The sequence below is a fragment of the Gavia stellata genome, chromosome 24 (assembly GCF_030936135.1).
Source record: "Gavia stellata isolate bGavSte3 chromosome 24, bGavSte3.hap2, whole genome shotgun sequence".
NCBI lineage: Eukaryota > Metazoa > Chordata > Aves > Gaviiformes > Gaviidae > Gavia > Gavia stellata.
This window is the reverse complement of record NC_082617.1, coordinates 13354871-13499049: the sequence shown is the minus strand read 5'-3', so window position 1 is coordinate 13499049 and position 144179 is coordinate 13354871. Positions and strand designations below refer to the sequence as shown.

At 46.9% G+C, this 144179-nt stretch overlaps 1 protein-coding gene across 3 annotated transcripts; it reads right to left on the bottom strand.

Moving 5' to 3' along the window:
• Window positions 1-24839: 24839 nt before the first annotated feature.
• On the bottom strand, window positions 24840-127630 carry LMX1B (LIM homeobox transcription factor 1 beta). 3 transcript variants are annotated; one of them, XM_059828912.1, is made up of 8 exons: window positions 127492-127630; window positions 126978-127164; window positions 33195-33427; window positions 29308-29486; window positions 28217-28294; window positions 27703-27817; window positions 26755-26895; window positions 24840-24997 (listed from the first exon to the last, which is right to left on the bottom strand). In XM_059828912.1, the coding sequence occupies exons 1-8, from the start codon at window positions 127628-127630 to the stop codon at window positions 24840-24842; spliced, it is 1230 nt and encodes a 409-aa protein (XP_059684895.1). The 3 variants fall into 3 exon arrangements, with proteins under 3 accessions (XP_059684895.1, XP_059684896.1, XP_059684897.1); XM_059828913.1 differs by having other exon boundaries at window positions 26734-26895; window positions 27751-27817; XM_059828914.1 differs by having other exon boundaries at window positions 27751-27817.
• Window positions 127631-144179: the final 16549 nt, after the last annotated feature.

Sequence of the window (144179 nt, the reverse complement as noted above, 5' to 3'; positions counted from 1 at the left end):
AAGGCACCGCCCATTATTTTAGCATGCTGGAGTGGACTACTGCTGGGAGATCTTGAGTGCCAAACAATAAATGAATCCTCTCCGGTTAATCGTCACCCCTGCCAATGAGACGGAGGTTGGTCGCTCTTGCAATAAAGGACAAAAGTCTTTTCTTCTGCTCTTTGTTGCCTGTAACAAAGCTGGTTGGATGCAGCTGGGATCAGGCCCACAGCTGATGCTCCTCTCCCCCGCCCCTGGGCCATTCCTTTCAGCTCAGCTGGGGTAGCCCGGACAATAGGGAAGCTGTGTTTGCTGCATGTCAGGATGTTAGATCTATAGTTTGGACAGCCCAAGAATATGCGTGTATTCTCCCCATTGATGTTCAGGGGCTTGATACCTCTTTGTTTGGTTTGCTTTATTGAAAGGTAAAACGGAAGAAGGGATAATGCCCCTGCTTAGAAATATAGATGCATGGTGACATAAAAGGAACATTTCAGACATGAGACCTGAATCCACACTCTTTGCGGAGGGAGGTGGGGCGGGGGGGGCGGTAAGGGAGCAGGTCTGTTATACCAGCTGTGCTGCCCCACTGCATGATTTCCTCAGGCAGGATCCTTTCCACAAAGCAAAGACCTGGTCCATGTTCAGATAACAGGCTGCCCCAGTGTAAGATGTCAAGATAATCTCCAAGTTCCTCCTGGCCTCTGGCAGGTAGCTCTAGCTCTCCATGCAAGAGTGAACAGGCAGGTCTGACTCAGCTGCAAGCAGACAAGCCATCAGAAAACAATGATCAGAAAATAGTGCTCTCCGTTTTCCGGTGTTGGAACTTTGCTTCCCCAGTGTCTGGTGTAGGTGCATTAAAAGTACAGGATAATTTTTTCCACTCTCCGTTTCTGTATTTTTGTGGTTACCTTTCTCCCAGCTTGGGAGCCAGCAGGCAGATCCTAGCACGTCCGTTTTCTACCCACTTGTGCCTCAGCAAGAGATAGAGCTATCTGTGCAAGCTATGTCTGTCTCATTAGGACCTAACCTTGTTACCTGCTTCCCCACATTTTGACCTGCTGGGCCTTATAGCAAATCACCGCACAGTATCCTCATTCCCATAAAGCATACTGCTACCAAGAGCACCCCAGCATCTAGCTATCTTTCCCACAGTTTATTATATGTGGTGGCTGAATTTCATTTATTCTGCATATCCAACTAATAAGCTGTCTGTGTTCACATCTGCACTGAACACCTAAGGGACAATGCCCAGTGCTGTGGGTTAAATAAAAATATGCCCTTTTCCAGATCATACCCAAGGAGCTGGAGAAAGGTCAAAACTGCAGAGGTCTCCTTCCTGCTTCTCCCTGCTGCTGAATAACTGTTTTCATGCCTTCAGTGCAAAGAGTAGTGGAGGCAACTTTAAAGAGATCATTTAAGTTGTATTTACCTATGCACACAAATAAAACTTGAGACAACACAGGCAACATCACATTCTCTGGCATCTAATGTTAAAGATATGAATGGCTCTTAGTCCATTTACTATTGTGGAATAATGTATTTCCTGATTTTTCAGGTGTCATTGGATTATTGATAGTTATTGTGTTCTATCTGCATATCAATGCTTGTACTCCCTTGCAAACGATGCTCACCTAGAAGCCTGTGGAAATCAAATACATATTCAGGACTCAAAACAATTCTTGCCTGATGTATTCAAACACAGCAGCAGAATTTCATCACCTACCTCACCACCGAATTCTTTTCAGATCTTATCTTTTCCAGTCATAAGCTAAAAAAGATGCATGATACAATATCCTACCAGTGCTGCAGGGGATGTGACTCCATAGGTAATTTGTGAGATAGATGTTGGGAGTGTCCCTAACTAAAATTGTTTGAGGATAAAATTACTGAGCACAGTGCTGAAATGGTGGATCACCCACTGGCCTGGTCTAGGATTTCCAGAGGGCTTCTAGGATCAAGGTGCCAAAATACTACTGAATATCAATTAAAATTGTGTTTCTAATTCAATTCCCTGAAACTCAACTAATCCTTCCCAAAACATTCCTTTCAGCTTTTGGATGATGATTACATTAAAAAATCCTATAGACTTCGATCATAACAGACAACATTGCTATAGCAACCAAAGTATGAAAAACTAATAACTGGGCTGACGGGATGGACTGAAAAATTCAGTGGCATCCCTGATGTACAGAGGGTAACTAGATCCAGAGGAAAGTCTTGTGCTGCTGTACCTAACTAGTTCACACTGCATGGATGCTCAGGTTGAGAGCAGAAAAAGGAATGTGTCAGGCCACAGGCAATTTTTTTCCCATAGGGGGTTTCTTTTATGGTTCTGCTCTGAGAGTTCTGAGAGTGGCAAGAGAGGAGGGGAGATTTGGAGATGAGGTTTGTGGCTGTAATCTCAGTTTTCATTGAAGCACTGAACATGCAATTATTTTGAGAACCAACCTCCTCTTAGTGTGCGGTCTCTCATTGTCTGAATAATGTTACTTCTCCCCTAGCCTTGCACTGAATTCACAAATAACTAGGACTGAAAAGTTTCACCAGAATCCAGGGAAGAAAGAGTTAGTCCATGGAAGGATTAGAAGAAAGGAAAATATTTTCTGTATGGGAGAAGAAGTTTGTGTTGGGTTTCACAGCAATCTCTATTAAGTGCCTCATTTAAAAGGTTCATTTTTTCAGGTTCAGTGGAACACTATATTTTTTCATATTCAATGTGTTCCTGTGGCTCAGCTCATTACCTATGTGTTGTCCCCTGTTTGTTTGCTAGCCACATGGCAAGTGTTTTTTGAGCTCTTTATCCTGTTTAGCTTCCAAGCCCTTCCAGGTTTGGCCCTGTTAAGCTCCATGTGAAACGTTGCAGGATAGGGACCATTGCACTCACTTCCTCACGGATGCTCCACTGTCTCTACCATTATTTCCCTTCAGCTTTGTAAGGCTTTGGAGAAGTCACCTGGCTCAACTTCATGGGCTCAGGTGCTGCTGGCAGCAGAGCCACTGCTCGGTGGAAATAGGCACAGTCCAACTACCCATTTAATACCCAGCTTCATTAAAGGGCATTGCAGTCCACACAGAGCCATAGGCACTGCTGACACGCATATCCACAGGTGACCTAGGCAGGCAAACAACTGGCAACAAATCAAAGAGACAGAATAAAAAAGTGTCATATTTGCAGATGCAAGCAATGGGGAGAATATCCACATGGCAGTTTAGACGGTAGCATGATGCTTCTTAAAAAATCAGGTACTTCACATGATACATCATTTTTAATGCAAATTGTTCATCTAGGAGCAGTCATCATAGATTAGATCACTAATGATATAATGCAAGTCTTTCTATTGTATCCTTAGAGTGCCAAGAGACTCCTACATGCTGTTACAATACACACACAAAAAAAAAGTATTCTTGATGTTGCAGTATGACACTATGGTAACACACAGGACTCGGAGTCGCAGCTCTCAGATGGCAACAGAGGTATCATAGAGGGGTCGGATATATCCCTGGAAAGGGCAATAGGTTCAAGCGAGGTATCACCTCAGCCAGCTCCTTGGAACAACCTGTTCTTGCATGTAACATGCCCAGTCTCCTTCTGGCCTGGAGGATCCAAGTCCTGAGTGCTTTCCAAAGCATGTGGGACTCCTGAGCATCAGCACAGCCTGGTGAGTCAGCCCATGGGCACGGCTACAGGCACTCCACAGGCACCATCCAAAACCAAAAACAATGCCATTAGCAGGTGTAGCAGTTTACCTGCCTGCTACACATTCTGTAATCCATAAAGACTTTGGGAAAAAAGGCATTAAGAGTTACGATAGTGGAGGGCTGGAGATTAACAAATATTTTACTTGTTTTCAAAAAGGGCTCACTGCACTAATTGCAGCTGAGAGTATTCCTAACATCCACACAAATACCCAGATTTTTATATGCTTTGGGCTCAGCTGCACCATATTTTGATATGTTTTGGCCTCAGCTGCATCATATTTTAATGATCCAAAGTTTGAAGGAAACAAAAAATAACCTATTTTGACAGCAGAGAGAGTTATCTTGTTCTTAGCACATGTGAAGAAGATGGCCAGGTAGTGTGTGTTAAGTTTAATCTCTGTGCCAGTTTCTTTCTGTACCTTTTTGGAATGAATAAATGTAAAATTTCTACACTTGGTTACACCAAAAAATAGACCACAAACACTGAAGCACAGCAGAAAATACAAATATTTAGGTGGGAACTTTGTGCAAAGAGTATGGACACTTAGAAATGGACACTTTTTTCCCCCCTCAATTTTACTCATTGAAACTGAGTGCATGGAAACATGGAAATTTTGTTCATGGCTCTGAGTGACACAGGATGTTTGAAGTGAGTATGATGTGCCTGATATGGTTGAACAACAATCTTTTTCATCAGAACTGCATTTCTAGAGACATCACAGGCAGCAGCTTCTAAGGCATAATGCATATTGACTGACAGTCAATACAGCGGAGCCCAGAACAGCACCGATCAACCATCTTACATAGTACGTGCACTTGCATTTCTGACCTGAGATCAAAAACTAATGCAGTAGTGGATGAGTTGTGTGAAGAACATAGCTCGGATATGGTCTGATAAGAGGTGGGATTTTGGAAGCCACCCTTTGTCAGAGGCACTCCCTCTAGCAGGGCAGAGAAGCCCAAGACTGCTCTCTTACCAACAACATTGCAATACTAATACAAGCAACTTCATCAGATGTTGCTAAGTATGTTGATCATTTAATGGCCAGATCATACAGCAAGTCACAACATCCATTTTGAGGCATGAATCTGATGCCCCCGAGATGAGTTATCCTGCAGACATGCTGTTTTCTGATGTCTAAACAAGAGCCAGGCTTACCTGTATTTGCTTTGATGTGTTAGCGCTTTGATACCCACATCAACATGAAATCAAATTACAAGAAAAATTTAGAGATTCATATCAGCTTATTATGGCAGCTATTCATAAATATCTCTGATAGAAAGGAGTGCATATGTGATATTTATACACATTCTTAGAAGCACAAGCCAGGGGACAAAGGTCTGATGCAAAATTGAGGTGTTAATGACAAAAAAAACCCAAGCACTACCATACTTGGAAGTAGGAATGATTGATAGAAATCATGACACTTGTGAACCCCTGTTCCAGACCAGACTGCTGGTCTGGAGTTGCCATCTCCTTTACCTGCCACCACAGATGGCAATGTGAGTCTTTTTAACAAAGAGGCAAGAAACATCGGTTGGTTTCCTGACAGAGCATCACCAACATGGATTGTGAGCCTGGGACCTGTTCAATTATGGCTGCTGGTTCCTTAGAGAAGGACAACATCTCTGGTACAGATTTACTTCCCGAGTATAGGTATGCTGAGGGAACACCCAAGTCCAAACTCTTTGGTCTCTTCGTGTTACTGAGAAGAGGCAAGAGTTACTGTCTGAAATAACCTGCAAAAAGCATTTGCCTGAATTTGAGTTTTCCAGCAGCAGTAAGGATGACAGAGCTGTTAGGTCAAGAACTGCTGAACTGCAGGCGGCAAGTGAGCAGAAGAGCAGGTCACTTCTCCCAGGAGGCACATGAAAGGAAAGCTAAAGAACAGTGTGAGAGAGAAGAGGAAAGAGCCATTGAAAGGCAAAGGATGTTCGCAGGCTGAAAACAGTGATACCAGAAGTCACCGTATGAAAGTGAGCTAGTTCAGTCCAGCAGTGGTGTCTCTAGCACCAGCTTGGCTCTGCAAATTTTGTTTTCTGTGTTGAACGAAACCTTCCCTACAAATTCACCCATTGTTGCTCCTCCTGTGGTTATTTCAGTAAGCGGGTCTTGAGTGGAGGGACCATGCTTGCTAGAGACAGAGCCTGCTTGCTGCCATAAATATTCTTCCTTATTCCAGTATCAGGAAGGAAAGGACTTGCCCTGAATTCTTCCAAGCTAGTTATCTGGAGAATGAACTCACACAAAAGCCAAGCTGTGCAAGAACAAGAATGTACCAATGGTTTTTACTTTGTAGGGTCGAAATGCTGGAGAGAAGGCTGCCCTGTGGAACACAGTCCTGCCCTCCATCAGCACCCGTAGAATCAACCACAGGGTCATCGAAGGCATTTTGCATCACTGGAGGGCAAGATTTTCCTTTTGCTGGCCACAGTGTTTGTACACAAAAGACCTGCATGTCTGACTGGGAAGAAAAGAACATTTGTACCTCATATATTGGAGAAATTGTCCAAGAACACTTAATCCTTGTGAAAATCTTGTTCTGAAATGATGCCAGGAGCAGTGGCTGTGTTGTTATCTGCCATGTCAATGCCAGTCTGTGAGCAACAGCTTCTTGCCATATAGCATGTAACTTGGGCATTTGACAAAAATAGTAGGAAGTTTTTCTTCCAGAGGGACACAGCGGATTCTGTTTCCTCCACCACGGGCATTTTCTCATATATGCTGCATAACTGTGGAAATGCTGGTTTCATGATGTCCTACAGGTGGAGCACATGGGGCACTTTTTCCAAGTGTGCCTTACCTGGAAAACCATTTCACACTGTATGAACATATGCATGCACTGTGCATCTATTTTAGCTCACTTACCTTTTCGTTGATCACAGCGTGTATCCTAGATTCATAATTGACTCTATTCTGCATCGTTCAAAGCCAGGTTCTTCTCAGCATGCTGCTGTCAGATGGGATGTGCTAGTAAACTCTGCACACCTCAGTGACAATGCTCATCACTTAGCACAACCTTGTGCTTTCCTTCATGTTTCATTTTTTATGCCCTTAGCAGCCATAACAAGTCTGAAAGGTAAATGACGTGAAGACTCAAGTATAGAGGGGAAGATTGTTTGATTCTCCTGCAAAATTGGAAAAGAAACGCCACAAACACCTTTTGATTTTCACATATATAAGACATTTTTCACGTCACAGCCATGCCAGGTTCAGAAGGATAAAATATGCTGTTTTCTTTTTAAACTGGTGCTTCCATTTTTTTCCCCCTAGCCACCCATACAGTCCTTACATATAAACTTCTTTTCAACAAAAGAGTATTTTTAATTCATTAAACATTTTCCTGCCCTTTCTATCTGATTGGAATAACCATCTATGCTCTTTGGCAGCCTTTCTGAAAATAAATGTGATTCCCTGAATCATAGTACCTGTAAATGCCTTCTGTGATGGCAGCCCATCATGCAGCGGGAAGACATGACTTCTCTGAAAGTTGCTTCAGAACTTAACTCCTTACAGAGTCTTAAGAAGAATGTACTAAAGATATTTTTCTCTAATTCTTTCTGTACCTAATATACAATGCCACTCTAAATACTTGCATGTTATTCTCAGATTGTTGTGCAGCATATTAGATGGGTTGTTCATAGCTCCTATTTTTAAGGCCCATTTTAGGCTGCTGTCCTATGTGCTTGCAGATCTGTGACACCGCTCTGCTCCTCTCCTGGTCCTGAGCTGGCTTCGACTCCGGGGAGCAGAAGCCTGGGCCGGGCACAGGGCGGGCGGCCCACGCCCCACACTCAGCTCCCACAGCACGTGGGTGTCACTGTCAAAACCATCCAGAACCGCGCATGTGGTGGCAAGGGGAAGCCCAGGTACAAATGCCACCAGGGCATCGTGTTAGAGACCATCACTGCGGTACAGTGCGTCACTAGCAGGGCCTGAAGAGAGAAACGGGTAAGGAAAAGCTGCCTCGCACTATGTAGTGGGAAGCTATGTACTAGCTCCAGCTTCCATTCTGCCCCAGATAAGGATCTAGGTCAGACTTTGATTTGGCAAAATTAGAGATGGGTATCTTTTATTTTGGAGGAAATAAGGTGTTAGAAATCCTCAGAGTGAAGCAAGAGGACTGTTTTTTACATGGCTGCAAGGCAGAAAAGAGACAGGAAAATCAGGACAGGTATCTGGAACACACCATAGTTTTGCAAGAGCAGTTTTGGGGGAAAAATGGTCTTATACAGATATTCTTAATTTTATTTCAGAAATAAGAAAATAATGATTACATGGAAATGTCATGTCGGGTAAACTTTTTATTTACTTTTCAAATATATTAAAATATTAAACTTACCATTGTATTTTCATTAGTAAAAGCTTTAATCGCGCATATATGCCTTTAGTTCAAAACTAACCATTTAAGACTTTTTTTCCCAACCTTCAGAAAGTTAGCTATTCATTCCAGTCTGTCAGATTTTTCACCAGAATAAAAAAATCCATTTTCCTCTGGTGTAAAGTTTGGCAAAGCAAAATAATGATGATTGATAAAATATTATTCCATTGCTTTGATTAAACCTGTTCATTTTTACCTACTTAGTCTGTGGAGGTTTGTTTTTCTTCCTGTGGTGTAATTGTTGCTTTTGGTACAGAAACACAAATATTCCAGACTTGCAGATACCAGCTCCAGCTTTCAGAAATGTCTATCTGACAGTTAACTGAGGCGTTGCTTCTTTAGTAGTACCAGCAGGAGCAGCCAGTCTTCCTTACCCCTGTGGAATGGTTCCTTTTGGAGTGGGTAAGTAGAGTAACGTAAGGAAAAGCAGTATCTGGTAAGAGCAAGGACTGGCGAATCTGGACGGGTTTGTCACAGGGCATAACAGTTCTGAACTGTTAAGTCCTGGCTGTCTGGAGGTGGGTTTTGATGGCCTGGCTCTACAGTGTGCCCCTTCAAACATCTGAATGCTGCTGCATGTTTTGAGCAGATTAGAAAAGAAAAAGGTACAGCATTCTTTAATGGAAGCTGAAAATAGCTGGAAGCAGTAATAGGTTTGGTGTGCAAGTTTGAATAATAGTTTGAACATGTGAATTAGGGTCCAGAAATTTACCGTGATGCCCTCAGGGGCATGTCTTTGCAGTAGCTCTATGTAGAGATAAGCAAGGTACCATGAGAATTAATTCGTGCTTTTTGTAGGTACGGTAATTTGGGCTAATTAGGGCAGGCTCAGCACCACCCTGGTGCAGAACAGAAAGCTGTACAGAAATTCAAAGGAACTAAGCTGTCAACTTCAGTGAGTTCCTCATCCAAAAGACCTCACTCGCAATCACCCATGGAAAAAAGCTACTTGCACAGGCAGGCCATCCTGTAAGCATCCAGATCCACAAAAAAAAAATATTTCAGTTCTGAAGAAGGTGAGATGTTTACAGCTTCCTGCCAAAACTCGCTAGTGATGCTTGCAGGGTATGTAGGCTGCTGCCAAGCCCGACCGTAGGAAAACTGCTGCACAGTGGACAATCGAGAGCCTTGTGAACCCTGGGATGGCTGTCTTGTCACAATGGAGGCAGAGAGAAACCGAGTTCAGTGCTCATCTGTTCTGCCCAGCACCCAAGCCCAGCAGTGCTTGGCCATGCTTCCAGCAGTACCTGAAAGATGAAAGGCTATGATCTGCCCTTGGTTACGACACTTCCCTCCAACCCAGCCCAGAACAGACATCAGTAATGCCCCTTGGGGCTGCCTGAATCATTGCTGCAGCACCAGTATCTGACACTTTGCTTTGCAAAGCATTCGCTGTTTAATGCCTGTCTCTGCTCCAGTTCCCACTTTGTTGAAATGACGAAACCCTGCACAACATCAGCCTGACACGGCTCCTTTCTCCTGGAGAGGATTCATTCGCTGTATTGACAAAGTTGCTAGGTATGTGGAAGGGGAAGGGCTAGGGCTGTGCTCACATGCTCTGAAAGCAGTTGAGAAACCTGAAAACACAGCACAATCTGATGTAAACAAACAAGTTCTGCATATTCTCCTTTCCCAAATATTCAGAAGTCTTAAAAGAATTGGGCGTGTAATTGAAAGTAGCCAAAGGCAGCTTTACCCTGTGCTACCAGCACTTACGCAGCTGATCACCCAAAGTTTCACTTGGCAGGTTGACAGGGTTATGCATTTTCACATGGGTGAACAGTTCTCTAACAAAGCATTGCAGCCTGAACAACACAGAAAACCACATCGTCTTGTTCCACTGATTCTTATTTCAACAGGCTGGAAGAGAAATTTTCATTCTTTCTTTGCCCCAGTCTTACCGTCAAGCCCCTTGCCTCATATAACAGCTTTCCAGCACCAGAAGCCTATTTTTTTTACCTCTTGAACTTTGCTTATGTTTTCTTTGAGAGGCAATAGGAATGATCTTTCCTGTGTAAAGTCCCTTGTGCTCTTTACTGTGTTCTTGGTAAGCACTTTTGAAGATGTCGTTCTTGATGTCACAGGATCCCACTGTCAGGAAGGGATCCTGAACCAGCAGCACTTTGGAGTTTGGAAGGCACTTTATCAGAAAATTTGGCACTTGAAGAGGATGTAATGGTGCTGAGAAATGAGGAGCATTTCCCTGTAAACCAAAGTGTTTTCAGAGCTACTGCTGCAGGGAACAGTGCTGGCACTGGTGCCAGAATACCAGGTCGGCTTCCTTGCATGCTAAGACCTGCACTTTTTTCTCTTATGGGCCAGAGGAGAAAATCATTCCATGAAAGGAAAACTCAGTAGGCAACACATTACTGAACAAACCAACGAAGAAGGGCGTAAGAGGAGCCTCTTATAGTTCTGCATTTGAGGGAAGAGAAAAACTTGTCCCTTCTACCATGGAAATTGAATAGCTCTCTTTAAAAATAGTGAATTTCCCATCTTTTGAGAAAAATTCTCACTTCTGATGACTTTGTTCCAGGCTAAAAATAATATTTTTTTTACTGAATTATGACAAGATAAACAGAAAAACCCATAATATGGACAGAAACTACACGATACTAAAATCTGACACTTTTTTCCACCAGTATCACCATTTTCATTTGTGTATCTGCTATTCCCTCCTACTCTGCATAACTTAGAAATACATGAAAGTAGAAGAGTGGGTATATGTCCTGAGAGCTCCACACTAGAGAAACCATGTGAGGTGCTGAGCTCAGACAGAAAGAGTAATTCTCCTGACTAAATTAATGATGACCAATCATTTAAAAAAAAAAAGAGGAAAAAGGAAAGCAAAAAGAAAAAAGGCTCTTCACACAGTTAATTTCTGTTATTTAGGAAAAAAGAAGTGCTCTTCTCAGTCATTGCTCTTGTGAGAGACAGAAAAGTCCACCTACAATACAAATTGTATCGTTTACCAAAACCACAAATGAGTGCATTTCTGGTTCCTTCTGCGGCAAGCTTTGACGTCGAGTGGCATTCCCAGCACGGAGACAAATTTATTTATTCATTAATTTAATATATTCAATAAACCAACCAGCACACAGACTTATTCTTTACAAGTAATTAGAATGTATTACAAGCATACAAATGTGCCTAAGATTGAGAACTTGGGTTATAATCTAATGAAAATATTGTCGCTGAATTAATTTCCTATGTGGTGCCAGAGCCATGGAATAAAAAGTATATTGAAAGTCTTCAGAGACCTACTGTCAACAGCCTAGCACTACCTCTATTTTAAGCTGGGGAAGATTAGATTTCAAAAGCCTGTACTTTTTCATGCATGTTCTAGTTGTCTTACAGGAATCTTCCATGCTTGAAAGGCCTCGCAAAAGTTGCAGAGATTAAGAAAGTGAAGAAAAAGGCAATTTCTGCTACAAATGTCATTAAAATGCATTAGCCTCACAGAAATGCAGTTCAAATGCAGATTTACCAGGAACTTGAGGTAGTTGGTCCTCTCTGTGCCAAGTTGCAGTCTTACGAGCTGCAGACTGCACCATTGCAGCAATTGAACATTACGCTGTGTCTGGCTGTTCTTGGCTGCAGATGCGGTCTCCTTCTGGCAGAACTGCAGCAGCAGACTGTACCAGCAGCATACGGAAGGTCACTGCTGCTTCAGCCCTTCTAAAAATGATCAGATTTTGTATTTGCCTAGCATTTTCATTTTCCAAGCATTTTGCAAACTAACAAATGATGTATCAGTGAGAAAAGGAATATTTTTAAGAATGGGATATGTAATCGCAACATCTCAACGCATACAAAAATGTTTGGAGTGAACTGGGACACAGACACAGGCTACGATTGCCGGTGTTCTCAGGAGAATCGTTGCAAACGGAAGGAAGAAGCCTTCATGAAGTACAGCTGTTGAGACTCATTCTTTGACTTGCCGTTGGAAGTTAGACAGGCAGATGAACTACAACTAGGATATTGATTCCAGCTTTCTGTTTCAATCAGCTGATACAGAGGGCCAAGAGAACCAAGCAGAAATGGCCTTGTTTGGGCGCACGGTTTCAGATACAGGCTGCATCACAGTGTGAAGCTGCATCTCTGGTGCATCCCTGGAGCTGCCAGCCTATTAGCAACCTGCCTTCAAACACACTTTTGTTTCTTTCTACCTAGTGTACAGATCTTGGGGCTTCTCCCTCTTCACAGTAATGAAAAAAAGAGGTTAGGTTATACAAGTCTTTGTGATTAATTTTTTTAGTCACATATATTTTGGCTGCTTCAGTAAGCAGCAGGTTTCCATTGCTGTGTCCTGCATGAAATATGAAAGACTACTGCCACTGGGAGTATAATTACCTGGTTCCTCCTCTCAGTCCTAAAGCAAAAGATTTTTGCTAAGGTGTAAAGAAAGATCAAGGGGATGCAAGCAGTTCACTGGGAGAACTTCTGTGCAACACTTATCAGCAGCTCCTTATCAAAGTTAATCTGACAACACAGGTGTGAGGGAATGCCCCAGCTGGGACAGATCACTGGTAATCTGATCAGGAGTAACTCATTGTGTTCTGCTGGACACCAGTTTACTTGTTACCAGTTGAACAAAGGAACAAATTAAGCAAGCCTGATTAAGCAGTGCTGGTAACAAGGGAGGTGTGGTAGCGAGAGCTACGTGTCTTGGCTGTCTGTGGGTGTGCAGCTAATAACCATTACACAACACCCACAGACACGCTCCCTTGGGGGGGAGAGGGCATGGTAATTATAGAATGGCTGTTTAGAAGGAAAAGGCATTTCATATCCCATGTTCCTCATTTTAATAATACAGACTGCTGCGTTGTGAAACACCTTCCTTCCTTAGAAAAGCATTAAGTGCTGTGACCCATGTCCTCACTGAGCCAGCGCAGCAGCATGCACTTTCACACTGTACCTGGGAAAGGTCCCTGTCCCACCTGGTGAGCAGGGCTTGCCCCCAGGGCTGGGTTTGGGAAGATCATGACTAAAAGGGTCAGTATCTGACTGGAGCCAGGATAACAAAGCAGAGGGGTGTTCTTCCCAAGGCACTCCCCAAAATGCCTCGTACAGAGACGGACACCAATGCGGTGTAGAGTCTGCTCCTCTGCAGGCCCTGTCGCCATCACCCTCCTTGTCCTCATCCCAACTCCCACAGGGGTCCTGCATGTGTCCACGGGCCCCCCCACCTGAGGGGAGGAGGCCGCACACCAGCCCTGCAAGAGGGGCAAGCTCTGTCCACCCCCTGCCCTGGTCCTGCCTTCTGCGGGCAGCTGCCCCGCTCTCCTCCACGCCCTGCTTTTGTGCAGAGCAGGCACTGCTGGCGAGCCTGGGCCTCTGTCCGAAGCCTGGAGGAATGCTGCTGCTCCACTGAGAGCTCGCTGGATGGAGAAAGGGGGTGAATGGACTGCATGCACGGTTTCTTCCGCAATTGCACAAAGCTAATGTGCATTTCTGACTGCAGGGAAGAGGCAACACAAGATTCCTGAAGCCACTCGCCTCAGTCCTGTCTCAGAGGACTAGAAGGTATCTTCATTGAGGAAAATAACTTTAGATCGCCATCGTCCTGGTCACCATCATCTTCCTTGTGACTCCGTGTCTATCAGCCACGACCATTAGGTAGCTTCTCAACTTCATTTTATCACCTCTGTCTCTTCACAGTTCCCAAAACAATGTCTTGAACACTGAATTGAAGCAGCAGAAGAGCTAAAAGTATTTTTGGAGAGAATTGTGTTGAGGCTGTCATAGTCCTGGTACTCTGAAAGGAGGTTGACTCTTTATGCAGGAAATAATATTTCAGGCAGAAAGCTGTAAGAAATCCGTCAGTGCCTTATGCTTTTCTACAGTAATTTGCATGGAAAAATGGCTCAACTCTAACAAAACCACTTGAATTCTGAATAAGCCTTTTTAGAAGTAAAATATCGCAGCATACGGAAAGATTTTTTTTGAAGGGGAGGGACACACAAGCACAAGACAATGAGAAAAATCTGTGTCGCTGAAAGACGACGTGAGTTGTTTGAGCACTTGAGCCAGGCTTCTGGGCTCTGGTCACAGCTCCAGCCTGCCACTCTTAGTGTCAGCTGTTAAATGCTTGTCATAAAAGCATTGCTTTTATCTGCCTGTCTTCCAAAACCCTTTTTCCTTCGGAAATCATCTGACTATGCCAGGGTCTAATCAAACCCTCATTATCTGCTGCTGCTAGGAATGGATCTCATATTCACTACCAGTTAATCGGTGACTAGCTGGCACAAGTGGTGAGCAGGAAGATTTCTGAGTGAGCAGATGTCCCCTGCACAATTCCTTGTGGACACAACATCCCAAAGGCATACAAAAATATCACACCATTTCTTTTTTTTGTCTAAAGAAGAGAGAATGCAATGCCCTCTGATTAACTAAAGGTCAAAAGATTATCAGTTAATGTAAATCCAAAGGGTAGAGAAGAGCAACTACTCCATCAAGAGCCAGTAAAATGTGCATTGCTCTAATTCATGTTGTGTTTTACATAATTCTCTACTCAGTATTATTTTCTTTCCTCTGCAGTTTGGGGCACAGCTCTGGTCATGTCTAATATCATGTCTTGCTCACCATGTGATACTCAAAGAGCCTGTGATCTGCAGAAGCAGTAATGCCAAAACCCTGGGGCCCAGCACAGTGCTCTGACGAGCTGGCAATGACGAGTGAGTCCCACCCCAGCCACCATCGGTGGGAACTGTCAGACCCAAGTGAGGACCAGCAGGCCAAGGAGATGGATATGTGCCGATCAGTTCTGAATTTAAGGTCTTCCACATGTACAACCGACGGTGTGCTTTCACTTCATCTGAGTAATTCATATTTAGTTCTCAAAGTATGAGAAAAAACAGTTTGAAAATGCAAATGGTGGCTGTTGTTTTGAGAAATACTACAAGCCAGATTCATTAGTGGGCTTTCAAAGAGAATTGTTTTGTTTTCCCATCATAAGTAAACAAATAAATAGCATTCTCTATCATCTCTCTCATTTCAGAATGTACCTGCTTGTTCTAGTGCTAATTACCGTGTTCCTTCTGTGATGGAAAATAGCCCCACAGCATCTTAACTGCAAAATTTGGTTTTCAGGAAAGAACAGTTTTCTGAGAATGTAAAAAAGTGTTTCATTCTTACTGAGTAATTGGTTTATATTTGAATATAAATAAATGAAAGGCAAGTATGCCATTTATTTAATAGCATTTAATGTACAATCATTTTATACAGTGGGGCCACGCTCATAAAGTTTCTTTCATGTTATTGAAAATATTGATAAAACACTAGATATTCATTAGTTACATCATTTCCAAGTGTACAGAAGGATGAACAAATGTGTTTTCATTATAAGAGGTAATAATAATTAAGAGTGACAGCACCTTATCCTCAGGATCTGCCTCGCAGCAGCAGTTTGGCTGATAAAAAAACAGAAGTTAAGATAAGGCAGCAATTATTAAGACAAATCTTTTGAAGGGCTGTTTGAACTCCTGTGTCCAGCAGATAATCTGATTTCACAAGGTGCTCCAAGGGGGGGTAGACTGCATGGGAAGCAGTACCCAGGTGCAGGCCTTTAGCCCTTTGCACCGGCATTTTTACCTCTAGCCATTTCCCTGGTTGCTTCTTCTTTTGTTTGCTACAGCTGTGGCATATAAATCAGTCTTCATTCTGTCTCACTGACACCAAAGAGAAACACAGCACAAACAATGCAGAACACCAAGCCCCAAATGTATTAATCATCTCCCCCCCCCCCCCCTTTTTTGCTGATCCCTTTCACCCATCTTTTTTGGGAGATTCAGAAATGGCTATGGGCAACTCAGTAATTCTTTCTTCATAAATATTAGATGCACACAGAGCATGCATATTTGAGCAGCTAACTCTGACTTAGGTGAAACCAATTGCTAATGGCAATTCATTTTTCCTTAGTGACATTCCACCAATAACAAGCATGAGGGGGACAGGATGATGCGATTTGGCGCTGGACAGCAAAAGGGAAAGAAGGTGCCGACTGGGAACAAAGATGCTTTATTGATCAGGCCTGCAGGTCAAACTCAGGGCTATGTATCCTCCCTTACCTTGGAGAGAGTTTTAGCATAGAGGTTCATGCTCAGCACTTATGTGCGTATCCTGAGGAACTAAATATTGAAAAAAAGTTTTAAACACTTAGGACCAATTTTTATTACGTCATTGAGCTACCGGCTTTTGACGTATTGTGCCCTGTGTGATGTTGCATGCATTACATGCAAACTGCAGTGGGAAAGACCGGGCCATTCTCTAACGTCCTCCACCTGGGGACTGACTTGCTTATAGCGCAAGTCAGACGAAGCAGCTGTTCCAGGGGAAAACACTGTCATTTTGGTCCTTAATGGACGGGTTTTCGAGCCAGACGAACTCACCCTGCTACACAAGGGCTGCAAAGGACGTGCTGAAATGCTGTGACCAGCGGCGGAGGGTGGAAATGGGGCTGCCCCTTTTGGTGAAATCAGGTTAGCTGTAAAACTGTATGTTTTGTTTTTTAATTAAAAAAAAAAAAATGGAAATGGTGACTTTATGCCTGAGGCGTAGAAAAGAAATGTAGTGTCTCTGGACCTGGGGAATGGCAATGAGTAATCAGCTGTGACCAGATCAAACCTCAGCTGAAGTTCATATTCATGTTTACATGGCCCAAGAGACGCCAGCATGTATCTATCATTCTATATTGGTCTCAAATTTGCCATTACTAGACAAATACTTTACAATCCATTGGTAATACTTATACACATTAGTCTATTTTAGCATGTGACTCCCCTTGCGTGTGCTTTGCCTCAGGAAGAGACCCTGTTAGATCTCTCTGAAATCACCACAGCCACCACATGCCATTTTGCCAGGGCTCCTGCCACGTCAGCCCACGCCAGGGCAGAGCTGGTGGCGGTTCAGGCAGAGCAGATGCTCTGGGCTTGAACCAGGGCCCGGCAGCCTTCTGCGTCGGCCTGTGGCCTACAGACAGTGCCCGGGAAGCACCGGGGGCTGGCCCGCCTGCAGCACGCGTCGGCCGCCCACAGCCCTCGCCTGGCCAGGCAGGCAGACCAGCCGTCTCAGCTCCAGTGTAGGGCCCCGCTTTGCACTCCAGACAGATATGCTGTGGTTCAGTCGCTGGAAATAGCAAGTGCAGCTTCAGCAGGAGCCTGTACAGCAGCAAGTGAGGAGGGGATAATTTCTGAGGCATGCAAATAGAGCATGTGCCTCTTTGAACAACGGAGCTGACGCTCTCGCAAATAGAGCATGTGCCTCTTTGGACAACGGAGCTGACGCTCTGGGGCTGCTGGCTGCGCTCCTGCCATCCATCTTGGCGAGTCCCCCTGACTGCACAGACCTGCTGACCATGCAGGGCAATCCGGGACGCTCGGGGACCCTCAGGGACGTGATCCTTGGGCAGGGCTGTAACGCTAGCTTGGTCCCTGCCTGCTGCCTGTACAGAAACAACTGGCAGCAGAGAGGACTTTCTGAGCCCAAACACTGAGGATACTAGCACTCTGTTTTCCAGCATGAACCCTCTGTGGCAGGGACCAGCAGAGCAGCACAGTTCCTCTGCCAAGGCAGGCTGTTTGAGTTGGCTCCCTGTCCCCACGCACAGTCAGCCTGAGGAGCAGGCCCTGTTCAGGAGAGGCCCGGAGCGCCAGGCAGCAGCGAGACGGACGGTCGGGCTTTCCTCATTCCCCTGCAGCTCTGTGCTGCTCTTCTTGTGCTGCTTCTCCAAGTCAGCAATACTGCTGGCTTTTCACTTAAGGATAAATGGCATTGGTTAAGATAATAAAATAATAACCACATGGCCACTTCTCCATCACTTAAGCAGAGAAAATGTGGTTAAAAACCTTGGCCCAGCTTATCTGGCTGCCTAGTTCTGGAGCTGGTTCACTTTCCACACCTGCATTTGCTCTGCTTTGCTTCCCTTTAAAGAATATCTCTTTCAGAAAATGTTCTTTTCTCACAGTGCCTGTTGAAAACCTAGCAGGTTTTGGTCAGAAATTTTCCATTTGAGACATTTTATTTCTGTAAAACAACCCCCAAATTTTCCCTGGAAAACTAAGCATATGCTTTCTGTAGGTGAAAAACAGCTTTTAGCTGAAAATCATAATTCTCAGCTTAAAAATAGTTTTAATGGCAAACTTTCAAGGGAGTCTATTAACAGTGTCTAACTTGCCTTACAACGAAACTGGACTGACAGGACCAGACCACGTCTCACCGGGTGATGATCCCATCTCTGGTGGTCGTCAGCAGGGGCTTCTCAGGGCATGGGGCAGTGCGTGCGCTGAGTCAGCCTTCCCTTGCCAGGCCGCTGAGCCCTGGCAAACAGCAGGAACGCTGGAGGCTGCACCCAGCACGCTGCTGTTAACAGCAGCAAATAGCCCTTACCTCCACCAGCTCATCTGGCTCTTGGACATCTCCACAGCAGATGGTGGCAGGGAGTACTGAAGTCTTCCCCTGAAGCGGTTCATGCATCATCGGAAACACTGCTCATCCTCCAGACCTCTGCTATGTAATGGATGAAGCAGAGGGCCAGTGAGTTGCTGTGTTCACTGTGTAAGCTGTTTGCTGTATTGAACAGATATTTCCCTCGTTTCTTCTATAGCTGTGCCTGTGGCCAGTGGCAGAGAAGTGGTGCACCCAGGCTTGTCATGACCCCAGGTATGCCCAAAATGTTACTGGGCTTATTGCAGTTGACTAGTCATATCCATGTTCTTCAGAGTAAGTCTTCCTGGCGCTGCCAGAAACAAGAAGCGGCTGCCCCACACACACCTTTGTCCTGACAGAGCTCCGTCTGAGTGGCTGGTCTGGTTGCACCATCTTTAATTCCTATAGACTTCTCCTGTCCTAAACTAGTCCATGCAGGAATGGCTGAGGGCCGTGATGATGTGTAAAAGACTGTCCCCATCCCTATGAAGGAGCTCTCAACCTGCACAGGCCAAAGAACAGTGTGAAAGGAGATCCTGCCATTGCCCTTGCTGTGTCTCCCCTTGGAAGAAAGAAGGGCACCCACTGAGCAGCCTGGGCTACTGTTCCACACCACTGAAAATATTAAAGCCATGCGCGGCTGTCACAGTCCCCTGGTTTTCCTGCCTGAGAGAACAGTGGTGCCATCCCCAGTATACAGAGAACACGCTTTCAGTCTGCAAAAGCAAAGAAAGAACTGCACACTGAAAGAAAATCCTGCTTTGTTTACAGGTTGCTTTTATTTACAAATATACTGAAGTGTAATCTCTCTCTCTTTTTTTTCTTTTTCTGTTTTTGTTTTCTCTGTGTGTGTGTGTGTGCACGCGTGTGCACATGGGAAGGAGCATAATGTATGAGAAACTCATGTATCTTAGCTGCCAGGCAGTGGTGGCAGGAAAAAAAAATGCAGTGAAATGAAATTTAAAAACACTAATAAATAATTTAACAATGACAAGTAATTAAATTAAAAAAAAAAAAATCCGATCTACATACATTATGGTGGTTTGCTACCAACACAGAGGGAAAGGAGCAGAGAATCTACTGTGAGAGGCAGCTGGTTAAGTATGAGAGAGCACAGTCATATTTTTTACAAGTTAAACAAATTGTAACAGACAGCTACAAAATACTACATTTCGATAACATAAATACAGAATATATAAATATACAAGTAATACAGCCATACACAGCTAAAAAATAGGGTGTTCACTTAAAAACAGAGTTCCCAATGCAAAGTATCTGGCAGTCCCTTCACAGTCACTGCTGAGCAGAAACAAGGTATGCAGAACCAAGGGGACCCCGGCTGCATCTTTGAGGAGGGCAAATAGTTGTTGGTTTATTCAGACAGGCCACAAATGAGCAAGACCATGCCTAAGTCCCACCAAATCCAAAAGACTTCAAGTACCTTCCAAGAGGTAAGCAAGCATCCAAGTACCCCCCTAACTGGAGAGAACAGACGCCTGAAGCTCTGGCCACGCTGCTGTGGGTGTGGGGGTCGTCTGTCCCGTGCCACCAGGGCGAGGAGGGCGGGCTGGAGATGGACCCGCACACACAGGGACCATCTGCTGTTCAGAAATGCATGACGTGGTTTGGGCATGGAATTGTGTAACGCACTATCCTGAGCACTTGAGAATTTGGGTACTGTGGCTCCAGCTCCCATGGCTTTGATGTGCTTCAGTAGCCTCTCTGTCCTTTCACTGTTGTGACCAAGCTCCAGGCTTGTAAGAACCCTTCCCTTCCCGCCAGATTCTGCTGTTAATTTCTAGTGACTTTTGGGGACAACCAGAATTACTACGACATGGTTCAATGAGGTGCTTTTGCAAACCCCAGCTTGCAGCATCCCTAGCAGCATCTCAGAGACGGGTTCCCTGGGACACCTGAGGTGGTGGCTTGGAACATACTTCTGAATCTTAAGGAAACTGGAAGGGAGTCCTGAGCACAGTAGGAACAGGTAAGTGGGTTCACATCATCCCTGGAAGGTTTGCCGGCATGAAGGACCTTCCCTGTGCAATGATGGTGCAGCAAGGTGGCTGAGTTGCTGCTGACAGAGCGGCAATGACTCCTTCAAAGGACCTGGTAATTCTCATCCGACTTGTGCAGGGTGGGTCTGAAAAATCCACTCAGCAGCCATCGTGAGACTCACGTGAGTCACATCTCAGGCACGGTTAGCAGCAACTGAGCCAAGTGATCTGGATGTTTTTGATGACAGAGTTTAAAGAAAAGGAGATCAAAATGCCTAGGATGGTGTTTCAATCTTAGGATTGCAACCACCACACTTTACTCACAGCAACATAATTGTCTCCCATGTCGTGACTGTGAAACGCATTTACCACCAGCCTCTAACTGCTCATGATACAAGGTTTAATCCATAGTGCTGTGGTAAACAGGGAGCTGAGAACAGCAGCGCATGGTAGGAATAGTCCCCTCGACAGTCAGCTGTGCAATGGAAATGTGCTGCTGCCCAGCCAAGAGCCTGGCAGCAGGATCAAGGGCCACACTGCTCCGTAACCATTTCTGCATGCTAGGAAATCTCTGTGTGCCACTGTTACAGATCTGGTAACTGCACAATAAAGACCTCTGCGGAAGCTAGTACCTAGCATATTCATTCTGATCTCACAATCATCTTTTTTAAACATTATTGAGCAAACACGGAAACTTAATCAATCATCTTTTACTTAATTGCATCTTGTCACCACTTTAGCTTAACATGTATTCCTTGCTTAGCCAAAACAACATGATTGAAGCACCATGAAGAGCTCACTTGATGCATTTATATTAGAGAGGGGTTAATTTCCTAGGGAAAATGATCACTGTAAGGTGCATGTAATAAACTGCTGTCATGACCTCTAGCCTTCACGCTCCCATATGTGCAATCATTGTTTGTGGTTTCTGTGGAAGTGCCAGATGCTAAAAATTTTTGGCAAGAGTTTATCAATTTGACTCAGTGTAAGATATTACTGTGATATGGCCCATTAAACATTTTACTTTCACCTGATCAGTGACATTCCCTTGACAATAGAAGAGTAAAGCGGAAATCAAAAAGGTCAGAGGTTGCTATATAATCTTTTACTGCAGGTCCCAGGTTAAAACCACAATGATCACACTCCAGTAGGGTAATTCATTCCACACAAAAAAGTGACATTTATTTTGTTTTAATGAACTTTGGCCTTTGCCAGATATAACGGGTCCACTGGAAATCATTGGCTATGCATTCCTTCCCTTGACCAGCAGCAACCCACAGTGGCATGGGAAACATTACGCATGCCAGAGGACTTGACTGTGTCATGCACATGGCACCAGAGATGGTAGAACATGGGGGAACAAACTGCTAAGGCATCATCATACAACACACCAAGGGAAGAGGAGATGGTATGTACAAGCAACGAAAAGAAAAAATAAAAAAAAGGTGGCAAACAGTCACCCAAAAAAGATTATGGTTACTTCAGCTATAAAATGGGATATCTGATTCTTTCCTTGGAAATGGATTGTTTTTTCAACATCCAGCCCAGAAGCAGAGGTAGAGTTGGGACAAGGCAGTTGTCCAAACTGTAGGTCACATAATCATTCTCATATAAGTCCCTGTAAACACTAAAAATGCCATTTTGATCCTGCCAGTAATGAGGGATGAAGCAAGGTTGTGCCTATGATGTGTAGAGTCTATAGACCCAGTATGTTTGAGATGGTGAAGGTGCTTTTCTATGACTCAAAAGTAGCACAGCAGAAGGGTGGGGAGGAAAACTTGATGAATCCATTGAGATCGGTGGTGACAAATGTTTACAATGTGCCATATGAAATCTGCTTGCCTTCTGCCCTGCAAGCAGTGGGGATCACCTGAGTTCTTTATAGATGTTTACTATCATGCAGAGAGAAAGGAAATTGTTATTTTGACACACAAGGAAAGGGAAAAATAATTGAAGAGGATGGGTGAGAAAATTCTTCCAATTTCAAAATATATACAGGGGCTCACAAACTTCAACTGAAAATCCCCACCCCTGTCAGAAAGCCAGAGAATGGTCACTAGCAAAAGCATATGGGTGTGACAGACCCATCTCCCTGGGCATGGCAGCCGGCATTTTGGGCTGCCACTGCAGAGGGAGGAGATGGGAACCTGCAGGGAGGGAAGCGTCACCCCAGCATCCTCACAGAGACATCGGTCCCTTCACTTGCAAAGGGCTGTGCGTGTGGCAGACGGCGGGTCTGCCACCACACAGCAGCAGGAAGGGTTTGCCTTGGGTCTGCGCTTTGCTCTCCTGCACCGTACACACATAGTCTTCTCCCCCAGTGCTTTCCTTGCCTCCACAGAGTGAAAATGCACGCGCTTATCTTGCAGATAAAACTTCGCTTTCTCAAGAAACCTCTAACATGCTTGGTCCACATTTCCATGCTGGGGAGGAATGTGATCTTATTTTTTCCCTTGGATCTATCTCTGATCCTTGGCATCCACCTCTCCGGTACACAAGGAGGACTTCTCTCCATCAGCGAAGGGGTGGGCAGCTCTCCACGTGGCTGCCCAGCAGGACCCCCCTCTGCTGCAGCCGTGGTGCCCCCGGCACTCGGCAGGACTGCTCTCTCCCCAGGCGCTGAGGCTGCAGGGGCCCTGCTCTGGCCCCCGCCACAACGGGAGTCCCAGAGAGTTCTGCGGTCCTGCAGAAGGTGCTGAGCCCCACGGGAGACTCTGCAGCGCTGGCCTGGTACCAGTCCTCAGCCTGGAAGAGTCAGATTAACCAATGCTTTGGACTTGTTTTCGGCTATTATGGTCAATATATTAAAGGTATTTATTTAAGAAAGTGCCTATCCTGCCAATCTTTCCCCATGAGCTCTATTTTGAACACACCCTATAATTACTGATATTACCCTGGCAAATTTTCCCCATGAAGTTTTCTCCACTAAGAGCCATGACCGTACTTGTCTGCCTCTCCACATTATAATTATCACCAGGCAATATTTATAACTATACTATTATTATTTATGATATTTTATGCCCTACGAAAACCTATATGACATATGCTCAAACTTCAGCATCTGAGACATTCAGACTTCAGCTGGGACATTCCCTTCAATTTGTGTACTTGTTCTTCTTACGTTTGCACTAACAGGTTAGTTGGAGTATTTATTGTCAATACAGGCATCCCATCAGTGTGAAACCTGCAGGACTTCGGTTAGACTCCAGCTCAACATATCTAAACCTCCCATTGCGATCTCTTTCATACTTCTTTTTCCCCAGTTGGTGCACATTTCAGGACTTCTGATGGTTCAGGCTAGAATAGTATATCATAGATTCTGGCTGAGGCGAGATAATTAACTAAAGGAGTGCTTAATTATTCCAGATGGACAATGGAGCACAGCACATTTATGCCTCATGCAAAACATAAATAAACAGAACAAAATGAACAACACATGTTTGCCAATCATGGTCTAGACTTGAAATTTGGCACTGCAATACTTACAAACAAATGTAAATGTTTTATTCTCACACTTCAAAAAAAATTAAATAAAACTCTGTCTTGTAAGCACTTTTCATTTTAATTATTTAAGATCAATACTAACCTAAATGCCTCTGTCCCTAACATGCATCTCCTCTGCAGGGTCATAAACCTTTCTTATTACGAAATCACTGGCTTTCTCCACAAATATTACTGTTAACCAGTTTCCTCAATATCATATGCGTAAGGGCTATAAACTAATGAGCAGATCTAGGTTATGTAGAAAAAGTGTAGAAAGGAAACAAATGTTGAACGTCACATTTACATTAACTTCTCACAGTTCAAATGGCAATTTATCCACAACATAGTATGAATCATGCAGTAAGAAAAGGGAGGAATCTCCAGTTTCTTTGATTTATTTGTCATATGGTCGACTGATGTCAGTATCAGTGGCTTTAAAAAAAAAAAAAGTTTAAACATCCAAAAGAAAGGAAGAGAGAAAGGAGGAAAAGGTCTAGCTTTCCGCAAAATCCATTTCCTTTACAACGATGAGCTCAAACCAAACCAAAGGCTGCTGACGAGCAGGGTCTTCTGTTCCTTCCGTGCTTGTCTCGTGGTCTGGTGCAAGCTGGGAATCAAGGGTGTGGGACTGGTGGATGCATTTTTTATATATATATATATATATATATGTATGTATGTAGGTAGGTATTACTATATATATACATACATACACATATATGCACACAGAGACAGTCTTCCTAAAAATGCTCTTTGCAGTCCAGAGGCAGCAGGAGTCACTGTGAAGGAAGAGCTGGGCAACATATGGCTGTAGAGTCTGCACTGGAAAAAGTCACTGGCTAAACATACGCCGTCTGTTTGTTTTCTTTTATTTTCATGAGGCGAAATACGAGCTCTGCATAGAGTACAGCCTGTCAATGGGGTTTCCTACTCTAGCCTGCATGGAGTTAACTTCGGAAGAGGCAAGAAAACAGTCGCTCAAGCTAGTTAAAGAGGTATCACTGTCGATATCATGAAAAATGGAGTCGTTTCCTGCAAATGAAACGTATATGTTAAGCTGGATTCTGTGCAGCCAGAGGAGGACACAGTACACATGGATGCTCGTATGTTGTGCACTGCAGCAAAAGGGAATGCTCCTGGTTTTGTTTTTACACGTTAACATAATTTTGCTCTAAGGGTCTGACCTAGAAAGAGGAAGGCTAGCAACCAATTCGCCAAGTTCAACTGGCAGCAGTGCCACTCAAATCTGCCAGGATTTAATTTATACTTCAGTCAGCAGCACAAAAGAGAGTCTTGGCTGACAACGGCATCAAATGGTGCCGGGGAGGAGCAGGTCCCCAACTCTGCGTGAGTTGGGATCTGGGGACACCGGGGCAACCGAGGAAGGTGAGACCAGACACCGAGAGCCCACGACAGCGAAAAGTGGTCCGAGAGCCATAACCAGTAATGGTCTTCCTTTACACACAAGGTAAAAGACAGATCTATGAATCCAACGGGACCCAGGAGAAGACCCAGCTTCCCTGGCCTCACGTGAGCTACAGTTGTAAACATGCTTTTATTTCAGAAAATTCCACTCTTTTGGGCTGGTTTGGAACAGCACCTTTTATTTCCCTTAGCAACTAAGATTTCAGCTTACTTCAACTCTTAAGGTACCAGAAAGTCCTCTAGCTCAAGTCCTGTGAGCACTAAGAAAGTGTTAGTCTGGCTCTTCTTCCTCATGCACTCATTTGAAATGGCTTTGTGCTAGCTCCTGCACTCATTTTGGAGCGCAGAACCTGCCTCTCAAGGAGTTTTGCTTAGAAAGCCAAGAAATTGTTAGCAACAAAATCACAAGCCATCTAATGCTCACTGGCCCTTCAGATGTCCTCAGCTCCTTACAGGATCTACCAAATTGCCTGGTGTGTACCATGGACTTGTCTCAGTGGGAAAAGTAGTAACACAGACGCAAAGCAGATTTCTTGTTGGCCTGTGCATGCCGTGCTCATGAACGTGATACGCACACGGACCTCTACAATGAAATGCTCCTGGTCAGCAGAAATTAGTCTGATGTAACAGGCCCTTGTGGGCTACAGCAAGGCCAATAATCACAGTCTGAGAAATCCTCTTAGATTTTATTTAAATGCCACACTGCAATTGTCCAGAATCAATTATTAGGCATTTAATGCTTGTAATGTGTTTGGTGTACCTATCCACTTGATGGTGTGTGGTCAGGAAATTGAGAAAGCAAACCATCATCTTGATTTTGGGCAGAGAATAAAATTATGCAGGAGAAATGTCCTGTGGTGACACATCTCTTAGTAGTTCAAGACTGTTCTTTAACAAATCCATGCATTCAGTCTGAGGGATCTTAGAGGGGTGCTTGTTCATTTCGGAATGAATAGGTTACTTCTCTTTATTAGACCACTTTTCAAGGCACTTTCTTCCCAAAGCTTCTAAGAAAAAGGAAAAACTTGTGGGAGCTAGAATTTGGCACTGTTTATTTTTCAGTGTCTTGGATAGTGGTTTAAAAAAGTGGAGCTGGAGAGGTGATGTTGCTTGGTTTATCATTTATCAGAATTATATGTTGAAATAGTTCTTAAGAGTGTCCAGAGCCTGGGATGAGCTCTCTTCTACCCCCTTATGTGTACACGAAAATCTACACACAAAACTGACTGGTACGAATCCCAGAAAAGATATTATAAAAGCAAGTAACTCTACTGAACCTTTGGTATGTGAACCAGCATACGAACCCTGCTATTTCTGATGCGGCAGAATGATGCATGCCTTACCATAAGGGTTCATGTGGTCGCCTGGCATTTGTGGAGGGGTAAGACCCTGCTGAAATGGGTCTGTGCCATAACTGCTTTGATCCATTGCTACAATCTGCTGCTGTGGTGGTGCAAGTGGTGTGTAAGATGTCATCATCCCTTCCATTCGGTTGGACATTACTTCTGCAAAGCAAACAAGAGGGCAGAGTCACTGCTTAGGATCAAAGAGGCAGCAGATAGTAGCATCAGTGGCAATACTAAACCCGAGAGCAGAGTGAACACAGCTGGGTGTGTCCTGTCATTCAGAGGAGCCTTCCAAATTTTGTCTGAGAGTACAACCCTGAGCAGAAAGTTGAAAGACTTATAATTTCTGACTATATAATTTCTGGAGCTCCTGGGTGCTGGACTGTATCTTCCCAAAGTTTGTCCTGTGCATGACACAGCCCTATTATTCACTAACTTCTGTTGGTACCAGTTTTTCTGGCTCTGCGTAAAAAGGAGGATTTGAAGCTGCAAGGCCTTGGGAGTTGGACAACCTCAAGAGCACTCATGGAGCAGCAGGGCAAGCTCTGGTGTCTCTGTGCAGCTCCTGCCCCAGCTGCTGGGGGAGAGGAGGGGCTCCCTGCACCTTGGCTGTGACAGCGATGCTGATGCCCTTGCAAGCAGCCTGCAGATGCCAAGCTGAGCATGGTCCCCCTTTCTTCAGGAGAAAACAAACTGCAGGATCTACCTGGAGTGAGCCTCCTGGCGATTTCCTCTAGTGAAAGCACCTCTGTACTGCACACTTCTTCTAGAAAGGAGGTAACAACTTCTGCGTAAGCACCTCCAGGGTCTGACCCCACAGGAGAACTCTGGGATAACCTGGGGTGGGCACTCAGACATTGCACCTCTGTGTATTTCCACTAAGGATGGCACACATTATCCACAGACTTGTGCATACCCTGTATGGCTGTACTTAAGACATTATGTGGGAACGGCACTTCAAGAAACCTTGCAGATTCTTTTCCCCTTGCTTTGCCTTCACTGCAAATTCCCTACCTTGCCCTAGTCGCTGCGAGTTTTGTTGCTCCTGCTGCTGCTGATGCCTTCGTGCTAGCTTTTTCATCTGAATAAAAGAGAAAGAACAGAACAATCTCATGGCTCCAAATGCAACAATTTTGCTTCCTTACAAAACTCTCTGCAAACATCGAATCAATTAATACAGACCATTTATATTCATGCACACACCACTGTGGCTTCAGTTTCATTTCTAAGCTTAAACATTTCAGTTTCCAGTTCACATTTGCATGCAAAATTTACTCCCAACCTTATGTTGCTTTGAGCACAGAAACTTAACATCTGTGTTTGAAAGTTGCCTTTCTTGTATGGATGCAGACAGCAGCGCATGCAAAATACGTACAGTCCCTGGGATCTCTGTAGTACGTACTACATCTATGGAGAGGGGGGAAATCTGTGTTGGAGGACAATTTGCGTTTTACTTTGGAGAACTTGACAACCAACCTACCTTTGCTCTTTGGTTTTGAAACCAGACCTGGACAACTCGCACACTGAGTCCTGTTTCAGCTGCTAGTGTTTCTCTGACCTACAGGAGGAAATGTTTAATGATATAAATTTTAATTTTTTTTTTAAATTAATCAGTTATGTTAGGAGGAATATGCCTGTAGTTACCATAAAAACTGCACGTACAGAATTATTTTTAAAAATTCCTTGTATTTTTGCATAGTTTGTTCAACTTCTGACCTTCATGATGCTACCAGTTTCGTAAGTACTGAACAAATAGTCTGAGCTGTGTAAAATGACACTAAGTCATTTCATGATTTTTATTTTACCCATAAAACAGTTCTGTGCAAAAAGATACAAATTTGGCTATGAACATTTTTTATATTGTTGAGGTACAACTTCATACTTCAAAATGGCAAAAAGGCACATTGCACCGTCCCAAAAGTCAAACTTTGTACATCAGCAGGAGGATGTCACTTATAGCAAAAATGACAGCTTTCAGGATGCAACTCCATTTTTTTCCAATCAAACTTAGGAGGAAACAGTTACCTGGGTCGCTTTTTGCAAAGATTTTATTTTCACCAGCTTCACCAGTGAAGCAATACGTTATACCTTTCCCTAACTGCTATAAATAAGATCAACAGCAGGGTTAAGTTTCGTAAAAAAGCAAGACTGGAAGGACAAGTAGTGCTACCAAAGCTGAGCACCCGTCTCACTAGATAGTGACTCCTTCTGTGGTGGGAAGGAGAAGGGCAAAAGCCACGTGTTTACCTGGGCTCTGATAGTCAAGGACTACTTCACAGTTTATAAGAACCAAATATTGTTGTTCAGCAGGAATCGGTCACGGAGCTGCTCTGCATACTGTGGGTGAATATCCAGAAATAACAATGAGCTGGTCCTAAGCTGCTGATGGCTCCAGGCTGAGACAGTATTTGGGTGAGCATCACCGTACGCTGGCCTGGTTTCTGTATTCACTCCGAGGCACCTGCTGCTGTCCTGGGAAGGGGCAGGGGGCTATCTGGAGCTGTGGCCTGACCCTCTCACCCCCATGGCCTGGTGTCAGAGCTGACTTCAGGTCCCTGATGAAGCACCTACCTTCCTACAGGGCTTGGAAGACACTTCAAAGGATGCTTTGAATGCTCGTCTCTGCTGCGTAGTAAGTATTGTCCTTGGTCGTTTAGGTCTTCTTGGGTCCTTCCCATCATCACTTCCTTTTCCTTGGGTTACTTGTCCTTTGGTGGGCTTAACATCTCCATCTTCATCATCACTTTTAACTGGTGAAAAATAAACAGGATATAAAACTGTACTTGTTCCACCAAGATAACAGGGTGTTTGAGAACTGCTCTTCAGCTGCCAAACTAGTCAACAGGTTCAACTATTATCCCATGTTTATTTGTAAAGTAACTACGGGCAGGAAGAAACTGTCTTAGATTTGTGTGCACTGCCTAAACCAAATGCCACAAAAGCATAAAAATGTGTTTACTTTTTAATTGAGGGTATGGGACTGATCAGGGGATGGAAATTCAGAATATGCTTCAATATTTCCAGGAATCGGGACAGAGAGACTTTGTGCCCTTCCAGCATCACTCGGTCCCCTGTGTGCTCACCTGCTGCAACCACACCAACTGACACACACCACTTTCCCTTCACAGCAGAGCCGCATCTTCTCCTGAAGCATTAGTTGCAGACAGGTACTACTGCCTGCACCGCTATGGCAGCAAAACAGTGTAAATGCAAATATCACAAAAATATCTCAAAGTCTGTTTAGCTAAATATAGTGCAGACTCCAGTTATTGTTCTGAATATTTTGAAGCTCTAGAGATAATATTAAATATAATCTTTGGCATCTCATTTCTGCATCCCACAGAAAACATCAGTAGTCTTTCTCCGTGTATTTCAATGTGTCTATATGAGCAAGCATAAATTTCTCTTTCTTGGTAAATACATACAAGTGTATATATGTGCTTGTGTAGACCAAATAGATTATTTATATTTTCTATAGTTAAATTCTGAACATTCATACAATCTGGTGATATTATGTGTGTTGGTATATTGTACTGGGAAATCTCAATCGCGGTGGCAAAGGTTGAAGAGTAAGTACAAATTTTGTTGTGAAAAACAACTTTTCAGCTCAGCGTATTTTATTTCACCACAATACTGATTTTTGTCCCAGAAAACATTAATACACTATTATAGGGACTTCGACATGAAGAAACACAGTGCAATTTTTATATACTCAAAGATTATGTTTGGGGAATTAACAAATTAGACTTTAATTCATTTTAGGGTCTGATTATTATGTACCTAGCGATCTAATCACCTTTTACTTTAATAAGCATCTTTTGCCTAATGATTAAAGAGAAGTTCAGTCATTTTAATAACCATGACATTATTAACTTTCCAGCTTGCCATTTCTAAGGAAAGGTTTGTGAGGATTAATACTGCTCATTGGAGAGTTACTTTTGTGTCCAGTGGATAAATATTTGATTGGAGAAGGACACATTCTCAGCCAGGGCTATGTGAAATCATTTGCTCTCACAGAGGCATCTGGGAGATCTGTGTTTTCAATGTATTAGACAATGGGAGACAAAACATCCCATTTAATTTGTCAACTTGTTTTTCAGGTTTGGGTTTGGCTAACAGAGAATAATGAGAGAAAAAAAGCATCTCCAGGAGTAAGAAACTACCCTCCTTGTGCCAAGGGGAAATGAAATTGAAACCAAGGTTGTTTTGTGCCACTGTGGTAGCTTCCTGCTGATCACAAAATACAAAATCTGGTCCTGAAGGAGAGCCCACCCATGCCCAAAGCAGATCTCAAATGCAGCTGGCCGGCAAACAGCAGCCACCAATGCCCGTGCGGCAAGTGAGGAAGGCAGGGGAGGAGGATCCCCATGCCCATCACTGCAGCGTGGGGACAGCCCCGCACATGCAGCTTTTCAAAGGGGGTTTGTCTGGACACAGACAGACAAACAGCAGGATGCTGGAGTTGGCGAAGAGAGAATGACATGCTGAAGAGCTAGTAGGAAACTCACACACCTCGGGCAAATTCACAGAGCCCAAACCCTGCAACATGAGATGTACGCAGCAGAGCACTCGAGGTCCTGCAAATACAGTATGGCAATAAATAACATGCTGCTCCGAAAAAGGCCCCTGTCCTGCATGTCCTGCTGAGTCAGCAGTGACCTTTGTCTTGCAGCATTCCTGACATAAAAATATAAATTTCAGCAATGTGGAGAATATGGCTCTCAGATTAGAGATTAAGGATAATTACTGCTCCTAGCTAAATTGGAATAATGCATTTTCCCATAAACCAGAGGCAAACATTCATGTCATTTGTACGCTTAATGGAATGGTAATTGTTGATTTTCTTAGACATTTTCTTGGGAAACAAGTGCGTAATTATGATGGCTGGCAGCAATTTGTGTACATACTGTCTCTAGTCTTGGGATCAGCCAAGGCGTACCGGCAGCAGGAGGTTTCCAGTCTCCTTGAGTGCATACGGCACAGGAAGGAGGCATCCCACCTCTCCTGGAACTGCCTGTGAGCCTGAAAGCCAGTCCTCACTGTAGCCACTGCTAGATCCCCTGGGGTTTGGGCTGGAGAACCCAAATCCAGTGTGTGAACTATTTGTCCTGTGCAGTATTGTGTTTCCAGCCCTGGACAGACAGCAAGCGGCTTTTGCCCACACTCTTTTAAAACCTTCCCCAGGAAACGGGTGGAGGAAAGGAAGTATCTGTCTCTCCGTCACTGTGAAGAACTCAGGGAAGACACCCATCAACTGCTACCAGGTGTGAGGGCTCCACTGTCTTCTTCAGGAGAAGGCAAAAGCTCTGGTCACAGTATGGTGACCCTCTGCCTTAACTCCCAGGCCAAGTGGTGCAGTCTTCCAATCCTACTGTTCAAAGCCCAGGTCCCTCTGAAGAGAGAGGTCACACTGCAAATTATTAGTAATGCATTTTAGTAAGATATCGAGACTGTCGTCCCTTGATCCTAAACAGTTTGCATTCATCAGGAAACAGCACAAGACCTCAAGGACACTCTTGGAGATCTGCAACAGCCAAACTTTGCAAGTTTCACTTACGTACTACATGTAGCATACAAACCACAGTGGAGCTATCCTTGGGACAACACATAGATGATCTCCTAGGCTGACACCAGAATGGGGCTCAGACACAAAATAGCAGGTAGGCAACACAGATGATCAGAAACTACAGCCTTAGCAGGCCAGAGGAGACATACCACCAGGGAGGAGTCTGGATGGAAGTCAGGAAAGCCAAGCATTGTACCTGGCCTGAAAAGCATCCAGAGACAGGCTCCCCCAAACTCCTCATTCAAGTTACTGCTTTTTATTTTTCCTTTTGTGTGAGCCCCTCTGCCTGCCTTAACGGGAGTGGATACGCAGGCACCCTTGCCAAGCGGGCAGCTGCCCTGGCTTCCTGCACTGCACATGCAATTGCTGCAGCACAAACCCACTTCTCGCTTTCTTTCAGATTCTCCTCAGTACTTCTGTGTTTTACTTGTAGTTTTTCTTAAAGTCACCATTTGTGATTGGCAGAGAGAATACGCTTGAAAATTGTATTACTACTTTGCCCATTTTCCTAGCTCAGTGCTGAACATGTGTGTGCAGAAGATCACCTGAAAAATATGTTAAGTGGATGGAAGAATGCCTATGGAAAACAGCACACTTTGAATGAGGCCTCAGGTAACTGAAGTCAGTCTGATTCACATTTTGTGATCTTACAGAAAAATACCTTGACGAAAACAAGAAGTTTTTGTCCTTTACTAAGCAGTGAGTTAAGGAAGGTAGTCAAGTTAGGGAGAACAGACTGCAGGAAGGGGTTTTTTCAGCTGTGCCTGCTAATTTGCATGGGTGGCATGTGCATCTAGATAAAGCGGATGTGTAGATGGATATCCTTTCCTATAAGAAAGCTCTACAAACCCTTGTGGCTTTTCCAGTTGGAGCAGGTGTGGGAAAAGCTCACCTGAGTCTGAGTCGTCTGGGCTGACTGAGCTCAACAAGTCTTTCTCTTTTTCATAGTCACTTTTGCAGAGCAACTGCCCTTCCTTAAGAACAAATTCATCCCCTTTCCTCAGCTGTCGTTCGCAAACGCAGCAGCAGAAGCAGCTTAAGTGGTAAACACATTCCAGGGCTCTCATCACAAATTCTGTTGGGGCAATCTTTTCCATGCAGCCACTGCACTTAGCAGCAAACAGCCTGTAAGAAAGAGAGGCAGTAAAGTCAAAGGGCATGTCAGATCATACACTGCATGAATTTAAATACAGCAAATTCTTTATTCTAACTACAGATCAGCTCGGCTCATGCTTTTGCACACTGGGAGACTTGCATCCTTAGTCTTGGAAACATCACAGGCATGCAATTTATTCAAATCTCAATCCCTTTGGTCTAGATATTCCCAAATCACCTTTGCTGGATAAAAACCACTAAGATTTGTTCTTATCTCACTGGTTTGTTCCTCTTCAAAAGAGAAACAAAAAGGAGCCCTCAGAGTTTGGATAACTTGTTCAAAACCAAATTTATTTTAATTCACCTTTTAGAGGAAGGGCCAATTGATGCTTTGTTTTATACAGGCTTTCTGGTTTCAGCACTTAAACCCTATTCTGAATAGATTTCACGACTTTCCATTTTTGGTATTGTCTGCCTCTGCAGAGGCTGATAAATGAACACAGAAACAAGCATGAAAACTTAGTACTATTGCTGAGGAGGAGACACGCACACATGCAATTGATAAAGAGAGGAGTGAAATAACACGGCTTTTCTTTGGGTGTTGAGTTATTCCAGAACAACCTGTCTCTGAAGGGAGTACTGTGCATTTTAAATGGTGTGAAACATCCTTTGGCAGAGATAGGCAGTGATACAATCTGCTAAATTACCACTATAATCACAGGCTCTAGAAAATACACTCTATTCCAGACTAGTTCTTATTAAACCTTTATAAACCCCCTCTTTCAACCATCATTAATTTTCTAAGATAAAGTTAGAATGATGTAGATGAATTTTATTTTGCTTTTCTAATGGCAACTGGGAATCTCCCTAAGTGAGCTTTTAGGAAGAGGGCTGCTTCAAATAAAGATGAATAGCTAGGTTACGTCCCTGTATCACACAGTGGGCTTGGTGATTTGAAATTCAGTGTCTTTTATGGCAATACATCAAAGTGCAAGGTGCATTAATATTTACATTTCGGCAATGAAATTAACACAACTGCACCCATGTGTTCACAGGAAAAAAGGAGATTCCACCTTTTAGGATGGGGTGCGCTGGGTTTTTTTCATCCTCAAAATTATCCCCTTTTTTACAAAAGGCGCTTATCTTCGATTTTAGAAGGCACAGGCTGTGGTAGTTACTGATTCCTCCAAAGCCTCCATTTTGTCTGAGCTGAGTACAGCAAAATGGCAGTCACTACCTCCTCAGCAAAGTGATGGAGTCGCAGAATGGGCAGGAGGGAAAAGAAAACGTAAATACGTTTGCGTACGGCATCCAAAGCAAGGCTGAGTACCCAAGAACTTGTGGGCTTTCCCCATCTGTATATTTCGATCTAGTAAAAGAGATCTACACTATTAACTTTACTGGCTCGGTGCGTACCTTTGCACGACCACAGCCACAAGGCAACAGCTGTGCGCTGCATGAGCCACACGAGGTAGCCTGAGTGGCTCTTTTTTGGGTACCTAATGAATTAAATCTATTAAAAGGGAAACTGATGCCACGCAGGACTCACGGCCCCTGCTAGTAAATAGGCCATCTTATTTCATACAGTCGATTGGGTTTGTCTGCCAGGTTTTTCTTCTGTTAGATGCAAACTTTAACACAAAGAAATATGATTTTATGTTCTGACTAGTAAACATCACAAAAGTATGACAACGCTTTAGCTAGAAAATTCCTAAGCAGGAAATCTTTTTATCTATACAGAGTAACGTATCTGAAAGCATTCAAACACAAAGGGGAAAAAAGAGCAAACAGATTTTAAGCACTTTAAAAAGTTGATTCTGTTTAACTGCTTAAACCTATTTGACTCAGCTTAATCAAGCTTGTATCTTTTGTCTGAAGACGGCTGTTACGATGGAACACACTTAAAGACCCCGGAGAGGAGCGGATCTGGTGTGAAGGCATCCAGCTCCCCTAACTGGCACCAGCTCCCCTGCACCGCTGTGACAGTCCACCTGCGCACGCTCCCGCGCGAGCCAGCGCGCGGCTACCAGGAGGGGCGGGACAGCCCCTGCGCGTGGTGCCAGCTCTGAGGGCTGCGGAGGCACCAGCCGGGCCGGGCAGCGCGGCGGCGGCTGCTCTTCCTGCAGCCTGCGGGTTCCCGGCTTCGTTTGCACGGGCGTCGCGGGCCTGAGGAACCTTAAAAGGGACACTCCGGCGAGCGGCGGCGATCCCGCCACTGCGATCTGCCTGGAAACCTCTGCAGCGGTGCCGCGGCGGCGACCGCGATGGACCCGCAGCACGGGGGTCGCGCCGGCAACGAAAAGACGGCTGACCAGCGCACTTCGCGCGGGGGTTTTCCTCAGAAAGAGTGAGCTGGGAGGCCTGCTCCAGCAGCCCCCGCTGCAGGCAGCCCACAGAAGCCGGCCTCTGGCAGGCGCTGGGAGCATGAGGACTTGGTTCTCTTTGAAAGGAGACGCTGGCGGAGACGCCGGCTCCAGCAGCCCGCGCAGTAGGTCCCGCCGAACCGGCCCATCCCCGCCGCCCGCGGCCGCAGCTGCGCGCAGCCCCGCGCAGGCAGCGCGGAGCGGGAACGGCCAGCCAGAAGGCAGCCTCCCACCTCCCCTCCCCCGCCAGGAGCGGACGGGGAGCGCGGACGGGGGGCGCGGACGGGGGGCGCGCTGGCGCCGGGGCGCGGCCCGGGGCCCCGCGCTGGGGTGCGGGGCGCGGCGCATCGGCGTAGGCGAGGCCGTGCTGCGTCCAGTTTTCTTCCAGCAAACCACAAAATATGCCACCGTCCAGTGAAAGTGAAAACACAGATGTAATACAGCTTACAAATAATGTTAACGAGGAAAGCGCATACCCCCCTTCAGCGTGTATTCTGACGGGGACGTAAAAATAATCTACTTTCTTAGCCTTGTGCTATGGAGCACATTGTTTACCTGAGTAACACCTTTGCTGTCACACTGCTTTACTGAGTGTTTGGCTTTTTTCTCTTTTTCTTCAAAATAAAAGATGTCTAACACATAAATAGAAAATATTTTGTGTTATTTATTGGCAATTGACTATTGCCAGAGATGGTGCTTTCACAGCCATGTTTCCAAAGGCAGTCTGTCTTTTAATTATAACGAATTACATTGTCGTCAATGTAGTATCAACTCATTCAGATTAACATTAAATTGGCCTGACAATACTGCATGGACTTCATATCTTTAATTCGTCCATTGTCAACATAAGAAAATTCCATACTCTGTACTTCGGTACTCTCCACGTTATAACATGCAGTCATACAAATACACGCACACATACTGCACCATGTTGGATTTAATTCTGAGATTATAAAATCTTCATTAATTCTATCTTATAAAGTGTTTATAGGTATTTTTTTCTGCTTCCAGAGACTAACCCAAGGTTATGCACTCTTTTTTGCACAAGGCAATCTCACAACAGGAAACTAATCTTGACAAATGACCAGACTTTGATATCTGTGATCTAAAACACTGCTCATTAGACTGTTCATTTTATAAACGAATGGTAATAAACCTGTTGAGAAGTGTAGGATAGCAGGAATACTTTACAGATCACCCCTTCACAGGTTTCAATCAAAGCCATAAATTTGAAGGGGAGCATGCAGATATTCTGTGCTGGGACAAAGACTCTGTCCCACACCAACCACATTTAAAGAAATATTTCTTTTGCTTTCTATACATTTTACAAATAATTTGCATAACTCTGACTTTTTACCCCCATGGCTGATTATCTCCAGCTCTCTTAAGTTAACGTCAAACCTCAAAATCCTTGGACTTGTTAAAGTATGTGGAGAGTGGAAATCAAATGCCTTTATTAGAAGCCCCAGGAAATCTCCGACTCCTAAGCACAACGAAAACATTCCAAAGAAAATTGTTCAAAGAGGACAAAGGAGGAAAGCAGAACAAGAAAACCTTGTTTTGAATCAACGATCGCAAGTTTTATAAATAAATTCTGTTGCCTGGACAATTTTGAAAGACAACTCAATAGGTTTAGGAGTTTTTAAGTGTGTTTGCCTCTATGCCTGAAACACTTGGGGGATTCAGCTGAGCTAAAGCTTGGAACAATGGCCTGTCTGTCCATCTGAGTATTTGTAATAATTGCTGTGAAGCAACTTTACAGTATTAGATGGTCAAAAAATCTTCACCAGCTAAAACTGGGTGAACTTAACAAATTAATTTTGCATATATATTAGGGGCAATGAAAACACTAATACATGTGGTCCTGTCTTTAAACAGTAGATGAAAATGTTCACCAGCGGAAGAGGCCATAAAGATTTTATTTGTTAGGATATCCCTGTGAAGTCAGGCTGAATCAGTAATCCTTAGAAACAACCACAGTTACATGATCCATTGTGCCTTCTTGCATGGCACAACCATCTGGTGTTTAATACGTACTACTGATTTATTATCTCTCGCGCAGTTATCTTGCAGTAAGTTTGACCCTGCTATGCTCCTGAGAATCACGGTTCTGCTGTTTACTCTTCTGATGTCCTGACAACTCACCCTTTACCTATCTATTGCTCACCCAGGTCCTTCATTTCCTCCTGTCTGTGGGCAAATAGATTTTAATTGTTTTATTATAACTAATTTAATCTGTGCTGAGAGATCTCCATGCGCAGTGCGAAATTTGCTGTTCATATTAAGTGTGGTTCAAGAGGTTTGTTATACAGGACAGAGGTATAAAAATAGACTAATTCAGTCAGGTTGTTTATTTACTGGACCTCTGCCGTGAAGCAGTAAATAGGAAGTTATTAAGCCATGTTTGATATATGCAAGAGGACAGATGCTGCTGTCTACCTATCAGAGATGCTAAATCATTTTCCTTTCTGTGTTAACTCTGACATGTGTTGCAAGAAACCACAGCAGATACCTGGCTTTTCTTTATCTAATAAATATGCAAAGATGGTGGTCACAAGCTTTTGTAAATATTGTAGGTATAGTCTCTAGCTCTGATGCTTTTCTTTCTGATAATAGCCTGTATACAATACCCCTGTCATGGCTATATAGCCAGCTGGGAGTTCGCTTGGCACTCATATAGTACGAAATATGTTAGAGCTGAAGTAAAATACATTATGCTTTTCACACAACTGAGTTTTATTAAAGGAAGAAATTAAATTACTAATGAATGACATCCGTTACTTGTTCTTTGGGAGAAATTTTGATACTTCCGTCTTCTTTAGATGACATAGAATGGGGAAAACACTATGCATGGGGTTTTTTCCAGCATAGGACTTGAACGTTTTTGTAGCATCTTACAGCTCATGGGTGCTTATAAAAAAGAAAAACTGTTGCTTGGTTACACTGAATTCTGAACATTCAAAACATCTCAAATGCACTAAAGCAAAACAGAAATATTATAATTTTATGATTTGAAAAAAACCCAAACCCTAAAAAAGAAACAACCCATTTTAAATATTTTCCCTGCAGAAAAAAATCATTACATAGTTTATTAAAGCCAATTTCGTCGCTGAAACTTCAGTAAAAGAAAGCTAATTCCCTTTCACCAAGTAGTAATAAAACATGCACAAAAATTAAAAGTTTCTAGGAAAAAAAATGTAATATTTAGAGAGAAACTAAAACAAAGAAACCTTTTTCTTCTTCAGGGAGAACTGAAGAAAACATTTATTAACCCTCCATCCACAGGTGCTGTAGTAAGAACACTAACTACTGGTGAAAGCTTGCTTTAAAACTGTGCTTCACAATGTAGATTTGGATTCACAGATTAAAATGTAGCATATCTTGGTACTGAGTCACTTTTTTCTTCCCATGAACATTTTACCTGTGTTTTCATCAGAAGTGCTATACTGCCATGCAAAGGCAACCTAATGGATAAAATAATGATAGAGACCATGTGTTATCCCATGCTAAGTGAAATCTGGCTCTGAAGCTGGTGGGAGTTTGACCACAAACATTGTCAGAGCCACAAGCTCACATAACCGCTCTGTCCACCAAACGTGGGCCCCAGGCGGCATCACAGGATGGCCATACCCAGACAACGGCTTGTGTCACAACCATATCCACAAAAATACTACCCTTCGTTTGATTTCCTTCCCACTGGAATAAAAGGAAGAAGTCCCATTTGCCTCGATAGAACCAGGATTTGGTTCATTTTTAGACTCTGCTTCCCATTAGCAGCAGGGACGGCAGCACTGCGCATACCTCTGTGCCATGTGGCAGTCCTGGCCGGACCACTATCACTGGCCTTCACCCCCACAGAAATGACAACTGCCAAGAAGTCTCCTGCCCTGTGTTAATTTTCTCTCTTTACATAGTTTCAACAAAGGAAAAAAGTCATCTGTGGACAGCAAGCTGACATCCCCTCTTGAGCAGAGCTCAGGACCCCAATGGATCCCTGTAGCTGCTCCACCAGTGAGGGCCAGTCCAGATGGACCTTCATGAAGACCAGCAGTTTCCAGCTCCCTCCCAACACACCAAGACAGGACTCAGCTGCTGCCTGCTCTGATGGGGCGGGTGTTTGGCAGGGGAAGAGACTGGGACAGCCACGCCCTCACGTGGTGATAGGTAACTGCTCGTCACCTTCGCGAGAGGTCCTCAGGTCACCAGGCACAGGACTCCCCAGCCACCTGGTACCCAACCCCAGCTCCTGCAGCTAAGGCATCTCCAAATCCCTTCTGTGGGCGGGCCCAGCATTCGCTGACCATGCCAAAGCTCTGTGCAGTGGCAATTCAGGGGTCAGAACCATGACGCTAAGACAAATGGATTCACTAAAATGCATAAAGGCACACAGAATTCAAAGCTGCCATCTTAATGTAACTTGCTCAAGTGGGGCCAGAATGACCTAAAAAGTTACATCTTCCTTAACTATAAAGTAAAACATAAAATGTAAAGTGCAGAGGAGTTTCTCGCTTCAAGCAGAATGTGACAGAATAGATTCTTCTCTTCGCTTAATTTTCATCCCCTAATTGACCGCTTTGTTCAGCTGTCTTCCATCACTGCCATACAGTTCTATTTTATAGCTTTTTTCCTTACAACACTTTGATGGAAAAATTTATGAAGAATCGAATTATTGCTGTTAGAAGGGAATTAAAACAATTTTTCATTTACAAAGTCACTGATATTGCTCTACTGTGCTCCACCTTTGGGAATCCAATTGCTCTTCTCAGCTACTCCCATTCCTCTTTATAGCACAGCAATTGCACTGTACAGATTATGGCTGCAATTTTCTCCTAATCTGTTCTGTAGAATAGAAACTGTTATAAAAGTTAAAGGCGCCAATTGAATTGATAAAGCCAGGGCTGCAATTAAGCCACCTAATGGATTAACAAAATATGATGATTTTGTTAGAATTATATTTTTAGACAGTGCAAACATTTGGGAAATAATGTTATTTTTGTCTATGAGTTTAAAAAAGGCTAAACAGGCTTCTGCTGTGTGCTTTTTGTATTGCTTCAAATTACACTAAAGTGCTACAAAAGCATAGTACGTGTTGGGGAGTTTGTACTTCTGCTGCAACTCTACTGAGCTAGGTCATTACCGAAAACCAACATTTTTCTCATTTTTCTTCCTTTGGATTTTCATTCAGTTATTTACACATATTAAACTCAAACCATCCTTATTTCCACCTGTACAACCTCACTGATTTCCAGTGGGCGAAATGGCTCGCGCTCTGTGTGGAGAGGGGGCCTTATTTCATAGCCCAGCTCTGCGTGAGGACTGCCTGTCTCCAGCATGCTGAATATTCACTAGTCTGATGAGACGTCTTATCCTTCTTGTTCACTAAGTGGCATACTGAATTTACAGTTGCCTTTGAATTTACATCGCCAACAACACAGGGAAATTCTTCTAATATAATTTTTATATGAAAATTCACCCTAAAGGCCCGATAAGTGGGGAAATTGTACTGTTGGTGATTCACTGCCCTGGCCTTCACTTTTACAGAAAAAAATAATCGTGTGTCAAAGCAATTCAAATGTAATTTCTAAGTTATTTCTTGGCTGGCAAGAATGACTTAGGGAAAGAATTTACACATGGCCTTTCCTCTCAACTAAGAACATTAAGAGGAAGAAACGTTATTTGCCAGTATAAAACAAAATAACTTCCTGTGCCTGCTGCACTGATGCTGTACAAGAGCTTGTGCCCAAACCCATCAGCACAGCCAATTTAGCAACTGATTTGCAAGGGAAAGATACCTTAGTCCTGTGGTGTTAATGTCTTTACAGTGGGGGGTCTATTGCCGGCTTCTCCAAACTCATCAACACAATCTATTATTAATACCCAGAAAGGCTTTATAGTATCTTTATAGCACAAGGCAATGAAAGCTCTGTGGTGTAATCTGTTATCTATATTGCAAAAACATGTGAAATAAAACAAAACATAGACACTTCATAAACAAAATGTTTCATCTGTTACATCTCTCTGCCTCTCCTATATATAAAGCAGTAGGGTGCAGGAAAGGCATTCAGAGAGATTTGCTGTTAGATGTGGGACTGGCGTCTTTTTAAATTTTATTTGTAATGTGACAAACTTTAAACTGAATGAAAACTTCTGCTTCTTTCACTGAGATGAAAATATTCGGATCTTTGCAAAATTAGGCTGCACTTGATTTGTAGAGCAGCGGGTTTTAGGAGCAAAATGCAGCATCTAAAAATCCTAAAGGTAAGCTCTATGATATAGCGATGAGCTGGTCAACACAACGTAGGGACACAACTGTGGTGGGGTGAGGAGGGAGGCGCAGTCTCCACTCCTGCAGTGGCTGAGCACAGTGCCCAGGCAGAGGCAGGACCAGGTACTTATGTCAGGGGCATTGCCATGGTAAGAGCTGAAGAATTTGTCTCCAGTAAGCAGCAGCAAAACCAAGTGCCCACTGGCATTTTCCTGGAGGCAGTTTTTTCTCTGGAAAGCATTCAAGAACAGAATTGGAGCAGAGTTGGGTCTTCTGTTATTGATCTACATGTCAATATTTTATATTAAAAGCCCAGAATTACCCTACACTTAGTCCCTAGGAACACACGATTAGAAATATCATTTAACAGCAAATAAGTAAACGTACAGCTTAAAACCCAGGAAGATTTTGTTTTGAATAAACAGATTGTGGGAAAGGTAGAACTGAGAAGGGGGTATGGAGAAAGTTTGGTACATTTGGTGCATACATGTTTGCAATACAGTAAGAACCAAAAAAGCCCTCAACACAGGCCTGTGTCTTATTTCCCAGATGCCCTCTTATTTTCTTTGCCTGTTGAAAATAAATTGTTCTTTTGTAGTGTTTCTCTTTTCAGTCCGACTGTCAGCTATTATTTTTCTATTTCCTCTTTTTGTCACTTTGCATTATTTTTGGTGCTGTAATTCCCATTTGTTCCCACTCCTATCTTCCTGTCTCCCATTGTTCCATTTTTTAATCCCCAGTTTTACTCTTCTTCAGCTCTTTTTTGGCCCATTCTCAGTAGGGTTTGAGAGAATACCCAGGCGTGACTCCCTGCTATAGCAACCACACCTCCCCAGGAAAGCCACAACAATCTCTTCGGGAGGAGGAAAATCTTTCACAAGCTGGCAGCAAAAGTAAATCCTTCTTCAAGGAACAAGAAGGATTAGCAGAGAGCAGTGGGCTGCAGACTTAACCCTACCCCTCATTTCTTTAGAGCACCAGTCACTCAGAACCCTGCTGTGATGTACAATTAAACAGAACCCAAAAAAATCCTGAATGACACAAGAGCCGGATTGTGTAAAGGTTTAATTCCACTTTAATACCTTTCCAAGTTCAGAACTCAAAGATAGCAATTTAACCCAAGAATCCCCATCTGAGCATGAAAAGTTGCTGTTTGTCTTACAAAAGTCCCCACTATATTCTGCTCTAAATCATGCTCTATTAGCCTGACCTTTAATGGATGAAAACTTCTTTCCCCCCAATCATCTCGCATAGTTTCTCTTTACTGTCCTTCTTCCACAAACCTTGTTCTTCTGATAAGGCAGAAGAGTCTTACCAGAGGCACAGAGCTGTGCGAGAAACTTTGTAAAAAGGACCACTGAAAAATGAAAAGGAACACTAAAAAAAAAACCAAACCAAACCCCAAAACTCAGGCAACTAAAGGTGTGCCTTGCAACGTCTAGGAATGATAATTTATTCTTATAATGTGGAGTTACTCTTGTCAACATCATGTCAATTACATATTGTTCATATTACGATGTAAAATAAATAGCTCTCTTAATGCAGGCTTTTTTGAAGACTCTGAACATCTGATTCATCTTTTTTTACATTAATGAACAGACTAGCTTAGTTATTCTAGCTTGGACGATTACTATAGTTGCTCTATAAACTGAATTTTTAGATTAACATGGAACAACCAAAATCTCCTAGCTTCTGTAAGGCCAAATACGGCTGACAGAGTCCTAAAGACTTAGCTATCAGCATCTGTGTTTGTATTCAGACTTTGGTAGACTAGACTTTCTAAACCCATACAAAAAGATTTATCAGTAAGCAAGGCCCTATAGCATGCCCAGACTCTCCTTTTGCCTGGAACATTAGCACAGGTTTTAAGTTATTCCAGCAGTTAAACATATATCACACAGGACACTTCCACATGTGTGAAAATGAAATCCCATTAGACACCAACAACATTATTAGGTATGCAAAGAGGATTATTCCCTTAAGCTCACAAGACTGAAAGGTTTGTCTAAACATTTTATTAACTTTTTCAGAATTTTTTTTAATTAAATGAAAACTTGCAAGTAGGTCAAAGCTGGAAAATACTACTTAGCTTTTGGTTATGTGTGTATGTATATATTATACACACACGAACACACACACGTGCATACAGAGAGAAAAAAATAAGAGATGCCTGTTACAGAGAAAGTGTACAAAATTCCCACCACATCATATCAGTACGGTATTCCGTTCTTTTGGTGAGAAAATTTGTACGGCTTGGAATTGTTCTATAAAAGCACAGAAATAGCTCACGGTATTCCTGAGGGTTCTGTAAATGTTTTCAAAAATTAGGTGCTTTGTTGAATATCTGGCTGAAAAAAAATCCTGGTCTGCCTGTACTGTCCTTTCTACAAAGTTGACAAAACACTTCTTTTTTTTTTTTTTTTAACAGAATATTTGCTGAAATAGAATTAAGTTTGCTCACCAGTAATTCTTAGGTTCTTAAGATCATCTGCTAAAGATAAAGAAAGGAGGAGAAGCTGTGTCAGTTTTTGCTTCAAGTAAGTGAAATGAAGAACTCCTTTGACACTATCAGGAACGGAATTGGGTCCTCATTCACAGGTAAGAAGACTTTAAAAATGCTTAGCTCCATTGAGAGTTCGGTCCTAAATCTATTTCCTACTATTCCCTCACAGAATCCCCAGCTTTGACATTAAAGTGTTGTTAGCAGTGTCTCGATTTGCTGTTGGAAGGAAAATGATTCCTTTTTCGGATCTCACATCAACACATGCCACAATTCACAAAACAGCTTGCCCTGGAAATTTTGTGAATGCCACAGGTGACACTCCAGCACACGCTTGTACGTGCGACCTGCTGGTCGCAATGGACACGTCAGATGGTCACATAAGGGGAACGGCTGATCTGCGCATTTCTCTTATTCCCATTTCACTGACACTAGGCATTAAAATATTTAAGATTTACTTCTAGCACTGCACCAAGCAGGCAGGAAATGTAGAAGCTTGGGTGTACAAGTTAATGAAATATGGTTGGGTGAACATAAGCTCTTCATTTAGACAATAACAGTTACCGCTGCACTTTCTTTGTACCCGCTTTATGAAAGTCATAAAATCTCCAAAGAAAAGCATGAGCTATTTTACCCTGATGGTCTTTGACTCTCTCTCACTACCTGCTGGCGCAGTTAGAAAGTATGAACTGCCTTTGAACAGATTAGGACCAAGTTAAAGTGTGACAACATCTTAAGCTTTCTCCACATGTTGCCAATGATTTCCAACTAAAGATGTTACCCTCATCACTTCTGCCACAATGATAAGAATCTATAGCCCACTCACTTGAGGAGATAAAAGCGGTTTAGCTGGAAGTATAAAGTACTCTGACTTGCTAAGCTGAGTGGCTGGCTGTCCCAACCTAGCTGAGTTTTTCCTCTACAAAGCACAAAATCCTTATCATTAGGGACTTAAGCTGCTTTTTATTTTGAGACAAAAAGAATACTGTTTATTGGCATCCAACTCAAACCAGCTGTAAACAGTTGCTTTGATGAAGAAGCAGCTACAACTTCAGTTTGCCCGAAGGCACATACCCACTGAGTGTCAATCATCAAAGGAAGAATGTAAGGTGTATACAGGGTCAAAAGAAGGCCAAGGGACATTTAAGACCTCAGGGATCCTGGATAGCCCGGTTTGCCTTTAGAACCAAAAGAGGATTTTAAGCTATTCTGCTGTATGAGCTTTATCTCCAGAGGCAGCTCTGTGGCTAGGCTCAGCCCTGAGTTTACCCACAGGAACAGTAGACTTGCAGCGTTAGGCTTTTCTCCCCAATGTGACTGTGGAAGCAACATGGTGAGCTTTGATTTGACAGACCCTAAACAGCTCCAGAACATTGCTCCTCATTGACAAACTCAGGATCCACACAGAAGATTTTGACAGCAGAAGTCCTGCTGGTTTCTACAGATATTTGAGTCACTAAGTAATTTTAATTCTTGTATTCACCCTTCTCGTAACTTCTTTCTTTCATCAAGAATCACTTTTCTGGCTGCAACAACTACTGAAGTTAGAGATGCCCCACCAACCATTTTGGTGTGAGAAGTATAAAGTTGTTATAGAATTAAAGATGAAATGGCAGGAAGATCAAAAATTTAATTAAAAATAAGTTTGAGAACCAACAGCAATAGCTCTGTCATGAAACATGTCTCTACAGTTATAAATCCTCGTGTAATCAGATACATACCAGTGAAAAGCCCAAACCTCAGGACAGGAGTCTCGAGAGTGCCTAGGCAATTCACAGATTCTGTCTGGAAAATAGTCACTCCTGGACGTGGACTTGGGGAAGGGGTTCATAGTCATCAGAAGAAAGCAAAATAGTGCCATTTTTGTCATACAGTTCACTGTGAAAGTGCCAGCTCTTTCCTGTTTCCTGGAGCGGGCTGGTCCAGTTACTACTGTCATCAGGGTTAGTTTAGGTCTCAAGCAAATAAATGCACAAATGGTGTGGGTTTCTTACATATGCCTGCTTGTTCACTTTAATGTCTTTATTTGGACAGTAGTACCTACTAAACACTTTCTAAACACAGGGAAAATATACAAATCCTGGCCCCAGAAATGTAAATTTACGAGAGAAATGGTCATGGTTTGAGAGGTGAAATGGCTCAGTTGTTGATGGGCCCCTGACTTCTCAGTTGCAAAGCTCAACACAAGTGGGGAAAAAAAGCCCACTTCTTACAGATTTCCCATAATGAAGTTCACACTGTCTCCGTTCACACCGTTTCCTGATACAGACAAATAAAAAAGGCTAATTGAGGGGGCAGTAAAGAGGTATCATGCTGCCTGACACTGGGGCTAGCTCTGGGTGCTGGCATGGCCTCCTTCACCCCCTGCGCACAGAGCGAGCCACAGGGATGGGGGCTCCTGCAGGACCCCCCTCCTGGCTGCAGCAGCTGAGGTGGCCGCTCTCTCCAGGCATCCTCCGAGCCCTGGCCTGCAGATCACCATCGCCCAGCAGCAATACCCATCTGATGCACAGCCACCTTCCTGGCCCCACGTATTAACACAACCTCACAGCAGTAGAATTCACTCAGAAAATGCTGGTCTGAAACACAGAGCAATGCAGAGTGGAAATGCATTCTTGTGTGGCTGCCTGCAGCCTCCCAGTGCTTGTGCAACTCCTCCCTGCAGGAGCCATGTAAACATTTGCAGCCTGCACAGTTGTAGGAGACCCAGCCCATGGCCCATACCTGCACACGTGCCAATCTCATGGCCAAGACTTAGCTTCCATAGCCAAGAAATACAGCGGCCCCAGGCCAGTCTTAAGCTCCACTGCCGGTCTCCTGCAGGTGGAAGGAAAGCAGAGCGTCTGTTCTGTGGCGTGCTAAAGAGAACAGGCTTTCTAAAGACCAGACGTACGGATGCAGATGTTCCCTTGTCATGGGAGCAAAGACACTCTGGGGAAGCTTGGCCACCCATGCCTAGAGCTTCGTGATGCAGCCAGACTGACATGGACTCTTACAGAGGTTAAACGCCAGCTGCCCTGGGCAGCCCATGAGGGTGGGCTGGCATCAGCTGCTGGCCCTCCGGCCAGCTTTCCTCCTCATTGGACCCTCTGCCTGGTGGACGCTGACTCTGACAGTTGGTCCAGGCTTCCTCCCACTCCCCACCCCCAGCACTGCAAGAGGGTTTTCCCAAAATGAGCAGCAGTACAAAGGGTTTCAGCACTGAACGGCAGCGCCAGTCATTGGGTCTTGGAATTTATGCTCCTTCAGAAGACCGGAGCAACTGTTTCAGTGTGAATTCAAATGCTAAGGTAACTTAGCTACTAGGTGGGCCAGGCTAGCCAGATCTCATTCATGCCACCTGAGCTGGAATAGCTACATATTTTATAGGAAAGCGTTATTTCTGTAGAAGGCCCTGGTGCCACCAGAGATGTGGATCCTCCATGCACAGGCTCACCTCCTCCTCCTCCTCCTCCCACGGCTGGGAAGATACACACATTTTACCCGTTCCTCTGGCAGATACAGGGAGCATCTCCCTGCCCACATCCTCACAGGTACCACAAACAGATACCCCTGTTTTGGGGATTCAGCTCAAAGTTGCTGCCTGGGCTTGGAACCCTCTCCTGGGCTCTTGCCAACCTTGCAGCCCCTCCCTGTCCCTGTGCATCTCTGCACCCAGAGCACCATTCTCCCACTGCCCAGTCACATGGCCAAACTGGGAACCAGGCTTTCCTGCTGCTGCTCTCTCCCACCCTCTCACAGACCGCATCCACAGAAACATCTGTAGCCCTTGCTGTGCTGGTACCTGCCTGGCATTCAGCTTCTGAACGTCCGTTCGATGCAGCCACTCCTCCCAGGTACACCTCACACTGCTGGAATTGCACATATTATTTTGGGCTTGCACAACAGGCAAAAGACAGCAGAAAGTTTGTGGCGCTGTTAGATTACACAGCATTACATACATAGTATAAAAAAATAAGTCTTTGCAATTTATTCTGTTAAAAAATTTTCCTGCATAAAACCTCATAAAATCTTTTTTAAAAGAGACAGTAGTTCATCTTTATTGTCACGTTGATATCTTTATAAACTTACTCTAGTGATCTATAGGAAAAGCAAACCAGACAGCGCTGTATTTATGGGCATATTTAAAAAGCCTTTTATATTTAACAACTGCATTTAGCTGCGTTAACTGCAGGTTGCAGTAATAAAGGCTCTGCACACTTAGATGCTAAATTAAAAAAAGTTCTGCTGTTCAATAATACATAGATGCTGTTTTTTTCATTACGCTTTAATATCATTTCCATTTAGTTTATAAATAATTGTAGCTAGCTAATGAAACGAAATAAAACCTGCCTCCAACCCATTCCCTAGAGCAAACTAAACTCCTCTTTTTAAAGCTTCTTAATCACCGCCCAGTTCTTACAAAATTAGCATAGTAATGGGCTTTAAATTGAGCCTCTTTGTTTTTTAATTAAGCTCCCAGCAGGTAAAAATAAAACAGATTATTGAAGAATATGCCAACGCTAATAGCCTGAAACTCTTTTGACAATTAAAAAGATCCCATGTTAACCCTTTTGAGGAATCCTGCATGCTAATTAGTCACTCTGAGGCCCAAATCCATCAATATTCCATCTAGGCACCTTGTAAAGTTGAGATGGTGAAAACCCAACTCCGTCAATACCTGCTACCACTTCCAACAGAAAGGGGAGGCACACACTCTCTGTGGCAGCAGGGCTGTGCGGGACTGCAGTCGCGCACCCGCGAGCCATCGCCTCGTGGGCGCCGCTGCAGCGGTTTGTGCGGCAGCGTTCACAGAGCCCGGGCTCAGGAAGCCGTCGGGTGATGCATGCTTCCATGCCATCCGCCAGATTCCCATGGCCCGCTGGGCTTGCCGCCTCGCAGTGGCAGGGCAGGGCCGGGGAGAGCCACGCAGCAGCCGCGGGCGAGGCGAGGACAGCACCGGCATGGCTGGAGCTGCTCCTCGCGGCCTAGGCCGCCCTGCGCGGGCCGCTGCCCGCGGGGCCCGCAGCCCAGCCGGGGCGCAGCTCCGGGCTCCGCTCTGTCTCCCAGCCCCAGGGCCCTTCCGCCGGGCCCCTGCTTCAAGCTCCTGGCTCCCGTACAGCTCCTCTGGTGCTCAGACAAAGGGTCCCTCTCTCGGTCTTTCAACTCCAGCGCTCACTGTTTGGCGATGCCTCCTTGGAGCCTCTGCTGCATTTTGTACAAAAAAAATTAACTGGATGCCAGAGGTAGCAGCCCTGGTCGGCATTTCAGCCCCTGAGGCTTATTTGAAGTGTCAGCCTAGCAGCGCGAGTGCCCCAAACATGCCAGAGACACAACTACTCTTTTTTGCTTAGCAACATCAAACTGCCCCACAGGCAAAGGTAAATCTTAAGCAGAACAAGGGGGTTAAGAGCAAGCAAGGTCGAAGCCATGTCGCGGACAGCAGCGATTCTCTGGGAAAATTTACTAGATATTGCTGGCAGCCTAGAAATAGGAATAGCACTGAGTTTCACTGGTAGTTCTCTGTCAAATATTTGGAAACCGCTTTCCGAGTCCCACACTTTATTTTCAGTGTCTGATTCAAGCGTCAGAGCAAGAAGTGCTGGCTGCACTCTGCTCGCATCCAGCCAGGACTATTAATCCCTTGCTTTCGGGAGTGCTGTGTCCATCCCCAGAAATGAAATCAGCAACATGAAAAGCCCATTCATTTCCAAGAACGCTGATCACTCTGCATCCTTCAGAGACTCGCAATAAATGGTACCGAATGCTCTTGTGTACTCAGTAAAACCCTGTCAGGTCTTGGGCAGCTGCAGTAACTACTGTCAGTTGCTGCTTTATATTACACCTTATACCGCGAGGGTCACAGTGATGGAATTAGGGGCAACAGAGAACGCGATCACATTTAAGGGCAGACTCCAGCCATGAATATATGCTGCCGTCTTTCACTGAAGCATTTGGGAGCCTCTGACACGCGTCCTAACGTTTCATTTTCAAAGATAAATGACATTTCTTGTGTCTCTTAACTGATACCAGATAATTTGGAGAAAGAAGGCGCACTTTGCTTATCATGGAATATAAATTCATTAGGCAAAGACCTTCATTTACCCTCTGCGCAGGGACAAGCATTACAGACTTCACTGGGCATCTCTGGACTGTGCCCTGTCACAAATAAATATCACCAGCAGAATCATTCAAAACAATGTAAATCCATCACAACTGAATTAACTTCCCCTGAACTACCCTGGAGTAGATCACATATAATTTATATAAGAACCAGAGAGGCTGGACTGCAAGATGGTGAAGATGACTGGGAGTTTCTTAGATGGGATCCTCAGTCCCACAAACCCCCTCCTCACTGCCTCTGCTGGGCCTGATGGAGAGACAGCTCATGTGTACAGAAATGCTAATTCCTCTTGGGACCATTTCAATTATGGGGACCTCTCCAGGAATATATTTTCTTTAAAGCAAAAAGCCACAATGTTGAGAATAAGCTTGCAACATTTTCAGCACATCTGGTTGAGAACAGCTGGAGAGGCAGTATTCAGTACACACTTCTTTACCCTTGTGCTTGAGGTTTGTCAGCTATTGGTGGGGCTCCAGGGGGGCTGGAGAAGAGAGCAACAACTTGTGAGGGAGGCGTTTCTCAAATTCCCGCAGAACTGACTTTAGAGAATGCAGAATCCACTGCCACAAACAACTGAACTCCAACCATTTCATACTGAAAACTTCCCAGGAAACTGAGGATAACAATTTCCTATGCCTACGAGATTTATACTACAGATGCCAAGCTGGAAAGCGTGCATACATACATTTTGCATTACATACCTTGTGCCATGTCACATTAAACAAGCTATTCTATGAAACTGTGCTGGCATAACCATTTTGAAGACATGCATTCATCCCAGTACATCTCAAGAACAGAAATGCAAGAGGAGCTCAGCACAATGGTGCATTTAAAAATACTTCTGCCTTTTTGAAAGTTTTTACCAGGCCCAGAGACATTCCTTGCTATATGAATAATCCGTCTCCCACCACAGAATCAGTCAAAATGGAAGAAACTTTTTTCCATGTCTAATCCTGATTGGTTTTCAGCTGCGGCTGCAGATGGAACTACAATGAACCTACCAACTTTTGCTCTGTGTGCACAGGCTGTTATCTCCACCAGCGTCTGACCTTTTGCAAATGTGATCCAAGGTGACCTTTTACTATTATTGCAGCAGTAAATGCAGTTTTTCAAGGAATTCTCACTGGAGCATGTTTTACATTAGTAGTTGGTATGCATCAGAAAATCCAGCTTCTCTGCTTTGTAGGGTTTATTAACACAGCCGTCTCTATAGAGATGTACGGTTTTATATGAACCTTATATGAAACTAGCATTATTATCACCAAGCTGCTATCAAGCAGCACCTTTCAATGGGCAATGCAGCTGTCCAAACAGTGCCTCTTGTACCTCGGCGGCATATAGGTACTTGTTTACTCTCTTCCAGCAGAATACACAAGAGATAATTCTTCTGGATTTCATCACTGTCCCTTGTTTTATGCTTTATATTCAACCTCTCAGGAAATCAGAGAAAGGTATCATTTCCTAACAAAAATATCTGTCATCTGATCACAGCTGGCAGCTTCAACCTCCCCCCCAAACGAGTGCTTTTGTTTAATGTCTGCTTGGTGGGAGTGTGTTTTATACTGGCAAAGTGCAGTATGGTTTCTTTTGGGTAAAGAATATTCAACCATTGCCTGTTGAAAGCTCACACCATCCTTTGTCTCATAATGAAGGTGGACTTACTGGTTGCTCAATAGGAAAAAAAAGGCTACACATGGATTTTTTGTTTGAAAATTAGACTCTCGACAGACCAAAATGTCAGTCCAGAACCAACTCCGCTGACCCAGGCAAGGGGCTCTCTCATAACTTGGAAGCACATTCAGAAGTTATCAAACCCAAATAACAACAACCACCACATGAAAAGGACAGTGTTTGGATCCTAATGGCTTTTTAAGAGTTCAGGTATTGGGAAAAAAAAAAAATCTGCAAAAGACCAAGATCAGAAACTGGACAGCAGTGCCACAGACTTCAATTCTCCACCATATCCTCCTGCCTGCACCCGTCTAAAAAGATGGCACAGCCTTGTCCATCCTAATCCGCATATTCAAAAATGGGCATTGAATTTATTTCTTCATGACGCATTTGTTTTAGTCACTTCCAGACAGTACCTGTGAAGCCTTGTGGGACCCCAGAAGTCCTTGCACAACTTCGCTTCACTCCTTCCTCACCGACCACCATGGGCTGCCAGTGACAAAAACTGTTTCACCCACCACTTGGGGACAATCTTATTTCCCAGGGGTCTGGAGGGGCTTTGAAGAGCAGTTCCCAGGCACGTGCCTGCTGCACCCGTCAGGCACTGCTGCATACAGCTAGCAGGTGAGAGAGATACTACACCTTCAGCAACTCCAGCTCATGTTTTCCTACCAAGAAAGAAATGAAACTTGATAGCAGCAAGGAAACAGATAGGTCAGGGCTGGCTTTGAGCTGGCTGCGTTTGTTCCTGCTGGTCTTCTCCAGTGAGAGCTCTGCGTACTGCTACCGGTTTTCCCCTCACCTGGAGAGTAGTACCTTTAATGCCTCTGAGTGGGTGATGATCTAGTACATCTCCTGTTCTGGCCCGTGCACCATCTGTGCTTAACAGGGGAAGGAAATAAAACTCAGAAAGGCTTAGAAATTTCTGGTGGGGCTGACTCCAGCATTCTCAGTATAAGAGCCACCGCTGCACAGATAGATACAAAAGCAGTGAAGATCAGGCAGGGACCTGAGAGGAGACAGTGGTCACCTTTTGAGGGACTGAGGAGGGGCTACTCAAGAAAACAGTTATTGGCAACTTGGAGATTATCTGTGTGAGGACAAGTGAGGCTGATGATTTGAAGATCCCTGAGCATTTACTTTGCTTGAAGACAGAGCAACTGCTGATGGCATTGCTTCCTGCTTTGAACGCCTGAACCTGTTGAGGGAACCTGCTTCCAGCTCCTCATCTTGAGGACTTTTCACAGTAAAACACAGGCATTTCCAAGGAACATTTGCATTTTCTGAAAAGGTGCAAATTCTTTTGGTCAGGAAGACATTGTCTCACAGTTGTACACTATGAAAACCTGCATTTGCTAATGCAAATGACTAAATTTTACCATACACTAAATTTATGAGCTTTAATGAAATCCATAGCTTTCATACGAGTAAATAGATACCATCAAAATAATCTGGCATGAAAATGCTAAGAACAAGCCCAATCAGCCACTTTTCCACACTCTTTAAGACACACACCTAAGGGAGGTGACAGACCTGTTGAACCACTAGAGTTGCAATCTCATTTGGAAAATATACATGCATTTATATTTCCAAATTCTGTCAGAACTGGGAGAAAGACACTGCAGGCTTGGTAGTTAATAGCACAGCAGAAAGCGTCATTTTCCAAACACAAGGCTCTGGCAATAAGTTGAAATACCAAGATGGTGTGCAGTAGTCACCTGCACAGGAACTTCTGGGTTGGTCAAGAAAAGTTCATGTCCCTTTGTGAATAAGTACAGGATGAACAGCTTAACAGGGCGCCTTTCCAAATGACCCCTTATTGACAAACATTACTGAATTCAGAAGAAGAGTATCATGGAAGCTACCGACGATCCATCAGCAATCATACATACAGAGGAGTCTTGGGATGACACTGGCAGAAAACATAAAACAAAAAGGGGAGGCACCTGTTTCAGATATTATGAAGATGCAAGCAGCTCAGTGCAAGTCTGTGCGTTTGCACGCTAAAGCTGGTGCACACCAGATAACTGGTGTATCTGGATAATGGATAATCTGCCTTAAGTTTCTACCACTTGTCAGTTCATGAAAAATTAGTAAAAGCTCGTCAATAACTTTCAACAAAAGCCCTAGCCTTTCTTGATATGGGTCTGATCCTGATTTTGTTAAATCATCTTATAGTAAAGACTAGGATTAACCTATAAATGCAAAAAGATGCAAAGCAGTTAGAGTGGCTTCTGTAGTAACATAGGGATGCAGAAGTGAATCTCGCACAGCTGACAGTGTTCTGTGTCCTGGCATGAAATACCTGCTCTGGAGCAGGAAGATGACCCCAGTGCTGAACTGTGCAGCCTCTACATACCTGAAAACTGGAACATTTCTGCCATGCTATGTTTACATTGCACCGAGAAAAAGGAGATCACAAAGCAGAGCAAAAAAGTGTGTGGGTTCGGTTGTTTTTTTTTTGTTTGTTTGGCCAGGGTGGGGGGGAGAGATATGTTTTTCTTCTGTTTTGCCCCTTTGAGAGACTGCAGAGACTTGATGTGCTGCTGTTCTGTTTGTTTGTAAAGAAATGATGCCCTTACTGTTGGTATTTGTTGACAGGAGGTAGATAGGAAGAGGAAGGGGATCAGTTCTGGTTTTCAGTGTCAGAGAACACCAACACCGATGAGATACTGCAGAAGAACCCTTCAGAGCACCCTGCCAAGGGTGATGATAACTGATATTAAAGTCAAACTGCATGGAGAGAGAGAGCACGTATACAGCAGCGACTTGCACTCCCACATTAGAAACAGGCACGGTCTCAGCCTAGAAATATTAAGAGGGAGTAAATAGTGAAGTAAAATTTTGGTCAGTTCAGGAAGAGAAACAAGAGACAGACATTTGTATTATATCAAATATTATGTTATCTATATAGGTTTCAGAGATACACACCTCCATAGTATGTTTAATTGTGCACTTTTGCAGTCTGCACAGATCTAGAAACTTTGAGGCATTTATGTGTGTATGCATATCTAAATTGCAATGCACTCCTTTCTGAGCCCTGTGATGGTAACTGTACAGAACCTCCACCGCAGGGAGCTCCCAGGCCCACAGCACCCTGCAAAACCTCAGGCCGTTCTGCAGCAGTGCCCGCAGGCTCACCAGGGCAGGCTGCTCTGCAAGTCTGTTGTTAGTGAGCAGGGATCATCCCAGTCCTGCACCTCTGTCGTTAATTGCTCACAGAAGATATTTCCTTACTGCCCTTTATTTAAGGATCATCTGCCACACCCCAGGCAGGCACAAGGGTAAAGGTGTGACTTGTCAAATTTCTGTTGTTTAACTCTACTCAGAAGAAATCTTTCACTCCTTATTGCCACATGATACTTTCTTATCCCACCATTGTGTCCCCTCTAGCTTTTCCTTTCTAGCTGTGCTCCACCCCATAAGGCACTGTGATTGTAATGCAGTATTTACCTCCCATTCACTGCAGGCTCTTTGCCTTTGCCTGGCTTTTCCATGTATACTCTTAAGTTCTTCATGACAGCAACCTTCTGCTTTCCTGTGCTGTATGGTGCCGAGCCCAGCAAGCTAGGATCACTTTTGTAATAGCTATGACTAAGAGTACTGATCTAACCCAGCAGTGAGTATGGGAAAACCAAGGCTGAGGCAGCAGGACTGCTGCCCTTGTGTTTTAGAGCAGCGCTCAGAGCTGAGGACGGGCTGGCGGCGCAGCTGTGCAGGAGCCTGCCCCGCTGCCTTCCTGATGCACAGGAGCCAGCTTCGTTTCGCACGCTGAGCCGCAGTTGTGCCCCGCTGACAGTTACACAGAGAGCAGGGTTACAGCTCCTAGATTTTTCTTGCTTATTATATAAGCTGACTTTGGTCATCAGCTGCCAAATGGCAGAAACAGAATAGGATAAATGTACATGGAGCTGAACAGAAGTGCCGTTCAGCTCTGTGGTTTCTTTTGCTCCCACGCATGCTTCAGTATTTGACATTTCACAGAATGTATTGGTCAAAACTATCACCTAATTGCAGTAACGATCTCTTGGTTAAGAGCAAACTCTTGGCAAAGCTTCAAGCCTTAATCATTTCAACTGAATCCAACTGCAAGAAAACAACTACCTTTAAAGCTGTCATTTCTTATAGCATGACCATTACTGCCACCCCATGAAGCATACATGCCACATCCTCCAAGTCCATCCTCCGGCTGACCCACATCAGCCCTTGGAATTCCAGTGGTTTTCTGATTCCTATTAAAAAGACCAAACTCTGGACAGTTTTGTGCATAAGGCAGACTTTTATCTGGCAGTAACTCAGCAAACAATTTTGTAAATCTGAAGAAGATAATTAAATAAAAAATAGCAAAATATGTCTCTCGCTCTCAGGACATTGTCTTCAATTTTTCTCATATTTTTGAAGCAATAATTTCCAATTTAATTTTTGTCTATCTTAAATTATCTGAAAGTGAGATAAGCTATCCAAGAATATTTTATTAGACTTGGCATTATGCAAATTAGAGAAGTTTGAGCTTAACCATAAATTAGCTCTCAGCCCCCCAGAGGACTGCTCACATGATTTCCCACCTACTAAACACTGACCCTCGGCATTCTTCTGCTCTGGAGGAGCTGAATGCAATTCCTGACTTGACCCTGGACAGATAGAGAGAGTGAGATGCGTTAGGGCTTTAAAAGCCAGTCTGGAAAGCAGACCTCCTTCGGCTGTTGATGGAATCATAATTATTTTTAAAAACCTTTCAATGTAAGTGACATACAGAAAAGCGGTATGAACACTGTTTATATGATTTCCACCCTCTGAAACAGTGATTTTGACTGGGCTTAAAGCACTGTAGTGGTTTACTTCAGCAATTCTGCCCACTCATCTCACAAAATAATAGGAAAATCCATAATTAAAGGCAGATTGAAATGCTGAACTCAAAGTCTTCTGACTTGCCTGTTCCTCCCCTGCAATGTACGAACATGAATTAGAGCACCTAAGTGCAAGTACAGCCCTGCAATAACCATCTAAATACACCTCTTGATCCAAAAGCGAAAGAAACAAAAAGGCATTTCTTAGGGAACTCTTAAAATTGTTATTACTTACAGCACACAGTTTATTTGCAACTACCAAACACTACAGCCTGATGATGAATCTCCAAGCTCTTCTTTTTGTTACCCACCAGAATTAGAAGTATGATATGCTTAATTTAAACCATATTTCTCAAACCTCTAAGTGGTTTAACAGAGCTGAAAAGCTTGTCACCCTGTAGAAAACAATTTTATGTCATTTTTCTATCAAAAATTCACAAGCTCTAATAGGCAAACTGAAAAAATTAATTACGAATGTGTCCTTCCCAACACATACATTCTTCCTTTAACACACATTTTCTTAAGCCCATGGCAGACTTTCTATACAGCACGTTACAGCCTAGCAAGATGCATTTGCTACAGGTATGTAACTTAAAACTGTTTGTAAGAAACATCCTAAACATGTCCCTTGCTGTAAATGTGACATCTTTACAGCATATGCTTAGTAAATGAAAGCCCTGGGAAAAGGAGGAAAGTCAGGATACCTCCCATATAACTGATTGTAAATTCTTGGGCACCAGGTTTATATTCTTAATAACCTACTAGTTAGACTTAGTGTGTCTGTTCCATCTAAGTCAATTTAAATGAGGTGTACCAGATACAGTACATAAAGTGTTTCATACTTGTGGAGATATGTTTAACTATTGTTTCTTTAGGAAAATCTAATAGCTAGCTCCATTTAATCACTGTCAGATGTTCTACATGTTGCAAGTGGTAACTTCCTTGACACAAACTGCTTTTAATCAGGAATCTCCAACATATCTTGCATACATCTCAGACTGACTTTTGCGATACATTAAAAAGTTTTTATAGTATTTATTTTTTGGTCATGTTACCCTGGTTTACTTTTTGCTCTACTGGGTACTTAGGAAAAACTCTACAAGGTAACTTTTTCTTTCTCTGGAAAAGGCCATGAATTCCATGGGGTTTCATAAAAATTAAAACACAAATGCAACACCCCCCACCTCCCCCTCCCACAAGCTCTCACCACACTTACTTGCAGTCTGGGTTCATGCAATCAATTCTGTCAAACTGGTGCAAAACCCAGCCTTGGGCCCAGTGCAGTGTTACTGTTCTCAGCAGTTGTTTGTAAACACATCTTGGCTGAGAGCACGCAGTTGGAGCACTGATAATAAGATCCTTCAAACTATGTTCTTTAACTTCTCTGACTCTAAAAAGGCAATCAAAGCCACCCCCCAATGTGTGATTAAATATACGCAGGGGATAATCTCGCCTCCGAAAAGCTGGAGAAAAGGTGGTGTCGAGACTGGTTTGAAGTGGCCTCCTTAATAGAAAAGGACGGTCCCTTTCTGTGTACATCATGATTTGCTTTGGGATTTCTGTTGTGCCCCGTAAGCCTACAGGATATTACAGCAGCTTTTGTGTCGCTGGTGACCCAGCTGTTCATTATTGAAAAATTCCACTGCTTGATGCTGAGGGCAGGAAGGCTGACCCCTCATCTTATGGACGTTACTATCTTTCAAAAGATACAGGATTAAAGGGCCGAGCAAAATCTGGAGGAAAGCTATGTCTGGTTTTCTGTGTTTTCGTTGTCTTTCGCTATATTGGCCCAGAGAGGGATGTTTGTACAGGATTTAATTAGTTGGAATCAGGCTGAGATTATTGTTGAGACTATTTACTCAGCAAATCTCCAGTCTGAGCCGGAGCTCGAAATGAGTCTGAATAAGAAAATCTAGGAGTGCTCCAGTCTTACTGCTCATACTCTGTAAGGAGCAGCGAGACACGGATGTGAAGGGTCTTATCATGTGAGGTGCTGAATGCCCTTCATTCCCATTGGGATCAATATAGCATGGAGGAACTATCATTCTATCACATGATTGAGCCTTAATCAGCTATAAATAGCAAGTGAGAAGATCACAAAAGCCCCTGAGGTTTAAGAAGAACTTTTACTGCATTCTGTTGGGGAGCCTGGCTATAACACTAGTGCATAATACAACACAAGAAGCAATAAAAGACGTGTTGTTATCACTACTACAGTGGTGGGGATCCAGTCATTCCATATAGATCAACATTTTATTATAAAAAAGATTAGGAATATAATTTTTTTTTTTACACTTTTTTTTTTAAATTCAAGCATCAAGATTTGGACATGAGACTCCGGACCCATCAGCTTCAGTGGAAAATAATACATTGCATCTTCTAGATACAAGTAAGGTAGCTGGAAGTAGAAGCTGGAGGGGCAATCAATCTGGGAGAAAGCAAGGAATACAGTTCTGCAGCAGGACATGAGCATCTCTGAGAACACAGTGCATTCACTGTCGGGCCTCCCCTGGCTTGGGGAGGGAGGAGATTCTGGCAAGAGGTTCCCTGGGATTCACATCTTAAACTCCTCAATAATTCAAGGCTCCGAGCTCTCTGCATTTCAAGGGGAGGGTAGTCACTATTAGGAAAGGTTTGTAAAGGTCAATAAGCTGCTGTTCATACTTTGTACAATAACACAGGTGCTTCAGTCACCATGTGCAAACACAGAGATACTGATGTACTTTCTGGGGCTCTGGAGGGAGCAGAAGCGGTCCCTCCACCTACCCTTCCAATGGTGCTCCTCTGTGCAAGCATTCAGGTGGAAAGCCACTGCAATATGCATAGTTATCAGACTACATTTCCTTGTAGGAGGACCTCTACCAAAATTATGAATAGCTGCTTGCAGACGCAGGTAGCCATTGTCCAGTGTATTAGAGGAGGCATTAAGATTGCTAGAGAGGAGAAAAACGTGTGGGGTCAGCTCCCCTTAGCCAGGCACAATCCTCATCAAAAAATGACTCCCTGTGATTTATTAGGCTTGAAATCTTGATGATGACCCAGAGCTAGTTGCCAGGACCCCACGTCTTGAACACTGAACAAGCCCAACAGCATTACTGCAGCAACATCCCATCATTAGATGAGAGCGCACAGAAACCAGAAGATTTCTGCCACATAGAAGGATGTTTAAGGTGAGGCGGCCGTTGCTTTGGTTGCACTCGTTACTATGGCATGGACCTGGCTCTGCCTGCGAGGGGACAGGGAGCTTTGCAGGCACATTAGTCTGCAGATGTTACCATTCATGAAGCTGCTCACTGTAGAGGGGAAAGGCCCTTCCCGGAGGCACAAGGCCCCTTGTTGCCCGGCTGCACTATTTCAGTCCAAATAATATTGTTTTAAAGTCACACTCGCCAGACTGAAGAGTAACAGATACAGAGAAAGCAAACACACAAACTCCAGCGGATCCTCACCAGTCAGACACCAGTGACCGCCCGCTTCAAAAGGCAAAAGCACGCTCTGACCCACACCTCAAAGCAAAAGACAGCAGGCATACTGAACATCTCCTCAACTACTGGAAAATTAAAATAAAGCAAGGAAGTAGAGGAAAATTCAGTGCCGCCCTCAGATCTCAGCTCTGACTTCTTACCAGTTTTGAGCAAACTCTTGGCATTGGCTCAAAAGGCTTTTTGTGAGCAAGCAAGTTGTCAGCATTTTTCCTTAAAGACATACAACCTAAAGTAAAATAATAAAGCCAGATTGAGGTTTATGCTGCAGCTTTCTTTTACTCCCCCCCACCTTTTGGTAAATGACTGATGTTGATGTATTAGTCAATTCTGCAAGCTGCGGGCATATGACTTCAAAGGCAGAGGTTTACCCTGCCAGGAAAGATGACAGGATGGACCTCTCCAGTGCCGGGGGTGTGGATCCTGCAGCTGAGCAAGGCTGAAAGGCATCTTATCTGTAGCTGCTGTGTAGTACTGGGAACTTCCCCAGACCTTTGCCAACTGTTCTCAACATGCCTGATGGATCACAGGGCCTAAGGAAATTATTGCCATGTTTATATTACATGGTTATATTAGCTGCTTGCGGAAACCATAGCCCTTCCTTGGGCACTCAGACTCTTCTCACTAAAGAAAGGAAGAGAATTTGAATAGAATAGAGACTGAATAGCAGCGAGATGCAGCAATGAACAGAAAAACCTCTTTCAAATATTTTGCTAGTGATCCTGTATGAAGCAGCAAGTATGCATTCTACCCTGAAATGCACTATGGGCTTTCATAAATAAAGATTTTTCTGAAAGTTAAGATTTTATAAAATTCAGAGTATGGCGGAAGAGCTGCATGGCTCAGCTCACAGACAGAAATCCCTGGGCACTGGGCACTGTGTAGGGTGCTCCCGGGGTGCCTGATCCAGCTCTGCAGTTGGAGCGGGTCAGTCTGCAGCTCAGGCTTCCGGAGAGAGGTGGCTTGACGGAATGGCTTCCTGCACTACTCAGCAAGTACTGAACACGTAAAGGTGGGCAAACTGTTTATCTCCTTCAAGAGGAAAATTGTATATACTCACTGAATTATTTATTAAGAAATTAACTATGACGGTTTCTTTTTTCTTTAAGTAGTGGAAAAAACCTGACAAATTTAAACAAGGTAAAGCTCTGTGAGGACCAGCTTATTTAAAGTAACCATGCCACAGAAGTTTACCTATGTCCAAGTTGCAGTGAAACTCAAACCCTTCTGTTTTAAAACTCTGAAGCACAAAGGAGCATCGCAGTAACACAGCACAGACTGCAAGCATGTACGCAGCTGATGCTGGACTGCCAGCACAGGCACTCACTGGACACAGTGCCACCAAAAAGTGAACTGAGCACGGATTTGGGACTGGAATATACATGGGACATGGGGTTTTGGTGTGCTTTGGCAGACACAGATAGATCGTGGACACATGGCAGTACCCCAAGGGCAAACCATTTGAATCCTTTACTACTGATGTAAACAAAGGTATCACTGAGCACGACAGCCACACCTCCAGCTACAGGCCAACAGGGCACCAGACCTTTCCAGCCTCTCTGACAGGCAAATCACCCCACAGCACAGGCAGCATCAGGACCCTTAGCAGTTTTGGGACCCCCTGCCCCGGCCGGGTGGGTTCCCTGTGCATGCTCCAGTGCCAAGGAAAGGGGCTCTGCAGGGGGGGAAGAAGGGCAGTATGGGCAGACATGTCTCACACACCAGCACCTGACAGGCAGGGCGGGGACACCATGCACAGTACCAACACCCATGTTTGGCGCAGCGTCCACCCAGGACCACAGCGCTGCAACAGCGTGGATGCAGCAGCCTTGGCTGCAGAGGAAAGCGCAGGCTGCAAATTCAGTGCTGTGACTGCGTGGTTATTCATCAGATGACCAGAAAAGCACTGCAGCAAATGCTCATCTGCTTGGCTTTGCAGCCACCCTTGCTCCTTTGTTGAGCCAACACGCACAGGAACAGGGTGTAAAATGACAGCTGAAGGTGCCCAGGCTGCAAGCACCACGCTCTGCCCCTCGTGAGCCCTGCTGCACCGCACAGCCGGGCAGCCACACAGCGTGCAGTGTTCACCAGGAGCTCATGAAAGCCCTTCCCCCTCTTTTCCTCTCTCTCTCTCCTTTCTCCGTCTTTTCACAAAGAGCGGATGGATGGTTAAAAAGCCCTGATCTGATAGCTTCGTCCAAGCTGTGTTGCACCTTGAGAGAATCGACATTCAAGCTGTCGACAGCGTGATTTCCCTATCGGCTCATCCTCCCATGGAGAGCGTCCAGGGCCAACATTTTTGGTGATTTATAAAGAAAACTGTTTTCACAGACAGAACATGAAAGACACAAGCTCTAGATTACCACTAAGATTAGCATGCAAAAATGTATTTGAATTTCTGATCAGCAGGAGGCTTCAAAGGGACCAAGTGCAGATTAGCAGGTGTTACGTGAAAAAAGAGAGAGAGCTTTTGTGCTACAAAGTTGCGCGAGCAAAACAAATATGTCTTTCACTTTGAAGAGCTGGGGAGGAATTTGTGGCCATTGCCATGGAAACTCAACAGGCCTTACACTGTAAAGCCAGATTTTGGAGACAGAACTGCTGTTATGTCTGTATGCTGCTGAATACAACGTGTCTTTATCAGAAGACTGGTGGGGAAAGTTAAATGACAATGTGACACCATTACAACACCTTTGTTTGTTTCAGCTGAATTTCCATTATCTGGAAAAGGAAAGAGCACAGCAGGCACTTGCTTTTAGTAACAGACCCCCAGAAATTACATTAATTTGGAGAAAACTATCAAGGTTCCAGAGGACCTTGATTATCATTAACAACTAGCTAAATTTTCTGGGCTAATATGGTCCCACCCAAAAATTGTGCAGGGTCGGTCTTTGGCTGTATATTTTAAAATCCTTTTTCCACTTCTTTTTTCAGTCATGTCATCTCTGCATCGCAACTGAACGGCACTCACATGAGTCACTGGGCCCTGATTAGTTAGCAGTGAACTTCAACCAGACCAAAGCAGCCATCTGGAGAGCACACTAGAGCTGTTTTCAGTACCCTTGGTGACGATGCCCGAGCCATTACAACTCCACATCCTCAGGCCCTCCAAACGGTGCTTTGCTAGCAGCAGACAGAGGTGGCCGCCACAGCCTCTCAGGGCCCCCAGGTGCCATGAGCAGCTGCCACGTCCCCAGAACGGATGGGAGATGGGTCCTCCTCCACGGCAAAGGAACAGAAGAGAAAGGCAGCGCAGCAAAGGCAAGAGGTGGTGAAAAAGACCCTCTCCAAGGGACAGCAACAGCAGAACAACAGGCTCAGGCTGCAGAGCTTCTCCTGCCTACATGTGTCTGCCTTTGGCTGCCCAGTGTGCCCAGCCCTAGTTACAGGTATTGTTTTATAAACAGAGCACATCCACAATTAACCAGTTAGTCCACCACTAAATCATCACCATCAGCACACCTAAAATACACAATTAATTAACTGATGCCAAGATATTACGCTTAAAGGTCACAGTGTCTCAGAGCTTTCTCTATACCGTTTAGCCTTTGCTTACCAAGCGGCCCGGCAGGACTGATCGCAGGTTTTACGATGGGAGAGCCTGCTTGCAAACCACTGCTGTTGGGGGCAAGACCAATTTCGAGGCCAGAGACCTGTACTGCCATGACCATCCAGGCAATGAGCCACCCCAAAGGCTGTGGCTAGGCAAGGTCTCTTGCTCGCTCCAGACGAGGCCCAGCAGGACACTGCTTCCCCAGAGCGGGGGCACACTGGCTGGGGGGCATTCAGGGCAGCTCTCTGGTGAGGGCTGGGGGCAGCTGGTGCTGCTGTGTCTGGGGCCGTGCAGGCAGCGGGAGGGAGACGTGGGCAGGAGGCAATGGCTGACGTCAGGCCAGCACCAGGAGAAAGGTGCTGTATCTCCTGCCAGCCACCCCCCAGCCCCAGCAAGGGACACTGTGCCAAGGAGGCCAGTGCTCTGCTGTGGATTATAAAAAAAAAAAGACTATTTTCCCTGTGAAAACGTATCCCCCTCGGTGTGGCTGAGGCCTGTGGTGGCCAGCGGCAGAGCCACCGGCGCTGGGGCCATAGGGCCTCCTTCCCCAGAGGGCAGGCAGCTAAGGCCCTGCAGCCACAGAGCAGGTCACTTCATGCACGCCGGAAAATGAGGCGGCAGTAAAATAAAGGCAGAGGCTGTTGATTTTCCACTGGTTTGGATTCCTCCACAGGGAGGGCATGGCTGCTGACACTGCTACCTATGACTGCCCTTACCGCCGGTGAGGAGCAAGTGCTCAGGGCGTCTGGGAGTGCCTCCCATGGGGTGCAACATATAAAGGAAACAAAAAGAAGACTTGAAAAGGCGGGATTCAGAAACCCCTCCAGGGCCGGGGGTCAGCAGGGGACCAACGCAGCGCTCTGTCTGCTGTGCCGCCTTCCCAGCGGCAGAGGATCCTGCCTCCAGGCACCTCTCTGGAGTGTGTTCAAGATTTTGTGCAATCCTCCTGGAGGACATTTTACTTCTTAGGTTCCCTGGGGACTCTCTGGTTTTAGGGGGCTTGGGGGGGGGCGGGTGGGTTGAGGGCAATAATTATTAGTTTTGCTGCACTTACAACTGGCCTTCCTAGAAAACCCTGGACAGAGGGATCCTGGCACCACGTCAGACACGAGGCCAGTTCAGAGCGCTCTGGTAACACTGAGTGTCAGAAGATACTTCCTAGACACACTGGGTTTTGGTTAGTTTTCTTCCTGTTGAAAAGCTGAATTGTTATTTAACAAAAATAATCCACTGATGTTTGAGTGAGAGTGAGCCTTATATAACACCTTAAAATTCCCTACTGCATTAAATTAAGAACATATTCTGAATGAGGTAGAAGAAGCAGCAGCACTGTCCAGACATTAGATACCAACTACCTGTGAGAAGAAATGAGTGTAACAATAGTCACTGGGAGTGCTTGAAACCCAGTATACTTGCTAGAACATGTATTCCCTGCCTTAGATCTCATTTTTAACTTCCACAACTACTTGCATAAGAATACTGACTTCCTTTCCAGCTTGATTTACCTTAGCCTACTTCATTCATATTTGCAAGTATGCATTTTGCCCCCGAGAAATCTGGCAGAAAACGAAAGTGCTGTCCTTTTCTAGTTGTTGGCTACTTATGAAAAGACTTACAGTATTAAAAGCTAAAGAACTGGTTCCACAGAATTCCACAGAGATAAAGCATACAATTTGTTGCAGATACTGACTGAATTTCAGTTCTTTCAGCTAAGAGGGAGCAAAGACTTTTGTTTTTTAATCACTACTAGTCACATGCCTGCATACACAAAGTAAAAGGCAAATAACACTTGAATGTGAAAAAAGAAGCATGCTTTAAAATAATAATCCTTGAAGCATATTTCACATGGGCCAAGCACTTTTAAATTAATTAGTTACATCCAGATATTTTTGGAAAGCTAGGAAGGGAATATTTAGATCTTTCTCCATGCCATAGGTTTCTGAAAAACCACCCCTTCAAGTGTAAGCATACAAGAAATATGCAAACACATCATTTATCTAAGTGAAATAAAAAAAGTAGTCCTTACATTTATAGCCTGTTTACATTTCTAGTAAAAAATATATTTAAATTTGTACTTAATTCTAAGATCGATATGACACAATAAAGATAATCAATTCAAAACAAATATAATTTCAAAGTAGGGGTTGGAAATGCCCAAAGATTATGCTGAACAAACGAAGAAAGAAAGAAATTTTATTATGTAGATCTAGAAGTTGAGGGAATAACTTACAGTCAAATGCCAAGGTTTTACACTGTCAGTTATGTAAAACAGCATAAGACAAGGCAGCTGAATTTGTAACTCACAAAACCCTGACAAGTGTGGTCAACCTCCTGAAAGCAATAATTTATTATCAGAAATGTCACGCCTACACAATAGCCTTATTGTTGATTCATTAGGTAATTTCCCTTGAAGACCAGCTGTTTCTAGTGTGGTAGGATGAATAATGAGGAAGATATTCAATGTTCAGGGTACAAATGACAGACATAAGGAGGTTCTAACACCACCAGCGTCCCACCGCCTACGGCACCAGCTCTGTGCTAGAGGGTAAAGGTCCTACACCTCCCACTTGCACAGAAAACCTCCCAGGTGTCAGATTTGCTCAGAGGGCAGGTTGCTGTGCAATACCTTCAATAGAATCAGGAGACCCATGTGATATGGCCAAGCAGGCCTTGGGCTCATTGTCACCTTCTATTTCCATTGACGTGCCCCGAGGGTAGATACTTTCTCCTCCCAGCAGACTCAATTTATTCCCAGGTGCTCTAGTGAATGTCTCGCCACCAGTATAGCTTGCAAAAGATGGTCCCGATGGCTGTGCTCCAGGCAAGCTTTTATCCTATTTTCCAGAAGTGCCTCTTTTTTAACCTTAAGCCAAGTACTATCCAGATAATAATTATTAAACTATAATTTACTACAGCTAGTAGTACTATCTGCTAGTTGTTTGGGTTTTTTTTAATTTTACACAAATACATTATTTGTCCCTCAAATGATCCCTCTGAGGGCTACATCTCCATCACGTAAGTAACACTGCAATTAAAGTGAGTTAAATTCACCAATAAGCAGACAAGCACCATGTGCTGTATGGTTGGTGTTCATTATGCTCAGTACATTAATGCTAACAGTTTGTCAAGTCTTTTCATGCTACAGCCACCTAAACTGAATTAACCAGAAAAAAGGAAAACTTGTCTAAAGCCTGTCATTTGATCAGCCCTTTAAAGTGAACCTGGAATGCAAAAATCAGGTGGAACTATTTCTTTGCCTTTCAGAATGTATTTATTTGGCAACACAAATGTATGCTGAGCAGCACTACACACAGAAGTTGAATACAACACTGCACAGAGCAGGATCTGATTAGAATCGCCACTGCTTTTGTTGTGTTCCTAAAGGCAGGATGGAAGTCTGAATGTTGACAGTCACCTCTGTAGCAGATTCAATCAACATAACTAGTGTGCTGATACTCACAGGCTGACAGAAGGCACAAAATTTTCACTGAAATTAAAAAAAAAAAAAAGGTAAATAAACCCTCTCTGCCTTGCCTAGTGATGGCTTAAGCTTTGAGATGATGGAAGAATAATTCAAGTTCTAAAGGCTTGTCATTTGCAAGTGTCCCTATTCCTGCTACATTTTCCTTTAAGTTGCAATTATATTAGCACTTTCAATTAGACACAGCTTTATGAATACCAAAAGGATACCCAGACAGCAAATATTCCTTAAGTATTTTTTTCGGCAGTGAGATGCACCTACATGGCACTCTGCAAATGGTACATAAAAGACGTAATTGTTTTTCAGTGAAAGCACTGTATAAGAGAAATAATTTAGTAAATATCTTCTGCTGAAATCTTACTTGAGCTGCAGCTGAGATCCAAATCAAGCTATTGTCCTTACCTACCTGGGGGGAAGGGGGGGCAGGGGGGAAAGGAGTGTAATAAAAACCTGGATTTACAGTTAATCAGATCTGCCAACTTTGTGACTTCTGTGTGCATTTTAGTACTGCACCATAGTTGAGTAACTCTGCGTCCTTAGACTCCAGAAGAGGTGTTCTCCTTCACCACAACCACACTGTAGTAATTCTGTTGCTTTTAAAACTGTACCCTTTTATGCTTCAATTGAATACAAACCAGAATGTTTTTATTATCAGAAGAAAAGATGTGTGAAGACTTTTTTCCCCTAACAAGAGGGAACACTAGTCTTTAATGCAAGCTCCCCACTCCCGAGCTCTCCATCTCACCCCATGGAAAGACAGCCCATTGCTTTGGGTGTTCTGGCCCCACTTGGCAAGCTTGAAGAAACATTCCTCTACATTTGAAGTCTCCAAATTTTAAGAGTGGTTTCCAATGGGCATTAAAACATTTGCATAATTCATGGCCTGATCCTGTTCTCCATAGCAGAATTCTAAATTTGAAGTCACTTCTTGTCTAAATGTAAGTAGAGCAGAGAGAGTTGTTTGGGATTTATATTGCTAGAACTTCACCCTTATATTCCCTTCAGTCAGCCTCTTTAAAACACAAATTTAAATCCTGGTTTACCGAAGTCATAGGTAAAATGACAGCTACTCATGAGAGGGTGGCATTGCAGGTCCTGGTGTGCTCCCTGGGCTCATGCTCTCCACCACCTCCACTCCAGGGAGGACGGGAACGTGGTCCTGCAGAAACGTACTGCAGCAAGAGCTGCGGGCATTGGTCACTCTCTGAAGCTGCAATTAGGATTTAATCATGTGCTTCTTTCTATCGGAGAAAGCACAGCACTGACATTTGTGATTACCGAAAATCCAACCTTAGGAACCTGACTGCGCTTCTGAGAAGCCTCCCACAATAAGAGCATCTCTTCCGTCTTGTTGCAAGACTCCTTTCCATGAATTACAGAGTATATTGCATTAAGATCAGCACACTCTAAGAAAAAGCAAGAGCTGAAGAATTCCTCCCTGGTCACTTGGCTCAGCGGTCCTACTGGGACACGAGCAGTGCCACTGACTGCTCTGAGACTTCACAGTGTTTCGGAAGGAGGGGACCCCCTTTCCTATTTTTTGGCCTATCAGACCTTCAAGTCCAAACATGGAGATATGCTCAGTACAATTTCTCCATAAGGAAATTTATAAACTGTGCCCCAGTACAGAGAGTTCTGTCTGCAGAAGTGGTTTTGCAATTAACAAAATCTTGTCCACGGTTCAGTTTTAGAATCTGATTATTGTTCTACATTTATCTTAAGCAAAGTGGCTGACAAATAACTGCGAAATAATGTGATAAAGACCATTTATAATGCCAGCTTATTCCAGGTCTTTCTCCCTAACTAGTTATGACAAGGTAATAATGCTGGTTATGCATTTGTCTGACTTTAAATTGGTTACTTACAGCCATGATGGATGAGGGGAAAGATCGCCTTATTCTGAAAAGCAGCTCTTGATTTCTGATCTCATTTTTGCAGGTAATGAATTATATCTAATTAGTAGGTTCCAAATCTAATCAAGAGGTTGAGATGTTGACCCAGAGACAGCAAAAGAGGGTGAGGCGGCCTCCTTTTATGTTTTTTGCTTATCTTAAATAAAGAATGCTTCATAAATACAGTCTTCAGGAGAGCACTGACTACACTGGCTAAAGGTGGGATCAATTTTAAAAGTCACTGTTTCAGTTAACAGTTTAATGAAACTCATCTCCACAGATGTATTCTTTCCATTGGGAGTATAAACTCCTGATTCACCATTATGGTCTATTTATTTCATTATTTAGGAAAAGTATGAGAAGTTATTGTTGTTGTAAGCAAATCAGGCTCAAAGTGAAAGAAATTACTTTTGATGAAAAGAGAAAATTCTGTGAGTTAAGAAAAATTTCCATCAGCATTCTTGAAAAATAAACAATTATTAAAAAAATTCAGGGAGCTGGAGTGGAAAAAATAGCACAAGGGATGGATGGATAGATAGATAAAAAATGTTTTTCAATTTTACATCATAGTAGTTGCAAAACAAACTAAGAAAAAACGCTACACTTCTAATGACATTTTGCTCTTACAAGTACAATTTTCCCCACCAGAGCCAGCAAAGTGAAGTGAATATATGAGTACAAAATCTACCCCAAAAGAGTCAAATGTATCTTTGCGATGTTAATACATGTGCTACAGTTGATCATCTCCCTGTAATCTGCACAGCCCTGCAACTCCCAGTGATTAGACTGCAGGAGGTTTGACGATCACCAGTTTACCAGCATGTAGAATGACCTTCTTTCACAACTTCTCCCTTACTTTCCCTTCATGATCATTTTTAAAATCTATGTTAAGATCTTTTAAGGAGCTTTGGTTATTAAAATCAAATGGGCATTTGAAAGACAAGTATCTTCTGAATTAATAGCGAGGACCTATGCCACATGGTTTACGTTCATTAAAAAAGACAATATATTATACAAGTTCTTGCGATGCTGTAACGAAAGCTAGAATAAATCCTTTTTTTAACTGAAGTCCTCAATAGACCTAAAATTTTCCTAAATATTCCTAAAACATTGATCCAGTCTGTCTACCTAAAAATTACACAACTCCTAAGCCTGGCAAAATAGCTTAGTCTAAAAAGGACAAAATCCTAACCCCTTATTTACAACTTGTGGATCTACCCCTATCCACAGAAAGCTCTAGCTGAACGTAATTACAGAGCACCTGCAAACAAGGATTCTGCCCCTCGCAGCCCACCAGGCACACAGGCGAAGGCACGTTTGGCAATGAAGTCTGCAAGGGGGAAAGCTAAGGAAGCCAGGGTGGAAGGTAATTTCCAGAGAGCAAAATGGCATCAGGAAAACCCCTCTGACTGTTCAGCCGAGCCTGAAGCTTTAAAGCGAGGGGGTGTACCAGCATCCGCGGGCCACGCAGGTTGCCTGTTCTGGAGGGAAGGTGCATGTGAGCCAAGCCACCCATCCAACAGCCAACCCCATCTGCTGCGCTTGCGTTCAGGCTGGTCGATCCTTCGCCCTGCTCGGAGCGCATGCCTGCACCAGCTCCTCGGGCAGGGAGCAGGAGAAGCTGAGTACATATGGGCAGCTTTGGGTGTTTCACTTGGATTCACAGCATCTGCTATGCATCCCAGAGAAAGCTTGACTTTGCTCAGTCAAGGCTTTCTCGCTTTTCCAAGGGCCTTTTGCTGCGTGGATAAAACGATTCCCCAGAGAAGGATTTTGAGTGCAACAGCCACGCTTCCCCAAGTCTGAGGCAAGGTGAGAGAGATAAAAGGGCTAAACACAAACTGCAGCTCAAAGACACGACAGGGGTTGTGCTGTGCCTGCAGTGAATGCTTTGGGGTAATAAGCCGCCAGCTTTCAAAGCTTGCAGGGATCAGAGGATGCGAGACTAGAAAGCTGAGGCAATATACTTCTGATTCATTACAGCAAAACTTCTCTGCAGCAAAATGGAGATGTACTTGGAGGCCTTAAAGCATACTGGGGCAATCTAAATTCCTGCTTTTGTGTGGTGACACTGTGGGCAAGTAGAGGCTCAGAGGACCCAAACTCCCTGCATGACCCGTGCAGACTCCATGCACCAGTCTGAAAACTGCTGACTGATCTTTGCTTTCCCAGGAGCAAGCAGAATTTTATGTGATCTATTAAAAGTGAAATAATCATCAGTCTTCTGGTATTTTTACCTGCCAGAGTCACTACATAACTCTTATTTCTTGCTTTGATCATAACTTGGGAGTCTCTTCAGTGCTCGGCACACAGCATTCAGATCACTGCCCTTTCCAAGGATGTTCTGGCAAGCCACAAACCAGCTTTGTGCAGTCAAACTCAAAGCAACAAGACACTTAAAAACCCTAATGACTGCAGAGAGAGCGCTGGACTGAATAAACTGGAGCCATCCAGTGTCCTGTGTATGCTTAACATTGCTAAGATGACACTATCTCTTGATTAGTATGCTACTGAAGAACAGTACTTTGTTTTTTGATATTGGAGCACCCTGAAAACTCTTGGTACTTTGCTTGGATTTGCCAAATGTAAAAAGAGGGAAGAACATGCTCTTTTAAAATATATTGGTAAGACACCTGCATCAGGAGGTCCCTGGGCCACATATTTACTGAAAGGGAGACATTATTCCGTGTTGTACTCACTCCATTACATGCCTGCCCTGCTCTTACGCTCTTCCTGATCCTCCTGTCAAGCACTTTAGATCCTACAGTAGAAAATGTGATGAAGGAACATTGTTATAATTTATAAGCACATATTCTACAGCAGTAGCAGCTAAGGTAGTGTTTACTGTAATTCCTTAACTAAAGGAACGGCTTAACAGACCATTGCAGTGTTACAGATAAGGCAATGGCAGGTCTCCTGTTACAAACCTTAATTTTATATGATTTATAACTGAACTGCAAAAACTATTATGGGCTTAAATCTGTCTATACAAAGTCTCGGCATGGAAACTTTCTCAAGTATCTGAGCAATATAGCAAGATAGCCATGACAAGCTCTGTTAGGTTAAACTGGACATTCTGAAAAGAAAAGAAAAGAAAAGAAAAGCTGTAGCGAAGTCTCTGGCAGATAATGATCGTTTCCGTTCCATGCTTTGCTTTTTACAGTTACTTTGACAGTGGCTAGATAAAATGAATATTTCCCAAAAAAAGAGGATTCAAACATCCTTTCAGCTCTGTTTCTAACACCAAGTTTATTTTGTTTCTAAAAAAAAAAAAATGTCATTCTGGGCAAGTCTACTTCCTTCTGCTGTCTTAATGTGTTAAACCATACCTAATGGCCCTGTGCAAGAACAGCAGTTTTAGTCCCAAAGCTTTGGCAGGTAGGCAGATTTCATCTCCATGTGCTCCAAGCAGCTGGCTACCCAGTGCCCAGAGCTGTCCTGAACAGGCTGTGATGTGCACACTCATCCACCCGACAAAAGTCTCCTAATCCTTAGACTTTGTGGCCTGAAGTCAATTCTAAGAGAAGCCTTTGATCTGCTGAAGTGAGTGCATAAGTTAAGGATAATCTCAGGGGATGCACTGCTGTTTCCTGACTCACCGCCCCACCACAGGCCATCCAGAGCCTACGGGGCTGCTTGGGTATCAGCAAAGGCACGGCACTTCCCTGGACCGCCTGACCAGCAAAGCTCCTGGCCTTCAATCCAGATACTGCTGCTTCAAAGAAGTCTGCTCATCTCTGAGCACATCCACTTAAAGTGAAGAATCTGCTCTACCTAGCACTGTTTTGTGATCACCAAGGATAGTCTTGTAAACCGTGTGGGTAAGAGTAGTGGAGTCTTTAGGCAGGGACAAGGAAGACTCCAAACTCCTTGACGTTAAGTGTGTAAAAGGCATTGAGCACTGTCACTATGGAGGGTGTTAAAGGAATTAGAATGAAGAAGCGTCAGGACAAAGGAATTCCAACTACATTGTTGGGAACACTCAGGTTTTTTATTTTAAATGAAAAGAGGTATACTTTAAAAAAATCTGTCAAGCTATTAAAGCTTATTTTCTGGAAATACTCATAAGACTTCACAGTATTTAACTCCTGGAACCCAACCACCATGGAAGGGCTGGCCCTGTGCTCCCAGGTATTAAGTTTGCACAGCTCACCTCATTACAGGGCACTGCAAACATGTACCGTGCAATACCTGTTTAGGAAGAATAGCATTTGCTTGCCAGGCAGACTAGTAAAATGATGGATTCATAGAACTATGTCTTTCATCTAAAGACGTAAAGTGACCAGTTCCAACTATGCCTGTTTCTCAGGCAATGCCAGTTTTAAGAGCTCATTTTTAAAGCCAGACAACTCTATTTTGTGTATTTATCTATTTATTTATGCATTTCCAAAGATCACCACAATATTTACTCTGTTATTAAACTCCATGTGTCAGGCACTAATGGCCTGTAATTATCTTCGAAACTGGATTTGATGTTGCAAAGTTACATAGTGTAGACAAGTGTCTTAATGATGAATGTCTGTGTCAGGCCTGCTGTTAGAGTTTCATCATGAGAAACACTGTTCTGCTTCTGCAATTTATTCAGAAAACACACCTGCCATGCAGAGCATATGAAAACAGATCAACAACAAACCTCACTTAAAAACTAAACCAAACCAAACCAAATTCCAAATACCCCAAACCTGTCTGTCAATCAATTTCAAAATGCCCTAGAAGAATAATGTAGAAAATTAAAACTACAGTTACCAATGCTCATATTCTGCAGTTCATACTCAACTGCACAGGCCTACATGGACATATTACTACTTTTTCTTATTCAACAAAATAGCTTACAACATAATTCCATAAAATTAGCATAAAATCAAATGTTTGTGAGTGGTATTTCCTTTGTTCCCCTCGCGTTTGGCCAAACCAGCATGTTCTATGTCATTCTTTTTGTGAACAAACGGCTGAGAGCTATCGCTGCCAATTCCCCATTATATCCCTTTGCCCTCACTCATTCTGTCTTCATAGAGAACAGAAACCCCCCAGCAGCAGGAACACACTGCCATTAATTCAGTTACCCAGGGAATTTCACACCTTTGCCAGGCCCTTTACAGTTCTCATTTTAGTGCAACCTAATCTCAAATGGATGCAGAAAGCTGTGAAGAAGGGCAGCTCAAGCTGAAGGCAGCAATTAAATGATAATTAGGGCTTTACTTCATCTTGTGATTGATAGAGGCTTACTGGGCCCAAACTGCATCTTGTCATCCACTAATAGGCTAGGCAAGATACTCCACTCGAGTCTGAAGGATTTTGTCTTATCTCAAGAGAGATAATCTACTCAACAAGTAATCTCCTGCCTGTGGTAAAGTGCCGCTGTATATTTACCAGGCCGGTACTCTTCATGGTTCAGCTCTGAACGAGCCCTAGGACTTCCTTAGGAGCAAGGAAGCTGGGGCTTTTCTTTCCCATTTTCAGGCTTTTGGGTGCCTCTCCTAGTTCAGCTGCCAAACAGGAGCCAGCTGTTTTGCCTCCCCTGAGCATGGTTCCTCCCAGAACAGACCCTCACAAGAGCCACCACCTTGGAATCTCAGCAATGGAAAACTTTTGCACTGTTTTTAATCTTTACTATTCCTGAGAAAGTTAACTGCATTATAAAGATCAGCCCCAGCATCAGATCCAAGCCAAACACAATCTGGGCAGAGGCATCGCAGTTGGGAAGCAGGAGCTAATGCACGTGGTCCAGGGCTGTAGTTCCTGTGCCTCTAAGCTTGTGTACTCGTCTGTGTCATCTGGGCCTTTGTAGACCCAATTAGTTATTATAAACAATTCAGTTTATCTTTATCAGAATCATTATCTAAATTGGCTACATGACACATACTGTTTTCCTAACTGCACTCCTGGGAAAATCTGCTATAAAATCTGTGATTTTGTACTTTGTAATTATCCCTCTATGGGCTATAAAACATTACACTTGTGTTTAAAATAGGTATAGCAAGCATTTTCCACTGCTCAAAATGGAACATCTATTCTACCTCAGAAAATAAAATGCAGCAAAATATTTGGTGCAATCAACGCAAAGAGTTTTTGCAGTAGCCATGTTTGGCTGCTGATCCGATTCCAAACACAAAGGAGTTTCTCATGATGTGCTCCATTTTTATTATAGAGTTTTAGTCTCTTGCTTGATGTTTCTTTTTCTCTGGGCAAGGCAAAGATGACCTAAGTTAGTGTCAAGTGAAACATGGCCTTAGCTGGCATTTTAGTCTGGAAATGATGAGGTGTCAACAATAACAGCTAACAGGATCATACTCCCACTGTCATTAATTTTCTCTTTTCAGTATCCTCCACATTTCCTGTTGTAAAAATGCTGGCCAATTCTTCCCTGTTGCTGACTTTTGTTTTCCTTACTGTTTTGAGAAATTCCTCCTTCCTCAGGATTTCTAAATCTATTTCACACAGTGCCAAGCCAGCAGCTCTCCCCATGATTAAAACAAAACACTTTAGTTCTAAAGAGCAAAGACCTAACCTCCCATCTCGCACAACATGAGGTGTCCCTGGCCTCCCTTTTTAGCTGATTCTGCTTGCTTGATGTACTTTCAGAAGTTCAGTAACTAGCAGTGGAAGGGTCATGTTTGCCCTCAAGTTGCTGCTTTTCATGCTTGACATGTTTTTCTACTGTCCGGTCCCTTAGCTGCAGCAGGGTCACGAGGATGGAGAAAAGGGTGGGGGTTACAGAAAGGGTATTGTATTACACAAACCCCAAAAGGTTTCGGTTACAGAATGTATATTGTCCATGCCTATTGGGCTTGTGGAGAAGTATCAAGTTCACCACATTCTCATTTGGGGACTTTGATCCTTTCAGTTAAAAAGAAGCTGCTTAGAATTACTCTGCAGAGCAAAGAAATGAATCAGTTGTACTCACTCACCCAGCACTGAGGAATGCCAATATTTCTGTTAGCCAGCCCAATCCTAGGGAGATTTACCCAGCTGCAGAGAGGCTGGAAGGGGCTTAAGTCTATCAACACAACCACAGGCTCCCCCCTCCTTTCAGAAAGGCCCAAGCACCTTTTATGTTGCCTGACTTTCAATGATGTGGAGCCCCTTTACACTTCTCTAGAAATGCATGTAATGTCACACTGGGTTTGAGTATTTTTATGCTCTTTTCAAACTTGAGTATTTTTATGCTCCTTTTGTAGCTAAAGCAGCAATGGCAACTGCAGCCATGCATCTTACCTCCTCTCCCTCATCTCTATATCTCTAGGTTATCCATGATCACCCAGGTATTCCTACTTAGGTAGTTTATAAGAGAGATAAAAATATATATGGAATCACCATAACAGTTGTTTCTGCTGCTCCAACTTTCCTATCCCCCTGAGAAAGGCTGACTTGGCTCAATGAACGTTTATTCTCCCAAAAAGTATGAAATTCTGTAATTGGCTTTTCCTATAGGAGTCCCTATATTTTTTGCCTGGAACTTATTTACACACATACTGACTATGCTTTTTTTTTTTGCATTTACATATATAGTTCCTTTACTCAATCATCTTTCTTAACCTAACTTTTATGGCCTGATGAGCTATGTGATGTGCATACTATCATGTTCTTTCTCATTGCTAAATCAGGGAGACCTTATATATGGGGTTTTTGTCTGTATTTTACTAAAAGTAGAGAGACTCAGAGCCATCAGGTGTTTAAGGGTCCACGCCTAAGCTTTTATCATCAGGACAGCACCTAACCATGATCTAGACATAAAACAAATAATAGGAGGAGTGATAGAAACTGGCTTTCCTTTTGCTAAGTAACACGTATTTCACTGCTTAATGACTGGGAGCCTGGCTCCCAGTTAGCGTGATGCTCCCAGTTAGCGTGATACTGCAGGTCAGCGCCCAATCCAAAGGACAGTGTTTAGGCCCACCCAACATAAAACTACATCATCTACCATAAGATGAAGTGTATTACTGCTTCAGCTACAGATTCTTCTCTTACTGCTGTAGCTCAGGTAACTCCCTTAGCACCAACTAAATGGCCGAATAATGCCTGCGCCGAGAACGTGCTGATGCCAGCATCTGTTGATGAGTCTCTCTCAGCCCCCATGCATTCCTCCTTCGGTAGCAGCAGCCCCTGCAGAAGAGCAGGCAAGGGGAACAAAAGGAACACTGAAGATACCTCAGTCTTTTTCTTCTGGGTTCCCCCTGCCAAGGACACTAGATTGAGCTTTGCTGGAGAGTTGCAATACCCGATGCAGCATTTTGCTGAGTGACTGTAAGAGAAGCTTTTTAGCATTCCTTCCTGCTGCAAAAGGACACAATACCAGGGAAGGTCAGGGGAGGCAGCCACAGCAGACATCCAAGCAGCACCTCTGAGCTACAACTGTTCTGTGGGAAGTGATGCTCTTGTGAGCGGCATCAAAAAGGACCCAGGAAGGCATAATGAAGCGTTAGCTGATTTTTCAAGGGGCTCCGTTTTGTTGCATTAGCAATTTTCTACAGCATTAAGCAGCTTCATGGTACATTGTACTGTATTGCCTGAAATGGCATACAGACTATTTTCAGCCCAAAAAGCTGAAGGATTTGAGACTTTAAACATTGTACTAGGCAGAGAGACTTAGTAACAGAACAGCAGCCAACCCACCATAAGCTTTCTAGTCCAACAAAACTCATCCTCTTTCCCAGGACTGCAGCCCCATCAGGAGTCCTGCTCCAGCCTTTCAGCGAGCTGCTGCATCAGTGCGACTTAAATAACTATGGGGTCAAGAACTCTCTTTTTATATAACAAATGCAATATATGTATCTCACTTCCTATTTTCAGTTAGATTTAGACCTCTACTTGTCCCTTCCAGTTACACAAGGAAAACAGCAAGTTATTGGCACATCCACAGTGAGAGGGGCTGTATAACAGGTGTCTAAGGATGGTCACACTGATTTTTCAGAAAAAAGTTAGGACGCAGGGAAAAAGGAGACGTTACAAAAGGGCTAGATGATATATGACCTGCACGCCATAAGCAGCGCTCTTGGCTTTCAAGAAACAAACTGGGCCACATCAGTCACAGCATTTTAAAAACACAACACTCAAGAGTAGCAAGTGACATGATACAATGTGCACAACACATCTGGACTCCACTAAATAGTATAGCACAAAGGTCACGTCAATGCATAGGAACTGCACCGCACCTGGCTGAGCCTCTTCGTATAAGACATGGAGGAGAATTTGGGCGTATCTGCAGCTTGAAGGGTGATAAGTAATACTGTGTGGCTATTGGGTTCTTTATTCGTTACGATCTTGCCTTTTAGAATCACATAACATTTCTAATAGTAACAACAGTAGTAATAATTTTTATTGCTGCTTGATTTCCAGTATTTGAATCAGGTTGGAATCAACGTCTTTGGCAAGGAAGAATTCCATAAAATGTTCTGCAATCTCTCCTTTTTATTTAGGACTATAATCCTAAAATCACAGTCAGATCACATTGGGAGAGGAAAGGAGCAAAATGCTGTAAAGACAGCTTGAAAAAAAGAGAGCTCTCATCTATTACAGGGAGTTCTGTCCCACTTAAAATTTCATGAATATTATTAGAAATTATGGTTATATATTTGTCACGGGAATAGTTCTCAACTATTATATTAAATTTCATAGATCAAACTACATGTAGTTTTTCAAAACAAATCCCCAAAATAAAGCTAAACCAAGGTGCTCAGCACCCTTTGCACGTGCTGCTGAGGGATCTGTCCTGCGCCCTCTGTAGCAGCTGAACTCAGTCTGACTTCAGCTACAGGGGGGGACCTGCCTAGTAACTACAGAATACGTCCCTCTGGATTTACAGCAAGAGAGAGAAGGACCTCTTTGCTGATCACGCAACTGCCACAGCCAATGTGGCTGCTGTGTGGGCAGTGACTTCATGAACCTCACAAACATGCAGACACTGCTGGGGTCTCCAGGGCCCTGCCCTGCCTGACACCCATGCTGAGATGCTCCTTAGCACAAAAGTATCCCTAGTCTTGTGGATAACGTGTATTCTGATGCTACCCCTGCCACCGATGGGGAGCCATGGGAACAGGAATGACCCGGAGGTCTGGACCCGTTTCCAAGACTCCTCCCGGACCTTGTGCCAGCCATTCTTTACCTTCTCCCAGAGCCATGCTTCCTTCCCCCCAGAGGCTCCCAGCACTCACGTGGAGCAACGTTTGCGGGAGAAGGTCAAAGCTTGGGTCCGACAGCACAGAACACAGACTGAGGGGAGTCTGGGAGGAAAGTGGAGCAGGACTTCTGTGACTTCTGACTGTTTTCCCAGACACACACTCTAAAAAAAAGAAAGGTATCCATTTGAAGAATGAGAACCGGAATAACATCCATGCTCCAGGGTGGTGGAAGAGAGGGAGGAACCATGTCACAGTGTCAGCGAACTGCTGATCTGCGTAAAATGCCAGGCATGGTATCCAGCACCATGCCAAGAGCACAAAGGAGAGCACTGCTCATGGAAGCTATGCCTACGCAGTGGGATGGTGACCTCCGCTGGGCCTCCATGGGGCTGTGCCTTGACTGTCTCCCAGATGCTTTCTGGGATAAGACCTGGAAATAAAGCATCCTTCTCTGCACCCTGACCTCCTTTGGAAAGGACCCAGACACAAAAGAGGAGACGCAGCCTGGTTACTCCGGGTGGGGCACCACCAATCCCAGCCACGCAGTGAGGGTACAGCAGTACTCTCCACCCAGGGACATGCTACTGCAGGAGTAGAGGGCTTCCCCTCCACAGTATCCCATAAAGTCTGCATGGGAGTAACCAAGCATGGAAGCTGGCCTGGCACCATCAAATCATCAAGGGTATGTTCTGGTCAGGACTGAGCTGTGTGAACATTTCTACTTCAGAGTGTTTTCTGCTGAAGCGTTGAGTTAATCCTCTAGGTGCACCTTCTCCGGCCTCAACATCCATCCTGCAAACCTCTATTATAATGCTGAGGAAGTCAAGGTGCTTACACAGCTGATTGCCTTCTCACAGCAAACTGCTGTGCATTCAATTGCATCTGCTAATATCCTCTGTAATCCAAACTATGTGGGTGAAAGCAATCAGGAAGGCTCAGATTAAACAGCAACAAAGCTTGATGTTGTTTCTGGGCTGTCCTGCCCTAGATATTTACTCAAAACTGCGCTTCACTTAACATTCATTTGGTTCTTTTTCCCCCTAAGAGGTAGAACTTTTCTGCACCTAAAGACAGCAAATTCCCCATTTCTTGTCACCTTCTAGAAAACAACTTGACTAAATGGAATTAACCAAAACCGAACTTCCATTGCAGAGAACTAGAAGGCTGCCTTTTTTGCTAATCTACATCAATTCTTACTGAAGGGACATTTTTAGCAGGCAGCCTACCCTTCTCAATGAGATAAAGTTTGAATAAAAGAATACATTAAAAGGAATGTAAAAGTACACGTATGAATGAAGAGCTGTTCACTGGAAACAGCCACAGATAAAAATCCCTGGAAATGTCATCATGCACTGTTTGTAGATACAGCTGTACCCATATCTCTAAATTACAAATGATAATGAGGTGTAAAGATTTTATCAGATACCTAGCCTGCTTGAAAGGCCTCTGTGTGTTGACTGGTGTAGTCTCATATTAGGTGGTAGGAATTTTGTTTTCTTTTCTAAGTGGAACATCAGATTACACAGGTCTTATTTCACTGCTGATTGCAGTCGTCCACTTAACATCTTGACAGATATTCAAGAATGGAGCAAGGCTGGTGGCGCTGCCGAGTGAGGTGCACATTCATCCATCATCTGCTAACAGATCACTTGGAGGGCCAGGCCTTATGTCATTAGCCTGCCGCACTCCACAACTTGGTGGCTTTTTTTTTTTTTAATTCCTGCTAACTAGGTTTCTCAACAATTTTGTGACAGCCTGTTAGCTTTCGTTCCTACAAAAACATCAACTGAAAACATCATAGGCCAGAGCCTGAATAATGCGGTAGGGGTTTTTTTTATATATTTTCTGGAGGTAACACAGTTGCGTGATGTTTTGGCCTATTTCCAGCAAGCACTGCCACTGCACAGTCTGTGTATTGCCGAGTATTCTTCAAATGCTTTGTTTATTTTTTCACAGCAGTGGGACTGTGATCACCCGTTGTGCCATCTCCTGCACTCCCATCCCAGTCCACTCTGGCCCCTCCTGTGGAAGAAGACGGGCTCCAAGTTGAGGCTGTGATTCTGCTGTCTGAGGGTCAGGCTGGCAGATCTTAAAATAAGAAGGGTCACTTTGGGGCCCAGATGACGATGGGCACCAGCTCAGGCAGAGGAATAACTAACCAGGACCCAAACACACCGCCAAGCCCCAGGCACCGCATCATGGGATGCTGCAGCAGAGCCAGCCCTGGACAGGACAGTGTGCTCAGCAGTCCCAATCCCCAACACCCCGCTGAGGTCCTGCGGCTGTTCTCGCCTGCACTTTGGCTCGGCTGAAGGCTAAGATGCCCAAAGAATAATCGCTGTCCGTGAACCAATCCCGTCCGATCCCTGACCAGTCTTCCCAAAAAGCGGTTTTCCAGAAGTGTCTGGCAGAGGATTTCCCTGACTCCAGGTGACCTCCATACCACCTCTGGTGGCACTGGCAAACCAAGTGCCCAACCTTGCTGTCACCCAACAGCGCTGCATATCAGTATGGGACAAAACGAGGACCCTGAGAAAGACTTCTGCCCCATGGAAGGAAATGTGGCAGTTAACAGTTTCTCCTCTACACAATCACTATTGCTCTTGCCGTCTAATAAGTTCAGAGAAAAAAAAATTTTTTTTTTTTTAAGGAAAATTTATTTGGGGGAAAGAATTGAGATGAGTTACAAATGTAATCGATGTTTGTTGCTGTTGCCAGGTACAGTGCAAGTGGCAGGAGCATCCATACCACCACGCTGTAGAGAGGCACTGAGAATCTGTGGATCAGTACGAATCTCATCCGAAAAGCAAACCGGTCCATCAGTCTGACACGACTGCTGAAATGTTTTGTGAAACACAAAGCTGATTGTTCTATATCCATTCATTAGTTCTTTTGGCACCTCATTCAGCCTCCTTTATGACTTCTTATTTTTGTCAGCTTTTCTACTTGGTTACATTAAAAGAGGAACTCTCTTGAACCTCTTTCATGTTCTTAAACTCATAAACCACAAAGCATGTTCTCTTTCTGGCAGCCTGTAAGATTTATTACACTGACTGGCCTTGTGTTCACACCTCTGTTGAAAGACAGAAACAAACTCTTCAGCATTCGAGAAAGAGAATCGTTGCTTGTCAAGATGCCACTGCATAGTTTGACTTCACTGGACGTACAAGGAGAGTAAGGTTTCTCTCTAACACTGTTGTCTGTGAAATAGTCCTTAACAAGAAGCAATGAATACAGAAACTTGAAGCTACCTGTGTACGTGAAGTAGTTATCATCCCACCTGCTTTCATGTAACACTCAGTGGAAAAATGCATTTGCTTCTATTTGGGAAACACTCAGTAAAATCATTAAAAGCCACAGATGAAACCATAAAAAAATAGATTTGTGTTTCCTTGTCCCAGTATACTTGACATAACAAAGGGCATATACTTCTTAATGTAAATAGATCACGCTTGCACAACACTATTCTAAATAAATCTGGGGCTAATGTAGTTTATGAGATACACTGAGGAGGTTAAATTGTTTCTGACTAGGTGGTTAATTAAAGGATTTATTTTGCAATTGCAGAGGACCCATAACTCATGAGTTACTGCACAATAAAAGTGTTGTAGATGTGTAAAATAACACCACGATTAACTCCCCCAAGCCACCTAGCCGCATGCAGTTCCGTGTGCCCCTTATTTGTGCCAACGGCCCCAGTCCAAAATTCAAGAACTTCTACCAAACTGTGGCTTGGGGTTGGGGTTTTTTTGTTGTTGTTGTTGGTTTGGGGTTTTTTTTAGTGAAATAGATGCATCTGATGAAGTGGTTGGCTCAGGGCTTCTGCCAGCTACATCAGAGGAAAAAAAAAAATATATGGAGGATTAATTATCAAGCAAAAGTGGTCTGGAACAGAACAGAGAAACAGCCCGATAAGACTTTTTAATAGATGGTTCTCATTCTGTTTCTCTCTCAAAAGACTCCTGAGGATCTTTGAGCTCTACAGTAAAGCCTCCATCAGAAGACATATTGCATTTGTGTTTCGTTTGGCAAGGTCTAGCATTTGTTTTACCATTTCCTCAAAGTAATCTTAATGTTTAATGAAAAGTGACAAAGAGAAAGTGTGAAAAAAATAGAACATGGTTTTCCTTTTAGTTAAAACTCTGATTGTTTTGGTCCATATTAAAAAAATGATTTTCCTATATATTTAGCCCTCTAAAATCCATGCCATTCGGCTACCAGCATTAATGATGTTAGGGTGAATTATAAAGAGAAATCAAATTTTCCATAGCATTTGAACGCCATTAAAATGCCAAACAATAAACTACCAGACTGCAAATTAGATCAGTGGAAATATCAAACACATTGCGGTATAAAATCCATAATTGCATTTAGCGCTTTGGCTCCCAGGGGACTGGCTGCTAAAGATCATCACCATGCCACATATGAGAAGCTATTGACAGAACGATAAAAATCGACAGGCTAACCAAATAAACACTGCAGGCTTCATTAAATATTCAGCAACTGAAATTTGACTATCATGCGCCTTTTTTCCCACTAGATACGTCCTGCTGCAGCGCTCAGAATTTTTACTGTGACAGCAATATGGGATGCTGTGCCCTGCAGGCCTGCGCAGCACCGAGCGGCGGCAGGACACGGTCAGTGCCGTCAGGTACCGGCGCCATCAATAAACACGCTGCCGCTCAGACAGGGTTATTATTCTTCTGAATACATTATCAGCCTTGGCCCCAGGAATATCTGGCTCCAAAGACTTTAATTAGAGGAAGTGTAATATCTGCAAAAGTTGAACACTTCTACAAGGATAGGGACATCTCGTCCCTAGCAAAGGCGCTCTTTTAAGGAGCCGAGCACTAAATTACCTCCTCTCTCTCCCTCCTTCTACTGGGAGGGGTGATGCAGTGCTCGTGTGATCCTGCACACCCTGCGAAGGGAGAGGGTCGAGCTGTTCCGGGCTAGCCAATGCTCAAATGGCCACCTCTATTTCAAGAGCTGCAGAGCATGCTGCTCACTTGAACAGCTCTACACCAAGGCCAGAAAGTGCCTGCCGGCTCCAGCCCTGGGATGCTCATCTCTGCGGGGCTCTGACCTGGGGAAGGGCAGCCTGCTTTACGTAGCTCTGGCTTGTACACTATAAAAGGGACACAAAGGGAATGAGGCTCCCTGGCAGAAGACAGGACGGTGCTAATTTTGAATTTTATTCACCACTTATTTCTTGTTACTCTCTTGGATTACCCACTGCCAGGAAAAGCGTGTCTGTGGCTTACGCAGACATTCTTTCTGGTCACAGTGAGATAAATGGAGCTACAGGAGAGTCTGGTACAGGCAAAGAGCACAGAGCCATGCCATGTGCTCGGGGAAGAAAAAGAAATCTAAGAAAAGCCTGTATGTCCCAAGGAGTTCTGCAAGCAGAACAATACTTGCTGCTCATGGACCTGGCCTGACCAAAAGGGTGAGAGACTGAGACTTGGGACAGAGTTTTGGTACCAAACTGTTTAAAATATTTAAAATACGCTGGCATATTTCTCAAAATTCCATTGAACATTTCAAATCCTAGAGATGGTTCCCAATACCCTCTCAAGATACATTTTACCCTGTTTGCATGATCACGCGTGCAGAGTGGCACACTTACTGCTGCAATAGAAAAAATGACAACAACGAAAAGACTGCACGTTTCCTCTCTCTGTTCCTACAGGCCTCGAGTCTGAAATTAGAACAAATAAAATGTATAATGCATGCTCTGGAAGCACCCAATAGGGTTATAAGCAGCCATTCCCTCTTCATGGAGAAAAAGTTTATGTAAATGACTGATGACAGTGTTATTGTGTGAGGAATATCAATGGAGTAATTACAGTTACATAGCTTGCTGCTGCACTGCTGCTCTAAGCCTGTGTTAATTTTTCACACCACTCCCTTGGGAAAGATCGCAGTGTGCTCCTAAGAGCAGAGCTAATAATCGGAGCTCTGAGCCACTGCCGCTGAAACTAGCCCCAAGGTCTTTCTGAGCAGACTGCTAAACACTGACTGTCTCCCCAGAGAGAAGAGAACAGAGATAAAATGATTAAAAACTGCCAAATTGGACTGGCAATCACTTGGCTATACTGTCAGCCCAAGACAAGACAAATCTCAGTTATTTTTTCTTTTGTGAGCTGGAGAACTAGGATAGCACAAAGCAGCATGGCTGCAAACACAGCAGCGGACTACCCACATCTCAGGTCTTCACAAGTACTGTGTCAACATCTGCAGACACAAATGATGTGTCAGTGATTGTATTTAACACCAACACAAATCAAGAATCTGAGAAAACCAATTTCTATTTAGGCCTACTGGGACCCTTATTATTATGAGTCAATTCCACTTGTTTGATCCCAGGAATAATTTCAGGACTGAGCAGATCACAGACTCAATAACTACATCTTACTCTATATGAGCAGTTCCCTGAGGTTAGATACTGCTGATGCTGTTTGTCCTAAAATTTTAGACAAATGACATACTCTGGTCAGTTCTGTATAGTGAAAGGCAGCACAAGGATTAAGTGACAGAACACATTCTAAACATTTATTGGACAAAGTTTAAGAAGTCAGCCAAGGTATCTCTGCACCTCAGCTGTGGGATCCTCTCGCAGTGTTCACAAGCCACATCTGATGATCAGTGAAACAAGGTACCGCTTCCCACTGGATTGGAAGAAACACTCCATATCAAAAGAGGAAAGTGTACCACAATTAGCCTACCAGCTAGAAAACAACAGCCCATAGCAAGGCAAGCGTGCAGTACTGCCATAAACCACTTCAGAAAGGTACATCATCCTTTCCTGGTGAGGGGACACAGAAGAACAACAACCTGAAATGGCTGTGGACAATCCCACTGACCTAACTCATCGCTGGTCCACAAACCCTGTGCGCGTTGCATCTCCTGTGCGTATCCTGCCAATATCGATCGACATACCTCCAGCCCTGTAAAGGGGCAAAAGGGTGACAGCCATAGACCTCTTCTACCTTTCAATCACAGCATTTTTAGCTTGAATTCATTGCACAAAATCGTAAGTGCAGGTGTCAGCATTCATGTGACCACCTATCCAGGCCCTTTACTGGAGTCTAATTGTCAAGTGGCTCATGCATAATAATGGCAAAAAGTTATCCCAGTCTGGAACTGGGGCTCACTGACTCCCTCCTATCTATCCACAGAACGAGAGATGACACAAGGGCTTTTCTCTCCCGCCCCGTAAATTTCTCAAACATTTGTTTGTGATTAAAAATACTTTTAGCTCATTCCCTTTTGAAGCAAGAGGAAGAAATCTGGCAAGACTGAACACTGGCAGCTGGCTGGGATAAAGTTGGACTACAGGAGGCAACTTGCTTTGATAAATCCTCCAATGTTTCCAGTTTTCACCGAAACATCCATTGCCATGTCTACTCCCCAAATTATCTCATTTACAGGACAACTACTGGAAGCCTCTGATAGAGTTTCACAGAGATTAAGATGATAGCTCAGCACTGAATTTTTTCTTTATAGGACTGTACCAGTCACCCCTGCACAGGGCTGCCTGGGCACTGCTGTCTGCCTGGGGATTGCAGTCTTCTGCAATGACACAGCGTACCCTGCACGTGGTCCTCTGCCAGCCCTGAAAACCCTGCCCGGAACCGTGCACAAAACCAGCTTCTTGTATGAGCAACAGGTGAGACAAAACAGGTTTGGTCCTTCTGATCCTAACAGAGATCTGCATTTTGGGAACAGGATACTTTTGGAAACCTGCACATGAAGGAGGGAGAGAAGCAAAGCAACCCCAACACAGAAATTATTTTACTTTGTTTCTGTCTCAGAACAGCCCTGTTCTAACGTTTTTGCTCTCAGCTCTGCATCGCATATGGGGTGGGTAGAAGGGGGATTCATGACAAGCCAAGGGTTTCGCAAGGGGAAGGTCTGCAGCAAGTCCTCCTCTCTCCATGCCGGACAGGGATGCTGAAAGAAGTCTGGTGAGAGCTGTGCCCCGAGGGCTGCCCCGAGGTGAGGGGCACGCAGGGACACTTGGGGGCCTCAGGTTGGAAGGCCTCCCCCTGGTACATCAGCAGGAGCTGCTGAACTCCCAAGTCCAGTGTCTTCCACAGGAAAGCTGCGTGCTGGGGCTGGACTCTGGATTGCTGAACTAAAACCACATCTAAGGCAGAGTATACTGCAGTTATTTAATAAGTTTTAGTTTATTTCATTGATAGCTCGTTTTTACCTGATGCTTTCTGATCAGTCTCAGTGCCCTGTCTGACATGTCCTGCAGGTCCACCCCAGCTCCCTCAGGCTGTGTTGAAAAGCACCATCCCTCCCTTTAAACCCTATGGCTTTTGCTTTTTGTCAGAATAAGACAAGCAGAATCCGTTCCATCTATTCCAAAACTGATCTCGCACAGAGAAACAGCAGAGCCATGACACAGAGCTCTGCAAAGTCCCATTTATTACCTCCCAATTATCTATCAGTTAAAGCTAATGTTTCCTGCCTGTAAAAGAAGCTGTTCGGGTGAGTCTCTAAACAAAATTCAGGAATGATATGGCCATATCTACAACGCCTTTCCACTCAGCTACACACACATACATTCACACACAAACTAGTCAATTAAGAGAGTCTAAACAGGCATATAACTGCAGCCTGGGAAAGTTTAAGTTACTGGAGCCCTCTCTGTACGGCATTTGTGGAGTGGAAACACTTCAGCCTGCTGCAGCTCGGTTTCAGCAAGTCTGGTCCGTGTGGATGCGGCACAGCCCTGCCGGACAGCACTCAGCGCTGTCTTCAACATAACACAGACAGTCATCTTGCCAGCTGATGACCTTTTCCAGTGGAAACAACATGGGTTTGCTTACTGTGTTTGTTTTCTCATTTCCAGTCTTAAAAAAATCCAGTAGAATCTTAACTTTCACACACTAAATATACAGTCTACGCACACACGAGACATGCACTTACCACGCACTTAAAGAACATTATTATGAGCAGAGGGTCGTATTGTAAACAGAAAAACAACTTTCTACTTCAGCTGCTATAGATCCAGATGCTTTCTCTGTTCTGCAACACTCCAGACACATATTATTAAAAAGAACATACCAGGTATTACAACTATTAAACTGTTAGATACAATTTACAATGGCAATAACCCACTTGTCGTTGGTCTTTGCTAAAGTTAACCAGAAGTTTGTCAGATATTTAACAGCCCGTGGAGTGAACTGAGTTTGTGACTTCTTTCACAGAAGTTTGTTCAGTTATTTCTTACAATCACTAGCTTTTGTTTTAACTCCATTTGCTCAAGTTAAGAAAAATGTGAGGCTAACTGATATGGGGCTTTTTATTTTTGGTCCATTTACACAAAGTGTTCCATTTCATTCACATTCAGTGAAGCTCAGACCAGATTCCTCCTCTGTACTTACAGAGGGCTGAGGACCAAACACCTCTGGGTGCAGGCTGACAAACCGCAGCGGAGCAGTGGTGAAACTGGCTCGTAATAATAAGGGTCCCAGTAGGCCTAAATAGGCAAACGCCTCAAGGACTCGGCTCCAGACAGAACAATCCCAGAGCCTTAACGGCAGAGGCTGCCAACACGTCTGGGCACCCGGGTGCCCGCAGCAGGGCCACAAGCCTGGCCCCTCTGGGCCACCCAGCCCCGCACACGGACGGGGTGCAGCCTGGGCACGTGTCCCATGGTGCAAATACGACTGGGTATATACGTCAGCCTCGGTGGCCCTACTGGGAGTGCTTTGGAAGTGTCCCAAGGGATCTGTTCAGAGGCAGAGGGATGTCTGGTGGACCGTTCTCTGGACCAAAGGCCGGAGAAGGCAGCAGGCTGGCCTGTCTGATGCACTTCCCTGGCCCTCCAACAGTGCTGGGAGGTGCGGCACACCAGCTCTGGCATGGACATAGGTGGACAAGGGTGGTAGGACTGGCCAAAAAACAGGAGGGGAACGAGCATCTGGCAGAGCCCTCCTTTTATGGGAAATGTTACTAACTTTGGTAGCGATGTATGTACCAGGAAAGCTGCCCGTGCTCATTCACTGAGGGTAATGAAGTTTGACGGATTTTTCTCAAGGATTATGAGACATAGGCTCCCCTACTCATCAGATGCAAGACGTTGTCTGGATGGTTGTCTATCTTTCCCACAAAATCTGAACAATTTAAACATGTGAGAGCATGTACAAGTCACCATAAAGATACTGTTATTTGTCCCCCCACCCGGGCAGCACCACAAAAGCAAACCAGCCCAGCCTCAGCGCAGCAAGATGCTGCATTGGAAAGGATCAGTTAAGAGCTGCAGACAAGACAATGCCCGAATGAACATTTTCGCACTACAAGTCCCTAAGCTCAACTTGTTGCCTGCCGCCTCCAGCTAAATTCACAGAGAATTTAGCCCCAAGCTTCCCTGGATTTTTAGCTTCACAAAGGATCCCTGGGCTTAGCAATTCCACCAGATGATGAGAAGACCAGTTTACAAAATGTCTTAACTTTCTAAATTTATTTCTGGAGAGCTGATAATTTAGGGCCTGACACCACGTGCAAGTCTTGCCTGAGCAGGAACCCTGCGTGGTGTAATCGTTTCCTGCTGCGAGGGCACGGTGTCTGGATCAAGGCTCACAGCCGACACGCTTCTGCCTGACATCAGGCTGCATCAGCTGCTTCTCCGTGCCATCAGCACAATCCTTCAACTACTCCTCATCAGCCAACTTTCTCTTTCAGTGGCACAAGTGTTGTCAGCGTACGAGCTGCTTTTTTTTTTCTTTTGCTTCGGTTCTCAGGGGAATGAACTGGGAGGTGCAGATTTTATTATGCTAATGAAATAAGAACACAACAGCCCTCTGAAGCATGCAAGCCAGAGTCTAGGGGCAGTGCTAAAAACCTCTCCCACAGGAAAAACAGATACAAGGCTCGCTTTGAAAGTGGGCGTCTTCTACACTAACCACCGCATTGTCAGAAAACCACAGCTGTCCACCACATGAGCAAGCTCAAATGTAATTGCATTGGGGCGTGCTGACAGTACCATGCCCATAATGCAGCGCGCCCAGGGTGCTCCCCTGCAACAAGGAGCTGCTCCTTGGGCTTCTCCTTGCTCCCTGCTGACGGCCTCGCAGACCAACACTCACGAGGAGAAATAACAGGGCATGGCAGGTACCGGGCACCAAGCTGAGCTGTGCCAGAGTGAGCTTTCCTGTTTGTCTTCCTGAAGGTGAGATGCAGAAGGGCCTCCCTGGCCGTTCTTAACACAGGAATTTCTCCCCCCCACTTTTTTTTGACTCTTCTCTAAGTGACAGTTTTTCTTGGTGCGTATCTTGCAGCACAGCATCATTATTAGCCTGCAGTGTAAATCTTCAGCTGAGAACCTGCAGGATTCCTGCTGGGTGTCCAATCTTTTGAGATGCTGTGCACAACCCCTCTCTAGATCAGCTGTTTGCCCTGTCATGCTCTGACAGGAGATGCAGAACTGCTTGGGTCTTCCAGAAGACAAAAAAACCCAGGCCATTATTAAAATGAGTTTAGTAAACAATAATCACAGGAATACTTAATAAGCACAGCCCTTCTGTGTTAAGTAGGAAATTAGATCCACTGCCCCATTACTATTTTGAGTGAGAAAGCAATGATGCCTTTAATTATGCATAGTCTGCTTTATTTGAACTGTGTTGGCTGTTGTGAGGGAAATAATCAATGTAAACGCCTCCTGAGGTCGCTCCTGAGGCAGACATGAAATGAACTAAGTGAGCAGAGCAGTGCGTATAATCATATCAAGCAAATCCCCAGGTACCAGCCCGAGAATCACACATACATATGATTTATACACTCTCAACAACTCAACACTGACACCCCGAGCCATTTTAACAGCAGAGCTTGCATGTTGCTTTGAATTCTTATCTACACATGACAAGTCAAATTTTTGAAGCTGGAATTAATTCTGTGTGTTTTAAAATGAATATAGCCTACACCAAATTCAGTGGAAATCCCGCCTGATTACAGATCATGGAACTCAACTCCTTTTTAAAAAAGTTTGTGTTCTAGGGTTTTTAAGCAGAACTCCCCGAAGAATTTCTTCAGACTGGAGATAATCTTCAGGAGAAGTTCAACATGAGAAAAGTTTAGAACCAAACCCTACTTTAGTGAGAGATGCAAGAATCAGTCTGGAGGTATTATCTTCTAATTTCTACATAGCTATAGCATTTATCCAATAAAAAACCTTGATCTGAATGTGTTTACAAAGCTACCCAGCTTTTTTGTTATTTTACAGGGTTTTGAGTTCAAGCAAATCTTTAAATGTGCGTATCTATTTCTAGCGTGAATTGGCAGCGTGTGTGTTAGAACTGTGAAGGAGAGAAACCACCTCCTGAAACAAGACTTTCTGGGTCAGATTCTTTTACCAAGCAACCATCTTTCAGTAACTCGGATACCGTGGCAGTGCCCCAGCTCACCTTCACATGCACGTTCTACTGCTGGAGGAAGCCTTCACCAAGAAGCTTACTTTAAAAAAAACCCGAGGAATTGTGCTGTGATTCAAAGAATCTACTTGGCCGCTACAGCTTGTAGGGAAAACTGCGGCGTGCGAGACCCAGCCCTGGAGTAACCACTGAAGGCTCTTCCAGCTCTGCCGGGAAGGAATTTGCTCCGCGGCTCCCCAGAACCCGACGTACCCTCTGCCGCGGCCCCGTCGCCTCAGCGCCAGGGGCTGCCCAGCCAGCGCGCCCCCGCCGAGCCTCCCGGCGGCGTGCGGGGCGGCAGCGGGGCCTCCCGCCGCTCGGCCGGGGCTGCCGCGGGCCCCAGCCCGTCCCGCAGCCCCGGGCCCGGCCGAGCGCAAACCCGGGCGGCCGCCCGCCCGCCGCTGCCGGGCTGGCACCGGCGGGGCCGGGCCGCGGGCGGTGCCTCCGGCCGCGCACCGCGCTCCGGCGCTCCGCCCCAGCCGGGCCCGGGGCGGCAGCAGCCGCCGCGCCTCTGCGGCTCTCGCACAGCCTCCGGCGCAAACGCGCTGGCTAGCAGCCGGGCCCGCTGAGGGAAGTCAGCGATGGATCAGGGAAGGCCAAATCCTGCCTGGTTTACATCCACGTGAACCTAATTGCTTCAGTTTGCACCCTGTAAATCACACCTGCCAGTGAAATAATCCTGCCACTCCCTCGCACGCAGCCCAGGCCGGTGATGGATTTGGCAACAAGACTCTGGTATCGCAAGTCCCAGGTCAACACATCCATCATTTATTGGGGATGGCACAGAAGTCCTACGCTAAACCATTTTTTACAGCTGCTTGCTGCAAGAACTCTTTTCAGTTAACCCTGATGAGCTTGTTTTCTCCCAACCCATCTGCGGCAGCCGCGAAAACACGATGTTGCACCTGTGACATCACCTTCATCGCCATGGAGACAGACCATGTCCTCAGCTACACAGAAGGCCTTCTCGAAATGCAAATTTCTGTAAAGCAGAAAGTACACAGGATGCTGCTCTGCACACACAGAGGCTGGACTGGGAACAGAGCTGGGTTCCATGGCCATGGACTTGTTCTCCGGAACTGGAAAAGGCCGTTTTAGAAGAAGTCGGGCCAATCCAACCTGCTATGGGATGCCAGACTGTAGCATCCCTGAGAGGTCTGTACCATATCACCTGTGAATGGCACCAGATGCCTGCTGCTCACTGCAGGTTATCCGCTCCTTGCACTGCCTGTCTCAGAGAAGGCTACGCTCAACTTGCCAGCAGGTGCACAAAGCAAGAAGTTTTCTGCCCTGTTAAATGCTTTCCTTTTGCGACAACTGCATCCCGTTCAGAGACTGGGCTGAACTGTGAAATTTGTGTAATTTTTTTCTCCCCAGAATAAAGTTTCTAAGCTCTCGTGCAAGGCCTTCTGTTCTGAAAAGCACAGTGTTTGCTCAGCACAGTTTTCTGAAATCTTGTCACTGCTGGTGAAGGAACCATATCATAGTTACAAAGAAGTTTCTCAGTGCACGTTTGGATGTTTGCGTATGGACATCTGCTCTCCACTCCAAATGCAAGATTTCTGCAGGTCCCTCATCCATGTGTTAAAGGGAGTTTGATCTTTCACAGAGACATGCACTGGCGTGAACTTCACCCTAAGGAGTTAAATCAGCTTTTGCTATGGAAACTCTCATGATAAAAATAGATCCTCCTGCTCTAAAGGATTTGTACTGTGCATGATTTAAGGAGGCTTATTGAACTATCCTGTGCAGTTTGTTTTGTTGCACAGAAATCGTATTTGTCAAAAATGTCTTTCTTTCACCAAGATGCATTCGAATAGGTTCTGCTGTACTGGCCATATTATGGGAAAATACTAGCATCTTCTTTTCAAATGGAAAATGCAAGCTTATGCTTCTTAGCATTTTGGCTAGAAATAAAAGTTCTACAGAGTAAGAGCATATGGTGGTCTACAATTATTACACATAATCCTCCAACCTATCCCTAAGCATGTTACCATAAATCTTTAACAGTAAATAAGCCTGAGTAGAAGTATCCAGGATCACGAAGAAGTAGTATTCTGTGTGACTTCAGACTTTTCAAGTCTACAAGCAAAACAGCTATCTCCAAAACATGCTAAAAAAATCCAACAAGACACTACGGGCTATTATTTGTGTTCTTTGCTGGATTTGTCTATTTAATGCTCTTAAAACTGAAGTGCTGTAATGATGATTCTAGAAAAATATATTCAGCCCCATGTTTTCTGAGAGTTGGGCAGACACAGAGTTGGGTATCAGGAGCTTATTTTAAGATTATTTGAATGTAGAAATATTGTTAACTGATTTTAGCTTTATTTTTTAAGAGGGCTGTTCCGGTCACCTGAAAATGAATTGCAAGTGCAAAGGCACATCCAGTCACCATAGGCTTGGCAGGCCTGGAAAAAAAGTGACTGGCATGAGTTCTAAGTGAAGCTCAAGGCAATGATCAGATGAACTATCACCTTACTACCTGCCTAGGTAGCACCGCACACTGAGGATATGATATTTTTGAGTAAGAGGTATAGTATTTCTAATCGCAGCTTCTCACTTTACTCCTATATAACATGTACAAGACATAAGTATTTTCTCAACAGTTTACGAACTGTGAGCACCAGTGAAACGATGCATCTCGGCACTGCAATGCTTTAGCACATCTGCCAGAAGAACTGTAACAATGGGCTTTGTCAGTGCGCGCAACCACAAAACGTGGAGATGCTCCAGGAGCGTTGAATAGGCTCCTATGCCACACACACAGCTGGAATGACCTGAAATTCCTGTCCCCTCTCTTGAAATAACACGGGCAGAAGCGAACAAGGTTTCCAGACAGGGGTACGATCAAGAGGCCAGCCCATCTGTGGGACGGTGTGTCACAGGCAGCGGCAGTTCTCCACCTGTGGGTCTGCGTTGCCCAACTGCACAGCAGGCATTCCCATGGGCTTATCCTTCAGGCAGAACTTGGGGGTTCACGCAGCCATACACACACGTGCACACAAACACATCTGCACACACTCACATTTTCCAGCCCCTTAAAGAAAATAAATTGCATGAACGTCATGCATATTTTAAGCTGATACCCTGGGGGATTTTCAGACCAAAAATGCCTTAACCAGAAAACTTTGTATTTTCCTTGCTCTCAAAAACTCAGAAGAATTCATATACAAACGATGACAAATACTTCATTCAAAGAGACAGTTACTCCCAGAGCAGAGGGAATAGGGCCAGCTCAAGTAGTTAGAATGGCTGCATGCAGCTAGCCCCTTTGCTTCAAGACCACAGGAATTGTTTATCACTGAGACTCTCCCAGGCTAATTGAAACCAGCCCTGACTTTTGAACCTGCCAGCACTAAAGAAACTTTAAGTGTTTTCTCCTACTGAGATTTGGCCTATGGGGACTGCTCATTGCTCACCCCTCAGTCATTTTCAGTTCATTTTATTTCCACCTTGAATGAATCCTTAGTCTCAAAGATGCTTAAGCAATTCTCTGGTAAAACACTTCATTTATAGAACAATGAAATTTTGAGACTGTGTTGCTCGTGTTACATCCTTCTAAGGACATTAAGTACGTTTGAATCCATACATTAAGGACCCCTATTATGAGACAGTTTCAATAGGGTCTTTGTGGTTTACGTTTTACAAATGTAGCTTCCTGACATTCGCAGTGTACAGCACGCTCTCACTTAGGATTTTCACAAGCTCTTGGGAACAGAAATTTGCCCAGGGAATTGGAAAGAGAACCCAGCCAACCTCGAGCTGGTTTAACATTTGCTAAAACTAACCTGAAAAACATTACCATCTAAAGGCAGACGTCCCTAGCGGTATGTGCTGTACTAGACAGGTATGGTGGCCTGCCCTACACACGAATGAGGAATTATTTTTTTTCCAGTACATATCTTCATTTGGATGCTGTGTTAACAGGACGCCAATGTATAACGCCTCCCTACAAAAAAACATGTTGGAAAACACTGCAACCATGACGCTCTACTGCTAACATGCAATCCACAGCCTTATCATTGATGGAGAAACCGATACAGGTCACATCATCAGGTCCTGGCAGCCTGACATCCCAAGCTCTCTTCTAGCTCTCCTAATCCCCCCAAGACACTGCTCAGTGCATCACAGATTAAGTCAGGACAAGCAGGCAGGCAGCAGCACATTTATCTTCTCTGCAAACATCAGTTCCAAGAGAGATTCCACAGATAAGACAAGTTCATTCAAATTCATTCATCTGAGAATAGAAACCTGAGCCAAAACTAACATGCATTTTATGCTTATTTACAGACCACCAGAGACTAAAGGATTCACCAAGAAATTCACAGGTACCTTCTCTGCAACCATAGTGAAATGCCACGGACCCGTTCTCCTGGGAGGTTTCACGGCACACCAGCCCGAAGTTCAGCTCCTTCCCGTGGCTCTTTTCCTTCTCTGGTCCTGCTCACATCCTCAGTCGTGCTGTGGAACCGACCTTTCCCCACGCAGCAGTAAGGACACTCTATGCCCGTTGCTGTCTGGACAGACGATCCACCTTGTTATCTCAGCAGCCAAACAACTACTAGCCCACAGACCCTAAGAAACGCTTGCAACTTGATCACAAGAATAACTCCTCTGCACTCTTAGAGTCGAGCACATTCATCTGCGCAGAAGCTTGGGGCACCCTGAAGAGCAGCCCTACTCTTGTGCCTACGGCCACTCCAGTCCTGCAGCCCAGCACATCGACCAGGAAACACCCCAGAGGGCAAGTCGCCATTTTCAAACTTCTGGAGAGCTCTGCAGCATGTGAAGCTAATAACGAGGAGCTACAGACCTCACCTGTGCCTCTTGGGAGAAAAGGAGCAGAGGCTCAGGGAGGAGTAATAAAATGGTTTAGATCTTTGTCTCCAGGATGATTCCAAGATGCAGTGACAATACACTGCTGGATCCCTTGCTTAAAGTCAGCTCCTTCTCTGACATCTTCTGTATGTGGTACATGCAGCTGTTGGTTGCCTCTGTATATGGAATACAATTGATGGCTTGAAAAAAAGAGGCCAGTTAGGTTAAAAACTTTGTGCGTGTTGTGTCCAGAGGAACCCAGTGCTCAGACGTTGTCAGTTCATAGACAGTCAGCAGCCAGGTCATGTCATAGATGAATAAGATAGTGGTGATGTCAATGAACGAGAGGGAGGGAAGAAGAAAGAACTTTCTCAGTGAACCTATGTCATGATCTCCCGCAGAAAAAAGGACCAATCAAACCCTCTTTTTCTCCTTATACACCTTTTCCCAACCTTGCCTCTTTTGAATGTGTAGCTGGTGGTCGGAGAACCTCCTCCAAAGAGGACACAGAGCAGCCATGCCTTTCCTTGTGGGAAGGGCATGGGAGAGCAAAGGGCATGTGACAGACGTTAGTCACAGTGCTTACACGCTGGGTCTGGAGACTCTAAATGCTGAGACATTTAACTATGAAAATCAGGAGGGGGAGAGGACTATGTACCTTAGAGCTCCATGTGCCCTGAGCCTCACGCACTGCAGCAGTGAGTGCTGGAGCAGGAGCCGGAGGGAGCAGGCTGTGCAGGGATGTAACGGGGCGCACCAGCGAGACCGCGTGGATGCACAGATGAGCTGAACTGATAGCTGAACTGATACAACTCCTGTGTCCACAGCCAGGACAGACTCTCACAGAGACCGGCATACACGTTCAACCAGCGAGGCTGATGGCTGTCCCCTGGTCACCTCACCAGGACCTCTCCTAACAGGCTGCTGGTGATGCTGGCATGCATCAGCAGGAGTAACAACTTCCAGGAGCTCTGCAGGCCACAGCACCAATATTTTCCACACAGGCCAATACTTTCAAACTGTGGGCACTCCCTCTTGACAGGATGCAGGAATGCTTGGGGGCTTTGGATTAGCTCCTGGAGCTGGAACAGCCATGTCAGCACGGCACTGTGCCCAGGCTGAGAAAAGTGGGGGCGTAAGACTCAAGTTCACCTGGAAGTGGGACAGGGGGTAAAATAGCTTGGGAAATGCTGACAGAGGCTGGTTGACACTCAACCTGTCCCGAGGAAGCCTCAGAAATGCCTTCGTGCTCAGTATCGTGCAGGGATCAGCCTGGCAGGCTCACACGTGCACACCAGTTGTCTCCCCTGGGACCGAAGCACCAGCAGCAATATACCATCACCCCACGTGTGGGAGCAGCCCCAGTGCCAGTGTTGATGCAAGTGGAGAGTCACACCCAGCTTGCACAAGGCCAGCCTGCCTGATCACCTCCTCATAGCCTCATGCCCTCAGCCCTCATGAAGGGAAGAGCTTTACACCGTGCTACTATTCCTTCTCCACTGTGGGCATCCATGCCGAAGCACGTGGGTGTGTGCATATACCATCTCACAGTATGCAGCAAATTAACGCTTCCTCTCCCAAGATGATGATGTCTGTTCCAAGCGCTGAGTTACACCACAGACCTAAGAAGAGAATGGTGAAAACGGACTGCTCGTGCTCTCTGTGCACTCAGTTGCCACAGACAGCCCAGAATAAAATACGCACGCCAACTTTGCTGGCGGACCGTGAAGATGTCCTTGCAGGTGCAGAGGCTGTACAGGACATCGCTGCTGCCTTTGTGGGACACACATTAACATGTTATCCTACAACAAGGCAAAAAGTAATTAGGACTCTAATGTACGGTACTGTGGAGAGACCTTCACCTGGAGGCTGCAAAAAATGAGATTGTCGGCTGTAAGTTCATGGGTTAAAGAAATGGGAGATGTCAGTTCAAACTCTCTCCTCCCCTTGAGGGGGTTCACACCTTTGGCCACCCTGGAGAACACCATCACCTGCAAGCTACAAGGTGTCTGGGGCAGGACCCAACTCCATCCCCCTGCGGATCCGCTCCACCGCGCAGAGAAGGAGTCACGGGGTGAGCGTCCCAGGGGCCAGTGTGATCTGGGCAGACCTGGGCAGACAAGCAGCGAGGGCACTCGCCTGGCCAAGGCCAGCAGGTGCCAGTCCCCACCCAGGGCTGCCCACCGCTGCTTCCAGGGTGCTATCAAGAGCAGCAGGGTGCAGGGCTCCCCGTGAGCACTCCAGGCTGTTGCAGGAAGGGGGAGAGGGAGAAGCACCACCAGCTCCTCCTCGGCTGAGCTTTAAGAGAAGGTTTTGGCTGCCGCTGCATTTTGTGCGAAACCTGATCTTGTCAGCGTGCGCGGTGTGCTCTCAGCATGCCTACCACGTCGAGCCCCGCAGGGCCCGGGCGGAGGAGCACCTCCTTTCTGGAGCGCAGTCAGCTGGGTGCGAGCCAGAGCCTCTGGAGAGGACAAGCAGCCCCAGCGCCTGCGCAGCGCTACCCTGGCGGGCAGCGGGTCCGGGCGCGAGGGGAGGCAGCCCCTCACCTCGCACGCGTACGCCACAGAACACGCTGCCTCTGAGACCTACTTTACACCTTTGGCTTGGCGCTGGATTGGGCCAGACTATCCAGCCCCACCAGAGGCTCCGCTGTAGCTGCTCTGCTGGGCTCTCCCCTGCCGTAAGCAGCAGGCAGGATGACAAGCCTTACAGCCCTGACCTCCCCGCCTCCTCCAGAATGAACTGCGTTCTAGGTGTCTGCATAAAAAGGACCAGGGACTGTGGTCTGCCCCAGGGCTGGTAAGTGCAGTGCCCCGCAGCATAGCTCACGCTGCCCCGCGGCATCGCCACCGCCAAAACCACTCCGTCACCTCAGTCCTGTGCTAGAGCAATAAAATAACACCCGGGCATGCAAACTCGGTGTATTGGGTCTGGCTGAGATGGAATTAATTTCCCCATAGCAGCCCTCATAGTGCTGTGCTTTGTCTTGGTAGCTAGAAGGGTGTTGGTAACACACCAGTGTTTTGGCCACTGCTCTCCAGCATTACCCGCTCAGCAGTAGGCTGGGGTGGGCAAGATCTTGGGAGGGGACATAGCCAGGACAGCTGACCCAGACTGACCAGAAGGATATTCCAGACCATACGACGTCTGCTCAGCAATAAAAGCTAAGAGAAGAAGGAGGAAGGGGGGGCATTTGTTATTACGACGTTTGTCTTCCAGAGCAACCGCTACGCGTACTGAAGCCCTGCTTCCCGGGAAGTGGCTGGACATCGCCTGCTGATGGGAAGTAGAGAATAAATCTTTTGTTTTCCTTTGCTTCCACGCGCAGCCTTTGCTTTATTAAACTGCCTTTATCTTGACCCACGAGTTTTTTTCCATCTTATTTTCTCCCCCCCGTCCTGCTGAGGCAGGGAGTGATAGAGCAGCTTGGTGGCACTGGCGTGCGGCCAGGGTCAACCCACCACACTCAGTTTCTTTACATTATTTATACCAGCAATGGACATACCCTGACTATTGCCTGCGTGCACATTCTTCACAAGAATGAGATGGAAAAAGGGATTTGAATCCAACCTTTACAATAAATATTTAAATATTGAAACTGTACAGGCCAAAGTTTCTAAAGACTCGCTCCCCGGCCCTGGAAGTCCCCAAGTCACAAATCCCCTGAGGCTGGGAGAGGTCATGGGGCAGCATTCCCCCATGCACCCTGTCTCACCGTCTTCTCCTCCTGAGCACGGTGCCTCGCCGCTGTCAGAGCACCTGCCCGGCTCCGACCCTCACAGCCACTCACACTTTTTATGTTCGAGTGAATCAGGTAAATCCTCTGCCTTCAAAATGGAAACACAAAACCAGTTTCTAGTTGTTTAAAACAACCACACACATTAATTATAGCTATTAAAAGCTGCTCTGTATTTATACTTAAAAACAGCATCTTTATTGGGGGCTTGAGAGTTCACACTCATCTGACAGCCCTTTTCTGGAAGGTCTGAGCTAGATAAAAGTTGCATAAACTTCACACTGGCTTTGCCCTGCTTCAGGGAAAGTATTGTAGATTTACACTGCTGTGAGACAAAAATTTGGCTGTAAAAATGTGAAATTACAAGTCTAACCTCTACAAAATCCCAGCATAACACAAACGGAACTCAAATACCAGGCACAAAATATTTTCTTTTAAAAATTCTTGTGTTTTAAAGTACAAATTCATTCCAGCCCACGTGACTCAAGCTGGCAGCCAGCTTAGCACTGCTCCCTACTGTCAGTACTAAAACAAACAGAAATTTACAGCCTTTCCTCCATTCCAAATTGTCACAGAGCAAACTACTAAAACCCAGTGGCATATCTGTTGATTACACCCTTTCTGCAGGTCAGAGGGTTCTCTATTTATTCATTATGGGTAATCAGAGTAAACACCCCTCTTTGTAACCTCTCTTCCTTATCAGAATTACTCTATATCTTTTTTTGCACATTTTCTGTATCCTAACCCCAACGTTTGTAGTGTATTTATTATCCACCATAAGTCACAGCACGCTGCACCCACGCATTGCTTTGGACACCTTCTGTTCCCAGCCATCATGGCATTTCTAAGTGCATGTTGTGAGATTCATTTTGAAGAAAAAACAAGAGTTTCTTTGTTTTGTTTTTCACAAACACGTGTACAAGTAAAGCTTAATTGCCAGGCCCTTTCAGAAAGAATATGTAAACGCATATTGAAAACAACAGCTTGAAAATAAAAAGCCAAGGGAAAGTTTCTCACCCTTCCCTGCTCACAAGGCACAGTGAGTGCTGCCCTAATGTCCCTCTGGGAGGGAGCCAGGATAACGTCCCTGCCTCTGGTGGCTTGCTTTCTTAAGCTGCGAGTCTTTGACTTGTCTGGAAGAGCAGGACAGTGAGGAGAAAGAGAGAGAAAACTGCAGCAAAGGTGATGCAGAATGGCCAAAGAAGTATGCGCACATCTGCCTGCCGAGTCTCAGTAACACAGAAGACACGCACAGATTCGCTCCAAGAGGAAGATTCAATTACTTCCCACTTCTTGGTACAGCAGCTGGCTAAATGTGGCATTGTCCAGTACCTACATAACTTCTGCATATCAGCTGATAGGAATGATGCACCCTTTAGGCAGTAAATGTAGGATCAAGATTTTGGGTTTTTTTGTTTCCTCCACAACACTGCAATTTGGGTGTTTTAGCAGCGTCCCAGCCCCCGTTCCCCTGTCCGGTCATCTTGGCAGGAATGCTAGTGTAGCTAAAACACAAGACAGCACTGATCCCGAGCCATGAGTGACCCCTACTTGATAGTCCCGTTTTTTTCATGGGGTATTAGTTCATAAAAGATTCTGCAGATCCACCTAAAGCTCCTTCCTCTGTGAATTTCCTCATGATGCAATCCATTGAAGTTTCAGGACAGCCTTTATTACAACATATGCTGAGGCTTCAGATGTAAAGCAACATTTTGAAAAGGCAGCATCTGTCTCTGCAGGCAGGAAAACCCTTTTGTTACCATATTGAACTGTTACACATAGCAAGAGATGCAGTTCAAGCAGTAAACTCTTGATCTTCACTCGAAAGTCTCTACTTTCACTTATCAGCCTGACATCTCACAGTGGGGCCACCTGAACAGACTACAGGGCTGGCTCCAGGGCTCGCAGACTGGAACCAGACCTCTGAGGGAACAGGGGCGGACGGAGGTGGCCAGCTCCCTGGGACCCTCCAACACAGTTCAAAGTGACATGTTTCAAACAGTCCTTTCCTCCGTACCCCATTGCCTTCAAAGCACAAACAGCTTTATAGCCTGGAGCACGTAAAGTATTCATTCAGGGATGCACGGCAGTTGCTCTTAGTGGAGGAAGGAGCGCGGCTTTGCAGAGACGTTTGCATCCTTCGTGCTTCCAGGATTTTTTCTAAAGGAGTTTAAACCCGATTCCCTTGCTCTAGCCCATTCTTTGATTTCTGCCATCCCCTTTCTGCCAGATCCTTGCAGTTCTCTGTCAGAGCTGACGCACAAAGAATTTTAAGCAGAAATACAGTAACCCAAAAAGATAAAAAAGAAATAAAAGCTCCCCAGCAATTGGACTCCGAAGTTCAAGACAAAACTTCTCTGAAGTAGAAAATGAGTTAACACTTAATTAGGGGTTTTCCCAAAGAGACTGAATAATTTATGGAAAGTTACTGACATGTTCCTGACATGTTTAGTCCAGTTACGCCTTTGTACAATATTAGGCTGTGACATCACAGCACTAAAAGACAATGTTTTCAAAAGAAAAATCAGCTATTGTGAAGCCAACAGAGTAGAAACTCCCAAAACTGCTAAACTTAGACCATTTTCCTAAATCACCACTTTATAAAAAGAAAAGGAAAACATTCCTGGCTGTGTGCAATGTGTGCTGAAGTCACAGGATCCCACTTGTAACAACTTTCCTTCCCCTTGTCACAGCTTAAATTAACTGCGCTCACAAGGAGGCAAATGAACAGAACCAGAGTGCTCTGCCTACGTCGTTTAGCAATTTGTTCCCAAAATTGTTCCCGGAGCCAAGACCTACTCACCACTGGTCAAAAAGAGTCACTCTAAATCCGAATGGACACATTTTCCGTATTGATAAATGGATTAATGGAGCACATATTTTGCAGAGAGCTGCAGGAAAACAACTGTCCTTAAACAAAGAGAGGGTGCTTCTTTCGATGTGAAGATAGAGACACTGTTTATCTAATGGTTGGAAAGTTTACAAGAAAACAGCAAACTTCGTGCTGTGGTTGTTGAACTGAAGTAGTACTTTACTAGAACCAGGTTTTTTCGGTAATTTTGCGGTTGTAACAACTATTTTCTTTACATACTGCTATAGAAAAGGGACTCTTTTTAACTTAATTGAAGACACTATCAAGAGTAAATATACTGGGGCTTTTAATAAAAACAGTATGAGGAGAACATTCAAAGCTAAATAATCAGAAGCAATTTGTGTTCATGAGCAGAATGATGTGTCATTTTTTTCCCTTGCAATGCTCTGTACTGGATCAGTTTTGAGACTGTGGCAAACTTTAAACCTATCTTAAAATAATGAACAGCAGTGAGGGTTGAAGATAGTTTGAAAAATACGCTGGAAAGAGAAAACATATGCCACAGAGTGTGGTGCAAAAGTCATATTTCATGCATGACTTTAGAGAATGTTAATAAGGATTAGAACCATACTTCAGCAGAATAACAATCAGTCAAAGAAGTGTAATTAATTTTTCTTTAGATCTCTGTTAGACAAAAATACAGGAGAGATAGCGTTGTTGCCTATAGATTTCACTCCAGCTAAGAAATATAGCCCTTAAATACATGTCGTAATTGTACACTGTAACTGGAGTGTAGTACATGACTCATTTGCTTTATAGTTGTTGCTTTTATAATATTATGAATCCAAAAATATTCTAAACTTCAATTTTTTTGCTTTGGCCAATAAATATGATTAAGATAATACATCCAAAAACATATGTAAGCTGTGTATGTGGGACATATGGAAAGCAGATGTGTTCTTCATTTACATATGACCTAAAAAAATCAGCTGATTACCAGAGATGGTACTTTGTGAAGCTGTTTTGGACTCAGAAGCATTGTTGCTAGCTCAGCACCATTTTAAAGTAGGCAGTTTGCTTCTCTTGTGTCTGAAACCCCAAACTCAATGCTGCAGAAAGACAGTACCCCTGGAACAGCGATCATTTGGCTTCACACACAACAGCCCAGAAATGGAAAACCAAGATCATTTGTTTCTAAGCACAATTGTTATTCAAAACTTCTCTTTACTATTTTAAGTGTATGTTCCAGCATATGCTTACAAAACTTCAGTTATGCCCTTAAATAATGCTCTTTCAACCATAATGATAATAAAGGCAATGCTCAGTTTCCATTATAAGCCCAACTCTGAATGCCAAAATCAAAAGGCAAAGCTGTGTCTGTCTCATTGGTGAGAAATCATGCCGAGGTGGTAGTCACTTTTTTAAAAATCACAGTCACTTTTTTCAAAATCACAACAGATCGGGGAAGCGGTTTCTTAATTATAACCTCTTGTGATAGAGGTTCTGTGGGAACCGTGTTCTGGTTTTCATTTTTTTAGCTATACCCGATAAGAAAACAGTAACTTACCATTGGATATAAAAGGCAACGAAAAGCTTCGCTTATGAGGCTCTCTCGGTAGCATATACAGCCAAGAAGGAAAGTTCCCGTGTCAGTTAGCATCAGAAGCAGTCAAAGCTGGGCTGCAAAGTGGGGCACTAAAAATATGGGGTTCCTAAATGTTTTTAAAGCAAAACATTTTCTAGCCTGTTTCTGAGAGGAGGTGGTTCAAATCGCAGGCAGACTGTCAGAGGGACAAGATAGCTTTTCCAAAACATAGGCTAATTGAACGCACCACTGGTAAATAAAGACACATTTTTTCAGGCAGGCATTTGTCACAGTTAGGAAATTCTCACTCTTCTGCCAAGCTCCAGCTTGGCAGTGGCCACGGGAATCGCTCCAGTCAGAGTCCCCCTCGCAGAGGTGCCAAGATGCAAACCCACCGCTGCTGCCTCTCCCTGGCACTCGCAGCGCTTCGCAGCCAGCGCCCGGAGCCATGGTGAGGGGCTGGGCAGGATCGGGCGCTCGGGCCTCGCGACGAGGGCAGCAGCAGGAGGCAGCTCCGGCCGACTCTGCTGCAGCCCCTTCTTCACCCCCCTCCTGCAGCACGCAGCAGACACAGGGACCCATCCTCCTCCCAGCGAGACAGATGCCGATGCCGGGAAGACCTTGCACGGCCTCTGCGCTCCCTCAAGCCAACACACAATATTCTTTTTTTCAAGCAAACAATATTTTAAAATCTGTCTCCTCTCTCCTCCCTGCTGACATGTAATTTGGGATTTGCTGGTGCAGCAGCGGCTGCAGCGGACCCGGTGAAGCGAGCCCACGCCCAGCCCCACTGCTCATCCTGCTCCGGCTGCAGCGCAGGACCGGGCTTTCCTCCATGACTTCAGGGAGTCCCCCCTAGGCAAGGGTGCTCACCGCTGCTTCCAGTCGTGGTGGGGACTGCCCGGCAAGGGCGCAAGGTGCTTGCTCAGACCGCACCCGCCTCGGTGCCGCAGGGCGGTCTCCTAGGCATCTTCCCGCTGCGCTTCCCGCCTTGGGCTGATGCCATGGCCCCCATGGGATGACGGCTGGGAGCCTTCCTTGAGCCTCGCACGGCCCCGGAGACCAGAGCCCTACAGTAGGGCCTGGGCACAGACAGGGTCTCTGTCCAGCAGAGACCCCAGCACGCACCCAAGCACAGCAGGACTGCTGTCTGCTGTTTCTCGTGTATTAAGCTTTAAACTAGATACTGTTGGGGGTTGTTTCCCCAACTTGAGCTCCGCAGCCCACGCTGTTCTCCTGTTGCTTGTATATACGTTATGTATATAATGCTGGTACGCTTTTTCACAGCAGAGCTGAGGTGTAAAATTCATACAAGTCTCTGGCCCAGCAGCTGTGATGCTGAGAGATGCTTTGCCCCGGCTGCGGCACGGGTTCAAACCCACGTGCCAGGGCTGGGTCTCAGCCCCTATCCGCAGGGTTCAGTGCTGCCCTGCGGTTTCTCTCCACTCCTCCCAAGTGCAGGGACGCCGGGATCAACAGGCAGGCACCAGGCAGAGAGAGCCGCTGTGGCGAGCAGTGTCACAGGCACTCAGCAGACCTACTGCTGAATTAGCATCCTGAACGATTTCTCCGCCTTCTCCCCTCCACCAGTATTTTTCTTTCCTTGTCCCAGAATCTGTCCTCCTTCCAGGAAATCTCTGTTTATATCAGACAAGGCAATGGGACATGCAGTTATTGTTGGACTCTTGTCCAAAAACCATTGCTCCTCTGGCTCTGCTCCTCTGCAGACAACCCTCCTCTACAGGCCACTGCCAGGGCTTGCAGCACACACAGCCAGTCTGGGTACCCCCTGCCACTGCCAACACGCACGGGGCAGAGCTTGTCACAGGGAGAAATGAAAATCCCAGCCTACTTGTCAGAGCTACCTAATACAATAAGCACAGAGATTCTTCCACGATAAATCCTAAAAACTTATTCCTATGAGTTGCAGCATGACTACACCAAGGAAAAGAAAAAAGGGCAGTAGAGAAGTCAGCCCGTAGGCTGTTGGGGGCATTTTCTCATCATCATCAGAGACCTCATGATCTGAAACATCTGCATTGTCTTACACTGGTCATCAAGACCCACTGTCCCTGTGAACTCCAAATGTTTCCCTTCTCCGCTGTTCGATGCCTCCCTGGGTCACAGGCCCTCGCACACAAATCATTTCAGCCTTCGGAGGGGGCTGAGAGGAAGGCAAGGAGGCTCTGAAATTCAATCCCCAAAGGTTTTTTCCTTTTTTTTTGGTCCAAACAAAAGTTATTTTTCTTTCAATGAGAACGCTTTAGCATCAAGTGCTGCTAACACAGAAACAGCACCCTGGACTCGCTGTGGGTGGATGGTTGTTCCCCCTGTTTACTGACCCTCTTGCTCAGAGAAGGGCAGGACGTGTCAAGAGGAGCTGCGGAGCGGCTGTGTAAAGCTTCAGGGCACACTGTGAGGACAGGGTTTGGTTGCCTCTGGAAGATGCAGAACATGCTGCATTGCCTGTGTCCTTCTGAAACAATTCGTTGTTACTGCAGGAGACCCTACACAGGCACCCCGGCTGACGGAGCTACTGCCTTGTACGCACCGACTGCAACGGTGGAGAGCCCCGAAGTTTCACAACGTTAAACCCATGAGACTAATGGGATCCCAGATTGCTTTCTGAAGTCACCCTTTCTGAAATACATGCAGCCTCGTACCGTATCGCTTTGGTTTGCATTTAACATTACCGATGTGTTAAAATACTCCTGTTCTTGCATTTCAGCGAGGCGTTCTTTGAGAAGTCTGATGTTTTGACGACCGTTTACAGTTTTACTGAACCTTATCCCCAAGCACAACCTGACATCACATTGTCTGCCGCAATTCACCTGTTAGTTAACTGAGCTTCGAAGTAGACAGACTTTTTATAGACTCCTTCACCAGCCTCACCGATTAGCTGCATATTTAAAACTGTTTTCAGCTCACTACGTGCAGTCCTGTCCTTGCTGCAGAGACTGCTGCCAAACTGACACCTGATAACTGATTCTGAGATTTGCGCAGAGCTGTGCGTTTAAAGCAAACATGCTCTGCTAAAGGAAAACCGCAACCATGTAGGTTCCTTCGCTTGCTGTATTTTTTAAAATGTATGTGTATGTTCCCTTGCTTGCACTGCATGATGGCAGCCGCTGGTGCTTAAGGTGGAAAAACAAATCCAGGCGAAGCAGCAGCGAAGTGCTCTGCACACCCCAGACATGAGAACTTTCCCATCCCGACTCCTGGTGCAGCCCGGTCCTCAGAAGACATGGGAAGAAACGGTGTGTCCCGCGGATGAGCGCACCCAGGACAGGCCCCAGCCTGCAGGAGCCCTGGGCAGGTCGCGTTGCAAAGGACTTTGATATCTGCTGGAGGAAAGTGCCACGAGAGATGCAAACATCTCCCGAAGATGAGATGTGTGCTCAAACTGGGGAGCACGAGGTCGCCAGGAGACTGGGCGGGGGGACGGGGAGGAGAAAGGGGAATTCCTGAAAGATAATTTCTTAAAACATTTAATTAGCACTGACTTTTAACATCTCAAATTGCTTTAAAAATGTGCATAGAGATGAAAAATACAGAGGAGCTGGACACACCTTCCAAAACTAGGACTGGTGAGTAGTGCCGACTGAACCAGCTTGTAGCAGATTAGTTGGAGGAAGTTTTACGCAGTATCTCTACCAGTAGCGCCAGGATGGATGAAGGGGGGAAAAAAATCTTAAAACTTTCCCATTCCCTTGCTTTTGATTACAGCTTGAAAAAATACTTAACATGAGAAAAAAATAATTAGTCTATCCCTCAGAATGCAGCATTCTTTTCAAATTTCCCAGACTTCTGTTTCAAAAATTACAGCAACCAGTATAAACTTCACAAATCCGCCGAGGAGGCAACTCTTCAAATACCTGTGGTTTCCCACATTTTCCAAGGAAAACAAAAAGATTTATAGTTTCTCATGTTAAATCTGAGAGGCTAAACTCTGAGAGACATACTTGCCCACCTGCTGCATGTGTATTAGTTCTAGCTGAAGAGAAGTCAATAAAAATGGAGAAAGAAGAATTTGCAGAGCTGGTTAAAGTAATAAGATTTGTTTCAGAGCATCTGATCTTTAGACTAACAGACTTCCAAACAGTTGGACAAGTAAATAAAGCACCACAGGGAAGCGCTGGTTGAAATAGGTTACCGCAGGGATACGCACAAAGGAATTCCTACAACTAAGAAAGGGACAGAGCTATGAAACTCATAACACCAGCGATTGGGATGAATTGCTGACTTCTACGACACTTAGGAGCAAATTCTATAGGTACCCACGCTTTGAGGAGGACATAAAACTCTGTTCTGAGCTTCGGGAAGTATTACACGCAACAACAATTACCACTGAGCAACAACAATATTTTGCACTTCATGTTGATCCGATGCTTGTGAAAAAATAGTTTTTTCTAGTTCCACTTACTCCTTTTTCTGGAAGGAAGGTTTGAAAAAGCTTAGTGATATATTTCACTACGTGGTCGTACATACGTGACACAAAAGGAAATACTTCCTTTACAGGCCTTACTTTCTTTAGAGAAATAAAAAGAAAATCCAAACAAAAAAAGTTAGCCTGTGAATCCTGCTACCATCTCCCTGGGATTTTTCTGCACCACATACACAGCTTCCCCTGGATGGAAGCAGGACAGCAAACGCACGTCACGCAGGGCAGTGCAAGATAGGATACGTGAAACCCACGCAATAGTCCCAGCTCCCGGGAATCGGGAGCGGGCCCGTGTAATACAGCAGGCAGCAGCTCTGCTCTGACAGAGCAGAGTGCAGGCAGCGAACAAAGCAGGAGATGTCCCATCTCCATCCAGCAATGAGGGGGTGGAGGTGACACTGTTGTAAGGTGCCATCTGATCAGGACTTCTTTTCTGTGCCTGACATGAATAAGGGGATTAGGATGGCAAGTTTCCGTGAGCTCACTCTATCGGACAAAAGGCCCTGAGGTTTAGTGTCACACTGCCTGATAAAAGTACAGGAGGCTGTCAATCAAGGGCTCCTAGGTACTTGTGTCGGTGACATAATCTTATTAGAAGATAAACCAGTGAAATCCTTTTCATGATGAAAAGTTACATTTAATTGCTCCTTTGCTTTCCTTCTCTTTCGCTTGTTCATTTGTCCGTTTAACTTTGTTAATGTTAGCTATTACAAGAATATAACAGCACAAAGATGCAAGCCATCTACCCTATAGTCATGCACATAATAAATGAACAGCTAAGGATCCTGAAGGATGGCAGTGTCTGTGCAGAAACAGCATCAGTTGAGATCTTTTAAACCAAAGGTCAAAAGAGTTACTGAATTAATTAGTAGGAGTGCTCATGCACAGGGATAAAGTTAAACGTTATGTCAGTTGCTTTAATACCAAAGTAAGCCGACAAAAAGACTAAAAAATGGCAAAGCTCAGTCTCTGTGCAACAAAGGGAGACTTTTAATATCCTCTTACAGGAGCAAATCCATATTAGCCTTAGTAATGTGACTGTTTCAGCCAATTTCAGGTTGTTTCTTTTCAGTTTCCCAAATAGGCAGCTGATGCTGACAGAGTGAATTGCCACACACCGCCGGGAATGAATCAGGAGAAACTTCACCGGAGCCCGGAGGGGCGAGTCGGGGAGCGTCAGCATCTGCATCCCCTGCGTGCCCACCGCGGCACCCAGGACCTGCGCGCTACACCGTGGGCTCCTCCGGGAACAGGTCAGGATGCAGCCCGCGTCAAGCAGGCCAGGGTGACCGGAGAAGCCCTGGCAGCACAGAAGCTCTCCCGTGCCCCAGAGGAAGGCTTGAGAGGGCACACGTGCGGTCTGCACAGTACTCTCTTCTGGAGAAAGAGGAGAAGGACAGGATACTCTGCCCCATCAGAAGACCCCGAACCCTGGTGCAGAGGAAACAGCTCCGACGCCGCTGCCCCTGGACACCCTGCAGCTGGACACCTGCATGGCCGTGCGGCTGTGGCGTGAGCAGCCCACATGCATGCACCTGCCCCAGCCACACCGAGCACAGCCCCCGGGCAAGCACAGGACTCACGTCCTCATCCGTGGTCCCCCAACCTTCCCAAGACACACCAGCCATCACTCTGAGGCAAAGGAGGCCATTGTGCCGCCCACTGCCGCGTCACACGTGTTCACCACACGGCACGGGCACTCCCTTGCATGCGCCCGTCTGTGCACTGCACTGCCCTGTGTGCACGTCTGCAGTCCGGCACTCAAAAACGTCAAGGCCAGGCAAGAGAGGACGAGCTGCTCTCGCTGCCGTTGCCACCGGGCAGTCGCTCTCTCTGCACTGCACGCCTGGGCGGTCGCAGGCAGCTCTGCCCGCAGCCGGGGGCCCAGGGGGGTCAGCTGCCGCTGAGCAGCAGCGGGACTATTTGGTCTGGCTCGAACTCCCCAGCAGTGGCAGAAGCAGCAGAATAGCAGGAAGCCGTGCAAAGTTTTAAAGCTATTTTCCAAATATTTTCAGTTTAGGAAAGAGAGCTTGGATGTGATCTTGCTTTAACAAGACTGATGCAACAACGGCTAAATTGAAGGTCATGAAGTTTGTCCTGCAAAAACCAAAATGGACACAAAGATTAGCCAAGCCTTTGCCAGTACGGAAGAGGAGAGTTGCTCAGGTTACTGTGGCCCAGATTGCCCCAGACAATGCCTCTGGGAAGTAAATGAGCATTCGCCATGCAGTTTAGTCACCCTAAGGCCCCCAGTTCTTCAACTAGTTGTGCCATTTAGTGCCACGGAGTCCCACTAAAATACGTTTTACACAAAGTACCTGAGTGTGCATATTATCCAGATAATTTAGCTCCACAAATGTGAAATGTTTAAAGAAAAAATGAATTCCATTCATTTCACACATACTGTTCCTTATTTTATCCAAGTGCCTGTCTGACTGAGAACAAACTAGCACTTTAAGCTGAAGCGCTTTGAGCAATTAAATGTGTAATTCTCTCCTATAACTCAGATGATCTTAAAGAAAATAAGTCCTCTAGAGTTCTTCAAGAAAACCACATTTTCATTTAAGGACTAACAAAAAAATTCTGACAAATGTCTTAATACTTTGCTTTTTTAGTAAAAGTACGCATGAAAAATCGCAAGAGAGAAGGGTCAGAGGGGTTGGCGGCAGAACAAAAGCAGCTGAAAAATGTGATTTAACATTGGTTAAATCAGTGGTAGTTGGTGATTTAGTGAAAAGACAATTGTTACATTACTGGGCTGCTGATCACATGTCACTGGCATTCCACAAACGCTTTGCCAGTGGAAATCTAACTCCAGCTTTTGGGAAGGCAATTTCAAAACAGTGCAACACATTATAAATTAATTGCCTGACTTACTATTTTGTCTCCAAACAATGGTTTCTATATTATGCATATTTACAAAATCCTTTATTACGTTTTCAAATAGTTAATCACACGTGTTTCATACCTGCCAGTTTTGTGTCAGACCCTAGAGACTCCAATTACTAAATTGAGAAAGCCTGTCAAAACCATTTGCATACAGGTTATTTGCTATGCACCCAAATTTCTCTTACATTTTTTCTGAAATCAACACGAGATGCGGAACAAGATCAGCCCCCTGCTCAGCTCTGTCAGGTAGTTGTCCTGGTCACCTCCATTTGAAATGTTGCACAGCGTAGGCTAATCAATGGAACCGAACTCCTTCAAATGAATGTTTAAAAGCTTTCAAAGCAGCGATGAGGAAAGGACAATGGGTGAGCTAAGGGCAGAAATTTATTTTTACTGATCAAACTTAAGCAAATCCCAGAAACCATTAGGAAGTGCTGTCAACTAAAGCTTGAAATCTAAGAAAGTAGCCATTCAAAGCACAGTAGGCCCTTATAAACAGTTAATCCACGCAGCTGCAGTAGTTAAAGCAAACACACTACCCTTCACTGCGCCATCAATTACACCTTCCCAGAAAAAACTACACAAACTTTGTAGGATTTTTCAGAGAGAAGATGGATTCTTTTGGAGACTTGAGGTCAAGACTGGGCTGTTTAAAGTATATTATTAACAAATAAACATTTATTGCAAAAAAACCCTATAGGCCTTTGGGGAGGAAAATTGTGTTATTTTTGGCATCAAATGACACAAGCCATTTATGACATGAATGGCTATCACCAACAGACTGATGAAATGGCAAATGTCTCCCACTTAACTTCCCCTGGCTTCCTGAATAAACTTTTTCAAACACTTTTTTCCTTCTGAAATGGCAATAAACTCCATGTAATTTTGGTTTTCTCTCTGTTCTAGCTATTTCAAGATCCATAGCTGGAAAGGGTTGAAGGTACTTCCAGATGGAAGCTGAAGACTCCCCAAAGACTGGTAAGGCGATGAAAATCACATTGTTAGGATCCGGGGCTATGTACTGCCCTTGTTTGTATGTATTCTTGCTTGAGTGACAACTCGCAATTTGCTTTCAGATGGCTGGGTGAAAAAGCTGAGGTTTAATTGTGGCATCCAACAAATTGAATGTTATAGCTCTTCTCATTGAATGTATCCGCTACGCGCTCAGACAAACCCCTGCCAAAATATGAGCTGAATTTTTAAGTAAGAAAAAAGCCACAAATGGAACAGGCTTCAATTATGCTAGACAACCAATATTCATAGGACATGTATGAAAAGAAGACAGCTTGCTTGCCTTGGGCTTGTTTTCCAACCTTTCTGTAAGACACAGATCAGCACAGTGAGCTCCACTACCGCCCAGCGCTCAGTCCCATCGCCCTGGACCAGCAATGGAGCGCGGTCGCTTGCGGGACCATGGACCACCCGGCTCTGGCCTCTGCCACGAGGGACGCGGCGGGCAGGCGGGTGGCTGCAGGGAGCGGGCACTGCCGGAGCGCTGGCGCTGCTTCAGTGAGTCCTCCCATCTCCTCCATGGGGAGCAGCGGCCGGACGGGGAGGACGCTGCGCTGGGCAAGGCTGCTCTCCCTGTAATTGCCCTGGAATCTCTGGGGATTCTCCCACATAAAATTAATGCAGGCGCCATCAAGGCTAATGCATTCCACACCCACAAAACCATGCTGGGGAACTGGCCCGGGCATGGGTAGCGAGGCCGAGGCAGCACAACTCTAAGGACCAAGCTAGCAGGAGCTACACACCCCAGAGCACCGCCTGCTCCCTCCGGCTCGGGACACCCTCCCAGGAGTTCAGGGACCCCGCAAAGGCCACACGTGCCGCCGCAGCCCCCAGCGCAGGACATGATGGAAAGCTGCTGCTGAAATACAACCTCTGCCTCCTCCGTGCAATGTTCTCCCACGGCAGCTCCTGCCGGGGCTGCAACAGCCGGGAGCAACCAGGCTGCAGTGGCTGCAGTGGGGGATCCCCCCAGCAGTGGGATTCGGCCTCTTCCTCCATTAACAAAGTAGCTGTCGGTTGTAACGCTTTCTACTCGCATCAGCTGAATCACTTGTTTGTTGCAGCTCCAACCACCAAGCCTGGCAGGTTCAAACCAACGATACCAAGTAGAGATAGTATCACTGCAACATTTCACATGCCATTTATTCCCTCAAATAGTTTTACCCCATTTGTACTTTTGCAGCATTTCATAAACTGGTCTTAACAATAACCTGGTTTTTTGTACTACAAGTAGCCCCATCACTGCGTCCCATCTGTAGAAAACCAGAGCGTTGTTTTCCTTTTTACACACGCACAAGCCAAAAGGCACACACAGGACATTGTAGTATCTGCTGCGAGCACTAGTGCTCATGCAAGTGCCGCAATAAGCGCAAACAGCACATGACTACAACACTGTTACTGTCACCCGTTCATGACTTGCAAAGGGAAAATGTGTGGACAGCTTCCTTGCAGCTTGGGAAAACGTTGGTAAATACAGTAATGAAGTAATAATTTCTCATACGTGTGTGTAAATAAATAAAAGTGAGAGAGTATCCAGATATTGCAAAGCTTCAGCATGTTTGGCTGACAAGAAAGGGAATCCTTAGAAGAGCAGTGTCGCGCCCAGGGCAAAGAGATGCCCAGAACAGGTTGCTTTTCCTCCCCAGACCTCGGGGAGAACCAGGCTATGAAAATCCAGGCAGCTGAGGCTGTCGGTACTGCCTCCCCCAGCGCTGGGTGGGCAGAGGCACCGGCACTGCAGCAAGGCTTCTCAGCCAGCTCTTGGCACCGGTGATGGCACCAGCGCCCACACTTGTCGGCTGCACACCTCCAACCGCAGGGCAGACCCTCACCGAGCTGGAGCCTGCGGGCGTGGGGCAGGATCCGCCCGATGCCGGGAAGCACAACGTGAGCCTCCGGCAGATGCACACACCTGCCCACAGCGATGGCAGAGTGGGTGCTGCCACCCATGATCCCACCCTCTCCTTTCCACAAGGGGAGAGCTGGAAAGGGCACTATGGCAGCGGCAGAGCTTAGAGCCGCCACCTCGCCGCATGGGGCTGGGACAGCGTCAGCCAGACGGGCTGCACAGGACGTCGAACCTGAGCTCCACAGGTGCACGCAGGGTCACTCCAGTCCTCTCACCCCAGCGTGTGCCGGGGACATCTGACAGCAGCTGCCGCTGAGCTCCAGCAGTGTGAGGTGGTACCGGGGTCCCTGCTGCCTGCCGCAGCAGGGTCTGCACCCTCACCTGCAGGGCTGACAGCCGTCCTGGAGCCTCTGCACTTCTCCCTTCCCAGGTGCAAACTGGCAGGCTAGCTCGGTGGGCTTTCTCCGGACGGCTTCGGTCCCCTGAATTTCACTGAGCCTTCCTTCATCACCTCTGTCACGGTTACAAAGTAGAGAAGCTGAGTCTGTGGGATTGTTTGCATGTAATAAAAACCAGACTGACATGTAATAAAATTAGTATCAATAGAATCACTTCAGAAAAACATTTTCTCTTAAGATTTCAGGAAAGCTGCACACAATATGCAAAACTCATTCACTGGGGCTTAGGGCAGACGGGCTTTGTGTTGACCTCTGCAGAGAGGTAGGTCTTGCTTACTGTTCCTTTCTTTCTCTCTCTTCCTTTCTCACTCTGGACTCTAATTATTAATGATCAGAAGGTGAGCAGGAAGCACTCAAAATACAGTATTTGCATTTCCTCAGTGCAGTCATCAGCGAAGCGGCTTGCAAAGGACCACAGAGCCACCAGCAGAGCAGGGAGCACATGCTTGGCTTTGTCACAATGCTTAATGAAGGAAAGGGATTTCTAAAGCCCCACTGCTGGTACTAACGTTCATATAGGGCCCCACCACAGTTTCCTCATCAACTCCGGTGCGAGTGGGAGCTGACCCATAGGGTCATGCTCCACATGTGAAACTTTTCTTGTCATCAGATGAAGCCCATGCCAAGATCCAACTGAGAAGACAACTCACAATGTTAACCTGTGACTCCTATCTAGGGTGGGTGTTGCCTATGAAGAGCCCCATCCCCAAAAACTTCAGCGAGCAGCTCCACCGAGTTCTCTCTAGACACTTGCTGTCAGGTAAGTAAACTGACCTTGCATGACACTGCAAGCCACTGCACGCCAGGGCAATTGGCTTCAATGGCATTACTCATGGGAGCCCTGGGAGCGGAGATTTGCCGGCTCAGGCCCCTGCCGGGGCCCACGAACTGGCAGCGTCAGCCCCTCCGCGCAGGGAGTGTTCCCCGCACTGGTGACTGCTGCAGGAGGAATGTGCTGCCAACCTCTGTGAGCGCTCGCAGCCCGCTGTGCACAGTGGTAATCTGAAGATTGCTCTCTAAAATTATAACAGATAGGTACTGACTCAAGCCTGCATGTACATACAAACCTTCACGGAGTGGATACTCGGTCTGCAAACCACGATTATTAATAGCGGGGGGGAGGAGGAGGGAGGATCAGCTCTTTCTCTCCTGAAAGTCAGAAATGCAAACCTCTCGATGTCCAGGCAGAGCCACCTGAACAGGTACCTGTGTGACCCCACCCCACATACGCAGGGAACCCCAGCTCACCTGCCACACACCAGCTCCCGCTCACCCACCACAGCCAGGAAGAGCCAGCCCGTGGCTTTTGACATGTGTGAGCTCATGAGCAGTGCCAGCACAGCTCCAATATCCTGAACACGTCATGCGACTGGGTAAGGCGGACGGACCAGGTAGCCTAGATGGCCAGCTGCTGGAAGAAGTAACCGAGGTGGAGATGGGGCTGTGTGCCCGGACAGCTCCCGCCCTTGCTGCCGCAGTGGGACCCTGGGAGCTGGGTCATCCCTCGCTCCCCCCTGCTCACCACCTTCCCACAGCTCCCCGCAGCACCTGGTACCTCTCCTGTGGCTCCTGACCATCGGGAAAGCTCACGATGAGGCTCACAAGCTGGGCAGGCTGGCCTGCTCCCGGCCAAGATCTACCACAGAACTGAGGGCACAGCACCACTAGAGTAAATAGCTGAAGAGCTGCTGCACTAGAGATAGCTTAGCACAGATCATCAACTACAAAGAAATGTCTGCAGAAGATCCTGAATATTTATGAATGGTGCTGGGGCTACCAGACTATCGCGTACAGCTGGACCTTATTGTACCAAAGCTTCCCCCTAACCGAAGGTAGCTCGCCTCTTCTGCAGTCATTTCAGTGGTTTGGTTTGCATTTTTCATCTCAGTTTCTTGATTTCCTACAGTGCTTTATTGTGATTTGCTAATAAACCTCTTTGTACGATACAGAATTAAACACTTGTCTCATTTCACATGCATTATCAAAAGAAACCTCAGCAAATGTACCCACATGCCCCCCCCCCCCAAAACTGGATTAAAGCTGTGACATTAAAGAGACAATGAGAAACCAGAGAAGCTGCTTCCATTGGGAAGCTGCAGGAGCAGCTCTCTCAGGTGGCAGAAAAATGCTACCTGTAAGCAAGCTGATTATGTCAAAGGATAGGATCCCACAGGTTGAAAACAACTGTTCTGTAGAGCGGATGTTAATGAGAATTGTAACCTTTCTCACTAATGAGTTTTGGCAGGTATCATGCTGCAGCCCAAGGGTCCAGTCCCGCGGAGCTCCCAGTGACCCCAGCTCCAGCTGTGGCGGGCAGCGGTGCCCAGCGCCCTGCCGAGCCCCACCTGCGGGGAGCAAATGCTATTCCCATACCATCCACAGCCCCATTCTGTAACGAATGTGCTTTCTCACTAGTACACGAGGAATACACCAGTGCTCGATTTGTAAGGAGCAACGATGTTTCTATCAGTCTGAGAGAACGATGAGTAACCACGGGCTGTAATTAGAAATGCTTTAAAACAGTATTAATAATCTCTTCTGCAAATTCAAATTTGCTGCTTCCTATCGTAACAACAACCCATAACAAAAGTAACAACTGCAAAAAAATATTATCGATGTAGACTGTTATTATTTTTTTGGTTTTGTTTTGTTTTTGTAATCAGTGAATGGTGATCCAGGTTACACAAAGGAACAAACACATGAAAGCAAACTTCCTAAAAGCTACCAGGAGGATTTGGTCCTCAGCATGTGCACATAAATTCCATTAGCTCTTACTGGGAGAGTGCACGTGCACACTCGTACATTATAAATAATACACTGATTGCAGTAAAATCAAGAGCCAAATTCTACCCTTTGACAAGCGAGGATATCTCTCACTGAAGTCAATAGGAATTGCATGTTCACAAGGTCATGTCAACATTTGCAAAGGAAAATTTTGTGCATGTTAAAAAAAATGTTATGTTTTGGAAGCAAAGCAAATGACCTTCACAACAAGTATTCTCTGTAAATGTATTGGCTTGTTACAGGAGCATCAGAGTATAAACCCTTATAAAGCTCCCAAGAAATATGTTATTCCTTGTTTATGTTGATATTAAGGGCATTTAATCAATTTTTGCCTGCTGTATCTATAAAGAAGATCACTGTAAAATTTCAAAACCGACAAAATAACAAACTGGAATTAATCATATTAACGATTCCTTTACTATAATACAATCTCGCAAATGTCTACGTGTTCAGTTGCCCACGGGCAAACAGCTTTTGAAAGGTGAGCAAAATACCCCAGTTCTGTATGAGCATCGCGATGAGAAGCACGCAGGTGGGTTTAGCTGGGCTGCTACATTTCCATCTCAGTCGCAAAAGGTGGTGTAACAGATCCTGGGTTCCTCTGGCAATACGGATCTGAATGTTTTACCTTCTTGAGACAGTGGATACTTAATGTTGCACACAAGATACTTCATTTTAAGCGGTTTGCTTCTACATAATCTGCATTAAAATTGCATCATATGCCACATATGGTGCTTTCTACTTATACGGTATATTTAGCATCCAACAAAGGGCAATGGCAACACATATACTCTGTGTATGTGTTGGTCATATAAAAGGAGAAAATATTTGTTATCAGTAATTTATTTGGTAACAACCAGAGCCTGTTTTGCAAAATGGCTGTTCTGAGAACAGTCTGTTCAGGTCCAGGGAACAGACGTCCCCGTCCGCTCTTCACACCCCTCTCACAGCAATACCTTGCCCTTCCTTTTCATAGCACCCGCTGATGCCAGGGGCTAGCTCTGGTCTCGGTGACTGCGTTAGTCACAGCGACTGGACAAGTTTGTCAAGATGTGTTCAAAGCAATTGCAGACATACCAAAAAGTAAAACAAGAGTAAGACAATATTTCATTTGAGGAATATCAGTCTAGCCAAAGCAAGTCCAGGAACGTAAAGTAAATGTAAGGTTAGTATTTAAAAAAAAAAAAAAAAAGGAAAGAAAACACAGTCAAACATCTGCCTCAATTTTATGTTGAATTTAAAGAGGCACCTAGAAACAGCGAATAATTTGCCTGAACAAGGCATGCAAGATTTAGATCTGTATTAGCATGCATGTTATAAACACCAAAGAGCACTACATTTAAAACCAAGTCAGCTCATTTTGCCTTACAAGTATTGTCATTTTTTTCTCTCTTATGGTCTCTATTCTCAAACTTAGATGTCTAGCTTTACTTTCAACATTTATTTTAAATTAGATATGAAGTTGTTTACATATTTTTTTACTTAGTTACTGATGAGGAAAAGTGGTGTCTCCTTCTCTAAATGTTACCAGTGCTGTTAAAGCTCCCACTGCTGCAAAATAATCTTATCTCCCCTTTACTTTTTTAAAAATATCTTAACTCAGAAAACACCTCTGCTTTCTAAAAAAATTCTAACACTTTTTTATCAAACAAAAACCAGTTTTAACTCATAGCTTTAGATGCAGCATACCGCAAGGTGTATATTCGATATTCATTCCCTGCCCACTTGATGTATTTATTCCATCTCACTTAAAGAAAGGAAATTTCTGTTCTTAATTGCACCTCTCCAAATCCGAAGTAACTCATCTGATTTCGTTATTTGGCTGCTAGAGACTCAGCTGTCAAGGCTCACCTCACATTGTTACTTGTAAGTAACCTTATTCTTTGTCTCAGAACAAATGTGGAGTTTTATATTTTGTAACGAACAAGAAACTGTCATTTCATTATGAGTCAATCTTTGCCTTGTGAGTAATGCAATCATCCCCAAATCATGCCAAAAAAACCTTTCTACCACACTAAACCATCCAAGAGCAATACCTGGTTTGTTTACCTTTACTGGAGATTACTGTACAATTCACTTCACAGTTTTATTTATTTACTCGCTTGCTTTCTTACCTCACTTGAGCAATAACATGACATATCATGCGGGCAAAAAACTGTAGGCAAAGAGAAGCATTTATCCCTGTTTTTTCTGCAAGTGTGTCGTTCGACGTGGTACACCCTTTATAGAGGATACCATAATGGTCTTTTTCCATCTCCCTGGGGTTTAAAATTCACAGCCTTTTTGTGAATTTGCATTTTACGCAACTCGTGACATGGTCCGAGCCAGTCCAAGCACCAGAAAATCCCTTTCTAGTATTATCACGAAATATTACTGTTACAGTTACACACTACATTCTTCCAAAACTGCTGCAAGAACTGAACAGCGCAAGGAGAATTGTGCAAACCAAACAGACATAAAAGGTACTTGCCTGCTCTTAGCCTAGCAATGATAAGAAAAAGGAAGTATTTTGCTAATCCCTCTCTTTCCCCCCAGGTTTCCCCACTGAGGACGTCAGCAGACGTCCGTGGGCTTCGCTGTGTGTGTGTGCCGGGATGGGAGGTGTACGCACGTGTGTCTGTGCGCCCAAAGGCACGCAGCCCTCGCTCCCCAGCGCAGGGCAGCCAGCGCGGTGGCCTTCAGCGCGCCTGTCAGTACATCCAGGGAGGGCCCCGTCCGCTCTTCTTGTGCACGGAAACCTCCCACCGACGTGCGCACCGAGTACGCAGGGAACTCAAGCTCTCGTCCAATAATTTACTCTATGTGCTGTACTGCTCATTCCAGGAGAAGGAGATATTAAATAAATTGAAATCAATTCCCGTTACAACAAGAAGCAGCAGATTTAGTATAAATTTGCATTTTGTCTGGAATGAAAAACAGAAATCACAGCTGCTTTATGAAAAGCATACTCCTTTTTCTCCTGACTATTTCTAAATTAAGCAGCCTCTAGTTGTTACTAAATATGTGCCCGCCTTTCAAGTTCACCAGAGTAGTAAGTGTTTTAAGATGTACCGTGCCTTATAGGTTGCTCCCCAACGGAGACAAGCAAGAGAGGTACACATTTGCAACCGGAATACACTAATAACATAATTTGTCTAAGAAGAGACATTATAATCCAGCTATTTTATCATGATATATTATTGATAGTTGAAAAGGTGTGATGCATGCCTTTGAACTAGTTCAAAAGTTTAGGCCAAAAAATAATAGATGTGATTTCTAAACAGAACACAAAATGTTCCCGTTTGTTCCGTATTTCAGTGAAGAAATTTTTGCAGCGTATTTCATATTTATTGGCTGTTTTTTCTCAGGTCAGTAATTAAGCATTAAAAATTATCCTCTTAATCTAATTGCATATTGCCTACATTGCAGAAAGATCCTCCCTATCATTTTCTACCGTGGATTAGTGCAAATTACGTATTACCATTGCAATCGTTTTGTCTGATAAGGTTCGAACGTTTGCAGCAGAAATCCAAAATGTCTCCCCAAATTCCCAAAGCACGTTCCATTCCAGACCCCCGCTAGTATTTACTCAGCCTGCCTCCTAACCAGCTCTAGGGTCGCGGCCGGCCCTTCCGGGCCGTCGCCGTTCCAACGCCCGTGCCGCTGCCGTTCCAACGCCCATGCCGTTATCTGCCCCGCAGTCTCCCTACGTGCTGCAGAGATGAATTCCTGCTGACACGGGGGGGACCTGCGGGGGCTCTGCCCGATCGCGGCTGCTCTGCTGACGTCATCGGCAGAAATAACAGCTACATTTCCTCAGCGGTCCCGCTTCTGGAATTGTTTCGAGGTGCTAGGAAAGCCTGATCATACAGAGAATTTTTGATCGGGCTGATGTGTCTGATAGTGCAGGGCGGGCTGGATTTTCAGCAAAAAATGCCAGAGTATGTCAGCGACTTTTAAAAGCATTTTTAGTGGATGACATAACTTTAATCATTGCTCCATGTCCTGGGCATGTGCTTAGGCTACTCGTCATCTCTAACTTTCAGTCAGTTTTTATGCTCTTTCCTAATGACACACGCACGAGGACTAGTGCCAGTCTGACACGAGAGGCAAACGGAACGGAGGGGGACACCGCTGCTCTACACAGTTTTGCCGAGTTCAGATGATGAACGATTGCACTGACGAGCGTAACGACACTTCTGGTGCTCCTCAGTTAAAAAAAACGTAAAACTGAAAACAAATAAAATCTTCCTGTTAGCAAATAGTTATTACCCGTTCTGCATGTAGCAGAATCTGGGAGCTCAAGTCACCTCTTGTACCACGGATCCTGCCTACATTCCACAGCCTGCGCTCACGACAGACATGCACTCGCTCCCTCTGGAAGAAAAGTATCATTCACAAAAATAAAAGACATTTACTACTAGGAAGCTTTTGTCTTATTTCAAATACAAAACGCAACTGAACTGGGAAACATCAGCCTCAGTATTATACTCATGTGAAAGAATTTCTAAAATCTGGAGAGGGTAACATTTCCCTACAGCAACGAGGCTTCGCAGCATTTTCTTTCCGTCCTGCGAGGTACATGCTGCTCCGTGCTGATTGTACATAAAAAATAAGCCCAGTCACTGACAAGAAAGGACTCAAAAGATGAAGAACAGTATAAAGACATACCAGAAATACACGGTAAGTCTTTTTTAATAACATCCAATAACGATGCTAAAACAATGCCTGACATACCTTGAAGAATCTAACAAAAACGTAAATATTTCTCTTTCCCACCCTAAGCAAAACTTAGAATGCATTAATGAAAAATTATGAAATAGCAACTGTGATTGTTTGCTATCCTATCCCTTGAATAAATGACCTCTTTTACAGCCTTTATTTCCAAAGCTAGAACAGGAATATGGATCTTTCTAGAAATTACATGCATTTCTTACATATGAAATATGTAACCTGAAACAGTTATTTTTCATAGCATATCTTTTTTTAATATCAGCAATAACTAGGGCAAATCGTTACGAAACACTGAGTAGTGAGATAAAAACAAAACAGAAAAGAACAATCACAAAACAATGAAAATATACAAATGGGAAAGAAATGTAATATTTATAATTATTAATGTTTTATAGCAGGAAGCACTGTTATGAATGGCACAATAAATAAATTCATTTAAGCAAAGAACCAGAATATAACTACCGCAAACCCCCTATTTTTGATAAACATTCATTCTGAATGAAGGTTTCAGTTTGTCAGAAAGAAAACTTCTTTTAAAGAAAAAAAGTGTAAGTGTAAGGTTCCAAATGTGCAACAATCCTGCAATTTGGCAAAGCTTTCATTAAAATCAAAGAGATTCTGTCTGACTTGGCCTTGCAAGAGCCAGCCTCCCTGGTGCCATTGTACTACGCTATTTTTTTTTTCCCCTTAAAAACCTTGCAATCATAGGTACCTGTGACCCTCAAAATCTTCAATTTTAGCAAAATAAGTACTCTGCATTAAATCAAAAGATCAGGATGTACTCGTGCGAAAATTTGTTGAATCTCTTGTATAAAAAGAGCCTAAAATACACGCATAGCTTGTCCCACTGACGGACCGATGATATTTTTGTGATAAATTACACTTATCAGGCACCTCTGACTACTTCAAACTGTGCTTGGGCCACTAATCTGGCTCCCCCAGGATTTATCCCAACATTCCAAGCATAGGGGTAGCGTCAAACAGCCAACATTTTTATTAAAAAAAAAAAAAAGAAAAAAGAAAAGAAAAATGTTTTCACCCTTCCCCCTAATGTGAAATGCCCTCATCCAAGGATGGGCAGTAATCATTCCTGACCCAGTGAAAGGTTTAAGGTCTGATATCTGACCCATCAGAAGCTTGCTTTCATTAGAAAGACGAGACACCAGTTTTCCAAAGATATACACACAGCACTTGATTATAGTCCTGGGAGTTCTGGAGAAATCTGACCTTTAAATTACATTACTATGTACAGAAAAATCTATTTAAAGCAAATTTCAGTAACTAAGATATTTAAGTGATCTTTCTTCTCTCTCTCTTTTTTTTTTTTTTTTTCCCCAGAGATCTGTAAATAGGACTCAGGATAACAAAAAGCATCTGATTTTACTGATACCGTTCTTCCTCTGCACTGACACCGTTCCATCTCACTACTCCAAAGCACGCTTCCTTAACATACAGGCGTTTTACATCCCGGTTTGTTACAGCACGGGACGACGGCTGTACCAGCACGCTGGGGATGACTTGCACAACTTGCTCGTGGCTTCACTCCTCCCTCCACTCTCTTACTGATAAAACTGATCATCTGCATCGCACAGCCCATGAGAACTGCCTGCATGTATGAATAGCTATTTTTATCCTCTAGCTATCATAAAAGAATATTTCTCCGAGTCCAAAAGGCAGCAGACAGGGAAAGCACACAAACAGTGTCAGGGTAGTTTCACATGTTTGCTCTTTCAGGCTAATAAAATTTCGGAGAAAACAAATTTTGATTTACCGTGTCTCCCCTCCCCTTTCCATGAGCTGCTGCTGCTGTCAGTCCTTAGGGGCACACACAGCAGGTTATCATGTAATGTCACACTAGGTGCTGGGATTCAACAAAGGCTAACATGTTGATATCTTTTTATTGCTCGTCAGCCTGCTTACCCCATTTCCCCCCGTACGATTGGACACCTTTGATAATACGGAAAGTTCGGAAGCGGTGACATTTCTATTTTCAGTCAGAAAAGTATTTCTGTTTTTACAGAGCAATAGTCTACGATGTTGCTTTCTAAGTCGCAAAGCGTGATCCTTTATTTCACGGAAACTAAAGATGGGACTTAGAGGGTACCTCTGGCTGTAATTAATGTAAATATTTACATGGCCAAATAATGCTTCCTTAGGTAGCCTGAAGACTGTTCTAAATTCTTTCCTAATTAACAAAAATATCTGAGGTAGTACTACCTACAGAGGCAGAAGTTTCATCGACCTACAACTACAGCTGCCACGAGGCGTTTTATTTTGCGTGGAAGCAAAAGGCAAACTCTGTGGAAACGCTCCCTACACAGGGCTATGAGAAAATACAGACAGCGCTGAAGCCCCGGCCCCCGTGAGGGCAGGATCACGGCGGCCCAGTGAAGGCAAGCTCCGGGTTATTTTCATGTGAAGCGCCCGGGCCCGTGGAAGAGTCTCTGGTAGCGTGCTGGCGAGGGCCGCAGTATGAAATAACACGTTTTGTTGTAATTCCTAAACAGGGGGACATTTATCTGGGCCATTTATACAAGAGTTATAACCCTAACAATATTTATACTCAGCATGTCATGTTAGCATTTACTACCAGTTTCCATGGAGATGGATTTTCATGCTGTAGCTATGAAATGCACATTGTTGCCACTAAGCCACTTCAGGCCTTTCTGGAAGCCTGCTGAATGCCTGACAAAAGTTGATGCAAACCAATAGTTGTTGTTCTTTGTTTGTTGCCAGACTTCTAGCAGAGCCATATTATGTCCTAGTGATTGAAGTGCCCATGTTCGCCCCCCTCCCGGCACAAAAAGGATCCTCAATTTCGGTGACAAGCATGAAGTGGGCTTCTGCAGGGGAGGACAAACACGGCGCGGGGCAGGGGCTCTGTCTCCGCGCGGGGACGCGGCGCGGCGGGGGGCCGCCTCCCGACAAAGCCTGACATTTGGGGATAAAGCCGAAATAAAATAAAGCGCGGGCAGCGCCCGGGCCGGGAGGGACGGGGCCAGCGCCGGGCTCCTCCTGCCGCGGCCGGCCGCGGAGGCACGGCCGGCGCCAGGCCCTGCGGCCGGGCCCCGCGGGCATCGCCGCGGCCGCTCGCGCACCCTCCGCGCCCGACGGCGGGGCGGCGGCGGCGCCGCGCCCGGGCTCGCTCCGCCGGGCTGGCCCGCGGGAGCGCACCGACGGCGCCGCCGAGCCCCGCTCGGGCGCCCCGGCCCCGCCGCCGGGCAGCCGGCCCCGGCCGCCCCGCTCCGCGGGCAGGTCAGCGCCCAGGCGCGGCCGGAGCTGGCCGCCCGCCGCTCCCCGCCGGGGCTCCCGGCGCGGCGGCGGGGCTCGCCCCGGGCAGAAGGGCTCCGCGGGGCGCCTCCGAGCGCGGCGCTGCCGGCGCTGCCCGGGCGGCGACAGCCGCGGCGAGCCGCGCCGGGCCGGGCCGGGCCGCCGCCGCTCTCCGAGGGCGCCGCGGGGTCCCGGGCCCGGGCCGCGGCGGGTGCGAGCGGTGGGGAGCCCGGGGGCGGGGGGCAGCTCCCTGCCTGGGACGGGCGCTGCGGCTCAAAGTTTCTCCAGTCCCGCCCGCTGCCTCCCGGCGCCGGGGTCCCCGCTCGCCGGGGCCGCCACCCGCGCAGCCGCGGGCCCCGGCGCGGCGTTTCCCCGCTCCGCCGGGCTCTGGGCGGCGGCCCGCGCGGAAGCGCGCCCCGAGCCCGCAGTGCGCCGCCGGGCCGGGCCGGGCCGGGCCGCCAGAGCTCCCCCGCCGGCGGCGGCACCGCGCCGGGCCCCGCCGCGCTCTTACTGTTGGTAGTCCTGCTTGCAGTAGAGCTTTCGGTCCCGGAAGTAGCAGCTGGTGGTGAGGGCTTGCTGACACGCCGCGCACTGCAGGCACTCCTCGTGCCAGGAGGACTCGTTCACCCGCATCAGGAACCGGTCCGAGATGGGCCGCTGGCAGCCCTCGCAGACGGCCTGGTGCTGGCAGTCCGACCCTGCGAACGGCAGACAGCGGCGTGAAGCGCCTGCCCCGGCCCCGCTCCCGGCCCCGCTCCCCCGACCCGACCCGACCCCGGCCCCGGCCCCGTTACCCCGGCCCCGGCGCAGCCGGCGGGCAGCGCAGCCCGGCCGGCTTCGCAGCTCGGCGACATCGGGCTTGACGGCCGCCGCCGAGCCGGCGCCCCGCAAACGTCGGTGAGAAAGTTCCGCGCCCGCCGGCAGCCCGCGGCGGCGCGGCCGGGCCCCGCCGGAGCGCAGCCCCGGGCGCCGAGCGGAGCGCCCGGGTCGCTTTTGGCGCAGCCGAGAAGCGAGCGGCAACTCACCCAGCAGCACTCCTAACGTGGCCGGACCCGAGCGCAGAGGGTGGTCTTCCATTTTAATACCGTCCAGCATCTTTGAGCAGTCCGACTGGCCCCGCGTAAAGCACCTTTCCAAGGACTCGGGACCTGTTGCGATATCCATGGGGCGGGCGGCGGCGCTGCCCGGCGCTCCGGGGCGGCGGGGGAGAAGCGCTGCCGGGCGGCGGGGCCGGCTCAGCCCCGCGTCTGGCCGAGCTCGGGGACACTCTGCGGCCGGGAGGAGGGAGTCGCTTTTATTTTTATCTGGGAGACATGAGGAGCGTTTCCTGCCCGGACTTCCAGAGACGGGGGGCAGAGGAAGGAGCCGGCGCCGCTGCCCATGGGGGCAGCCCGCGCTACGCGGGCGCGCACATGCCGCGCACACGGCGCAGGGCAGCCCGCGGTGTCACCTGCTCGCCGGCAGCGCCGGAGCCCCACGCCCTCCGCGGAGGGCCCTCCCGGGGCCGGGCCGGGCGGAGCGGCGCGGCGGGGCCGGGCGGGGCGGCGGGGCTTCCCCGGCGCTCCGCAGCCCATGTGCCATGCGGCGTCCCGAGGAGCCGCGCCGTTTAGAGCAGGGGCCGCGGCGGAGGAACACACCCCCCGGCGCCTCACCCCTCCTCAAACTTGCTGACATTTGAACTCCATTGGTGCGCGCCGTATCGCTGCGCCGCGGTGATCCGTCTCCTCGACGTCAAATAGTGCCCTGGCCCCGCTGGGCCCCCGCGGCCCCCAAAGCGCGGCGGCGCCCGGGGCGCGGGGCGGGCGGGCTCCGCGCACCCCGGCGCGGACGGCGCGGCCGAGCGGCAAAGCGGGCGCGGGCCGGGGGCGCGCCCCTGCGGGCCGGGGCCGGGGCCGGGGCCGGGGTGGGGGGAGAGCGAGCGCGGCCGCCGAGGATCGCGGCGGAGCGGGGCCCCGGCCGCTCCGCTCCCCGCTCCGCTCCCGGCCCGACGGCGGCTCCTGGCTCCTGCCCTGCCCGGGGTAGGTAGCAGCGCGCGTCCCACGCCGGGCCGCGGGCAGGTGGTGGCGGGACCGTCCCTCGGGGCGGCCGACGCCGGCGGGGACGCGGCTCTGTCCCGCGGGCGGCGGCGGCGCGACCGGCCCCGGCGGGGGACGCGGGACGGGGCGCGGGGGCCGCTCCGCGCCCGCCCTTCGCTGCCGGGCGGCTCCGCACCGTCGCGGCGGGGCCGCCCGCGGGAGGGCCCGGCGGCCCGCAGCGGCCCCAGGGGAGCGTCCGGCTGCCCCGCGCCCTCCCGCCCGCCGCCGTCCGCGCTGCGCAGCGGCCCGAGGGCTGCGGGACCCTCCGCGGCGGCGGCCCGGGAGCGATCGGCGGCGGCCCCGCGCCCGCTGCCGCTGCCTGAGCAGCGCTTACCGCAGAGCTCCGGGCGTGCTGCGCTTTAGCGCGCCTGGTCGCTAAAGCGTTTGAGCGCGCGGAGGCCCCGTTTGTGTGCGCGGTGCGTGTCTTTGCACGCCATGTGCCTGTGCAGAAATAGCGTATTTGAGCAGGCTGCGCACTTTGATTCCGTCTTAGGAAACAAAACAAATGAGAAAGGCGATCCCCACCGATCTCCCCGTGCTAGAGGGAGAGCGCCTGAAATCCCGCGTCTCGGGCTTTCCTTTCGTTTTTGTTTTTTGCCGATACCGTTAAAAATCTAAATCTGAGGAAATAAAAATCCGGGAAGGATTCCGTGCGGCGTTCCTTAACGTGACCCATCATATGCTGTGACCTTGCCGAAGGAAGGGAGTTTATTTTGTAATGCTCCCAAAATATTGATATTTAATAAGCAGAACAAGTGTTAACTTGAATTACTTAATGCTTCTTTTTCTGGGTCTTAAGATAAAGCCTTCTTTTTATGCTGTCTTCGTACAGAAACACCTCTGAAAGAAATTCGTGATTATGTTTTAGTTAAATATTTTGGAAAGGTTTTTCAGCAATAGAGCTTCTTTGGTTTTTGTTCTGGACAGTACAAATCTGAAACCCTTTGTAGCTAATGCTGAAAAAATAATATCTGATTATTTAATTCTGAGATCAAGATAAAAGCTGCTTAGATTTCAGAGTTCAATCAGTGGAGAAAAGGCTTCTCGTTTACATTAATTTTTTATGTTCCCTTCCTATTTTCGCGTAAGGAGTCAGTGTTCCCCATCACGCAGGGCTTCCGTCAAATTATCTTCTACAATTGCGAGGAAAATTAGAGCCCTGCTTTCCGCAGTAGTTTTCGTAACTTCTCGTTAAAAAAAGAAGAGAAAAATAAAAAGCAACGCTGTGCGGCAGAACAGTTGGGAGCGGAGCGGGAACCCTCCCAAACTCGCACCCGCAGCAATAATTCAGTCTTAGTTCGTGGGCTTTTACTCACAAATATCACACCAGAGATTTGTTGCTTCTTGCCATGTGTGTGTACGAACACTGCGCCGGGTAATTATTATCCCTGCCTCTTACCCCGAGAACAATTCGATGAGGTGTTATATTCGGTGTATATAGTGCTTTTAACGAAAAACAAAATACAATTAAAACACCCACGCGCAAAACCATCACAGAAATAAAACCAAACCAAGACTAACGCAACCCCACCTCCCCGTGGCTTGGTTCTAATTCTCTGTTTATATGCAAGGCGAACCTTTCTGTTTTGAGGTGTTTTGTTTTAATTTTGAGAGTCGAGCAAGAAATGCGGCCGGTCACAATTCTGCATTTTCTAAGCCAGGCAGGGAAGGACGAAGCGCCGGAATAAATAACGGAGGGCTGAGCCCGCCCGAGGAGCCTCCGCGGCCGCGGCAGTCGGGCTGCGCGCTCGCACCAACCCGCCCGCTGCGGGCGGCGGTGCCGCTCCGCCGGGGCGAGGCGCCCGGTCCCTGTTCCACGTCCCTCTGTCCCGCCCGGCGCACACGCAGGCGTGTGCCAGGCGCTCCGGGGAGCGCTGCGGGGCTCAGCGGAGGGTGCGCGGCGAGACGCGCTCCTCCGTGGGACTGCAGACGTGTGCGTGACAGAACCTCCTCGCTCGGTGTTCGCGCGTGTGCCGGCGAGGGACAGCGAGGGACCCCGGGCTGCTCGACAGCGAGGACAGAGGAGCTCCCCGCTTTCTCTGCGTAAGCATGCCGTCCCCGGTCGGGGTGCGTGGGTGTCTGTGCATCCCGGCTGCCTGCATGCGTGTGCAGCCCCGTCTCTGCCCGCGCGTGTGCGTCCCCGGCTGCCTGCATGCGGGCAGCCCCGCCGGGCGCAGCGCGGGCTCCCCGCGGTACGGGCGTGCGCCGCCCGCTCCCCCGGCTGCGGCGGGCGCGTCCCTGCGGGGTGCCGTGCGCGCACCCCGGGGGTGCCGGGGTGCCCCGCAGGGTGCGGCGTTTGCTGCGCTGGCGCGGGGCGTGCGGTCCAGCCGTGCGGCGCGTGCAGCCCCGCGGGGTGCGCTGCCGGATGCGCGGGTGCACCCCGGCCGGGGGAGGCGGTGACCGCGCAGCGCGCACGGCCTGGCCCGGCCCGGCCCGGCCGCCCCCGGCCCGGCCCGGCCGCCCGGTGCGACGGGGCCTCGGGCGCAGCCTGCCCCCTGCCGGCGCGCGGCGGCACGGCCGGGGCTCCCGCGGGCGCGGCGGGGCCGGGAGCGGGCCGGGGTCAGCCGGGGCGAGCAGCGCCCGCGGGGCCGGTCGGCCCGGGGCCGGCGCCGGGGCTCGGGCCGGGCGGGAGCGGGGCCGGCCGTCCCGGGTGCTGCCCCGCGGGGAGCCGGCGGCGCTGGCCGCCCCTAGACGGGGCGGACCGGCCTCCCGCCTCGCTGTGCGCGGCCGCCGGCCCCCGGCTCCATCTGCGGCGCCCCGGCGGCGGGGCGCGGGGGGAGCCCCGCGGGGCAGCCACGGGGGCACCGGCTGACCTTGTCCTGTTTTTCTCCGCCCACAGCTGGACTCAGCGCCTCGCTGGCCTCCCGGAGCCCCGACCCTCCCCGCGGGGACACCGGCCCGGCTGCACGGCGGACGGGGGCCGAGCTTCTGGCGGGTGCAGCCACCGGGAGGGAGACCGCCGGGCGCCCCTCGGGCGGCCTCGCTGCCGGCGACCCGCGGAGCTGCCCCCGCGTACCGGGCGCTCCCCGGAACGGCTCTGCAGCCCGTGGCTCCGACCGAGCCCCCGGCGGCGGCGCCGCCCGCCGCGCGGTGCCTCCCCGCCGCCGGCTCTCCGCCCCGGGCCGCCGCCGCTCCAGCGCCCAGCGGGCCGGGCCGTCGTGCGGGGTGGTCACACCGCCGGGCGCCGCCGGCCCGGGAGCCTCGGCGGAGCGGGCCCCTACCCGGGAAGAGCCACCGCCGGGTGCGCGCGGTGATGACTGATTCAGCCCGCTCTCCCTCCCTCGGAAGGATAAATGTAAGCGAGCTGCAAAGTGTAGTTACTAATAACAATAACAATAAATTACCGGGCTGTTGCTCAGTAGCGCAAACAAACGCTTGCCGTGAACCACGCGGAGCCTCCCCGCGCCTCGCAGCCGCCCCCCCGGGGACCTGCCCGTCCGCCGGCCCGGCTGTGGCCCGGCCCCGGGGAGGGTCCCTGCCCGCCCGGCAGCCTCTTGGAGCAGGTGACCGGGCCGCGCCAGGGTCGGACCAGCGCCAGGGGCCGGGGCCGGCCGCACCGCGGCGAGGCCGCCGAGGTGCCCGGCTAGGCACGGCCGGTGGGTGGGTGGGCTGGAGCCGGCGGGGTCCGCGCTCCGGGCCCGCCGCGCTCGGTGTCGGCGCGGCCCTTCGAAGTGCCTGACCCCCGCCCGGGGAGTCGGGGAACCCCCGCGCCGTCCCGGAGGGAGCGGGCCGGCAGACCGCGGTCGGAGGCCGCGCCGCGTGGAAGGCGGCGAACACCGAGCCGGTATTTTAATTAAGCAGGGTCTCTTTGATATAGGCAGCCTGATGCTATCTCTGCGCGCTGTTCCCTTCACGGCAGCTTTTGGGTAGGAAAATTGCTGAGAAAGCTGGATCACACGGAGCGCCGGAGCCGCTCCGAGCAGCGCCAGAAAGCCCCGGGGAAGGCGGCGGGTGCGTGTGTGAGTGCGCGGCGCGCTGGGAGTTCCAGCTCAGCTGTGGTGCGGTGCGCGCTGTGTGCATTTTCGGGGGGCCTGGAGGAACTAGAGTCAATTTACCATGATTAAAGGCACAAGCAAGGAGGCGCCACACATTTGCATGCGCCTTCATCTTTCCTAAGTGGATTTTTGAGGGCAGCGCGGCAGACAGACTCGGGCTCCGCGTCCCCCTCCGCCGGCGGAGCGCCTCGCCGTGCGGCCTCGGGAGCTGGAGGTGTCGGACCCCTCGCCCGCCCGAGGGCCGAGGGAGCCGCGGGACGGGCCTCGGCACCGGGGCCCCGTCGGGCCGCGCCGCCGCCCGGTCCCTCCTGCGGGGACAGGCGCGGCTCCGCGCTGTCCTCCCTCCCGCCGCGGGCCAGCGGCTCGCCCGGCGTCGGGCACGACGCGCGAGGGCCGCGCCCGCGGAGAGGGCTGCACTGGCGGCGCGCCCCGGGCGCCCCGTCTCCCGCTGCCTGGTCGCCCGGCTGCGTTACCAGCGCAGTCCCGTCCCCCGCCCGGGCCAAGAGCAAGCGCGGCTGCCCCCGCCCCGACCCCCTGCTCTGAGCCACACGGCCCGGCCCGGCCCGGCCCGGCAGCAGCCGCGCTGCGGACCGGCCATGGCGTCCGGCCCAGCGGCCCCGGGCGGGCGGCTGAGGCCCAGGGGCAGCGGTGGCGGACGCCGGGGTCTCGTCTCCCGGCTCCGGGTCCAGCTCAGACCAAACCAAAGCGCTCTCGCTCCCGACCGGCTCGCTCCCCCGGGGCTCCCTGCGCGCCAGGCGCGGGCAGGGACCCGACGGGGCGGCCGGGGCAGGCCGAGCCCCCGGCTGGCAGCGGCATGGCGCGCACATGTGTCCCCGCGGCGGCCGGTGCCAGGTGCAGGGCTGGGGGCAGAGTTTACCGCCAGGCCCTGACGGCTCTGCGGGTTTCCCAGCCCGGGGGGCTGGGGGGGTCTTTTCCCAGTTCAGGGCAAATGCCTTCGTTTCACTGGGAAATTTAACCTCTCCTTGGAGTTGGATCCATTATACGGGTTTAATATCCGCTCTTTTACAGCCCAGTGTTGTAAAGGCAGCAGCCAGGTCTGTGAACTCTGACATGTGCACCCGCGGGGGGGGGGGGGGGAACCTGCCGGCGCGGGGCGCGCCTGCGAGCGCAGCCTTTCATCTGCGGGGCCGCCGCACCGGCCCCGCCGGCCGGCAGCGGGAGGGGGCGGCGGCGCTCCCCACCCGTGCTGCTCGGCCGGGCCCGAAGCGCCCGCGCTCCCGCCCGGTCCCTCAGGGCCCCCGCCGCGGCCCCGGGGTTCCGCAGCTCCCGAGGCGCCCCCGGGGGTGCTGGCGGGGCCCCACCGCTCTGCCGCTCCCGGGGAGCGGGCTGGGCCGGCGCGGCAGGTGCCCCGGGGGCGCGGGCGGAGGCCGGGAGCCCCAGCTAGCCGGGCCGGGCGCTGCCTGTCCCGAGGGCCGTCCCTGCCGGCGGGACGCGCTCCCGCGGAGACCCGCTCCGGAGGGCCGCCTCTCCCGCACAGGCGTGAACGGGGCGGTGCGTCGGAGGGACGGGAAGGGACGAGGCGACCCCGAACGTTCCGCTTTTTCTCCCGCGAACTGGCAGGTGCGTGGGGCGGCCGGAGCGGGGGCACCGGGTCAGCGCTGACGGCGGGGCCGGGCCGGGCCCGCGGCCCTCGCTAGCCCGGCAGGAGCGACTGGCGGTAGAGGCCCGGCCCCGCGGGCACGGCGAGCGCTCAGCGCCGGCACTGCCGCCGGGCGGGCGCTGCTGCGGGGCGGCGCCGGGAACTGCGCCGGGAGCCCGTTCCGCCCGCGAGGACGGCCGCGCCAGGCTGCCCGGCAGGATCCCGGAACCCGCGGGGGCAGCCGCCGGGGACCGGGGGTCCCGCCGCCCCCCGCGCAGTAGCCCCGTCTCCCGGTGCGCGTCCCGGGGCGGCCGCTCGCCGGGCGGGGAGCGGGTGCCCGTGGGAGGGGGCCCGCTCCTCGGGGGGGAGAGAGCTGGCCGCTCCTCCGCTTTTCCGACGCGCTGAGGGGTCATTTCTATACGTTTAATCTAAAAAACCCCTCGATTTGCAGGGAAAAAAAAATCCCAAAATTCCAACAACGAGAAATCGTTCCCTCCCGGGGCTGGGCAGCCTCCCGGTTACGACTAACGTTTCCCCCCACCGTGTCGACGGGAGCGCGGACGGCGGCCACTCCGAGCCGCTCTCCTTCCTCCCCCGCAGCGCCGGGGCCGGCGGAGCGCGGGCAAGACGGCGCCGGGCCCTACCGAAACCGGCTCCATCGGCCGCCCGCGGTTCCGCGCACCCCGCGCTCCCAGGGCCGTCTCGCCCCTCGCCGGCGGCGCAGGGTCCGCTGCGCGGAGGGAGCCCCGCCTGTGCCCGCGGCCCTTCCACGCTACTCGCAGCAGAGCCCGCTCCGCGCCCAGCTCTCCGCCGGGAGCGCGGGGACCGCGCGGCGGCCCGTCCCCGACCCGCCGAGCCCGCTGCCGTGGGATGCTTGTCGCCTCCCAGACCGTCCCCGATCGCCCAGAGCCCCGCGTGGGGCCGGTGCGGGTGCGTGGGCCAGGTAGGGCCGCGGTCCGGCCCGTGGAAAGCACCCAGCCCTGCCGCGGGGCCGCGCAGACACCGGTCCGCCGGCGCGCCCTTTGCGCGCCCGCGCAGCGCCGCTCTACCCGCGGGCAGGCTTCGGCCGGGAGCCTCCTCCGGCACGGCGTCCTCCGGATCGGCGTTTCCCCCGGCTCCCCCGTCCCGGGGAGAGCGGGCCGCTCCCTTCACCCCCCCCGCGGCATCCGCTCCCGCGGGAGCCCGGGCCCCGGCCGGCCCCGGCCTGGCGGGTGGCCGGGGCGAGCGCCCGCTCCCGCGGGGGCCGGCGGGCGGGGGGACGCCGGCGCGGAGCCCTCTCCCCGGCCAGGGCTGCCCTGCAGCCACCGGGGCCCCGGGCCGCCGGTAGCTGGAGTCCGTCCTCGGCGCGGTGCCCAGACGGACCGAGCCCCGCTTTCCCCCGGCGCGGCTGCTCTGTCCGTTGCTTCTTGAAGGCAGAAATGAAAAGCGAAGAGTTTGGAGAGAAAGAGGAGAGGGCTTTGCCTGCAAGGCGGTGTCGCTTTTTACGGAGAGATATTAATAGTTAGCAGAAAATGCAGTCGGTAGGTAATTGTGTTACAGTATGTGACTGGGCTTTTCTGCTGCGGCTCTCCTGAACTGCCTTGGTAAACAGAAAACGACCCCGTAAAACGGGGAAATTTCGGAAGCCGGGCAAATAAATAGCGCTGCTAACCGCGCCGGTCTGAGCGCTCCCTTGAAGAGCAGAGCAGAGAGCTCCTTTCTGGTTTGTATTAGTGATTATTGCACTGTCATTAAGGAATGCAGGGGTGGAAGTATTTGCTTCGGGACTCCAAGCACAGGCGCTACAAGAGGGAAGCAGGAGGCTGAAGCCTGCGCGCGGCACCGGCAGCGGCATCGCGCTCCACAAGCCCCGGGACGCCGGGAGGCGGGGGAGCCCGGGCGGGGAGGACCGGCGCCCCCTGCTCCGCCGAGAGCCCCCAGCCCTGCGGAGCGGCTCCCGCCTCTCTCCGCTTCGGGTCCACCTTGCTCACAGGCTCCTGCCTCCCGGCTCCCTAGCACACAGGCCTGGCAGCGTGTCATGCGTGAGGTCATTCCCCAGCGTGACATGTCCTCACCTGGTGCCAACTGACCACTCCGAAGGTGCAGACGGAGCTGCGGGCTGCTCCGGCAGCGTTCCCTTGTCCTCGCCCTCTTGCGCGCCTGCCTTTCTATCTGACGCGCCGGGCGCTGGCGGGACGGGACCGGGAGCGGCCCCCGGAGGTCGCGGGGGCGCGAGGGCTCCGCTCGCCCAGCGCCGACTCCGCGCTTCGCTGGCACCGGCTGCCCCCGTGCTCCCCTCAGCCGCCCGCTCCGCCGGCAGCCCCGTCCCGTTCAGGGCCACCGGCAGGCACGGAGCAGCACGCTTACTTTCCCTCCCTTAGCAGTGAGCACAAAGCTACTCTTTCTAGTTATCTCGGGCCGTGAGTTTACGCAAAGGCAGCTGTGGCATCGGCTTGAAGAGCAATCCCTTCTAAAGGTGTTTTCCCGAAAGAAATCCTCTGATCCCGGGGCCCGAAGGTTATCACGAACAATAAACACTTTCACCCTCAGCCTCATTCAGACAATGACAGATGAGCCAGTTCGACACTCCTCCCCGCACCACAGGTTTGCTCCCCCGAGTATTTTAGCATCTTTGGCTGGGGCCAGAAGGAGCGGTCTCATCCCTTCCTCTGGCGCTGCGGGGCCCGATTCTGCCCCTATCGCACGTGTTGGCGTCTGCATGCGCCAAACGGGGGCGAACAGCCAGAGGGCTTCGGAGCTGGTTCGCCGGCTGCTGGCCCACGGCTCGGTTTTGCTCTTCCCGGAGAGATCCCCTGGGTGTTTCTGACGTTCAGTGTTTGCACAGTACCCGGCGAACGGTGTTCCCCGAGAACCGCCAGGTTATCCGGTAAACGCGTACCGTTTACCCAGGTTCGGAGCACCCTTTCAACCTGGGTGGAAGGGGACTATAACGCAGATAACGGGACCAGCGGGTGGAGAACTTCAAAGCCCGATTCTCGATGGGATCCCTGCAGACGGGAATGCATTCGGTTGCAGTCTTGGCCACCTGAAAGCTTGGGGGATAGCGTGCCGCCCCCCGTCCCCCACCCCGGTGAGGATCTTCTACTTTTGAAGCAGCCGCTTTCAGAGCATTAATTCTGATTTGTTCGGTCCCCGGTCCACGCAGAGCGAGAGTTAAACTCTTGTCCAGCCCGCAGCATTGTTTACGCCCGATTTAAAAACCAAACCAAACCCAACAACCCCCACACAAGAAGCCCGTCACATCAACTAATCGCTGACTGCATTTACGTCTCCGCTTTTGGCGGCCGCAGTGAGATCAGAGTAAGCGGTCGCTACACCCGAGCGGACGCCCAGCGCCGCAGCCCCGCGCGCGGCGCCCGGGGGAGCCCCCGCACAGGACCCCCGCAGCGCCCGCCGGGCTCGGAGCTCGGCTCGACGGGCTCGGAGCGGGGAGAAGGAAGGGAAGGAAGGCAGGAGAGGGCCGGCCTCCCCCCGCGCTCCCCCTGCGGGCTCCGCGCCTTTTCCCCGCGGAGGCAGCCCCGGCCGGCGGAGCGGAGCGGAGCGGAGCGGGGCGGGAGCCCGCGGCAGCCCCGGCGGGCTGCGGCACCGGGTTCAGCCCCTCGCCAGCCGCGGAGCCAGATCTGCTGGGACAGACACCTAGGCTCGGATTCTTAAATACCAACAGCACACCAGCGCCTGGGTCTTAATTTTTACTAGTCTCGAGGAATAAACCCATTGCTCATAAAAGTGGGGGAAGACCGAGTATGTTGATGTGTTGTTATACCGGTTTTTTATATGACAGGTTATAAGATTACTCAGGAGGCCAATACGGGACGTTAAAGGGCTCTCACGTCCTGTTTTCCTCAGCTGTGAAAGTTGGTGAAGTGATAGGATTAGGGGTCATACACATGTAGACTCCCTTTATCACATGGAGGAATTTCGCAGCAGAACACAAGGAAAACGCGAAGCCTCAGTTAGTGGATTTCAAGCTATCATCATACACCGGCCAGCGTGCAGTATTTTTAAAATTTTGTTTCTGGCACCATTTATGCTAGAGATTCTTTCCCCTGCCTTTGCGTAGGAAGAAGGAGTTGCAATCAACGATGCTAAGGGAAAGCGTGGGTAATTAGTAAAATACGGTATTAAAACAAGATATTAATGAGATATATTAATGTAAGTTTTTGATAAGCTATTAAAATGCTGTTGTTAAAATGGGAGCAGACAGTTGTGAAGCCCGTAAGACTTTCGATTTTCAAGCTCAATTCGCCAAAGAAGATGGAGAAACGTTGCACAGCGTTAACAGTTTGTTGCGAAGTCCTGAAGCATCGCTGCTGCCAGAGCAGCCGCTGCGCACTGAAGCAACAGCTCTACTTTCAGATCTCTCTGGCCCCACCACCTGAGGACAGATGCGGTGACCCTGGGACCCCATCGCTCCTGGGAGGGAGGACGTCTCTGCCTGCCACGGGCACGGGTGGGGCAGCCCCTCTCGAGGACTGGGCTCTGTGCGCGGGGGCAGAGAGCCGGGCAGGAGGAAGGTGGGCTGAAACTGCCTGAATTTAACGCTGAAAAGGCTGGGAAGAGGCAGATAACAGGATGTATGAAGAGCAAAACACGGTAAAGATGAAGAGGAATTTTCAGGGTAACATTTTGTTTCCTTCTGGCAGGTGAAAGACATACAAAGCAGTTGAAGGTGGTGGCTAAACCGAGTTTTCAGCGCTCTGAGATACATAGCTGAAAACATCCTATGTCCACCAGCAAGAACGTATGCTTCTAAAATATAATTACCTTGGAAAAAATAGCATTTTAATTTAAATTACAATTGTTCTATGAGAGACAGATGTGAACTGCTAAAATGTTTATAACGTGGCTTAACTGTAAAAAAACAAATACTAACGAAATGTGTTTCACTGATGGGATTTGATTGGCATGCTGTATTAATTACAGGCCTTTCACCTCTGAAACTGCTGTTCTAATCCTGTCAGTGCCCAGGGAAAACAATAAAGCTTGCTTATATATTCTAAAATGATATAGAATCATATAGGCATTAAAAAAAAAAAAAGGCTGAAAAAGGCTGAATTTCAGCCTTGGTTTCACTACAGTGAAATACTTAAAAAGGAGCATCTGCCAACATATACATTCTGGTCACCATCCTACAACCCCAATACACCTAGAATATTTACAGACACTACTACGTGCAAATAATATCTGTCGGATCTGTAATTTGGAATGAGAATGAAAATGGTAACCGAATTTCTCTGGCATGACGCAGCCGAGACCTGTTAGGTCTCCAGCAGGTGGAGACAAGAACACTGGTGTCCTGTATTTAATAATAATAATAAAATAATCAACGACAGGCAGCTGATTTCAGCGTCGCTAAGCCAAGGTGTTCAAAATCCATCATTTAGCTTTAGAGATAGCATAGCAGCAGTTTAAAAGCATGGGATCTTAAACCATCCTTTATTTTTATTCCTAGTGGCTAAAGCAGAGGGTATCTTCTGGCCACATTTCTAAGTTTTTCTTTGCAGACAGAAGAAGAAAGAACCTTCTTAATGCCGGGGCAGAGCATTGCTTGGGATGTGCCTGTACCCAGGGAAAAGCCAAACTTGCCTCCACCAAGCATCCTGTGCAGATTCAGTGCAGACCAAGGGAGGAGACAGACACCCCCGACCTCGGAGCCAGACCCAACGCTAACACCTGCACTCACGGGGCAATCTCTGCGGGCGCCAGCCAGCGCACTCCTGGCTTTAGCAGGGACACTCTGTCCCCTTCTAGCCTTGGGCACCTCATGTCCCTGGCACCCACAAGCAGGGAGACACCAGGGCCTTCTCCTTTCTGTAGCAGGTAAGAGCACACGCTGCTCTGCCTGGCTCTGTACGGCACCCGCAGCTGGCAGACCACAGGAGAGGACAGCTGAAGGGGACTGTGCTAAGGGGAGAGTGTTCTAACCCTTTGCATAAGTAGGAAATGGAAATAAAGAGAGAATAAGCCATTTCTTTAGAGCCCGGAGACCTTAAGTGCAAAGAAGCTCTTTGGCCCTTAAGCTTCCACCGAGCTAACGCTACAGTACCCTATGCACAAGAAAACAGCAGAACGAATCGGCACTGCTAATGGGCACTGCTAACCAGTGCTAACCCTAACACACAGGGATGGAAGGCAGCACAAGCAGCCTAAATCCTGCAGTAACCCACTCCTCAAGACCTCAACCCTCTCCCTACTTATACTGGGGATGGCATCCTCATGCCATCCCTGGAGACCCTCACAGGTGACATCGAGAGAGCAAATGGTCCGTCAGCCACCTGCTGAGAAATCCTGTGTGAGACCTAAAGTGATGACCATAACCTGTGGGCTGATTTAGGTAAACATAATTAGTTTGCAAATAATAAGGCTGTGTTTTTCTCTGTAGTAGAAACACTAACATGTAAAGCACCATAATGTAGTAAGAAAGTTAGCCCCTGTGTCAAAATGGAAGTGGGAAGAAAAAAAACATAATAGGGTAATATTTTGAACTCTAAACCCCATTTTAGTCTATCCTATGTTCTACAGCAGGGCATTTTATGTGATTTGGATACAACTCCACTAGCACATTAAAGTTTATTGGCCTTGAAAAAATGGCTGCATCACTGATGATAGAAGACTTGGTGTTATACTGTCAATGCATATTTTATTTGATCTCTGTCTTAAATACAACTCAGACCTTTGGACTCCATACAGAGTTGGACTTAGCTTTTTCCTGTAATTATTTGGTGTCTTGTTAACATTTTATGAGCATGTCTGTTTAAATAAACTTATTTGATGCACATTTATTTTGGCTGTAGCCCGCTGTATAGGATGGATGTGCTTTTCTCTTTGTCTTTTAAAAGAAATCAAAATAAAGCTGAACAATGGAACTGCAAGGGGAATAAATTTAAATATAGTGTTTGTTTCATTTAACAAGAATACAATACAGTTGAAATAAAATAGACCTGACAACATTATTTATGAGGATTTAATATTTATATGCTAAGTGTAGAACATTTGGATAATTACAACTGTAAAGCAACGGTTTGTTTGCCAGTTGCGCTGACTGACATATTTGAGCACTACTGGCATAATCTGTTTGCAGTAATGGACTGTAAAAAAGGCTGGAGTTTTAGAGGGCTTTTTAAAACCACCTTCTACTCTTTTTATTCACCTTCTGAATACTTTAGAGAAATAGACTATCTTCAGATTTTTTACCTGTTTGCGTGAAAAGATCTTACTTATTCATTTCTGTCTCTGCAACGATCTCAGCACGCAGAGAAGATGCACCGAGAAGAGCGAGGCATGGCCAGCGCTTCTCAGCCACCTGCACGGAGGCCTCCGCCCTTCCCAGGGAATCCGTGAAGAGAGGGCGCATGTGCACCCTCCTACTGCCGTACTCCTCCCCCAGAATGCCTGCAGCCGAAGGGCCCAACGTATCCACCCAAATGCCGCTTTTATAATTCATTAACCTGTGTAGATTGTGCACTCTCTATACCTCCTTAAAACATCTGATTCATCTCTTTTAGATCTGTTGGTGCCATTGGTCACATACTAAAGGTGTATGAATGTGTTGTGTGAGGATTAAGACATGCCTGCCAACCTCTGCCCTCGAACTTCCAACCTGCGGAGTGATGCTGGCCTTGTCACATCCGATGCAGTCTCAGGAAGGGAGGAAGACGGGTAATAGCAGAGGAAGCTTGGAATAATGTTAAGCTATTTTTCTCTCTCTATTCTTTACATGCAAAGGATTCCTGGTAAGGTTTTAAACTTCAGATGCTAAAAATAAAGCAAATGCAGAAACAGAAAGAACCATACTAAATTACATCTTGCCTTTCTTTATTACCCCTCACCATACGACATTCAAAAGAACTTGCAGAGATGTGTTTGCTGACCACTAGAACGCAGCAACTTCCAAAATAAACAGCATCTGCATAGAGCAGCATTCCGCAAGAGCTAAAAGTAATTAAACAAAGACATATTCTCAGTTTCTTTGAATTGCGGGAGGGTTCAATACGATCTCCTTTGTCCTTTACTATTTCAGCTCCAAAAACAGTACCTTAAACAAACTGCTGAGAGTTGCTCGCAGGCACGTTGGTGCTGATGGTCCTCTCCTCTCCTCTGCTCTGCCCTCGCCCTGTCCAGCCATCCTCCGGCTCCTGGGGCTCAGACAAGTCCCGCCTGGCACAAAGCCATCGGGCAGTGGGGCAAACACTCCTGTTGGTTTTGCTGAGCTCTCCCCCGGGGAATTCACCTGCCCCAGTCCCCCGTGCTCCGGCGTGGCCTGAGCCGGCCGCAGAGATCAGCCAGGGCAGGGCAGGACAGCCCTGGGCTGGGAGGGGAACAGCGCTGCCTCCTCCATGAGGAGCCGTGGGGGCCTGAGCAGCAGAACTCTGCGAAAGCACCAATTCCTTTAGTAACCACCCCGCACCGAAAACAGAGACTTTGTGACAACTTGAGGTTTTTTCCACAGGTTTTCTGTTTCTCCTGGTAAGTAAAGGTTTTTTTCCACAAACATGGAGATGGTTTGGTGTAAGCAAAACAAGCAGATACTCTAGAATATGCCTTGGGCAAAATGCTACCATTCCAACATCTTTTTTAATGAAGTAGGCTGATTTTCAGTGTGGATGTGGCCTTTCATTTTGGTGTAACAGGTACTGATGTACAGTTTACTCAGTGTGCAGAAAGAAAATTTCCTCTGTTTTTCTAGCAATCATAATCCTTTCTCCTCACAGACTACTACTGTTATATTGTAGCAGAAAGAAGCAAAAGAAAAGGCTTCACAACTCCTGGAGCTCAGTCATAACTTTTCCTGTTTTTTAATCCTCGTGTTCTCTGTATTGCGCCTTGCACAGTAGTATCGGGGCTCCTCCTGGGTTCCTGTCTGATGTTTTCATATGGTCAATATGTGAAAACAACAGTGCTGTTGAGAAGGTACAGTCAAATAAAATCACCGTCATGAGGTTGGAAAAGATTATCTGACATCACAAAATATGACAAAAATGATGGATGACTTTGGAGTATAAGGCTGCATGTGAGCATCTTTACTGATGCAAACAGTATTAGGAGTTTTCAGATTCACGTGCCTACACCCTAAGCCTTTTTCAACAGGGGTTTGCTGAGCACACTGCTTGCACTCCGCAGCTTGGAGAATCGTGTGGTCCACGGTTAGATAATGTTGCATTACCATTCATCAACCTCAGCTTGTTCAAACTGGAGGTCCCTATAGCAAGCTTGTGCAAGCCCACTACAGAGGATGAATTCCATGTACCTCCTGCTATCGCTGTCGAAGGTAGCTTCTCTGGGGAAGCTCTGTGACAGTGGATGATGGCACGGATGCTGCACCTACTCTCTGAATCTGCTTCCCAGGCTTGTCACATCAAGAGTGCATCCTCTGAGATGCTGAGGATAATTAAAGCCCAGGTCAGTAACTTTCCAGGGCTTACTGAAGAGGAATGAATATTTCAGTGCTCAAAACCCTATTGCCACCCTCACAGATTATTGTCCACATCTCTCACCTCCCAGAAAAATAATACAACTATCCTCTTTCCCTTCCCCTGCATACTTTGTCCCTCAGGATAAACCGCTTCCAAGTCTTTACTTTTCCAAAAGTCACCGTTTCCCACTGGGTATCGTGCTGGCAGAGCTACACATAACTATTGCCTATATTACTTTCAAAACATCAGGAACTAAATGAGAGATTTTTTCCTAATCGGGTCAAATCAAGAGCTAAACCTGCGCTGTGGAAGAAACACTCAAATCTTTCTTTTCTCACTTAGCTCCATCTACTGATATTACAGCAGATTGCACATAGCAGAGCTGTGCTACACATACCAGACATGCTCTGTCTTCCATCAATAACAATTTTAAGGTTAATTCTTCAAGAGATTAGAAAAAAACTGCTATCAAGTGAAAGACAAGTGCTTGTGTATGTTTACCCCGTGGGGTTTTTACATCAGAAGTGTGAAGTGAATTACAGGGTACGATAAGCCAGAGGAAAGTTAGCTGCTTCTTGGTGAAAAGCATTTTGGAGGCAGTTCAATAACCCACCATGAGACCACACATCA

Bases quoted from the DNA above. Each gene is read 5' to 3' on its own strand.
- LMX1B (XM_059828912.1), bottom strand. From the start codon at position 127,630: ATGGATATCGCAACAGGTCCCGAGTCCTTGGAAAGGTGCTTTACGCGG. The intron at 127,165-127,491 runs GTGAGTTGCCGC...TGCCGTTCGCAG, and splicing joins CACGTTAGGAGTGCTGCTGG to GGTCGGACTGCCAGCACCAG. The intron at 33,428-126,977 runs GTAAGAGCGCGG...TCTTTCTTACAG, and splicing joins TGCAAGCAGGACTACCAACA to GCTGTTTGCTGCTAAGTGCA.